At 46.0% G+C, this 124,341-nt stretch overlaps 1 protein-coding gene across 10 annotated transcripts; it reads left to right on the top strand.

Moving 5' to 3' along the window:
• Positions 1–25,722: 25,722 nt before the first annotated feature.
• Znf532 (zinc finger protein 532) lies at positions 25,723–118,980 on the top strand. 10 transcript variants are annotated; one of them, XM_057788310.1, is made up of 10 exons: positions 26,144–26,456; positions 28,152–28,261; positions 60,880–63,230; positions 75,398–75,579; positions 80,399–80,575; positions 87,841–88,003; positions 93,237–93,518; positions 112,945–113,057; positions 115,567–115,723; positions 117,001–118,980. In XM_057788310.1, exons 3-10 carry the CDS (start codon positions 60,897–60,899, stop codon positions 117,493–117,495), a joined length of 3,903 nt encoding a protein of 1,300 aa, XP_057644293.1. In that variant the 5' UTR covers positions 26,144–26,456; positions 28,152–28,261; positions 60,880–60,896; the 3' UTR covers positions 117,496–118,980. The 10 variants fall into 10 exon arrangements, with proteins under 10 accessions (XP_057644297.1, XP_057644296.1, XP_057644293.1 ...); XM_057788309.1 differs by lacking the exon at positions 26,144–26,456 and adding an exon at positions 27,286–28,054; XM_057788314.1 differs by lacking the exons at positions 26,144–26,456; positions 28,152–28,261 and adding an exon at positions 25,723–25,832.
• Positions 118,981–124,341: the final 5,361 nt, after the last annotated feature.

Genomic DNA, 124,341 nt, shown 5'->3' with positions numbered 1-124,341 from the left:
CACTCCGATGGCAGCTCACAACTGTCTGTAACTCCAGTTCCAGGGAATCTGACACCCTCACACAGACATTATGCAGACAAAACATCAATGTGTATAAAGTGAAAATAAACAAATATAATTATACACCCTGGTATTATTTTTGTCTCCTTCCTCTCCTTCAGTCTCCCATGCCCTTACCATGCCAGTGACTGCCACATCCTGCTGCCTTCCTAAGATCAACAAGGAAGGAGAGACGGTTCTGAGCGGTCTTTGCAAGGCAAGTTTTCTATTTGCTTGGGTTTCTACTTGCTTGAGTGGCCTCCAGGGTTGTGCCTTCATTTTGGATTCCCTCAGGTACTGGTGATTTATTTGGGAGGTGACCCAAGGAAGCATTGCGAGTGAATAGGGACGTGAAACAGGGAACAGAATGGAGACACCAGTGTGTGTTCCTGAAGGCTTATCTCTTTACACAACTTGGGGGGGGGGGCGGGTCCATCCTGTACAGTACCTCCTGAGAGACTATTGAGGACTCCCAGAGAATTGTCCCCTAGAAGGAGAGGAAGCCAGAGGATGTATCCACCCACTCCTGTGTCCGGTTTGGTTTACTGGGGGTTTGCTGGGTGGTGCCAAGCATATGTCCTATTGCTGGACTACCCCACCATTCCCCTGAAGTCCCTGTGTTTTTTTTTTTTTTTTTTTTTTTTTTTGGTTTTTCAAGACAGGGTTTCTCTGTGGTTTTGGAGCCTGTCCTAGAACTAGCTCTTGTAGACCAGGCTGGTCTCGAACTCACAGAGATCCACCTGCTTCTGCCTCCCAAGTGCTGGGATTAAAGGCGTGCACCACCACTGCCCAGCTTTAAGTCCCTGCGTTTGTTCTGCTCCAGGGAACTGGCCTCTGCAACGTTTCCATCTGTGTGCATGCTAGCCAAGCACGCATCTGCAGTCAAGGAAGGGCTGCAGGCTGGGAGGCAAAGTGCCTGAGGCAAGAAGCCAGCGAGAGAGCTGAGAGGTGGTGGCGCACTCCTTTAATCCCAGCACTCAGGAGGCAGAGGCAGGCGGATCTCTATGAGTTTGAGGCCAGCCTGGTCTACAAGAGCTAGTTTCAGGACAGGCTCCAAAGCCACAGAGAAACCCTGTCTTGAAAAACAAACAAACAACAAAAAAGAAGCCGTTGAGAAGGCTGGTGGTAGAGCCCAGTTGGTAGAGTTATTTGTCTGGCACTTATAAAATCCAGGATTCGACTCCCAGAACCCCACAAACTGGATGGAATGGTGTATACATAATTTCAGCATTTTATGGTAGAGGCAAGAGGATCATCCTTAGCTACATAGCAAATTTGAGGATGGCCTGGGCTACACAAGATCCTGTCTCAAATACTAAAATCAAACTTAACCAGTCGAAGGCACTGGACACAGGGGAACTGTCTCTCATAGGTCTGAGTGAGCTCCTATGGGAGACCCAGCATCTTCTATAGACAGATGAATAACAAATGTAAGACAACCCTGTCTCCTCCCCCCCCCCTTTTTTTCCCTCATTTTTCGAGACAGGGTTTCTCTGTGGCTTTGGAGCCTGTTCTGGAACTCACTCTGTAGACCAGGCTGGCCTTGAACTCACAGAGATCTGCCTGCCTCTGCCTCCCGAGTGCTGGGATTAAAGGCGAGCACCTTTAATCCCACCGCCTGTCTCTCCCCTTTTCTAGAACTCTTTGAAGTCATAACTTTTCATGTGTTTTCACTGCCAGCATCCTGGGCAGAGTCAGCAAGTCTCCACACATCATTCACATTTGCCTCTTGTCAGTCTAAACAATGGGATTAAGGTGGCAAGGACATAGTTTAGATATCCATCAGGAGATTTTCTTTCTTTCTTTCCTTCCTTCCTTCCTTCCTTCCTTCCTTCCTTCCTTTCTTTCTTTCTTTCTTTCTTTCTTTCTTTCTTTCTTTCTTTCTTTCTTTCTTTCTTTCTTTCTTTCTTTCTTTCTTTCTTCCTTTCTTTTGGTTTTTCGAGACAGGGTTTCTCTGTAGCTTTGGAGCCTGTCCTGGAACTAGCTCTTGTAGACCAGGCTGGTCTCGAACTCCCAGAGATCCGCCTGCCTCTGCCTCCCGAGTGCTGGGATTAAAGGTGTGCACCACCACCGCCCAACTATATATTTATTTTTAGTTTTATTTGTTTATATTTGTCCCTCACCCTCCATAATGGGTATGTGGATTTCCGGGGACAACTTTAGAGAGTCATTCTTTTCTTCATACCTTGTGGGTTCCAGGGATCAAACTCAGGCCAATGTAAAGAACAAGTAGAAATTAGTGTTTGTTACACAGTGCCAGGGATTGAATCAGGGCTCTCGAGCGAGGTGGAAGTGCTCTCACAGATATCCCCAGCCCTATGATTTTGTTTTTGCTACCTAGTGTTGTCTTTTTTTCTGTGTGTAGGTGCCTACAGAGGCCAGAAGAGGGCAGCAGACTCCATAGTGTTTTAGTTACAGGGTCTTGCGAGCTCTCTATGAGGGCGCTGAGAACGACTCTGGTCCTCAAAAGCAGCAAACACTAACCACCCCTGTGCTTCTTTTTTGGTTGAAATATCTAAGAGTTTCGTCAGACATCACAGCAGCTGTGGCGGAAGAGCAAGGCCATAAACTATTAGGGAGGTGTCACTCCTTTGAGTTCATATAAAACCCTGGCTGGGATGAAATCGCTGGATCGGTTCTCGGCTAGTATGGCTCAGACCTGAGGTCGTTCATGCCATCGAGTGTTCTGGGTCCACTGCAATTCCCCCGGAGTTCCCAATGGGTTGTGTGTGTGTGTGTACACAAATCATTCCTACTTTGAGCCCATGCCTCTCTAATGAGCGATATAAATGTCACCTTGTTGGGTCCACGGGGGTTGCGCGAAGTTGGGGACAGACCATGGAAAGTTAATAAACCAGAAACAAACTTTATTAAAAAAAAATCTCCATGAGGCACAAAAAGCTTATCAGCTAGCTGAGACCACAGCCAGAGATGGATTTATAAGGTTGTGGCAAAGGACAGATTTTGAACCCTCCCTTTTTATATTAAGAAGCAATGACCATTAGGCAATAACAAGAAATTTTTACAGTCTTGAGGTGAAACTTAAGACACAGATTGTCCTTCTTTGCAATTTCCATTAACAGAGTGCTTCAGTTAAACTAGCGTTTGTATTTAGTCCGTTGTTTTTCCCTGGCGTTCCCTGATAGTGTTCACCAAGGATCTGCACCTCCCCTGACACTGCCAGTTTCACATGGCAGGGAAGGGTACTGGAGAATGCACAACCAAAAAGGGAAAAGTCACATACATCCCTTCATTTAAAAGTTAACTCAGCCGGGCGTGGTGGCGCACGCCTTTAATCCCAGCACTTGGGAGGCAGAGGCAGGCGGATCTCTGTGAGTTCGAGACCAGCCTGGTCTACAAGAGCTAGTTCCAGGACAGGCTCCAAAACCACAGAGAAACCCTGTCTCGAAAAACCAAAAAAAAAAAAAAAAAAAAAAAGTTAACTCAGGGGCCGGGCGGTGGTGGCGCACGCCTTTAATCCCAGCACTTGGGAGGCAGAGGCAGGCGGATCTCTGTGAGTTTGAGACCAGCCTGGTCTACAAGAGCTAGTTCCAGGACAGGCTCCAAAACCACAGAGAAACCCTGTCTCGAAAAACCAAAAAAAAGTTAACTCAGCTCACATCAGTTGCTGGTCATGAGTGGCCAGGGGGTATCTAAAAGCTGTTCCTCAGTTTGCAGAACGACCCTAAGTTTGCAGAGGGTGCTTTAGCCATACAAACAGAGCTATGGGTTGTAAAACGGAGTAACCCGCTATTAATAGTTAATCCTTAAACTGCTGACAGGCTGCTCTCATTTTCCTAGGCTTATAACTTTATATTTCTTTATTTCTACATTCTTATTCCTGGAATCTACATTTTTATATTCTTATTCTTGGACTCTTCAACCTCACAACAAGAAATTGAAGGCATCTCATTTCTGGATGTTGCTGGATTTTTTTTTTTTTTTTTGACACCACTAAGAGACCCAAATTGTATTATGTATTGAGCAGGACTGCCATGTAAAATACTCCATCATGCATTTAAAATTTTTACTACATTTATTCATTTCTTAGGGGGCTATGCCTGTGTGTTGGGGGGAAATGACCACTTGAAGGAACCGGTTATCTCATCCATGTAGATTCTGGGGATCAAGCTGAGCTCTCGTGGCTTGGCAGTAGGTACCCCCCACACTGAACCATCTTACTGGCCCCCATCATGCCCTTTTTTTCTTTTGAGTCAGGGTTTCTCTGTGTAACAATCCTGGCTGTCCTAGAATTCACTTTGTAGACCAGACTGGCCTTGCACTCACTGAGAGACACCAGCCTCTGTCTCCTGAGTGCTGGGATTGAAGGCGTGTGCCATCACCACCCGCTTTTTGTTTTGTTTTGTTTAATTTTCAAGACTAGGTTTCTCAGTGTAACAGCCATGACTGTCCTGAAGCTCACTTTGTAGACCACGCTGGTCTCAGAGATCTGCTTGTGTCTGCCTCTGGAGTGTTGGGATCAAAGGCCTGCACTACCCGTGCCAGCTCCGATTTGATTTTCTTAGAGGTGCATTGACCCTTAGACTCTTAGACAGTTCAGGGCAATGAGAGGTGAACAGAAACTTTAGGAAATTTCTGGGAAAGTTTTTCATTTCCTGATGAAAAGGAACAAATGTTGCTCCCAGCTTTCCCCTTTGTCCCTGGTTCAGCGCCTTCCAGCCCAGAGAGGGTTCTGGGCCCTGCCCTGCGCAGCCAACAGTCCTTGTGTGCTGGCTCCTTTAACTTGGATTACGTCACCTTCTAGAGTGAGTTACACTGTTGCTGACCTGAAGTGAGAAATGTAGACCGGCTAGAATTACCTAACACTGTAAATATCCCAGAGACTGTCACAGACTTTAATGTTACCAGCTTCAAAATAGCTCCAGGTGGTGTTGCGAGCAGCTCACCAGGCCAGCCTGCGGACTTACCCACGTGGGCAGGACTTCTGTGCTTAGAGAGGGATTAGAAACCTCTGAACTGGTCTGGTGGGCCTCCCGACTATCCCTTTGGCCCTTCTGAGTCCTTTTGAATCAGACTTTGTCATCTAAGGAAGAGAAGAACAAGCAAAGACACAGGGTTAAAATGGGAAAAAAAATTTTTTTTCTCTCTCTCTAGGGTTTTTAAGCCGAGTCCTGAGGTTAAGACTTGTTAGTGGGGCCCACCTGCTATCCTTTTAAGGAGATAAAAGGCTATCCACCGGTGCCCCTTCCACTCTCTTCCAGTCCACTCCCCCCACCCCAAACCCTATAATTAAAAAGGCTCTTTTCAGATGGGGATACAATTCAAGCACCATTATTATGAGAGCCCTGCCCCGTTTCTGTGGTTACTGACAACCCCCTTTGTGTAGGTCTCATTAAATCAAACCAGGGATTCCTGATTAGGGGGATGTGTGTGTGTGTGTGTGTGTGTGTGATGATTTTTAGCAAGAGAAAGCTGTGTTGGTCTAAGAAATAATGTTGCAAATACAGGTATGACAGCCCTTTGGATTAGAAAGGAATATTATTTCTCTTGCTGGAGTCGCTAACAAATCAACCGTGAGAAATTGATAATGGTTTTTGTCACCCTGCCCTTGCTCTGTCCTGGCAGCAGTCACTGGAAGGGAGATACACAGCTTTCTCTGAAAAGCTATTTTATTGCCAGGGAGATCAATGAAACTCCACTTTCATCCTATGCATCTTGGGCTGTTAGAGCAATTTACTTCTCATAAAGAAAATGACACTTAGCCAAACCATAAGCAATAGCAGGTTTTCCTTAAACCTTGAAAAGTAAAATGTGGGTTGGGGAGACAGTCCACCAGGTAAAGGCACTTACCAGCAAACCTGATAACCCGAGTTCTATTCCTGCTACCCACATGGTCGAGGGAGAGGACTCCCCACAGTTTGTCCTCTGAGTTTTACCTGTGCAAAGTGACACATGTACACACACACATACACAGAGGCATGAATGCACACACATGTACAAAGTCAAATGTAATTTAAACTTTTAAGTTGACATAACAGGAGATACTCTTACGTTTTACCTGGACCTAGTTTATGTTAGCCTCTGTTTTATTTCCCCACCTTCAAATTTGCCGCTTTAGAATTCCTAAAGTCTTTGCGTTATTTTTCTTGTCTCTGAAACTAACAACCTGGAAGAAGCAGCTTGAAGGGGGAACAGTGTATTTTGATTCATGGTTCAAGAGACTTAATTACAGTTTGTTGTAGGGAGGGGACACGGTGCTGGGGCTGCTCCATCCATTGGCATCAGAGCTCAGGGAATGGATTGTTTACATCTCAGTGGTAGCAGACAGAATACAGAAAACTGGAACCAGGGTCAGAAACAACCTTCCAGACCCACCGTCAGTGACCTAGGTACGCCCTCGAGTCCAAAACACTGTCGCCAACTTGGGACCAAGTATTTAAACACCTGAACTTGTGAAGGACATGTCACAGTCCAACGAAAAGTGGTGGACACACTTAAACCCACTGGGGTAGAAGCAAGAATGACCTCTGTGAATTCAAGGTCAGCCTGGTCTACAGGACAGCCAAGGCTACACAAAGAAACCCTACCTGAAAAAACTAACAAACATCTCGAAAATCCAAAAACAAACAAACAAACAGAAGAATTAATTAATTAATTACTTTTTTTTTATTTTAAGAGGATCCTTCCTTATAAAATTACCTAATGATCCCTTTACAAAGGGTACTTGTCTGAACCAGCCTTACTGTCTAATCTCTCCAGGTCTTCTCTTGAGTCAGGGCTCTTTCTTGCCTTTGAATTTAGTCTTAATGGTTGATAAAATCTCCAGAGGACTTCACTTTTATTTTTTTTAGATAATATTTATTATTTTATGTATATGAGTGTTCTATCTGCATGTATGCCTTTATGCCCGAAGAAGGCATCAGATCCCACTATAGATGGTTGTGAGTCATCGTGTGGTCTGGAAATCAAACTCAGGACCTCTGGAAGAACAGACAATGCCATCTCACCAGCCACTAGAGGACTTCATTTGAACATTTAATTTCCACAGACCCGTCGCTCTTTACAAGGTCTTTGTGGCCCCGCCTCCCCTGAAGTCACACTTGTTCTGATTTGTACCCCTTTGCTGCAGTCAGTCACAGGAGGCCACATGAGGAAAGAAGGAAACGGCCTGTTCTGTTTGAGGATGAGGAGTGTGGCGGTGGGAATCAGAACTCAGTGGTAGAGCATTGACCTAGCATAGTTGGACCCTGAGTTTGGTCCCCAAGCACTGGCGGGTGTGTTTGTGTGTGTGTGTGTGTATGTGTGTGCGCGCGCGTGCATGCCAGGTGTGATGATGGTTCGCATCCATGATGTCAGCACTTGGGAAGCTGAGGCAGGGGGTTGCAAAAGAGTTCAAGACCAGCTTGTGCTACACAGTGAGTTTCATTGACTACAGAGTAAGACACTCTCTCTCACACACACACACATACACACACACACACACACACACACGATTGCTCATACTTCGTTGTGCACCTTATCACAGAACACTTACTTTCTCATTGGAACATGGTCCACCAATGAAGCTGTGAGAAAACTCACAGAAAACAAGAGTCCTGTGACCTCTGTTCCTCCAGAACGTGGATTTGTTCTTGGCATGCACTTCTGACCGTGCCCCTCCCAGGAGTGCTGGATAGGAGTGGGCTTACTTCTGATTACCGCCATCTTACCCCTAATTATTGAGAATGGGGTTTTCAAGCACGATTTGTCCTCATGACTGTGTACAGCCTAAACTCACGTGACCTTGTCTTTGTAACTGTACACAACATGAACTTGAGTGAACTTCGCTCACATGACCTTGCCTAACCCTTAGAATACCCCTCAGAATAGAAGTTGTATAAGGCCCCGAATAAAGATGGCTATTACGGGAAACTTTAGTCTGCCCATTGTTTAGGTTCCACTCTCCCAGGTTCACACCGACCAATAGAGCGGTAAAATTGTATGTCGTATGTATGCAGGACCCACACCAGCCTGAAGAGAGCATCAGATCCTCCTGTAACTGGATTTACAGTTGTGTGATTTACAGTTCTGGGAACCGAACGTAGGTCATGTACAAGAGCTGTAACTGCTCTTACATGCTGAGCCACCTGTCCAGCAACACTTCCTGCTTTTTGAGACAGCATCTTGGTGTGTCTCAGGCTAACTCACTGTGTGGTCCTGGCTAGACTGGAATTTGGGACTCAGGCTAACTGGAACTCACTGTGTGGTCCTGGCTAGATTGGAGTTTGGGACTCAAGCTAACTGGAACTCACTGTGTGGTCCTGGCAAGACTGGAATTTGGGACTATGGATGGAATTACAGATAGAGGTCACCATGCCCATGACCTGCTGCTCCCCTTGTCTTTCCTGGGCACTATGCTACAAGGCGTCCTGCTTCTGGGTGACCCCCAGCACCATGGTTGGCAAAAATGCCCTTTGGTGAATGTATCCTCCTTCTACATCACAGGAAGTGTCTTGAAGTCCAGATGCCTTAGCAGGGCAAGGCGGTACACGCCAATGCTGGTGCACGCTGGCGCTTCTGGGATTTGGAAGGCTAAGGCAAGATGATTGAGAACTGGAAGCCAGCCTGAACCACACAGTGAAACACTGTCTTTAAAAGGGGGGGGGGACTGTTTAAAAAGATAACATGGAGGCTACAGAAATGGTTGCACAGTTAATAGCATTTACTGTTCTTCGTATAACCCATGTTCAATTCCCAGAACCTACATAATTTTTTTTGTTTTGTTTTTTGTTTTTTGTTTTTCGAGACAGGGTTTCTCTGTGGTTTTGGAGCCTGTCCTGGAACTAGCTCTTGTAGAACAGGCTGGTCTCGAACTCACAGAGATCCACCTGCCTCTGCCTCCCGAGTGCTGGGATTAAAGGCGTGCGCCACCACCGCCCAGCTGACACACATAATTTTTAAAAAAATAGATATTGCTGGGTGAGGTGGCACCGTGTTTAATCCCAGCACTTAGAAGGCAGTTTGAAGCCAGTCTGGTCACAGACTAAGTTTCTGGACAGCCAGAGCTACACAGAGAAACCCTGTCTTGAAGAACCAAAATAAGTAATAATAATAATAAAAAAAATAGTCATTTCCCAATAGTTTCAAAGCCAATGCAGGTGTATTTCTGTAATTTTGTGGCCAGCATGATCTATATAATAAGTTCCAGGCCAGCCAAGACTATGTGGTAAGACCCTGTTCCCCACATCCCCCCAAAAAATGAAATAAGGGACTGGAGAGATGATGGCACAGTGGTTAAGAACAGGGACTGCGCCTGGCAGTGGTGGTGCACGCCTTTAAATCCCAGCAGAGGCAGGCAGATCTTTGTGAGTTCAAGGCCAGCCTGGTCTACAAGAGCTAGTTCCAGGACAGGCACAAAACAAACAAACAAACAAAAACAAACAAACAAAAAAACCCACGGACTGCTCTTCCAGAGGACCTGATTCCATTTCTAGCACCCACATGGCAGCTCACAACTGTCTAAACAACAGGATCCAACACCCTCACAGAGATATACATGCAGGCAAAACACCAATGCACACACACACACAAATCTTTTTAAAAAAAGAAATAAAATTTGACATAGATGCCTGAGAATCTGCAGCTGTTGAAACCTGACCAGTTATACTTTGCAGGAGGTTAGCCTCCTGGTAGAGTCATCTTCTGACAGCGATAAATAAAGCAAGCTTTAACTCATGAACCAGAAATATCTTTTCCCTGAATAAGATGGCGAAGACCTCGGGAGACGCTGAGAGGCTTAGGGCTGGAGGGGGACAGTCTGTTGGACAAAGGGAGGAGGGAGCAGAGGGGGAAGAGAGAGATTGCTAGTGATTAGCTGGTAACAATGAATATTTATGAGTGGCACTGCCTGTTTTGCAGGGCTTCATTTGAATAATCATGAATATGTCTCCATGCATTTGCACCTGATGGGCTGGTTTTCAGTCTTTAAAGAGCCAGGGAGAGAGTGGGAGCCCGGAGACAGGGAATGCAGTGGGGTCATCACCCCTGGACATTTTTATCTGAGATGCTGCCCTCATCCCTGCCATGCTCTTCGCATGGAACTAGGCAGAAAAATGTCTCAAATCATCTGCCTGGTGCCTAGCAAGGCACGAGTGGATACTAGCTGTCATCTCTTCTGAACCTCTTTTGCCCAGGAAGACAAGGGCATCTGGATGCTGCTATCTCCCTTTTCGGCCCTACCGTTTCCAAGTGATGCATCTGAAAGTCAGGGATGTTAAGATGACTTTTCCAAGTTCACAAGGCTCGGGTATCTTCCAAGGACCTGGGCTGAGCATGTCCCCTCTGCTGGGGTCAGTCCTGGCCTCTGTCTATTGTCCAGTCATAATTAGTAATGAACTGCCTGGCCCTGGCTCAGTCAGTAACAGGACAGTTGGGATGTTAAACCCTTGGAATCGTTGAGTGGTTGGAGGCAAGCAATCATTCCTCTCACTCTCTGTCCCATATTAGTTCAGAGCATCTTAGTAAGAAGTCATGACAGCAGGAACAGTAGACAGTCTCATGGTCTCCGCAGTCAGGAAGCAGAGAGAGAGGTGAATGTGGTGCTCGGTTTGTACTTTTTCCTCTTTATTCAGCCTGTGACCCCTGCCCCCAGCCCCTGAGACAGGATCACTCACACATTCAGGGTGCTTCTTTCCTTCTCCACTTCCTGGAAACAGTTACATCCAGAGACATGTTCCACAGTCATTCTATACCCCCATCAAGTTGGCAGTCAGGATTAAGGATATCAGGTACCAATAAGGGATGATGGTTGTTTTGAAGGGATTGCTGCCAGGAGGGCAGGGTGCTGCGGGCAAGGAAGGCAGAAAGATGGGGGCATGGCTGTGTTCCCCGTGAGCTGTTACGTGGAAGGGAGCAGCTGAGGGCAGAGGAGAACTTCAGTCTGCACGTACTGGAAAGGAAAGGGGGATGCGCAACCCTCCCACAAAAGGCATAAGCCAGAGGGAAGCCAACTTAGTTATTTTCTACAAAACACGCAGACATTATGTTGGGGGCAGGGCTTGTCCAGAAGAGGCAAGATCATCCAGTGCTCACAGCTAGCCAGTGTGAGGCCAAACTGCAGTTCTAGCCTTTTCTGGCACTGCTGATGTTGGGCAAGCCCGTTCCAGGCTCCCAACCCCACCCCAAGCTGGACTGAAAGGCAAGGAGGGCTGTAGGCCAGGGCCTAGCGCAGATGTAGCCTAACACGTGGGAGCTATTATTAGGCAATCCTTATGGGAGGAAGCGAACAGCAATGGACTTGCAGGCTCCACCGGAACTGGAGTGGGGGAGGCAAGCAAGTGAGTCAGCTGTCACTGCATCCTTCCTGTGCCAGGCCACACCTGACACATCAGCCTGCTCCTCCTGCCTGGGAAAGCCTTGCACAGGGGTTGCAAAAGTTTTCCCAGATCCCGCACTAACCCAGCCCCCTCTTCTGTTTACATTTTCTCTCTTTGGCTATGGTGATACCTTCAGCGCATCACCGTCTCCTCCTCCTTGGCCAGCAACCTTTGCCTTTTAAGGATACTTCGACATTCGTGGGGCCTTGTGTACTAGGTCTTTTAGCAACTCACCTGTTAGAAGCCATATTTCCAACCTTGTCTCTGACTGCATTCTTTCGTGGGTATCTCAGTCTAGATGACCCCATCTGGGTTCATCCTGAGGTCCATGTATTTGAGGTTTATATTAAGTTGGAAGCATCACCCCAGCCCCTGGGAGTTGTCTTGGGCCCCGACTCCCCTCCAGGAAAGCCCACCACTCCCATAAGCTATTTAGGTTGATCCCCAGAGAAAGAACACATGGTTGTGGGTTTTGTGCTCTCTCCCTCTCTACTACCGCCCCCACCCCCTGCCATGCTACTGCATTCATTAAACGTGGGCCTCTTTGATTCTATCTAATCTGGCCTGATTGGAGTTATTTTGTGTCAGCGGAGAGGCTTGTTTTAAGATTAGACCTAACAACAGTGATTTTAGGTCAATTTGGTTTTGCCTGAAAAAGTTACATGTTATTTTCCTAAACTATGAACTGGTAGTGCCTCAATATAGTGGAGTCCATGAAAGGCTGAACGTAGTGGTGCAGGCTTTTAATCCCAGCACTCGGGGTAGGGGGCAGAGAGACAGGCACATCTCTGAGTTTAAGGCCAGCCTGGTCTACAGGGTGAGTTCTAGGACCACTGTGTAACAATCCAGGCTCTCCTGGAACGCAACTCACTCTGTAGACCAGGCTGGCCTCAAATTCACAGAGATCCTCTTGCCTCTACCTTCCGAGGACTGGGATTAAAGACGTGTATTTTTATTTGGGTTCTGAGAATCTGAATTCAAGTCATCAGGCTTGTACGGTAAACACTTTGACCTGCTGTGCTATCTCCCTGGTCCCTATTATTGTTTTTTTTGTTTTAGTTTTCTCTCTCTGTCTCTGTCTCTCTGTCATTCTCTCTCGCTTTCTTTTGAGACTAGATTTCTTATTTCCCAGACTGGCTACAAACATACTGTGTAGCTGAGAATGACTTTGAGCCCCTAAACATCCTGCCTCCACTCTCCAGTCCCAGGACTGCAGATGTGTGTGCCGCCATGATCTGTGCCTGAGATTTTTTTGTTTTGTTCTGGGTTTGGGACATTTTGTTTGTTTGTTTGGTGTGTGTGTGTGTGTGTGTGTGATATTCCTATGATGTGTGTATGTCTAAATATATGTGGAAATGTTCATATGTGTGTATGTACAAGGATAACCTCCAATGTCTGTACACGTCTTTCCCTTTGTTTGAAAAAGGGTCTCTTTTGTTGTTCTCCCCAGTGTATACCAGGCGAGCTGGCCCACAGGCTTGTGTGAATTCTCCTCTCTCCATCCCCCATCTCCCCACAGGAGCACTGGGGTTACAGATGCACGACTGTGCCCAGCTTTTACAGAGCTTCTGGGGAGTCAAACAAAGGTCTTCATGCTTGTGTGGTACCCGTTGAGCCATATCCCAGACCTGGTTTTACCTTGTCTTTTTATATTTTATTATATTTATTTGTGAAAAGTTTTTGTGTCCCAATAAGACTCTAAGCCGATGCAACAATCAGACCAAATCAGACCAAATCAGACCAGATTAGAGCCCAGGTTTAATGGATACAACGCTCCCAGGTGAACTTCCAGCCCCCAGAGAGGAAACAAACTGGAAAGGAAGACCAGAAAACCACGTGTTTGTTCTCGGGGGGGGGGGGCAATTTAAATACCCTATGGGAGTAGTCTTGAGCATCTCTGGGGAGGGGTCACCATTTGGTGGGCTTTCTCAGAGGTGGAGTCTGGACTGAGGCAACATCCCAGACTTGGGGTGGAACTTCCACCCAAACATTCCAGACTCTTTGGATATATGGATGCCAGGGGCTGGAGTGAAGCCTTAACCCAAACAATTTGTATCACACGTAAATGTACCCAGGCATGCCACCAAACAGATGGAGGTCAGTGGACAGCTTGGGTAAGTTGGTCTTGTTTCTACCATGTAAGGCTCAAACTCAGGTGGTAGGGGTTGGTGTCCTTGCCTCCTGAGCCTCCACTGACTCTGGTTCTGGTTTATTTAGAGTGCTTGGGGTAACTCAGGAACTCTCACCTTTCCTTTCCAAGTGCTGGGATCACAGACGAGTGCCGCTGTTGGGAAGAGAGCAACCTCGACGTCCCACAAAGGAACACACAAAGAGAAGTGATTCAGCAAAGCAATTTCTTTTCACAGAACAAGTGTGCCACAAGATGAAGCGGGAAAAATGGCCTCTGACTTTTTTCTCTGCCATAGGTGGTAAATTAATCTCATTTACCATTGGTGGGAGCTTTAATGCCATAGTCTGATGCCAGTAGCACAAAGGGGGGGGGAGGGGCTCAGGAACTAGGGCCAGTGGCAGAAAACAGTGTGTCTCACACCGCCATGCTGCTTTGGGGTTTTGAATGGTGAACTATCCCCACATAGAGTGTAGAGTCTATGAAGGATAGAAATGAATTAGCCAATCCCTGTGGGTCCAAATCAACACAACAGCACAACAGGCAGGGAAAGGAGGAGGAAGTGTTAGAGGGGCTCTCTGAGAAGATCCGTCCCAGTGACCTCTTACCTGTCCCTCCTGGAAAGAAGCAAGTGCCACTTTACATCACCGAGTTCTGCCCACAGGACTGCCCAGAGCTTTTTAAGACAAGGTCTCACGAAGTTGCCTCAGCTGGACTTAACTGAAATTACTCTGTAGCCCAGGAAAGCCTTGAACTTATGCCTCAGCCTCCTGAATAGCTGGAATTACAGGTCTGAGTCACCAGACTTGACTGACTCAAGGCTTTTAGACCTAGAGTTTCAAATTCAATAGGAGACATGGGACCATGGCTCACTACCTGACTCAATTGATGTGGATGCATGCTTGAGACACCTACTGTTGCTGGGTTGTGATGGTGCACATCTTGAGTCCCAGCACTCAGGTAGCAGAGGCAGGGAAGTGGATCTCTGAGTTCAAGGCCAAGCCTGGTCTACAGAGCAAGTTCCAGGACAGCCAGGGCTACACAGTGAAACCCTGTCTCAGGGGAGAGAGAGAGATCCATCAATCTACTATCTTAGTTTCTTTTTCTGTTGTTTGGGAAAAGGTCTTGACAAACACAACTTAGAGGAGAACTGGTCTTGTTTTAGTGCACAGCTGAAGGATGCAGTCCAGTACTGTGGCTAAGTCAAGGCCTCAGGAGCTCCAGACAGCTGGTCACATGACATCTACAATCAGGAAGCAGAGCAGGATCAATACCTGCTGCTGTTCGGCTCCCTTTCTTCTGGACGCAGCCCAGGATCGTAGGCAGGGAAAGGTCCCACCCACAGTGGACTGGTCCTTCCACATCTGTTAACATGATGATTCTGTGAAAACTTGGCTAGAGGCCCATCTCCTAGGTGACTATAGATTCTGTCAGGTGACATTAACACTAGCCATCACAGTCACCGTTGCTTTAACAGAACCCCCCAAGACAGAGACACTTACAAAGAAAAGAGGTTTTTCTTAGGTCATAGTTTCTGAGGTTGGGAGTTGAAGACAAGGTAGTTGTGTCAGCCTGGCCTCTGATGAGAATCTCCTGTTGTTCCAAGAATGGTGGAGAATCTGAAGAGTAAGGGGGTGATTGTAAAAAGAGGAAGACAAGGGAGCAGATACTTTACGACACCGCCTTTCTTGATATCTAGCCGGCTCTTGTAGGAAATGCTTGTCAGAGCAGAAGCCCTTGAGTCCAAATAACTGAAAGGCTTTTTAAAGTGGTACTATTCTTCAATATTGTCACACTGGCATTTAAGTTTGGTTTTGTTGTTTGTTTTTCAAGAAGGGGTTTCTCTGTGAAACAATCCTGGCTGTCCTGGAACTCTCTCTGTAGACCAGGCAGTTATGTAGCTGACTAAATACCCATGAATGATTGGGAGAAGATTCCAAAGTCCTCCCTAAGTAATAAGTCCTAGCTAACAATACTCAGTTGTCAGAACATTCCATGAGGCTGTTATAGCTATCACCTCAGTGCATGCGGGTGTTATAAAGGCTAGCTGTCACAGGACAGTCGTGGCACACACCTTTGATCCCAGCACTCAGGAGGCAGAGGCAGGAGGATCTATCCCTGTGAGTGTGAGGTCATCCTGGTCTACAGAGTGAGTTCCAGGATAGCCAGTGCTACACAGAGAAATCCAGTCTGGGAAAACCATGTAAACAAACAAACAAATGAATAAAAAAAGCTAACTTTTGAGGACAGTCGAACGGTCATAGTTCTCTTTCAAAGCTTAGAATAGAGCAGCTCCATGCCAGAAATGCAGAGGTTCTAGGTGAGAATATCCAGCAAGACGTGATGGGAGAGAGAAGGGAGGGGTATCGAAATCGTTTTCATGGCTAATTTTTCGGTCCTATGCTGGCTTGTGTTGGTGGGATTGTAAACTGTTATTTGCCTGGAGTTCAGTAGTTCAGCGTGATCTGTTAGTAGACCAGAAAGCAGTACTTGTGTGTCCTTGGGCGTTCCCATGGCAACTGAGAGATTTCTGAGGAGACAGTGGAGGCTAGAAAGTGACGTGGCCTAGACTGCCTGGCTATTGCTGATAACCCAGCCAGTGTGGATGGCCTTCTGCATTCTACCTTCAGTTCTCAGCCCCCTTGGCCAAGCTTGATGAGGCCCAACACCGTTAGACAAGGTCTAACAGACCATGTCCACACGCTCCAAGAGTTTGCCTTCAAGTGGGAGAGAAAGGAACTGAATAGAGACCATTTCTAGGGTTTCCATGTTAACAAAAATAAACAACAATAACAACCCAAGATGACCAGTTCAATCAGAATTTCAAATAAACAGCAAATGATTTTTTAGTCTAAGCATGTTCAATGTTTGTTAGACAGGATCTGCTGTCTAAATTCTGCTGGCCTTAAAGTGCTGTGGAGCCAAGGATAACCTTGGCCTCCTGATCCACAGGCCTTCACAGGCATGGGCTACCACACCCAGTTTATGTGGTTTTGGGAAATGAACCCAGAGCTTTGTGCATGTTGGGCAAACACCCTACCAACTGAGTGCCTCTTGAGTATGCCTCTAGCTCTTGAGTGCTTGGATAATGTATCTGTGTCGCCATGCCCAGCTTCTTGTTCTGTTTGGCTTCAGTGTACAATACTTGTCCTTGGAGCCGCCTCTGTGCTAAAGGTGTGTAACTGAGCTACGTTCTCAGAACACATTTACTATATGAACTCTGGTTTCCTAGGGCTATTTGATGAAGAACAGTTAGCTGAAAACCGTATGGTGGTTAAGGAGTCACTGTAAAAACTCAGGAAGGGTGCTGGACATGGGAGCCCTTAGTCCCGTCAGGAGGTAGAGGTAGGCAGATATCTGTGAGTTTAAGGCTAGCCTGGTCTTACTAACCCTGTCTCAAAAAACCAGTAAACAAGGACAACAAAAGAACTCAATTGGGGAAAATGGCTTCCTTAAGATGCATTCATTGACTTAAAGGCTCTGTTTGGTGGCGAACGACTTTATTCCCAGCACTTGGGAGGTAGAGGCAGAGGCAGGAGGGATCTCTGAGTTAGAGGCTAGCCTGGTCTACAGGGTGAGTTCAAGGACAGCTAGGACTACACAGAGAAACTTTTGTCTTGAAAAACAAACAAACAACAACAAAAAATACTAATTTGGCTAGGAACAGGGCAGGGTGCTAAGTAAGAGCTGCAAGAAGGAATTGTGTCCTCACCCTGTGAGGGGGGAGGGAAGAGGGGTGTGACCTTGAGTGCCAGGGTACAGCAGCGGAGCAAGAGGCCCCCTTTGGACCTCCTGAGCTGTGTAGTGGAGGAACGCACATGTTACTTGGCAGCTCACCCATGTGGGATTAGAACAAGGATCAGATCTAAAAATTCAGATTTTGGGGAGTCATCCAATTAAATCTGAAACCCTGAGAGCAAACACATTCCTTTAAGAAGTACAGATTTAGGAACGAAGAGAGCCAAAGATAGAACCTGGAGCAAAATTCGTATTTCAGAGAGGAATGCAGAAAATGAGCCAAGAAGAAAGGCTGAACAAGAATAGCCTTAATGGAAGGGGGGAAAGATGTCACAGAAGCTAAGAGACTGGAGATGTGAGAGGGGCTTGCGCAGGCATGCAGCGCCTACCAGATATCTCATCAATGAAGGTAGCCACCAGTGGCCAGATGGGTTACCTCAGGGGCCGAGGGAGAGGGGAAGTGTTCCTTTTTATTTTTTTTAAGTTTTATTTTAATTTGGTGTCAGTGTGTGTGTGTGTGTGTGTGTGTGTGTGTGTGTGTGTGTGGTCTTTGTGTCTGTGTGGGTTTTATACACGTGAGTGCAGTGCCAAGGACGGACAGAAGGAGGTTGTCAGATTTCCTGGAGCTAGAGTTACAGGTAGTGATGGCCGCTTAAACCCAAATAGTACATGCTCTATCTCTGAGCTGTCTCATCAGCCTCTGTATTCCTTTTAGCTTTCTAGTTTATGTTGAGAGCATAGGAGTCAAAAGGACCAGTTATAAGGGCAGACAGATGGGCAGCATCAGCAAGGGCTTACTGAAGGGTCCCTCTGCCCTGAACATGGTGGTACAGGGCAGGAGTACTTAAGGGTGGCCTAACTGGTGAATATGTCATACATACATAAATACATACATACATACATACATAATACATACATATATACATACATACGTGTGTGTGTTTGTGTTATAGTATCCAGGACAAACATACTCAAAGGTGAGAAGCTTGGCATGATGGCTCAGGTCTGTAATACCAGTACCTGGGAAGCTGAGGAAGAACGATTGGGTTGAATTCAAGGACTCTGATTCATAAAACAAAACAAGCAGCTGGGGGTTGTAGCTCAGTAGGTAGAATACTTGCTCAGCATGCGTGATGCCTGGTTTTGATCGAAGCACCGTATAAAAGCAGGTGTGGTGGCTCCTATCACATCTCTAATTTAGCACGCTGTTGGGGGAGGCAGAAGTGCTCTGCTACACAGTGAGTGTCAGGCCAGCCTGAGCTAATGGAGACCCTTTGTTAAAGAAGAAGAAAGGAAGTCATGTGGCGGTGGTGGTGCCTGCCTTTAGTCTCAGCACTCGGGAGACAGAAGCAGGTGGATCTCTGTGAGTTTGAGGCCAGCCGGGTTGGTCTACAGAGCGAGTTCCAGGATAGCTAGAGTTATACATAGAAACCCTGTCTAGAAAAAAATAAAAATAAAAAATAAATAAATAAAAGAAGGGAAAATAGGAGGAGGAGGAAGGAAGGAGAGGGGCGGCATTGCCAAGGAGGATGACCTCCACATGTGGGGACACCTAGACTCCATCTGTGTGTCTGCTCAGTTGGGGTCAGTTAGCTTTCTCAGTGCTAGGATGGAATGGTTGGTAATAAAAAGAAAAGAGAGAGAGAGAAGAGAAAAAACAGCTAAAAAAATTGCCTTTTCAGCTGGCTTCCTTCCTTTTCGCTTTCCTTTGTCCAGGTTCCAGCCCACAATATGACCCGCCCACATTTATGAGTTTTCCCATTCCAGTTAGTCCTCACAGGTATACCAAGACACATGTCTGCTCATCCCTGCCCCAGTGTCTGTTGTTGTGGGGTGTGTGCTCGCGGAGTCTTAGGACCTCCAGGCTGGCCAGAGCTCAGCCTCCTGCTTCCACCTCCTGGATGCAGGGATTTCAGACTGTACCACCATGCCTGGTGACGCTGACAGCGGAGATTAACCCTCACCATGCTGTCACCTGCCAGGGTCTAGAGTCGCCGAGAACTCCAACCTCTGGACGTGTCTATGAGGGAAATCCCAGTTGTGTTTATAGGGTAAGACATCCATCTTAGCTATGGGTGGTAGGTACTGTCCCATGGGGTATGGTCCTGGGGGCATAAAAAGGAACCTGTGAGCCGAGAACCAGAGTTGCTCTCTGCTTCCTGCTGCAGGCCTTACTCCTGAGCCAAAAGAAACCATTCTCTTCTTTTTTTTTTTAACCATAGAAAAGAGATTTTAGGGCAACTCTGGAAGTACCTTGGAGGTTACACCGGGGGTTCAAACATGTCTTTTACTTTAGGATTTTTGGTGAGAGTCTTAGGAAATTGCAGGTTTACACTGGGAAAGGAGAAAAGATGTTTGGTCTTGAACATGGTTCATTACTGTGTTAACATTTTCTTTTCTTTTTATCTTTTCCCTTCCTTCCTTCCTTCCTTCCTTCCTTCCTTCCTTCCTTCCTTCCTTCCTTCCTTCCTTCCTTCCTTCCTTCCTTTCTTCCTTTCTTTTAAGCAGGCTGTCACAGGCTGGCCTAGAACTCAATCTATAAAGCAGACTGGCCTCAAACTCACATCGACCTGCCTGCCCCTTTCTCCTGAGTGCTGGGATTAAGGGTGTATGCTACCACACCTGGCCCTTATCTCATGTCCGAGTCTACCCCTGTTTGGCGAGGCTGGCTAACCATGGAGCTCCAGAGATCCTCACCTCTGCCCCCAGCTCCACCAGACTTGAGATTGCAGGTGCATGGTGCAGAACTCAGTTTTTATCCTGTGCTGGGAAACCAAACTCTGACCCCTTAGGCTTGTGTGGCACATGCTTTGCAGACTCAGCTATTTCCCCATCTCTTACTGCTGTTTCTGACATCACCCCAGCCCACAGTGAGACCTCCCAGGAAAAAAAAACAAAACATAACAGTCTAGAAGTAGCTAATGTTTTCTTAGAGATATGTGGATTTTGGTCCTCTATTTAGGAAGACCTCAAAATATACTTCAAATATTTATCAAAAAGTTTAGTAGAAAATTATAAAAGATTTGATCATCTTCCCCTCCTACATCCATCCATCCATCCACTGGTTGTTTTTCGAGATAGCATTTCTCTGTGTGTAGTCCTGGCTTTCCTGGAACTCACTCTGTAGATCAGGCTGGCCTCAAACAGAGATCCACCTGCTCTGCTTCCCAAATGCTGGGATTAAAGCCTGTGCCACCACCACCACGTAGCCCCTATCTTTTATCTTTACATTTTAGCAGAAAAAAAAAAAACCAAATAAACAAACAAAACCTCTATAGGTGTTAATCTAATGCTCCAAATGACTACTTTAAAATATCAAGTTAGTAGTGGTGCATGGCCCCGTGGAGAGTGGTGTGTGTGTGTATGGGGGATCTAATGTGACCCATCATGTCATCACCTCTGTCCTTAATATGCTTCTTGTTTCGTGGTGACAGAGTCATATAAACTTTACACACCGTGTAAAAAGGCAGACAAGGGGGTCTAGAGAAATGGTTCAGCGCTGCTCTACCAGAGGACCCAGGTTTGATTCCCTGCACCCACAAGGCTGCTAACAACTAGCCAGTTTGAGGGTATCTGACACCCTCTTCTGGCCTCCACAGGGACCGGGCACATACATGGTACACAGACATACATGCAGACAAAACACACATGAAATAAAATTAAAGGAAAAATAATCAATTTAAGAGTGAGTGCATGTTAGGGGTACTCCAAACCTGAGGAGCCAGGAGGGCTTCTGTGAACAACATACATTTATACCTAAAGACGCGCGGGCATTAGTCAGACAAAAGTGAAGGACAGAGGCTTTTTCAGAAAGAGGGAACGGCATGGATAGACTTGACAGCAAGTAGAAGTAGGTCACATTTAAAGAACAGAATGTTTACCAAGTCTGGGTCTCACAGTGCTCAGCAGGTGAGGCAAGGGAGGCCTTGTAATGGGTTGCATGATAGAAGCCCTTCTAAGTTATGTTTACGGAGTCTAATGAGCGAACAGAGGGATGGAGGGATGGTGTCCTTAGAAAGACTCCTAGAGCGTCGGTGTGGAGGATGCTGTGGAAGCTAGCCAGACTGGAGATGAGGAGACCTGATAGCGACCGTATCTGAACTGACCTGAGGGGCTGGAGGTGGAAAGTGGGCAGTGGACATGGAAGGAAGGTAGGATTGTGAATAGTGGGGTGGGGATGGAGGTGGAGTAAGGATTCTCACAGCGTCGAGTGATGGAGTGGATAACGAGAACAAAGGACACTTTCAGTGAGAGCTGTTTCTGAAGGCCTGTGCTGGTGAGGGCCTTGGGCTACAATTACCTGGAAAAGGAGGATCAAACACAACCTTTGGATCGCATTCCTGGAGGACTGCCCAAGGTAGGGTTAGAAAGAAGTTCACCCCCAGTGCTGTCCCTGGTGAATGGCCTCGGTGGACAGGGCTCTGGAACTCATGGCTCTCGGAACGAATGGGGTCAAATGTAGACAGAAGGCCAAGCCTTCCTAGCAGCCCTTACTCTGACTTTGGTTTCTCCAGGGAATGTATTCTGTATTCTCATGCCAGACAGTTCCTAAACTGTTATTAAACAGAGACCAAGGCAATTTGCAGCGAGTCACCAGAAGTCACAGTTCCCAGAAGTGGCTAGATGGCTCAGGGGCTAAACATGTTAGCAGTGTAAGCCTCATGATCCAAGTTGGAGACCTAGAATACATAAAAAACTGGATATTGTGCTGGGCAGTGGTGTCGCGTGCCTTTAATCCCAGCACTCGGGAGGCATAGACAAGCGGATCTCTGGAAGTTCGAGGCCAGGCTGGTCTACAAGAGCCAGGGCTGTTACACAGAGAAACCCTGTCTCTAAAAACCATAAAAAAAAAAAAAAAAAAAGAAAGAAAGCTGGCTGTTGTGCTGTGTCTGTGTAAGCCCAGCACTCCTGCAGTGAGGTGGGAGACGCTGGCGGAAGGAATGGGTCAGAAGCTTGGTGACCAACCAGCTAGCTTAGAGTACACAGTACGGCAGCAGATATGAGAGACTCCGCCTCAATAACGTAAGTAGCAGAGAAGACTCCTGAAATTTGTCCTCTGCCCCCTACAGCTCACATGTATGTGTGGTGTGCAAGTCTCCTCCCCAACTCCACACTCAGCAGTTAGAGGCTAGCGCTGTACACCCTGAGAAAAATAGCAAAACTCCGCAGCATCCAGGCCAGTGGTAAAAAGACCTTAGTTTTATGGGGACATATTTGCTTTTAGGTACTTGAGTATATAATGAGTTCATGCCACCCACAGAAAGCACATGACAATGGCTTCTGCAGATGGCGTGGAGGGAGGGAGCAGCCAGAATGGTTAAGATGAAGATACAACATGGTGCCCAGGCATTGTCCTTACTGCAGGAGACTCACCCATAAGATTGCCTCCAGGGAGGAGCTAAGACTTTCCACCAAGCCCCACACTTCTGACTCTCTGATTCTTCAAGGTAAAGCTCATAGACATCACCCCCTTTCTCTTGTCCCCACCCTCCTTCCTTTGAATTAGGCCAGCTATCACTGATTTATCAGATAGACAGAGTTAAGAATTAATGTATTTAGTCATTCCTCAGGATCTAGGAGGCCGGTCAAGCACTTGGGAACCCACAAGTCCTGCCCACTAGGAAGGAGCCACCCAGCCTCCCTTTCAGGTCTCTTAGTAAAAGGCCTATTTAAGGGGTCTGGTCTGAAGCTCCGGAAAGGGAAGGAGGTGTTCCCACAGAAAGTCTGAGGTCACTAACAAAGAGTAAGTCTGAGATCTGTTTTTCAGCCCAGTTCTGGCTGACAACAATGAAAACTGGTGCTGACTTCTTCTAGGGGTATGTTTTTTGAAATCTATATGAAAAGAAAAATCCCTATTGTATCACGTTTGCTGTTCTTAATAAGACATTCTCCCTGACTTTGATGTGACCATCTACACATCTGCTCCGAATCATTAAATTACTCTTCTAGGGCCACATATTGTAATGGTGCCTTTAAAAACACGCTAACAAATGTTACATGTGAAACCCTCTACAGACTACGTATACCTAGGCCTACTAGGTTTGGAGCTTAAAAAAAAAAAAAGTGCATCTCAAAACCCCAGCGGCAACTGAGGAGTTGGCCTACAAGGCCTTTGCTGGTGAGATAAAGAGGTTTTTCTAAAGCCCCCCCCCCCCCAACACACCTTTTGTGTGCTCTGCCTAACAAAGGAATCTCCCAATTTCGGAGTGGAAGGAGGGAAAGTGTGGTGGCTACAGGCTCCTACAGAGCTGGCTTCCCACCGCAAAAGGTTAAATACAAACAAAAAGCAAAAATGAAGCTGGGATTCTCCGATACACTAGAGGAAACACCAAGGCTTTCAGTGTTAGCAATAAAAACATCAATAACAAAATCCCAAAGGACTCGGGATTCCTTTAGTTTCTATTTGGCATGAGAAGGGTATGTTTTCTTTGTCCTGTCCTTATCTGCTGCACTCCGGTAGTGGTTTTACTTCATTCTTGTAGTCAAATCACTATTTTATTGTTGCTCAGCACAGAACGGTATCCACGGTAGCCTTACATATGTAGAATATTAGAATGGACCTTTTTGTAGTGATTGTTTTGGATGAGTGGTGGGCCTCCCCCACCCCCAACTCAGAAGCTGTCTCTTCAGCTGTGAAATTCAATGATTTTGCAAAATGGGTTCAAATGGGTGCTTTGTTTTAAACTATCGGTTTATCTGGCCAAGAGGTTTCTCTGAAGCCCTCATTGTAAAAACAGAAATGAGAGGATTTGCTAGAAATTGTCATCTTTTACGTTTTGGTTCTTTCTGGTTTTAAAAGCAGTTGCAATGTTAGCTCCTGTCCTTTGTGCAAATCATGAGTGGGGCCGTGAAACCAAATTCCCCCAGCCCAAGGGTTGACCAAGATGCTGGGCTTGACAGAGCCCTGCTCACAAATCTTTGGCATTACAAATCCGTGGGGCCGCTGCACAGCTGGATTCCTAGGATAAGCAAGTTAGACTTTGGTTTAGGGGGCACAACTCTTGTAACCATTTAAATGCTGTTTCCCTAAGCTTCCAGGGCTGTGTAGGGAGTGGGGGGAGGGGCAAGAGAGCACTTTAAGTACAAAAGATCTCAAACCAACCCACGACCTTCCTATGACATCTGCAAGCTCAAATTCCATATATTGTAAGAGGCCGCCAGCCTATCGGGGGTCTCAGATTAGCCGGTCCTTGTATTCTCTTCAGTGCACATAATTCTTTTTTTACATGCATATTAACAACGGCCTACCTTCAGAAGAAGGAAAAGGCTTCCTTTCAAATGAAAGCAAGTCCAAGCAAGGTAGAGACCCAACACAGAGTGTGCAGGGTGGCATTGTTCTCCAGCTCCAAGAAGATGAGGGTTTCAGTTTCCTCATCTTGTAACACTGGTACACCTAATGCTGCGGTTGGCAGAATCTGCAGCCGGCGCAGGTTCCTCCTAAACCTGTGCAGATATGCATGGCAACTTGTGTACATCGTGGCACAAGCGCAGGCTGAAACTTGAGAACTCGCATGTGAGACAATAATTCAAGTCATTTGCATGAAAAGTCTTAGCGAGCACAAGATCTTTTACAGTGCACATGCTACGGGTGCCCTAACCCAGAGAACAATGGCCTCCTCAACGGAAGTTAACGCAAGAGAATACTGAGATTTAAAAGGAAAACTTCTCTGGTCACTTTGCAGACATTCACCAGTCTGTTTTAAAATAAAGCACACAGGGATACTTCTGCCAGGATTCTTCACGGCTATTCCAGTGATAGTGTTGTCTTCAGAGTGCAAGCAAACAGGAGCGAGCCTTTTTAGTAGGTAATGGTGGCAGTTTTTTTTTTCAGATCTTCCATTTTGTCCTGCTTCCAAGTCAGTACAATTAGCTCAACATGGAGGTTTCTCTTGTCTAAACAACAACAACAACAACAACAAAAAAATAGAAACCTTTTCAGTGGCGTGCTCGACTCTACTCAATATGGGCACCAGGACGGGGCTGGAAAACAACATACTTCATCTGGCGTAGAAGGAAGCGCTGCACCTCCGTCTCAGATGGCTTACGATTATCTCCCTTCCTGGCCTTTGGCTGGGTTTCTGTATGTATCTTTTTGCCTTGTTCTGTAAGCCATGACCACCTGCTGTATGTACAACTTGTGCTTGTTACATTTGTGCACCATTTCCCTTATAGAACTTAAAGACCCAGCTATTACAGCGTGTTTACTCATATCATTCCCTCGTTTAAGGAAAAAAAAAACCACCATACATGAACCGAACATGCCATGCTTCAATCTGGCCCCAGTGGCTTTTTCTCTGAAAGCAAAAACGTGTGTCTTTTACACCAGGGCTTTCTCCCCACCCCAGGGGTGTCTTCCATTCTTTTGTGGCTCAGTTTAAGGCGAAAAGGGCTCCAAACCACTAACTAACAGAAGGGAGCCCTTTCTTCCACCTCCTGGGAGAATCTCAGATTGAATTTATCTGAAGATAGCTTGCTCTCTTCTTACTTATTTGCCACCATTACGAGGAGGACAGCACAACCACCACCTTGGCTTCAAGATCCTGGGTAGAGAGGCTCACGGGCATTTTTTTTTTTCAACCATCTTTGGCGAGGCCTTGCTTCCTTCCACTCCAGTAAGTCGCGGCTTGGGGCCATGGAAAAGGACTAGGTGAGAGTCTCAAGTGTCGTTTGAAAAGACAGCAAAACAGCCCCCGCTCGGCCCCTTCCCCAGCACCGCCACCAGCACCTCCGGGCCGGGCCGTGCCGTGCCGTGAGCCCGCAGCCGTCTACCCGGGCGAGGCGCCGCGGGCCGGTGGGGCGTCGCGGCCGCGGGCTTCGCGCTCCGCCGCCCGGCTCGGGCTCCCTTCCCCCACGGCGCCCCCTCCCCCTCGCCGCGCTCCCTTTTGTTCGCTCGCCGCCCGGGCGGCCCGAGCGCTAGGCCCCGGCGTGGCCCGGGCCGAGCCGCCGCCGCCGCGCGGCCTAGAGCCCGCGCCCGGGAGCGGGGCCGGCGTCCGGGCGCACGGCGAAGCCGTGGCGGCGGGGAGCCCCAGGGTGGCGAGGCCCCAGCTCCCGCTCTCGCACACAGACCCCGGCGGCGGGGAGGCGCGACACACCCGTAGCATGGAAGCCGCCGCCGCCGCTCGCACTGCAGCGGGCGCAGCAGCAGCAGCCGCCGGCGGCGCGCGGAGCAGAGGTCGTCCGAGCCGCGGCCCGGACACCCGGGCTTGAGCGCTGCGGAGGCCCGCCCGGCCAAGGGGGTGGGTGTGCGCCTGGGACAGGGGGCCGTGGGGGAACGGGCGGACGTGGGCGGGAGGGGGCATCGGGCCCCTCGTGCCACCCCGCCGGTCACGGCGAGCGCGAGGCTCAGGCCCCTTGGCCTGAGTGCGGCGGCCTGTCCCACCCTGGCCTTGGGGACGGCCGGCCTTCGCGCCCAGCCAGCTTCTTAAGGGGGGGGCCCGAGGCAGGGCCGGTGTTGCTAGGCCCCACCGGCTCCAGAGGGGGCCACGTGAGCGCGGGCTCGCCTCCCCCGCCAGAGCTGGTTGTGCACAGATGATTTTCCCAAGGCCTGGGTGCCCCCTCTTTCCCTACTGTCCCTTGACTTGTCCCCTTGAGCCCCACACCTCACCAGTGTACTACCCAGAGGTGAAGGGATTTGGACTTCTCCCCCCCAGGTGCTTGAAAGAAGAGAAGGTTGGAGGAGGAGGAGGAGGAGGAGACTGGGGGGGCTGCTGGTGGTGGTGGTGACAGGGCTGGGAGAGAGAGAAGGACGGAAGGGAGGAGGGGGCTGGGTGGGGTGGGGGTGACAGGCAGAGAGGAGCCTGGTCAACAAGCCAGCACCACTCTGCTAGGAGGCCAGGCCGGCTCCTGCAGCCGACGCATCCTGTGTGAGGAGACACACATAGATTGCTTTCCTGGGGGCTCTTTGTCAGCCACCAACACAGAGAACACACACTGACATACACGTACACAAAGATCTGAGCCAGGTTGTGGGAGGTAAGTGGGGGAAAGAGAAGGAGGGGGAAAAACAGTGTCTGCGGTGGGCTTCGGGCTGGAGGGGAGGGGGATGAGCCCCGAGAGGCTGTGGGGGGCTCGTGAGGTGAGCCTTTCCAGGGTTCTGTGCTCGCGTGGAGGGGGCACACACAATGACCTTTCCCTCCTCAGGAAGCCCTAAAAGGGAGAGGCCACCCCCAGCGAGCGCCCACCCTGTGCTGATGGTTTTCAGGGACTTGTTGGCAACTCAGCGAGGGTTGCCATAGCTTTTTTATGTAGGGTGACCAGAACCGGCTGAAACTGGTTTGAGGCAGATCAGCTCCTGAACACAATGCAGTCACTGAGCTACAGTGGGATAGCAGCTTCCTCCCTTCATGGCAGCCAAAAGCAGAGGAGCTTGCAGGAAGGTACCATCCCAACCCAGTATGTAAATGCACACTTAGACACCACACAGCACTGGTACGTGACTAATGGAGCCCTAAAAGAGCCTGTGTAGGGATGATGGGCGAGAGGTGAAGGTTTGCAGTGGCTGAGACGAGTTGGGCTGTTCCTGCCTTTTGCTTTTGCTTAAGGGATGGACAAGGAGCTGAGATTTATGACCCTTATTAAAGAAAAAAAAAGTATGTGTCTTGTTAGGGTGGGGACACTTGGTTTGTGCAGTCTCTCTCTCTCTCTCTCTCTCTCTCTCTCTGTTTTTAAGGAAACAACCAGAATGAACTGACGGATTTGTGATGGTGGTTTGTTGCTGGAGAATGCTACTTTGCATGCCTTTTTCTCTTGCAGGCTATGTTCTGTTTTGTGCTTTTCCTTTTAGATGCTACTAAAGGGTGTTGGGGATTCTTGGGACTATTATGAAGGCCAAAAGGTAACAATATTGTTCTGGGAAATGAGCATAGATACGATCCAGTGATGTTGTCAGCCATACATGCTGTCTTTTTTTTTTTTTTTTTTCTTCCTTGTAGGCCTGTTGACTGGGGCTGCTTTTAACCCTTTCATATTTGCAGAGAATGCAACCGTGTGACAGTAACTGAGCACTGGTCCAAAGTCTTTTCAAAAGGTCAAGGTTCACAAGGTGAGATAAGCTATTTTTAGCATGAATTTAAATATTAATTTGCACATCCATTCTGACACAGACTGCCAGTGGATTTGGTACCCTGGAGATAAGTGGGGTTCAGAGTGGAGACCAAATATCTTTCATGTTGTCCATGCTTAGTGGGTTCCACTGACTTTTTTGATGGTGTTATCCAGGCGAGATCTGAATGCCTTCATTAAATCGCATGTGCCTGGGCATTTGAAAGAGTCAGGCCTGGAAAGGCATGTCTGGAGGGCGGTAGGCGGCTGGGCCTTGTGGAGAACGCACAGGTTTTGCATAGAAGCAGTCCACATGGCACATTTTGCCCACAGTTATAAGAAAAGGAAGGGCTTCATCAATTCCAAGTAGCCCAGCCAGCTTTTTAGGATCTGAGGAGCCCGGAGGTAGATTGTCTTTTGTTCATCTATCACCTCTCCTCCACGCTCTCCGTGTTGACCTGAAAGGTTTTTCAGTCAAGTGGTGGAATGTCCTTTATTGATTTTGGGGGCTGTCGACAGTGAGCTCGCCAATGGATTATTTGTGGCATACATCTCAGTGTGGAGGACTAGCGAAAGACTAGAAGGAACCCAGGTCTGTTCGGCTTTATCTGTGCAAAAAAAAAAAAAAAAAATGACTGTTAGCTTGCAACTTTCCTGTAGTGGGTGGTAGAAAATGTCTAATGCTTTCCTGCATTTAGAACTGGGCTGGCAGAAAAATGTAAACTAGAGCTAGCAGAGGAGGAGAGGAGAGGAGAAAGCAGAGGAGGGCAGCAAGTCAGGGAAGAACAAAGGCCGTGGGAGCTTCCAGGAGAACACTAAACATTTTGCCTTGGGGTTCCTTGTGCAAAGAACTGCAACTTCCCCAAACAGGAAACCAGTCACACCAGAGTCAGGTCCAATATGATCTCAGCCAACAGAGCTGGTTCTGCCTTTCTGCTGGTTTGGTAAAAGTACAGTCAAGAGGAGCCCATGGGAGACCTGATTGCAAATACATTTTCTCTCTTTGAAGTGCGTATCATGTTCCTCTCCGGCTCCAGCAGACTAGTCTGTTCAGAAATGCAGAGGATCTTAGAGCTGGTGAAGTGTGCTGGCAGTGGTGGGCAGTCTGTCAGCAGTGAAGGGCGTTAAGTATGCAGGGGTTTTTATTGTTGGAATTGGGGGGGGGGCTGCAGAGAGTCGCCCATGTGCTAGCACTGGCAAAAGAGGGGAGACTAGAGTGTATGGTTAGCTTGGAATATTTTATGTAGTATTTAATAGAGATAAATGTGATCGCAGACGGATATACCAGCAAATGGCTTCCACGATGGAAGAAGGTCCTTTGCAAATCATGTGCTAAAATTGGTTTTCAGTTCTACCTCGTTTCCGACGGCCAGAGTTGTGTGGTAGGGATAATGCTTGTTGAGCATATTCCAGTCTATACTGCATGGCGTGTTGGCCCCTGCGTTTCTGGTGCCAGCTAAAACTCAGATGGCTAATGTGATAAGCCTTAATTAGCCTAATACAATAAGCTATTCTATCGTTTAGTCCTTCATTCCTGTCTTTCCAGGGGCAGGGGTTTTATTTAACTTTCACTGCTCGCCCCTTACAATGACCGTTTCTTGAGAATGTATTTTAAAAGCCCTTTTTAGGGCCTGCATGTCATGGAATGTTCTGGTCTGGTGTACTCTCTTGGTTTTAGCTTTGTTCTCCCCCCTCCCCCCAGAAGCCTCTCCTGAAAATAGCATTTGTTTTGCATTTAGGCCAGTCTTTCCAGCTGCAAATGCTGTTGGAGGCTGGGGAGCTGGTTCTCCCAGGCAGCAGTCATGAGCTCATCTTGGATTGGAGCTGGCCTCAGGTGTTGATCTCAGGCTGGGCTGTAACAAGGTAGCAGGCCCATGTCTCCTGGGGGGCGGGGGAGGGACCCAGAGCGGTCTGGAGAATAAGCAAGGGCACGTTCCTTTCTGAGAGAGCCAGGAGGGAACACCATGGCACCCATATTGGAGCTACAGCTGGCGCCTGCTCGCTGTTTCCTGAGGCGGTCTCTGAGGAGGACCTTCGGGCCTTCCCTGTCTGCATCAGGAATGTGCGGGTTTGGCGAGAGCACACTGGAAACAGAGTGTAACTGGGTGGTGAACACTTGCTTGTTTTCTTCCTTTGCCTGCAATTGACTCATATTTTCCATGTTAAGGAGCGCTCAATCCAAGGCTTTTTTTTTTTTTTTTTTTTTTTAACAGCTCAGTCTAACCTGGTTCAGGGTTTCATTTTATGTTCATAGTCTTTCTTACTTTCCATCCCTCCTGCCCTTCCTCCCACCCTCTCCTCCTTTCTCCCAAACACCCCACCCACCTTGGAGACAGGGTTTTGATATATAGCTTCGGCTCCCCTCAGACTTCATCCTTCTGCCTGGACTCTTTGAGTGTTGAGGTAACAGGCATGTGCCACCACACCCATCCAGCCATGCAGCTCATGGAAGGGGGTAGACCACATTTAAGTGGATTTTTTTTTTTTTTTGCTTACACTTTTGATTAGACTGAGTTACAGTGTTAGGATTTGGTCCCTGCCCTTCCCCCTTTCTTTGAAATCCTTCTCGAGCTTCTGTGTTGTGTGAGTTTTGAGTGACCTTGCCCATGTCCTTGGTGGAACTCAGCCTTGCTAAGTAAGGCCTGTGCAGAAGTTGCCCTGACGTGGAACCTTAGAAAGGAGTGGCGGTACCAGTGACAAGGATCTGAAGGACATTTGGGACCGCTCCTTCCTCAGCCCCCACAGATCTCTTCCTCACCCCTCCAAGTGTCAGAACTGAGACAGCAGCCCTCAGAGACAGCGGCACAGAAGCCCCAATATGTTGGTGTTAAGTTGTTTTAGGGATGGTCACTAATCGAGGTGTGGTTAAAGGATGTAAATGTTTAATTTATACCCAGTGACATTTGCTCAGGAGTACCACTTGTTAGGTTCTGACATGTAAATAGAGCCACGTCTGAGTTGACGTAATCCATGCAGAATAATTCCACCATGACGAAACTTCCTGCTGCCCCTTTGAGGCAAACTGGCCCCCACCCAAACCCCCGGCCACGGAAGTTTCACTGTAGTTCTCCTTTTCCCTGGCCATAATGTCTGGGTTTCCCAGAATGTCCTATAAATGGCATCTTCCACTTGGCAAGATGTACTCGAGATTCATCCTTATTGCTTTGTGTGTCCATTCTGGGCTCTTTGTCGCTGAGTACTAGTCCACTGTGTGGATGTACCACAGCTCGTTCCTCCTTTCTCTGCCTGAAGAGCAGTGTTGTTTCCAGTTTCAGGTGATTGTGGAAAAAAAAAAGACTACCATAAATACCTGTGCACAGGTTTCATGTCAGCAGTTTTAATTTTTTACTTTTACTTTTGTAAATACTCAGCATTATTTGGTACATGTATATAAATTTGAAGTTTAAATGAAATAAATTCAGCTCACTGTGTCATCCAGAAGAGATCCGACCTTGACAGCTGCAGTTGAGACTTCCCAGAGAAGAGAGCTGGTGACCACGAAGACACTAGCGAGATGGCCGTGATAACAGAGCTGTAATGGGCTGACATGCTTTATCACCCTGAACTAATCGGAATTAGCCAAAATGGAAACAAAGAGCTGCAAGTGGTAAAACAGCCTTTTATTTCTTCCGGCAGTTATTTTTAATCTCAAGACGAGTTTGGCAGTCAGTTCAGTGAAACACCACACAATAATAGAACTGAAATTTTGGAAAATGATACCGAAGATCTCATTGAAATCTTGGTTGTCTAGAGATAGTTTTCTTCAAAAATGCCTACCATTTGAAGTCACTGGATACCCTGTAAGGAGGTGGATGCATTTGGGCACTGTCATGGCAATGGAATGGAGAAAATAAGTCCTTTTTTTTGGGATATGGTCTTCCTTATGTGTAGCCCAGGCTACTGAAGCTGGTCTCTAACCCTTAGTGTTAGATTTTTTTTTCCTGTTTTGGTTAAACTTCTTTGAGTTCATGAAGGAGGAAGGGAGGGCTGATGATAAAATCACTTTCTGGGTCAGGACAAATAGGCAGAGACAGTGGCATGGGAGGTGCGCCCAGGAAAGGTCAGGCTATGCAAGTGTGAAGGTTCTTGCCTCAAGGTACCAGAGACTTCATTGTTTTTTGAGCAGCAGGCATCTTGCCAGGTTCTGGGAATGCTGAGAAAAGAGGAAGCCAGAGAGCAAAGAGTAGGAAGTAGCCCATAGAGCTAGCTGTCCTAGAACTGTGGCCGGGCATCTACTGCCATTGTCCGGGAGGATCCCTCAAGAGGTGGTTTTGCAGCTGAACCTGGAAGGCTCATGAGTGTGTGAGGCTGGCCCAGGTTCAGGAAGAGCACGTGAGCAATGGAGCAGTGAAGGTACAGAGAAAGCCTGGTAGGTATGTGGTAGCCATATTGATGCACGAGGCAGAGAAGGTCCAACAAGACTGATTAGGATCTTTCTGGATAGTCCTCGTGATCTGGGCACTAGTATTTTCAGAAGAATTTAGCCTTCATCCCCAAAGTCTTGTGGGAATACCTGGAAATTGAGTGGAAGCTGTTGAGGGTAGGGGCAGGGAGATCAAATGGGGACACCTGCAGCAATTTAGGAGAGAAAGTCTACGGCTTTACGTGGAAGGCTGGGCGCACTGTTTGTGAGAATGGAGTGGAGGGGCAGGTTATTTCGGGACCAGTCACATGGTATCTGACTGGATGTGGGTAGCTATGGGGCAGGAAGACTGAAGGAGGGTTCTGGAGGTGACATGGATTTCTTGGCACCTGGTCTTTTCTGTTTTGAGGTGACCAAGTAAGAAGAAGAGATGGAAAGGGACTGGTGCTGATGAAGCCCTGGATCTGTTGATTTCAGGTTGGGCATAGTGGCCTAGGATGGGGCCCTCTGCCTCTTAGCTCTTTTGGTGTGGCTAACTGGGCCAGAGGTCAGATTGGGCGGATCATAGCTCCCAGTGGAGGAACCAGTTTGAAGACTACCTGGATACCTAAAACTCAGAAAGTACTGAACCTTTTTTTTTTTTTTTTTTTTTTTTTTTGGTTTTTTGAGACAGGGTTTCTCTGTGGTTTTGGAGCCTATCCTGGAACTAGCTCTTGTAGACCAGGCTGGTCTCGAACTCACAGAGATCCGCCTGCCTCTGCCTCCCGAGTGCTGGGATTAAAGAGTACTGAACCTTTTGTGTGGTAGGTTCTTCCTATTCATACATAGCTGTGAGAAAATGAGGCAATTCTGAGCACAGAGTGTCAGCGAGAAGGAATAGAGAGGTGCTTTTGTGTTTACGTGCTCTGAAAATGTGCTCAAAGGAGGGACCCAAGGTATAGCAGATGCCACAGAGTCGAGTACCGAGCTGCTGAGGCTGGTGGGTGACTGTTCCCTGAGCTGCTGAGGCTGGTGGGTGACTGTCCCCTGAGCTGCTGAGGCTGGTGGGCGACTGTCCTCTAAGGCTGCAGTGATGAGTTCAGAGACACACCCAGCGCCTTCCTGACCAGTCAGCACACAGAGAGGAGAATGTTCTAGAAATAGCACATTGGAAGGACAGAAGTTCTCCTGGGCACAAATTGGAAGCGAGACTAGAGCGATGCTTTCGTCTCTATGTGCGCTGAAAATAAGAGAAAAGTGAAGTGAATTGAAAACGAGATGAGGATAATCCAACCATAAATAAACATAGCTTAAAGAATTCTTTTAATCATCTTTTTCAGGCAGGACATTTGAGCGGGGAGAGCAAATTCATGGTCATTGGCATCTGCAGACAGAAATACAATCTTAGAGAAACACCGGGAGGCTTTCTTAGCTGTCACATGACTCCCCGCACTCCCTGACTGCTCGATCATCCTCTGGCCCCACACACCAGTACTGTATGGTTTTCAGTAAAGTTGATTATTGTGCCTGTCCATAATTAGAACTTTGTGGCGTGTAGACCAGTCCTAGGGACCTAAAGGCAAACAGGTGTTTGTTCAACCTTTTCTTTTTGAGGCGCAGACTCATTTTGGAGGCTGATTCCTGTGGCTAGTAATGGGCATTGGTTTTTGTGATTTCTGTTAAAGGGATAGATTATAGGGTTCTGAATGCTAAGACAGGAGTGTTGAAAAGCTACATGGATTAGATCTGCGTTAAAGGATCTCATGGCTGGACATAGTTCAGATATTATTTATAATTTTTGTCTCATTTTTTACAGTTAACCCAAATAGAAAGTGGTGGTGGTGCACGCCTTTAATCCCAGCACTCGGGAGGCAGAGGCAGGCAGATCTCTGGATCTCTGTGAGTTCGAGGTCAGTCTGGTCTACAAGAGCGAGTTCCAGGACAGGCTCCAAAGCTACAGAGAAACCCTGCCTCGAAACCAAAACCAAAACCCAAAATAGAGGGTGGGCTTATCAAGTAGGTCAGAGGAGATGGAGATCCAGAACCCAGGTCTGGAACCTCATCTAAGACTCCTTCCACCGTGACTTTCTAATGTATCCCAGAGTTTTACGTTTTGGTGCTATACAGTTCTGCTCACTTTGAACTTTGTCTTAGATGAACCTGAAAACACGAGTTAATTGAATTAAGCCTCCCACGGGGACTCTGATAAGCTGAACTTTAACAATTCTGATTATGCTTTACCAGGAGATTAAGTGGGAATGGTGATGCTTAATGTTTAGTTAATTCTGAGTGGTAAGGCCATGGGAGTGTTTAGGGGCCTTCACCAAATTGCCCTCTTTGTGTAGTCCTCGGTGATACAAACCTGTGTTCTATTCTTACTAGCTGTGGGACCTGGAACTGCTTCCTTAAATTCCAAACCAGACTTCCCTGGGCACTGAGTCCTCCTTCCCCAAAATGGGACTGGTGTTCTGTGTTCCCTGGTCTTCCCGCTTGAGGAAAAGGACATTATTTTCTACTGTTTTGGAGAGTCTTGTGCTCTGTACTATCGTACTTCTTTTACGACTAGACATCTAGTTTTGGGGATGAAAATACAGAGACGATGTGTCACCTGCTTGTCTAGGGCTTCGGCTACAGCTGTGAGAAATATGAATAAAAGTGGGTGAAGCAGGCAGGGGGTAAACCTTGTGTGTCACCTCTCTCCCCTCATGGGACAGCTCAACTACTTCATTAACTGTGGTCAAGACTTCTGTTTAACCTCACACAGAACAAAAATATGCCAGAAATATGGGTGTTATGTCTCAGGCCTTTAGTACGAGCACTTGTGGGGGAGAGGCAGGTTGATCTCTATGAGTTCCAGGCCAGTCAGGGTTACCTAGTGAGGCCCTGTCTCTGTTAACCAGAAATGCCAGCTTATCAAATATCTTCCTCTGGCGTTCTCTTCACATATTTATATACATGTTCTTGCTTGCACATGGTCCATAAATATAAGATGCACCTGGCAATTGGGCCTGGTGTGCCTGCCTATAGCCCTAACTAGGGTTGAGGTGAGTGAACTGGGCTCAAGGTCATCTTCTGTTACATTCGGAGTTCAAGAATAGCCTGGGCTACTTGAGGGAACCAGAATGAGGCATGTGATTTAAAGACTTAAAGGAAATATGAACTATCTCACTAATTTTTTAGATTGCTTATATAGTGAGCGAGTAATAGTGTGGTTAAAACCCTCATGCATTCTGCACACAATCTGCCACATCCACGACCTGGAATTCAGGTTTATTTTACCCCTTTTTTCCCCCTCAAAAGTACTATTAGGAAATTTTAAACTACGTGTAGTTTTCATATGCTTCTTCTGGATAGGATGGTCTAGGATGCTGGGTGGACATCTAATAAATCGTTTCAGTGGTCTGACTTCTGTGCCTTCATCATTCGTGTTTATTTAGTGGTCCTTTGGTTGGAAAACAGTACAGTGACCACGTTGTGTCCTCTTGTGAGGGATGTCTGCCCTTTCCTAGACAGACCAGCTTTTCTCTCCCTCTGTTCCTAATTGTCTCCTGGTCACAGAGTCTGTACAGCTCCACCTCAGTGTGAGTTCCAGAACGGGAAAGAAAGCGTTGCTTGTTGTAGGTCACTAGGTGTGTGCCTCATGCCTTAGACTAATGTTCTGGAAGGTGGACTTGCCATTCCCCTGAGGACTCAGCTGGAGAGTGACTACCTGAGATTGCGCTGTACTGCTGGATGTGGTGGCACATGCCTTTACTTCCCAGCACTTGGGAGGCAGGTAGATTTTTGTGAGTTGAGGCCAGCCTGGTCTATAGGGTGAGTTCTAGGACAGCCAGAATTACATGGTGAGACCCTGTCTCAAAAAACAAAACCCCAAAAGATTGCACTATTTCTAAGTGATGAATAGGTAGATTTGAACCGGGGTCAAGTTGTCCTGTATTCAACACGACCTCCCCCCACCCCATGCACTACTTCCTCCTGTTTCTGCATGTAAAGTCTCTGCTTCTCGTGGTGGTCTGCACCTGTCACCCCTGGCTGGGTGCCCACCTAGTTGTCTAAAATCGCTTGTCACACTTTAACTGATATACAAATCATAGCGGGATCTTGTTAGTGTTTGAATTGCTTGGTTGAGCCCGGGCCTGTGCTTACCTAGCATTCACTCTAGGAACTGAACTCTAGACTGAGCTGGCCTTGAACTAGTGGCAATCCTGCCTCATCCTCCTGAGAGCTGAAATTATCGATGTGAGCCACTACTCTTAGTTTCCCTTCGGCACCTCTAGTCTAAGAAGGCAAAAGATGTCATAGGGCCGCTAGGCCTCAGGTCAGTACACTAACAATGCCTGCCAGTTTTGTTGTCTAAGTGATTTGGGATCATAGTGAGAGATAGGAATTCAGAGTCTATAATCAGTCACCATGTCTGTCTCTATAGCCGACAGGGAACTGAAGTGAATGATGACTTGAGAGAGTGAGTTACAGGAGATCCACTGCACAGCAGCTTCGGAAGGCGGCTGACACTCCTTTCTCAGCACGTGGTAAAGTGCTGTCAGCAGTGTGGCCTGGGGACCAGCTATCCTGGGAAGGTTACTCCGGAGTTCCAGCCAGCCAGGAAATTGAGCTGTAGGAAGGGGCTGATGTACGAAGTGATTTTGAGCTATGAGAGACTGGAATAGTGGGCGCTTACTTGGGAAGACAAACTGATGAACTCTGAGATAGTGATACAGATGTGTCAAATGAGGACGTTTACCCCCACCTCTACAAAGTCCTGCCTTAACACACAAATCATAGTGCAGTTTTATATCATGGACAGCTGGCCCCAGTTCTATCAAATATGAACCTGGGGCGTGGACAGCGATTTATTAGTTGTTGGCTGAATCTGTCATCTGCTAGTTTAGCTCATAGTCTTGCTCCTTGCATGGTGGGTGTCTTTGGGCTGGTTGGGCTGCTGTGGGATCACAGATTGCTGCAGTGGAACTGGACTGGGGTTTGGAGGAATGGGGACCAGGAAGGGCAGCCCTGGAGAAAGGGAGAGAAATTTTGAGTGTCAGAACTGTGGAAAATTCAGAATATAGCTGGGACAAGCTAAATCTGGGTTGGAGTATGCCAAGAATCAGGGTGAGCAGGAGTCAGCCCATAGAGGACATGAGAAGTCACAGAGGTGATGGTCACAGTGCAGAGAAACAAGCAAGGACACGGATGCAGAATGGATAGCCACATCAGAGTTCAGGGTGGCCGGGATCGGGCTGTCAGGAGAGGCTCCCTGGTGCCTGTAGGTGAACAGGTGAGTGCGTGAGTCTTCGGAAGGATCATGTCAGGGACTCAGCCTCCATGTGGAAGGGGACAAGATACTGGTGTGGCAGAAGGGCATGAGGACGGGGAGCAGCAGCAGTTTCTTGTAGGGCTGCTGCATGGTGGACGACATGAACTGATGGTTTGCTGTTGTGACCTAGAGTCACACACAAGGACAGCATAGTGAAAGGGGGCTCCTTATGAGGCAGAGTGGCAGCTGCCAGGAGGACTTGAGCCAAGGAAGTCACCTGCCGTCCTGATAGAACTATGTTTTCTTCTTTCTAATACATGTGACCAAACATGGCTCTTGCTCAGCCCTGTTTCCATGACCTCATTTGCTTGCTTATTTATTTTTGAGGTGAGTCTTGCTATGAGCCCTGACTTGCCTGGTACTCTCCATATAGCTTAGGCTGGCCATGAGTCTGTGACAATCCTTCTGCCTCAGCTTTCTGGGTGCCAGAATTATAGCTGTCTGCTATCATGTCTGGCTCTATGTCCTCATCTGAAATACAAGTGGGCATCATCTGTATGCATTCAGTTCTCCTGCTTGTCAAGACCAAGCATCCAGCTGCCCCTCCCTATCACATGTGTCTGGGAGGCAGGGTTACTGCCCATTCTAAATGACTGACAGCCTTCAGTGGACTTGTGAGAATCCTTCCCAAAACTCAGGACTTCTATGTTAGGAGCTATAATGACAGGGCCACTGGCCTGTGTTAGCATGTTCTCTCTCCTTCCCTTCCCCTCCACTGCCCTCCCTTTCTCACATTGCTTTTTTGTAGTTAGCCTTCTCCTATCTTAGTTATCTATCCCTGCTACATTTAAGATTCAGTGTTGTGTAGAGAATGCACAAGGGCCAGAAGCTGCCTTTGTTTCGACATTGGCACAGCCATTATGTGACTGAGTCAGGCGGGAGAAGTGAACTGCGTGTGTCCATTAGGTAGGTTTACAAGCTGGGGTGGAAAGTGTTCTATTTTTAATATGCCTTAAAATTTTAATTAATTAATTAATTAATTTATTTTGAGACAGGGTTTCTCCGTAGCTTTTGGTTCCTGTCCTGGAACTACCTCTTGTAGACCAGGAGGGCCTCGAACTCACAGAGATCCACCTGCCTCTGCCTCCCAAGTGCTGGGATTAAAGGCGTGCGCCACCACCGCCCAGCTTTTAATTTATGTTTATGTGTATCTCTGTGTATTTGGCATATGCACGTGGTGCCTGTAGAGGCCACACGAGGGGAGCTGCTGTTACAGCCTGCAGTGTAACGTGGGTGCTGGTGACAGAACTCTGGTCCCCTGGAAGAGCACTGGTCACTTTAACCTAGAGTTACCTTTATAGCCACCAGGTGCTCTTTTAAAGTATTTTTTATTTGCACCTGGGCGTTGGTGGCGCACACCTTTAATCCCAGCACTCCAGGAGGGAGGCAGATGGATTTCTGTGAATATTAGAAATGGGTTAGATCAATATGTAAGAGCTAGCCAATAAGAGGTTATAACTAATGGGCCAAGCAGTATTTAAAAGAATACAGTTTCCATGTAATTATTTCGGGTATAAAGCTAGCTGTGCGGGTGGCCGGGGGCCAGGAATGTAGCCCGCCGCTCCTATTACAACAGACTTACTTTAACCCATTTCTAATAATGTGTGTAGCCCTACGAGGTGTGGCTTACCAGGAAAGATCTTAACCTCCGTCTGTCTGGAGTGGGAGAATCATGGCGACTGCCTGACTCGGCTTCTTTCTCCCAGCATTCTATTCTGTTTACTCCACCCACCTAAGGGTTGGCCTATCAAATGGGCCTAGGCAGTTTCTTTATTAATTAACCAATAAAAGCAACAGATTAGAAAGAAATCACTCCCACATCCAGCACCTCTGCTGTTCTTCCTCTGTCTCCCCTTCAGTTCAGCAGCAGCTCGTGAGGTGCTGTAAATACCTCTCCTCTGGCCACCCCCAAGGCTGTTTCCTCTTTACTTCAGGAAGTTGTCAGCACGCGGTGTCTAACTTTTGGGATGCTCTCAGTCATGTTTACAGATAAAAGTACTGTGTTTTGTAATTCAAAAAATGGTTTTAATGCTTTGGTGTCCAATGGGAATTGCCTCATAGTTAACCTCTGGCACCATTTCCGTGGCCGTTGGTCCATTCTTCCCTACCGGAGAGCAGGGTGAGGCTGGGGCAGTGGCTGCCACTACTCTGTGCTAAGCACAGCTGCGGTGTGGGAAGCGGGTTTCTCGTGCCCTTTGAAGGCTCTAGTGTTGGAGTCACAGAGAGTGTTGGTGTTTGCATAGAGCAGTGTTCCTGAGCCCTGGCTAGACTGACAGTACTGACTGCTGATGCTTTCGTTGGGGAGCTGCTCCATGAATGTACATGGAGGATGTCTTGTACATACTTGACCAACTTCTGGTGTCAGCGCCTACCACTCGAAGCCAGGAGCATGCTTTCTCCTCTGTGTGAGGACATTCAGAATGACAGCTGATAAATGGCCTCAATGGAAAACCACTGACTTCAAATCTTGCAGTGAGAACAGTAGTTCAAACAATTTTTAAAAATTAATTTATGTGTGTGCATGTGTTTGTGTATGCTTACATGCATGCATGCATGTGTATGTGTGCATATGTATGTGCGCATGTGTGTGTGTGGGGATGTGTGCATTGCCAAGGTACACCTGTCAAGGTCAGAGGACAGCTCTGTGAAGTCAGTTTTCTCCTGCCACCTTTATGTGGGTTGTGGGGTTTGAACTCAGGTCACTAGGCCTGTATAGCAGGTACTGTACCCACTGAGCCATCTCAGAAGCCCTGTCAAAAGTTTGAGTAATAAAAATTCTATTAAGAAAATCTCTGTTGTCGGGTGGTGGTGGTACATGCCTTTAATCCCCGCACTTGGGAGGCAGAGGCAGGCAGATCTCTTGTGAGTTTGAGGCCAGCCTGAAGCTACAGAACGAGTTCCAGGACAGGCTCCAAAGCTACACAGAGAAATCCTGCCTTGAAAAACTGGGGGTGGGGGAAGCCCAAGAAAAAAGAAAACCTCTGTTGACAGAAGCTAACATGTATTCATGTCTTTCCCCTCCTCTCCTCTTCTGCTCTCTTTCCCCTTTCCCTTCTCTTCCCCTTTATGTTCCCTTTCGAGACTCTGTTGCCCCAGGCTGCCTTGAACTCAACTCAGTCCTTCTGCTAACTCCCACCTCCAAGTTTGCATTCCCAACTTACTCCCTCTCCCTCTCCCCTCCACTTGTGTTGTTCAGTTGCTGGGAGTACAGTCATGAGCCTCTATTCTCTGCCGGTTTGATTTGATTGAGACAGTGTCTTGCTTGTAATTCAGGATAGCCTGAAATTCAGATCCTCTCATGCTGGGATTACAGGTGTGTACCACTACTATATCTGGTTTCTTGTGTGTGTACACAATATGTATGTGTGTATGTATATGTATTTGTTGTATGTGTGTGTGTGTGCTTGAGTGGATGTATATGCACCATGTACATGCAGGAGCCCGTGGAAGTGGGCATTAGATCCCCTGGAACTGGAATTTACAGGTGGTTATGAGTTACTCTGTGGGTGCTGGGAACTAAATCCTGATCTTCTGCAAGAGCACCCAGTGCTCTTAAGCTCCAGTCATCTCTCTAGCTCTTGGCTTCTCACATATTTAACAAGTGTGCCTGTGCTACTGTGTGAATGTGGAGGCTAAGGACAGCGTGTGGGATTGGAGTAGTTGTGGCAAATGCCTGTACCTGGGGGGCTGCCTCACTGGCCCCCCTCCTCCGTATTTTTTAATGTTAGGTATCTCAGAAATGTTTGCAAATATTTTAAATCTAAGATTTAAAAGTTGTTAAGTTGTAAAAGCATATGAGAAGAAACGTTTGAGGAATCGTAGCTTCCTAACAGAACTTGGGACTTAGATCCAGAAATCTGGAAGGTCTATTCAGGTGATAAGGGGAAGTAACTTTGAAACTCTCATTTCTTTCTTTTTTTTTTTTTTTTTTATTTTGGTTTTTCGAGACAGGGTTTCTCTGGTTTTGGTGCCTGTCCTGGAACTAGCTCTTGTAGACCAGGCTGGTCTCGAACTCACAGAGATCCACCTGCCTCTGCCTCCCAAGTGCTGGGATTAAAGGCGTGCGCCACCACCGCCCGGCCGAAACTCTCATTTCTGTGCTCAAAATATCACTTCTAATTTAGGAAGTCTATATTTTACCTCCAAGCAGAATGGTGGAGAAGCCACTAAAAAGCATGGCATTTATAGACAGCAGGGATTGCATCTGGAGTCTGGCTGTGTGTGCTCCCCTGACTAGGAGTGTGCTTTTGGCCACTTTTGATTTAGTTATGAAGTACTGGAATTCCCTAGATAGGTTCTGTTAACTAAAGGCAACTCATACTGAAGTAGGGAGAAACTTGGGGAAAGTTCCGCTACTTTCACCGTAGAGCCTCTTGAACAACCCACGTGAAGTGATGGATCTGGTGACCAGCACTTGGGAGGCGGAGCAGGAAGAGCGCTGCAGTTGAAGGCAGAGATGGCTCAGCTGCATGTATGCTTAAGGACCTGAGTTTGGATCTCTGATATCCACATTAATTCCACAGAAATTCTTAATGCTGTATTTGAGGGTTTTTTTTTTGCAGACTATTTCCCTTTGAAGTGCTAACCTGAGAATCTTACTCTTCTTAAATTCATTGTTTTGTACAGGAAAACACTGAGTAGGTATTTCTGGACACTGTTTCTTCAGTGGGTAGATGTGGCCTGTTCAGGAACTTTTATCTCACAGCCGGTCAGCACAGTTCTATTTCTGCATGGACCAGAAAAAGAAAGCATGTCAGCACGATACTGACCCTGCCACTCGTGGGCTTTGGGTGGTGCTGTGCTCTGAAGGGAAGGGAAACTGTAGGGCCTATCGTCTTCCACCTGGGCTGTGACCCAGGGCCAGCAATGCTCAGCTCCTGGAGTCTGTTCAGGCAGGCCTGGTAGGTCAGGACTGCTGTTCTGGATCCCAGGCTTCGGGGGCCTAGTGTTGGAGACTGGACCTGGAGAGCTGCTGTGCTTGGACCACTTCCTGAGGAAGTGACTGAGGCCCCCGGCTCTGGGAAGCTTCATCCCTGAGTTCCCCTGGGGCTAGTGGGGAGTAGAAATAATACGCAAATGGATTTCTTTGAAGCCGGGACTTGGAAGGCCTTCTTCAAAGCCTCTGGTTGGGTCAGTGCTTGGGTTTTAATTATCTCAGACTGCTTTGCTACTCTCCTTTCAGACAATAGAAAGAATAGGACCTCGTGTCTTTCTGTAAAGGAGTTTTATGCTCTGATAGAATGTTAAATGGAATATTTTAAAAGAAATCAACCTAGTTGGCTAATGGCACATAGCCCCCGCAGAGGATTTTCTGTGAGCAGAGTCTGGGTGAAACCACAGAGTGGTTCATTAGAGGAAAATTGAGCATTTTGAGACTTCAGTGTGCCTTTAGAAACGACAAATCAAGTCAAATATTAAATCGATACACTCCATGTGGAAGAATCGCCAGTGGACATTGGGGTCACTGCTATATAATTTCTGATTTTTTAAAAATAATATGAAATTAACTTTTCATTTAGAGTTTTCTTTTCCTGCTTCACTGTATGGATGATCCTGTCTTGCTTCTCTAATTTTTCCTATCTTTCCCAAGCATGTTAGTTAGATAGACCTACTTAGGAGTTAGCACATTTGAGTTGAAAGCTGTGAGATTAGCTAGGTAGAGGTGAATAAACTCACCATCCTGCCACAAGGAAAGAGGCACCTGTTTCAGGTGGGCCCCAGCTCCTACCAGTTGTTCCCCATTCATCCACATCCTATATACCCGTAAAACGCAGTTAGGAGAAAAAAGCACCTAGGTTAACTTGTACCTTTTCCTTAAAAGAGAATTGTTCTTATGCGAAGAAGGCGCCTAAGAAAGGCCACGTGCCAACTAAATTACGTACCTGTCCCTGCTTAACTGCCAGCACCTGGGCTGATCCAAGCATTTGCTTTTCTTCTACCCAGGGTAGTTATTCTGTTTATGAGCCCAGTTTATTCCTGGCTCTTTAAATGTTTGTTTTAAAGTTATAGGATTTACTTATTTGTGTTTGTGTGTAGGTACCCACATGCCACTGCGTGCGTGTGGAGGTCAAAGGACTATTTATAGGAGTCAGGTTTCTCTTTACCATGTAGCTCTTGGGGATTGCTTGCTTTTGACTTTCATGTGTAGCTGAGGTCTATCAGCGGGTCTCTAGGTCTGTAGTAACGATTATGAGAAATTTGAGGTCAAATGTAGGAAAATAAACAGCTTGGCCGGTGCTGCCTATATTCCTGCCAGCCTCCGGGTTTCAAAAATTCTGTATGCGTGTGCTGTATGATCCTTTGTGTGTGCCAAGCCCATCACTGTGACTGTGCCCTGCTCTGTCATTCTCCTCCCCTTGGGTGTGTGTGGGGCGGCGGGTGCAGGCTCTCTCACTGAATCTAGGCTAGCGTCCATGAAGCCACAGTGATTCTTCTGGCTCTGCCCTTCATAGCACTAGGGCTACAGACATGAGAACGACCACATGTGACATTTTCCAGGGGTTTGAGGGTTTGAACTTGTGTCCTCATGCTTGTACAGCAAATAACCTTACCTCTCTTGAGTCATCTCTTAACCTGTGGCTACTGTTCTGTGAGCCCCTGTCCCCCTCTCTAACTTGTCTTTTTCATCTCTTCCCATGAGCTAAATGGCTTTTCTCTTTCCCTTTAAAAGGGACCTAGGACTCCCGTGTGTGATTATGAACTTTGAAAAAAATCACCAGATAAAATGAATCCTGTTTTACAACCAAGGTTTAAAATGTATCTCCAATTGGGCATACATTTTTAGTGTCAATAATCGGGAAGCAGAGGCAGAAAGAACTCCATGAGTTCAAGACCAGTCTGGTCTACAGAGTAAGTTCAAGGTCAGAGCTCTGTAGAGAGACCTTGTTTCAAAAAAACAAACCAAACGAAAAGATGTATCGAGGTCTGTTTTTGCAAATGTTTTAAAGAGTTTCCTGTAGGGAATCACTTTGACTAGAGGTACCTTAAAAACTAGCTGCTGTTCCCACACCCTCTCCTCTCCTGCGACCGCGATGAGACCCAGGTCTTCTGTGGACTTTTTGACTTCTGAGTAGGTCAGGTTACTCTAGGCTACGATCTTTGAGGAGGGAGAAAGTGCCCAGTGTGAGGCTGTTTCCTGTAGACCACCTTTTCACTCTGAAATCCAGAGAACACTGTCCTTGGATAGCTTTCCTCAAGTTGTTCCTTGAGACATACTAGGCATAAATGATCCTGGGGTTTAAACCCAGGTCCTCGTACCTGGTAGGGAATTGCCCAACCATTAAGCTAGTTCCTTAGCCCTAAAGGTTATGATTTAGAGGTGAGCTAATTATTCTAATGTGTCCATTTCCTTAATTTTTAATTTTATCATGTGAATTAAAAATAGAAATCTGGATTTTAAATTAGATGAGTGAAAGTCAACACTTTTGCTAAAGGTTGTTTTTTTGATATGTTCTTGCTTTTAGAAGAATTCCGAGGAATTCTTCTTTGGGGTTCTTTGTGTTGGCAGAAGTCTCCCTTTGAAAGACTCAGGATCTGATTCTAACAGGTGCTCTAGGATAACTGCAGGTGTCATACACATGGAAGAGTGTTATGGCATGGTGGAAGCCTTCTGACGTCCGAACTGTGCCTGTGACTTGTTGAAATGTAAAAGCGCTGTGATGTAATTTCAGCATTCGGGTTGAGCTAGGACAGCAATCGAGGCTAGCCACGGAAATGGAGAGAGATCCTGTCTCATACAAAGCAGCAGCGCAGAGCTTGTGATGTTACATGGGCATGCATGTTTGCGCTCATGCTCTGTATCCCAGATGTTACCAGAACTTCTCGCACATGAATTGGCATCCCCTGGGCCTTTTGCTGGGTTTTAGAGTTTTGGCAAAGAACATATTGTACAATTTCAGCTGAAGAAAGTGCAATACATTTAAATAAATGGGTAAGTTAAGTTGCCTGCGGTGACTGAATGGAGAGTGGGCTGACAGAACGGCGATGCTCATTGGCTGGGCTGTCCTAAACTCGGGCTTGGGAAGAATACAGGATGCAGGATCACCCTGGCTTCTGCAGATTGAAGAGGTAGGAGCTGGGTCCTGCTGCAAGCGGGAGAGAGGATGATGCGCGGCTCTCCGTGCACACGGTGTCGTGAGGCATGGGCTTGCCCAAGGACTGCAGGTGACACTGCAGCTTATTGGCTCAGCACGCTCTGATTTGTACTTCAAAGGGGGGAGAACACTAATTAGAAGTTTCTGTGAGCTGCTTTAGACATCAGTGACTATTTCCCTGTTATTAAGTTAATGATTAGCTTTTAGAAGTGAGGTAACTGGGAAGCTGCATCCAGTTTTGGGCCCAAGTGTTTACTACTTAATGTATTGATATTGTTTGACCTAAGTGGCTACCTGTGAAGTGGTTGCCTTGATGTTTTGTGTATGTCTGAAGGGTTTGCCTTGTGCTGTTGGTGGCATAAGCCAGAGAGCTGTGATTCCACGGGGAGAATGGCCCCTGCCTTTACCTACCTGTAGATCCCTTGGGCGATACCTGAAAATTAAATTCTGGTTCTTCAGGAATACGAAGACAGTGTTCCTCAGGTTGGTGGAGGCCTTTTCCTGGCCTGTGATTGAAGTCTTCGGGAGTGGGGTAGTGGAACCCCTATCTAGACTCAAGCACAGAGGAGTTCATCTCCCTGTGTCTGCTTGGTGCTCTGCTGCCTCTCAGCCCTTACATTTTAATTGTTCAGCCTATTTTTCTTCTTGGAGACAGTCATGCTGTATAGACTGGCTAGCAGCCTCCTGAGTGCTAGGACCAGCTGTTCACCACTGTTATCATTTATAAACAGGTAGTGGGGGACTGGTCCCACGAGGGGCAGTGGTGGGTCCCCTGAGGCCTCACAAGGTCCCCTTGGTGAGTGGGAGACCACAGCCAGTGCAAGACAGATACATCATGCAGAGAGAGAATTTGGGTATAGAGTTTATTTAGTGGGTTATGGAGGGGGAAGGGAAGGGGAGAAGGGGAAGAGAGGGGAGAGAGGTAGTAGGTACCTCCACAGGAGAAGGGAAAGAGATCTAGGAGGCAGGAGGCAGAAGAGAGGGGTTGGGAGTGGGTGGGGCTTGCCTTTTAAAGGGACAGGGTACCCAGGTGACAGACCAGGCCAGCAGATTATAACAACCACTATACCTGCCTAGCCCTATGCACAAAAGTATACACGTGAACTGTGAGGTGGTAGCTCACGCCTTTAATCCCAGCACTTGGGGGACAGAGGCAGGTGAATCTCTGTGAGTTCGAGGTCAGCCTGGTCTACAGAGCGAGTTCCAGGACAGGAAACCCTGTCTCAAAAAACCAAAGAAAAAAAAAAGTATACATGTGATTTTCACCTTGCCATTGAGAATGGAAATGGAAAGAATTCCTTCTGTCTGGAGTTTAAATAGTAGGACGATGAGTACTATTGTTACTGCTCCAGCTGGGAACTCTTGTTCCGTCTGGGTATTAGAGTCTAACTTCCTGGGTGTATGCATACCAGTCTCCTTCCTCCTCAAGAAAAGGATCAAACTGACGCTGTTACGGCTTTGATCTCCCTCTGACTTTCTCATTTGAAGCTAACTCCTGGGTAGATTTTCAGGCATTCCTTGGAATTTTATGAACAGAGCTGGCCTACTAGCTGTTTTGGGGGGCTTTTTTTTTTAATCCCCTTAATTCAATTTTGTTCCGTACTTGGGGTGTTTTAGAAACTAACATTGTTAAAAGACAAGCTCCTCCCACTCCAGATGCTCTCTTCCTGCCAAGGCAAGCCCTAGGCCCCTTCCCTCCCCTGTCTCTGTTTCTGTGTCTCTCCCTTCTTCCCTCTTCTCCCATTTCCTTTATCTCAAATAAATTCTGGTTTGGGCACTGTCCGCTATGGGAGGCCCCAAGGGTCCCTCTCTGGCTGTTTTTATCTTACAAATGTATTTTTCAAGGTTTTGATAACCTCTTGAATCCTAGGAGCTTGTGGCCTTTTAAGTGTTATAAAACTCAGTATTGGAGAAAAGGACTTGTTGCATGTCCAGGAAATTGCCTGAGCCTTTCCCTTCCTTTTCCTTCTATTTGGGCGGTTGAGGCCATTGGCAGAGACTTCTGTTGGGTGTCTCTCTATAGATGGTTGTATGGTTTGATTCATACTTACTAGCTTGCACACCTTGTCCTATCCATAGGATGCCAGACACAGAAGGTATGGGTGGCCCACTACTGAGCAGCAACCAGGTCTTCTCATAGAGATCCGGCTGCTTCTGCCGCAGTGTGCTTTTCTCTTTTTCCCTTAGGACTTGAGAAGATACATAAAAAATTCTCTAGGTTGAATTTTCCCTTGGCACCTGATTTGGGCTTGCTCTAAAAGGGGATTCTTATTAACAGTTCATTATGCGGACTTTAGATTTGGTAAGCTTAACACAGGTGCAGTCCTGTGTCTAAACAATAGATGATTTCAAACTCTGCAGTTTTTCTGGTTTATAAATAATCTAAGATCTTTCCCTCCCTTTCCACTTCCTTCCCTTTGTCATCCCTCTGCCCCCCCCCAAAAAACCCTCACTAGGTAAATGAGTTTTAAGTGTGAAGTGTGTTGAAGTTGGGAGAGCATGTTTCTAATAATCTTTCTACATATCATGAAGTTTAATTCTGCAACCTGAAATCTCTATTTCTGAGGTGTTGGGTACTTAGCATTGTCTGACAAATAACAGAACTTGTCAATTTTGAGACAACACTCAAGTGCTGGGGGTGGGGTTTCTAGGGTGAATTATTCACGAGCTGAATTTGCATTTGTGCAGGAAAAAACAAGAGTTCCCCATAGTGTTTTGAACGAATGAGGCTCATGAGCAGTGTTTTTCATGGAAGGAAGAGATACAGAAGTAAACTTGTTAGGTATCTTTTCAACACATTTTTTTGGGTAGGAATAATGCATGTATGGATATTAAAAAACGAACACAATGTTCCATTCATAATTCCCATAGGTAGTTGATTTTAACCTTTTGGTCTGTTTTCTTACTGACTTGTCATTCTTCTTTTTGGACTTGATTTTGATGTCCATGTGTTAAGCCTGGACCGAAGAGGAGGAAGACATGGATACTCAGCTGTAACTCTGCCTCTTACTGTCTGTCCTGGAATAAGAGGCCGCCTCTGCCTGATGCATTAAGTAAGACTCATAGGGACAATGATAGCAATGGTCTCCCTGCCAGCTTGGTCTTCTTATGACCTAGGGCAAGAGCACAAATGGAGAGCAGATGGCTAAATATTTAAACGGTATAATTAAATATTTAAAATGGACATTTAAATATTTAAAAGGTATATACCATATACCTAAATATTTAAAAGGTTTAAATCATGCTCTGTTTGGCTGGGCTTGGTATTTACCCAGGGACCAGAGCCTTTTTCCCAGGTAGTCTCCCTCCTTGCCAGTGTCTAAATACAGATGTCTTTAGGCTTGGGCGGCATGCCTGGATTTCCATGAGCTGGACTGGCAGTGGGATCAGCTGGGCAGGACCCCTGAGAGCATTGGGATCTGAGCAGAGCAAGCCTTCCCGGGAGCCTGCATAGCTAGAGTCTCCATCCAGGACAACTTCCCCGTGTTTTCCACATCCTGCCCTCTACCCTAGCTGCCTTCTCCTTAGTGAGCTTCTATCCAGCCAGCCAGGGCTACATAGTGAGACTCTCTCAAAAGCAAACAAACAAAACACCCCCCAAAACAGTCCCCCACTCTAAAGAAAACAAAATTGCACAAATAAAGAATAAATTTAGAGCTTGAGATGGGTGGATTGCCCAGAGATTGGGTGGGTGTGGGATCTCTTTGTCTGGGCAAAGTTTCCACTCATGCGTGGCTGTTGTCGGGACAACTTGATGATGACACCTCAACACCCCTTACAAGTCTGGGACCAGAGAGGGCTTTGCCATGTGCTGTGTTGCTTTGTTTGCTGGGCTGTCAGGTTGCCAGGGCAGGCAGATCAGGTGGGCTAGGGGACCGACACACTACAAAGACTTCATCTGAAGTGCTTATGTTGCTGTGCCTCCTGCTTTTTCTCTGGTGGCATCATGCTGACCTCTTCAAATTGGCCTTGACTGTGAAGCTATTCCTTTCATTTCTGTGACATCCTACTCCCTGTACTTTCTATTTTCTGTGTTCAACTGTGATTTTCATATTTTTTTTTTTTTTTTTTTTTTGCTTTTTGGTTTTTTTGAGATGGATTCTCTGTATAACAGCCCTGGCTGTTCTAGAACTCACTCTGTAGACCACGCTGCCTCACAGGGATCCGGCTGCCTCACAGGGATCCGCCTGCCTCTGACTCTGGAGTGCTGGGATTAAGGGCTTGCTCCACTACTGCTGGCCATCTTTTTCTTTCTTATTGTCTGTGTTATTTACTTTCCGTCACTGTGATAAAACATCATGACCAGGGCAGCCTATAAAAGGAAATGATTATTTTGGGTTTATGGTTCCAGAAGGATAAGAGCCCCTCATGTTTACAGTGGGAGACATGGTAGCAGGTAGGCTGGGGGTGGAAGCTGAGAGCTAAAGACTCTTCTTGAACCACAAACAGGAAGCACAGAGAGGAGCTCAAAATGATGCAGGCCTTTAAACGTTCAAAGCCCGCCTGCAGTGATATAGTTTTTCAGTCAGGCCACACCTCCTAAGCCTCTCCAAACAGTGTCACTAACTGGGCACCACGTTTTCAAATGCCAGAGCTTATGGGGTCCATTTCATTCAAACCACTATACTGTCCACTGTCCATATTTTTTTTTTAGAGTCTTATCTCTGACCCTAAATCCAGAGACCCTGGTTTCTCTGATCCTGTCATTATCCCTGCCCCTCAGCCCAGGTTTTACGAATACTTATTTCACGAATACTTGTTTCTGGAGGTTCCTTCATAGCTTCCTTTTTTTCTCCAGGGCTGCTAATGTGTTTGCAGTATTAATTAACATCTGGGAGCATGTGTTCTCTTCTTTTTCCTACCTTTTGCTTTTCATTTATTTCTATCTAATTCTAACTGGAAGCCCCTCCGTTTGCTCGGCTTCAGGGATTGGACCATGAAGGACCTGCAGGGAGCTACACCAACAGGTGGGGACTGTCCTTGGGGTCTTCTCTGTGGTTCCCCGGAGAACCCAGTATCTCTCCACCAGAGCTGTGTCTCCTAGGATCTAGAAGACATCTTAGGGTCTTGCCATGGCTTTGACTTCTGTGGAGGAAACGGGCAGTGACCTTCCAGGTTCCTCTTGTGAAGCTCCTTGGCTTTGGGGAACCTAAAGCCTCTTCCCCTGCTTTGTTTTCTTCTGCTGACTCTGAGGCCCTGGCGTCTCTGTCTGGGAGATCAGAGGCTCAGTGTCCTCCCTGCCTGTGAGGACTCTCTGAGCTCTGCTGGGTGAAGCTCCCAGTCCTGTGGAAGCAGCTGCTTCCTGCCCTCCTCCCACATTGCACCTTTGTCTCACCTTGCTCACGACTCCATTTCATTGCTGTGCCATTCGGCACCTAGAATATACTTGGCTGTGCCTGCTGAGACTTAATCCACACTACTCAGTAAATCATTTGAAGGGTGTGTTTGGTGGTTTTCAGCATCTTCATCCCTGGTCAGTGTTAGGACATCTGATGGTTGCCTTGGAGAAAACCTATGCTTTTCACTGCCCCTGGTTCTCCCAAGACCCTGCCCCTAAACAGCTACTTAAAAATTACTTATTTTTATTTCTGTAGTGCTGGGGATAGAATCTCACATATTAGCTAAGTGCTGTGCCCCGAGATACATCCACAGCTCCGGGTTACTTGTTTATATCGTTGTATTTTATTTTGTTTTTGTTTTTTGAAGTAGGTTCTCTTTACATAAGGCCTGGCTGGTCTGGAACTTGCTGCATACACCAGCATGACCTTGGACTCACAGTGGTCCACCCGATCCCTCCTGAGTGCTGGCATTAAAGGCCTGTGCTGTTTATATCTTAAAACAACAGACGTATGTCTGTGAACTGTGTTCATGTATGGTGCCTTGGAAGCCAGAAGTTATCTGATCCCTGGGACTGAATTTACAAATTGTAAATCACTGTGTGGGTTCTGGGAATTAAATCCTGGGTCCTCTGAAAGAGCAGCTGGTGTTCTTAACCACTGAACCATCGGACCAGTCCCATTCCTTTATTATTTTATTTTTTTTAAGGCAGGGTCTCTCTGTGTAGCCCTGGTAGTCTGGAAGGAACTTGCTATGAAGGCCAGGATGGCCTCAGACTCACAGAGGAAGCAGCCTGCCTCGGCCTTGGGAGTGCTGGGATTAAAGGTCTATGCCACCACACCTGGTCTCCTTTAATCTTTTGAGACAGGTCTCACGAAGCACCAGATGACCTTGAACTCACTATGTATTTGGTCAAGGCTGTTGTGAACTCTAATCCACGAGTCCCCTTTATTACCTTATGGACACACAGCACAACAATGCCTGGCTTTTGCCACCTTGCTTCCGTGGCTCTTTACCCACCTTTCTTGGGAAAGAATGTTGTGATTTCAGCTTGATTTGACCTAGAACTCCTTGCTCTTTCAAGCTCCCTGTCCTAACTATTTATAACATCCAGATTGCTTAAGAGTGAATCAAAGCCGTACTTTCTGTGGATTTTTTTTATTTTTAACCTCGTGTCCTTTTTCTTTTTGGAGCCGTCCAATCTCAAATCTTGTAGACTCCTCTGGGTTTTGACTGTTTCTCAGGCTTGCCCAATTGTGATGAACCTGAGAGTTTTGAGGAATGGTCAGGGATTTTGTGAGTGTCCCTTGGTGTCATTCGTCTGATACTTAAGCTAGACACCATGCTTGTGTGAGATAATGTGCCGTTCTTACCCAGACACTGTAAACGTGACTTGTCCTGCTTAATGCTAGCCTTGGTCGCCTTGCAAGGTAGTGTTAACAGATATCTACACTGTGAAATTACCCCTCCCCTTTTTCCTCTTTCCACACTGAACTCTGTGAGAAAGTGTGTAATTGTTTAAAGTGGGTAATGTTTTCTACAAGTGGGCTTCATTATTTATGTTGCTTATTTATGGGTTAGTTTTGTTTGTTTTATGTTTTGTCTTTTTGACAGGGTCTCATTCAAGCATAGTGGCGCACACCTTTAATCCCAGCACTGGGGAGACAGAGGCTGGCGGATCTCTGTGAGTTCGAGGCCAGCCTGGTCTACAGAGTGAGTTACAGGATGACTAAAGATACACAAAGAAACCCTGTCTTAAAAACCGAGAGAGAGAGAGAGAGAGAGAGAGAGAGAGAGAGAGGAGAGAGAGAGACAGGGTCTCACTGTGTGTGTCGATCTGACTGACCTGGAACTTATTTGTAAAGTTCTCCTTCCTAAATACCAGTATTAAAGGCGAGTCACTTCTATTTTTTGGTAGTGCTGGATATGGAACCAAAAAAAAAAAAAAAAAAAAATTGGGAGGTGGTGGGTTTAAGTACTTTTAAAAATGTGCATGAGTATTTTGACTGCATTGTATGTCTTTGTATCACATGCATGCCTGTTGCTGCGGCTTGTGGGTCATTTGTGTATGCTGAGGGAATATGCCTCTGTAAATTTGTAAATTAATCATGGTTTAGGGGCTGCAGAGATGGGAGCTCTGCTGTGCCCACTATCTGAGCATCTTCATCCATTTCTCTGGTCTGACTTGGTGGCCTGGTTCCTTGTGTTGCAGCCTCTCTCTCTGATCTCTGCTGAGGCCCATATGGTTCATCTGGCTCTCATTCCCAGTCCCCCCATATATGAATGATGTCTCTTCAGTCTCTTTTTTTTTTTTTTTTGCTCAAAGCCAGATCTCTGACTGGGCATCACAGTCATGGTCTAGAATATGATCTAGACTGTAGGCCTGGGTCTTTCTGTGGTTATGGGATGAATGAAAAAGGTAGCCGCCTCCTTAATTCTCTTAGCATTGGTCCTTATTGTTTGAGTTTTGTGTTTACTGTCTTTCAGTGTGTTTGATCATCACGGATTCCTGCAAAGACCTTTACCCATCTCTGTAGTCCAATGTGTACTCTTACCCTGTTGTTTATTCTAATTTTATGTGTGTATATGTTCCAGTTTCTTTGAGTGGCACTGAGGTCACACTGGCTCCTCCACCTACCGCGCTAGGCACTGCTTTACTCCAGCCCTTTTCTAACTGTGATGTATTTTCTGCAGTGGCTTTGGGATGTCGGTTGGATATCCCTACCTCAAGTATCTGACATCAGAAGTGTCCCAGACTCCGAACCCCGTGGGTTTTGTGATACTCGGTGTGAACATCCAGGGTGGTCAGCTTGTCCTGTGATGAAGTACCTGAGATACTCAGCTCCGTAGCAGCAAGGCTTATTTTGGCTCATGGTTAAAGAGGCTTTTTTTTCTGTCCGCGGCCCTATTACTTCGGGCCTATGAGGAGGAAGAGGAACTTCACGGCAGGAGTCATTGGGGCAAAGCCACCAGCCCCGTTGTGACCAGGAAGTAAAGAAAGAGGCTAGTGTCCTCAAGGACATACCCCAATGACCAAGTTGCTCCAGCTAGTCCCCCTCCTGAGGTTTCCAGCACCTCAGAAGAGTGCCCCAGGGGGGCGGCGAGCCCTTCAGCATATCCTGAAGTTTCTACCACCTGGTGGGGATGGCTCCTCCAGCACTTGCAATCTAGACTGTTATATTTCTAATCTTAAAACCCCCAATCCTAGAATGCCAAAAGAACTTTCAGTATATGTCTGATGCTTGAAATGCTTTGGGGGTGAGAGCATTTCAGGATTTGCCTCTGCCTCCTGAGTGCTGGGATTAAGGCACACATTACCATCACCCGGCTTGATTTCTTTTTCTTTCTAGTTTGCAGGGTATACACTGTGTACTAGTCAGTTACTTGGGTTTTCACAGATGTGTAGGAGTCTGTTTCTAAATTACTGAGTCTGGACTACAAAACAGGTTTGTCATTCTCTCCTTCCCCAAATTCTCTTATACTGGGTTTTCTGGAGAATGGGTTACCAAAGGCTGGGAAGCTGTGGAATTCACCTGTGTTGAGGTTGGGCCGTAGAGGCAGCGTGACAAGGACACAAGTCCTGAGTTGTCAGGTAAAGGCTGAGAGCTCTCTCTACCAATGGGGCTGGTGACAGGAAGAGACAAGGCTCACCAGAGGACTGACCCGAAGGACCAAGTATGAAGGGACAGATGCCCTTTGACATTTGGCTGGAGGCAGGAAGTGCCTGGGAGAGCCCTTGCCTGGTGACTTATTTGAGTTAACAGTAGAAAGACTGGGGGTGGAGTCCGGAAAAGGGAAGGATTAGAAACAGCTTTCATTTTGGGTGAGTTAACAAGGAAGACAGAAAGGGATTTGACCCCACATGGCTTTCCTTTCTCAGGATCTTCACCCTGCAGCTGGAAAAAGCACTAGCGGCCAGCCCGTGCTTCCAGTAGAGGAGGGGAAAGCCCCCTTAGAGAGGGCAGGAGGGCAAGTGGGCCCAGCATTGGTGACCTCTGGGGAGGGCTAAAGTTTGTCTGAGCCTTTGCTTCTGTGGAAGGCATTTTCCTTGCTGTTCCCAAAGAATGGGTAAGACAGGGCTTGTTTGTAGAGTCTTGACAGAAAAGTGTAGCTAACTGCAGGGAAGGGTTTGGGATGTGTGTGTGCCTGTGTTTCCCACGGATGTGATTAGTGACTTTAGTGAGCAACCCCTTGTGTGTGTTTCCAGAAGCAATTTGAAGATCATGTCTGTCAGGCTTAAATCAGGAGTATTGTAACTAAGAAAGAAGAACACTGCCTGGGCAATTGGTATCAGCTGACTTGTGGCCAAAACAATGTGCTTCCTCTGGTGACAGGAGAAGCAAATCACACTGACTGCGGTCTTGGGAGGGAGTTAGAGACCGAAGGAAGTCAAGTAGAAGCAAGACGTTGGCTGGAGTAAGAGGTGTGATTTCTTCCTCTTTTTGCTTGAAGACGTGCTGTGTGGTTGGTTATCTCTGGAAATCTTCAAGTGACAGGAGATTGGTGGAGGGAGGCGGGAGAAGGGCAGGGTATAGCGAGTGTGAGCACACTATTCAGTTTTGGGTGGAATTAGGTAAATTTGAAACCTTGTGTAATACAGGCATGTGCTGTTGAGGATATTTCACAGCTGAAGGAGAACGATAAGCCGTGTGCTAGGTCCTATTTACTTTAATTTAGTTGCTTTGAAAATTCAGTGAAATAAATTTCACAACCACATCAACAGGAGAGTACTGCCCCGTGTGATCAGTTTTACGAGGAGTTTCTAGAACTCTGTGTACAGCCTGTCAACTTTTCTTTAAACCACAGTTCTGGTTTATAGCAATCACTGATTTTCATTAAGGGGAATGCCAGTTTTTTCATTTTATGGGGAATCTGATATGTCTGCACTGGTCAGGCTAACTTTCATATTTATTTTATATTTCATTTATTTTTGTGTGTGGGTCCTCTCTCGGGCACACATGTCGCCCTCAGAGGACAACCTGTAGGTGTTGATTCTCTTCTTGTGCCTTGCTGACTCCAGGAACTGAACTCAGTGGTCAGCCTGGTAGCCAGTGCCTTTATCCACCGACTCACTTCTCTAGCCCATTCATGTTTATATAAGGTGAGCTGTGACTGGATCTAGGCCCGCGTCTTCCCTCGTGGGACTAGTGGGATTCCCATTCAGTGTCAGGGTATCCTGAGCCTTTAGCCTTGACTTTGGCTTGTCCCCTCCCCCTTTCCTTTTGCTTCTTTTCTTCCTTTCATTGATTTTATTTATTTTTGAGATAGGGTCTCACCATGTAACCCTGGTGGCCTGGAGCTCACAGAGATCACTTATTTCTGCCTCTCAAATTCTAAGATTAAAGGAGTGAGTGAATGACTTTTTGTTGTGAGGCTGGGTCTCTTGGGCTAGGCTGACTTTACTGACAGTAGCAGTATTATATTATAAACAGGTACCGTCATGCTCCACAAACTCTTTCCAGTTGGAAATTGCAAAGCAACTTTTATTACAGATAAAATAGTTTTTTATTATTTATCTATTTATTTTTTTTTTTTTTTGGTTTTTCGAGACAGGGTTTCTCTGTAGCTTTGGAGCCTATCCTGGAACTAGCTCTTGTAGACCAGTCTGGCCTCAAACTCAGAGATTCGCCTGCCTCTGCCTCCCAAGTGCTGGGTTTGAAGGCATGTACCACCATTGCCTGGCTAAAATAGTTTTTTAATTGAACAACTTTTTTTATTGTAAAATGTAAGTATGATTAAGGGGTAAATAGTTTTTTTTTTTTATAGAAAAGTTTCTCTTTTGACTTGGTATTTTTAGCTTGTATCAAAAAAGATGAAAGATTTTCCTGTGATTTCACTTTAGTAGGAAAGGAAGCATCTGTGTCACAGGAGGGAGTAGAGTAGTCACTGGACAGACTTTTATTTTTTAAAATGTAAACCAGCCTACTGGTGGTGGTGTTGCACGCACACCTTTAAAACCAGGAGGCAGAGGCAGGTGGATCTCTGTGAGTTCAAGATCAGCCTGGTCTACAAGAGTGAGTTCCAGGACAGGCTCCACAGCTACAGAGAAACGCTGCCCCGAAATAAATAAATAAATAAATAAATAAATAAATAAATAAATAAATAAATAAATAAATAAATATTGTGAGTCAGCCTACTATTTTTCTCTTGGCCTTATATATTAAGTACTGCTATAAGTAAATGTGGGTATTTATAAATGATCTTTGTTTTAGTTTTTGGGTTTTTTTTTGTTTTTTTTTTTTGAGAAAGGGTTTTATATGAAACTCTGGCTGGCCTCGAACTCAGAGAGATCGGTCTCCCTCTGCTTCCTGGGATGAAAGGCGTGGGCTTTCTTGTCCAGACTGATCATTGGTCTTTGTAAGGAAGACACATGATCTTCCTTTAAAAAGGGACTTACCCGTAAGCATATACGTGCAGATAAATGTAATAAAAGTTAAAAAGGCTGGGGTTTGTTTTCTCAATGATTTTAAATGAGAGAATTGATTTTTAAGGCTGGGCAGAAAGTGAGGGAAACAGATGGTCCCTCTCTGGGCAGGTAGGGCATTTGCTTTTGCCTTCAGAGTGTGTGTGTGTGTCAGGCGATAGGACTAGTGATTGCGGGTTTGAAGAACATTTCTATCAACCAAAAAAGAGGCATGGAGTTACAGAGTGGTGTTGATTACATTAGTTATACAACCCAGAGAGGCGAGCCTGCTGCCACAGCCGTCTTGGGTTTCAGGTGGTGGTATACTGTCCTTTGTGCTTGCTTTGCCTTTTTAGCTTAGCATCAGGTTTGATGAAAGGTGAGCCATTGGCAACTAAGCTTGAAATCTGCAAAATGCCCAACTGTTTCTACTTGTGTGTGTTCTTTTACTGTTCCCAAAAGAACTATATGTGTGTTGGGGGGAGTGGGGTGGGGACAGGGAGCTGGCATGACTGGTTCCTGAGAGGCAGGACCTTCTTGGTTCCTGAGGGATGTGTATGTGTGTTGCAGACAGGACACAGTTTTTTCTGACGCTGTTGGACCTTAGGTGTGCTTGAGTTTAGTATACAGGAAAGCATTGGGAAATGTGGGGGCATCAGGCTGTCTATGACTAGATGATCCAGCCCTGGGGAGTGTGAGAGGCAGGACCTTAGGTATAACGGGAGAAGGTAATGATGGGTAGATTTGGTTCTTAAGAAGACTCCTAAGAACACCTGCCACAGCACTTCTGGCACCTGCCAATCACACAAGTTTAGTTTCTATGGTGACCTTTTTCACATTTCTTATCATTTTCTGTCCTGGGCCTATCACCCAGTGAATAGTTGAATTATCTCTTGCTGTTGTTTTGAACCGATTGCTCTCTGATGGACAGTGTGCAAACTGTGATGTCTTTTGATTACATCATCATAAAGAAAGGATGAGACACAAATCTCGTGTTCCGGTGAAGAAAGCCTAGAGATACTATGGACCTTGCTACCACTGGGGTGACTGCAGCCTGAGCCCCAGCTTTTGTATATTTTAAAGATCCGCCTTTCAGCTATAGTGCTGAGTGGAAGGGGGTGGGTCACTTTTGTGGTCCTGGATGGGTATCGTCCCTAACCTGCTACCACTGAACCCTAGCCTAATTCCATGTACTGAGCTTAAAGAAAATGGAGACCTAAAACATGGAGCCGCTTGGTTGGAGCACCTTTATTATGGGTGTTCAGTTCCCAGCAGCACTGTGGTGCTGGGGGACAGAGGTGGGGTGACATCAGGGCTGCTCTCAAGTTAGTGGATCCTTTTATATGGCCGTAATAGCTGGCAGATTTGTTTTTCATGTCCTCAAATTTGCAGTGGGAGACAGACAGACAGCTACCATGTGTGGGTATTGGGAAGGGTATAAGAGCAAGGGGTTATAGAGGGCACAGGAGAAGGGGGGAACAGAAAGAGAGAGGGGAGGGAGAGGCTTCTTCAGAAGAAGGACAGAGAGAGGTGGGGGAATGGAGTGAGAGAGATGGAGTGGAGGCACATGATCTGCCTGCCTTGGCGGGAAGGGGGAGATTGAAGTGGGCAGGGCCTGTCTCTTAGGTGACGGCCAGCCAGCCGATTACAGCATCAGCTGTGTGTGTAACTGGGATGGTTGTGTTTCTGCATCCCTTGAAATTGTACTTGTCTCTTCCTCAGCAGAGGATTTCCTCAGAGTCTTAGTAGTGGCATTTAGATCTGTCCCTGGAGTAGTAAGATACTGAGAGTCTTTTGAGCTGTGGCGTATCTGAGGCTAGGGTTTCCTAGGTAATTACCCTCATCTGTGTTGCATTTTACCTTCATCCTGAGACTGTTGCTCTCATCAGGTGTGCATGACCTTTTACAGATTGTGTAAGGAAAAAGGTAAATACTTCAATAAAATGTGGCAGTCCAGTAGAGCAGATTTAAAAGAGGGGCAGCATAGTGAGCCCTGAAGAGTGGAGCATCAGGGATGTAAACCTGCAAGTTCTCTAGGCCAGTCGATTGTCCATTGCGGGTTCCCAGCCTTGGCCTGCTCCCCTTCTACTGCTAACTGCTTCTCCTTTCTGCTTTTCCTTCTTTTCTTGGCAGCTTACTGCTGACGGTGGGGCCAAGTCCAAAGAATCTGTTGCTTTCTGGGGGTTCAGAGCTAGTGAGTGGCAGAGCTGAGCTTAAACATTCTGTTACAAATCTTGCTTTGGCCCCCTGTGTGTGACTTGTTCACTCCTTAGCATTTATGATGCAAAGATGAGTGCCACCGAGCCTATACTCAGATGACATGTGACAGGAGGCGAGTGTGCACACAGTGGGTGTTCCAGAAAGTAACAGAGCCCCGCGGTGGAGCTGCCAGTTCAGAGATGGCGGTGCCTCCGTGGCCACTCTTTTTCATCTGCCAGTGGTGTCTTCTGAAGAGAGAGCACAGCAGGCTTGCGTTGGCATCGCTGCCAACTCTGTATGGCTTGATTTACCTTTTCTCCCAGAACTTTCTGTCTTACTCCAGAACGTCCCCTTTTCAACACAGCAGAGAAAGCTAGAATTAAAAATGGATGGGATTACTTCCTTAGAGACTAAGAAGAAAAGAAATCCCAGATGAATTTAGTGATCCCCTGTGGTAGGTTTAGATGGCCTTTTTATTCTTCTGTGGATGAATTTTGAAGTCTGTAGTTGTTTTTATTGTAATCTTCGGTTAATGTTGCATCCCAAAGCTGATGGCGACTGAAGTTATCAAATTGTGCTTGTAGAGTTAAATGTTATCAAGATGAAAATATCTGGAGGAATAGCTTTTTATGAGAACTGATGGGTCTGGTGGTAAATAGCTTTTTTGGGTGTTAACACTAAATGGATTTTCTGTGCTTTGCCAGGGGTACTCTAGAGCTCTGCTGGTGACCCTGTGCATACCCTTTGAGGCTGTAATTGTGTTGGGTTATACTTTCTGGCTGTCATTTTGACTCAGGTTTCTACACAAAGTAGGGTTGTTGCCTTGCACACTTTCTCAATAATCAGCACTGTGTTAGTGTGACCTGTTCAGAAGACTGACTTCATTATCAGTGTTAATTTCTGATGGAGTTCTTTTCCCTTCCTTTAACAGAACATCTGATCAAATTCATGACCATGGGGGATATGAAGACCCCGGACTTTGATGACCTCTTGGCAGCATTTGATATACCAGATATGGTCGATCCCAAAGCAGCGATTGAGTCTGGCCATGATGACCATGAAAGCCACATTAAGCAGAATGCTCATGTGGATGATGACTCTCACACTCCTTCATCCTCGGATGTTGGCGTCAGTGTGATCGTGAAGAATGTTCGAAACATCGACTCCTCTGAGGGAGTTGAAAAAGACGGCCACAATTCCACAGGCAATGGCTTGCATAACGGGTTTCTCACAGCGTCCTCTCTTGACAGCTATGGTAAGGATGGATCAAAGTCCTTAAAAGGAGACGCACCTACCTCAGAGGTGACTCTTAAAGACCCAGCCTTCAGCCAGTTCAGCCCTATCTCCAGCGCTGAAGAGTTTGATGATGATGAGAAGATAGAGGTGGACGACCCTCCTGATAAGGAAGATACACGGTCCAGTTTCAGATCAAATGTGTTGACGGGTTCAGCTTCCCAGCAGGACTACGATAAGCTAAAGTCCCTTGGAGGGGAAAACGCAAGCAAGACTGGCGTCTCTACATCAGGCCATGTGGAGAAAAACAAAGTCAAGAGAGAGGCAGAAACAAACTCCATAGCCCTGAGTGTTTATGAGCCTTTTAAGAGAAAAGCAGAGGATAAGTTGAAGGAGAACTCTGAGAAGATGCTTGAGAACAGGGTCCTTGACGGGAAGCTGGGCTCTGAGAAGAATGATTCCAGCCTTGCTGCTGTCACATCTTCCAAAGCGAAGTCATCCTCCAAGCTCTCCTCGTGCATAGCTGCCATCGCAGCACTGAGTGCTAAAAAGGCAGCTTCGGATTCCTGCAAAGAACCTGTGGCCAACTCAAGGGAAGCTTCTCCATTACCAAAGGAAGTGAATGACAGTCCCAAACCCGCCGACAAGTCTCCCGAGTCCCAGAATCTCATTGATGGCACCAAGAAAGCCTCCCTGAAGCCATCGGATAGTCCCAGGAGCGTATCCAGTGAGAACAGCAGCAAAGGCTCCCCGTCCTCTCCTGTGGGGTCTACCCCAGCAATCCCCAAAGTCCGTATCAAAACCATTAAGACATCTTCTGGGGAGATCAAGAGAACAGTGACCAGAGTGTTGCCAGAAGTGGATCTGGATGCTGGGAAGAAGCCTTCTGAGCAGGCAGCATCCGTGATGGCATCTGTGACGTCGCTTCTCTCATCTTCAGCGTCAGCTGCTGTCCTTTCTTCTCCCCCCAGGGCACCTCTGCAGACGGCCATGGTTACCAGTGCAGTTTCCCCAGCAGAGCTGACCCCCAAACAGGTCACCATCAAGCCCGTGGCTACTGCTTTCCTTCCTGTGTCTGCTGTCAAGACGGCAGGGTCTCAAGTCATCAATCTGAAGCTCGCTAACAACACGACAGTGAAAGCCACAGTCATATCTGCTGCCTCTGTTCAGAGTGCCAGCAGCGCCATCATCAAAGCTGCCAATGCCATCCAGCAGCAAACCGTTGTGGTGCCAGCATCCAGCCTGGCCAATGCCAAACTCGTGCCAAAGACTGTGCACCTTGCCAACCTTAACCTTCTGCCTCAGGGTGCCCAGGCCACCTCTGAACTCCGCCAAGTGCTAACCAAACCTCAGCAACAAATAAAGCAGGCAATAATCAATGCAGCGGCCTCCCAGCCACCTAAAAAAGTGTCCCGAGTCCAGGTGGTGTCAACCTTACAGAGTTCTGTGGTGGAAGCCTTCAACAAGGTGCTGAGCAGCGTCAATCCAGTCCCTGTTTACATCCCGAACCTCAGTCCTCCTGCCAATGCAGGGATCACGTTACCGATGCGTGGGTATAAGTGCTTGGAGTGTGGGGACTCCTTCGCCCTGGAAAAGAGCCTGAGCCAGCACTATGACAGGCGTAGTGTGCGCATCGAAGTAACGTGCAACCACTGTACAAAGAACCTTGTTTTTTACAACAAATGCAGCCTCCTTTCCCATGCTCGAGGGCATAAGGAGAAAGGCGTGGTGATGCAGTGCTCCCACTTAATCCTAAAACCGGTCCCAGCAGACCAGATGATAGTGTCTCCGTCTAGCAATACCACCACTTCCACTCTGCAGAGCTCCGGGGGAGCTGGCACACACACTGTAACCAAAATCCAGTCTGGCATCACTGGGGCGGTTATTTCCGCACCTCCAAGCACACCCATCAGCCCAGCCATGCCTCTAGATGAAGATCCCTCCAAGCTCTGTAGACACAGTCTCAAATGTTTGGAGTGTAATGAAGTCTTCCAGGATGAGACGGCTCTGGCTACGCACTTCCAGCATGCTGCAGATACAAGTGGACAAGTAGAGTATCATTTAAATCTGGGTGTTTCGGTGATGAGTCTGTAGCCACGAGTGCTCCATCAGATACTGTGAATTAGGGTGGCAGCACAGTTATGTAGAGGAGTGTGTGCGTGTGCGTGCGTGTGCATGTGTGTGTGTGTGTAAGCACGGGGAAGGCAGAAGATTGTTTTCATAGTATAGGTACAGTGTTGAAATAAATGGGGACTTCCTTTAGCCAGGTATGAAGTGTATGCTCTAGTTGAATTATTATGTTGGGAATTGTCCAGGCATTGGAATATATAGTGGAAGTCTGAGATTTAGCTATAACTTTAGAGCATCATCCCATCATAGTGTCTAGTTTGGATTACATTGGCACAGTATGAAGTTTTACTCATGGCTTCAGAGTTTTGACAATTACTGGTATGTATAACACTGAAGTGACTTATAAACACATCTGTTAGGCACCTACTTTAAGGCATATCTACTTAGTTAAGATCTGTGGTTCAACAGTATGATCAGTAATGTTCATGGCAAGCCATGTGGCACAGTAAATCTTTGTGTCTTTGCATCTTTTTTGAGGTGAAGTACAGGTTGCTGTTGGTGAAATACATTTTATCATTTGCATCTACTTATTGTCTTTCTCATTTACTTTCTCCATGAAGCAACATTTACCTGATGTAGAGCTTGTGTAACAAGCATTTCTAAAATGCTGAGTGAAATAATTCCCAAGTAGAGAGAACATGGTACATATATGTATGTTGTTCGGTGAGAAAAGTTGTGTGATTCAAAAGGGAGGGGCCTAGGTTGAGCTCCTGTCTGAGGCATCTCAGAAGGTCCAGTTGTAGGTGACTGTCCCTTCATTTCCCCTAGGAGTATGTTCCCTAGGAGCCCTGGACTGTGGTCGAGACCTGGTAATGTCAGCTGCTGGCTTAAACTATTTGTAGGGTTTGGGGAAAGAAAAAATAATAATAATAATAATACCTGTTTTGTTGTTGTTTTATATATTTTTCTTCTGTGTTTTATGCCTAGTTGAAGTGGAAGCAATGAGTCTTGACCGTATTTCTGTAGGCTTGGGAGTTTCGTGTATCCCGGAAGAGGATGCCATACCAGTTCTGGCTCTCCAGAGCATGGTGATGATGGTTGGGTTCTGTCCATGCACATACCCCCTTATCTTGTCACCAGTTCCCACTAAGGGCAGTCTTCCTCTTCATCATGAAAATAAAAACCCCAAAGCCATTTCCTGAGTGGTTTGTGCTGTTGTGTGCCAGTGGACAGTGGCATGGTGGGCTGGGTCCTGGTCCAGAATTTGCACATTGTCATGGTTGTGGGTTCTTAGTTTGGATCTGCCATTAGTTATGTCATTTCTTTGGGACCTGGAAGGGTATGGGTAGAGTGGCACCCTGTGCTCCCCAGCTTTTGTTTTCAGATAGGGTCAAACAGCGGTGAAGCTCTCGGGGGGGGGGGGGGCAGATTAAGCCAGCAAGCTCTTGTTGCTTGCTCATCATTTTCTCGTATTTTGCTGGAACAAGTAAAACCTGCAGATCACGTACATCACCTGGAGTCCAAGGGAATGAGTCATGGCAGATGTACATTAAGGAAAACATACACACCCTTTCTCCAGTTAGCCTGGGTCACCCACCCAGCTCTCCCCCAAGAGGTGTTATTTAGTAAGCTTTTGCTCACTGTGTAGCCAGCTCTCTTCAGGGCTGTGTCAGTGCTGCCCGGTGTTGTATTCTCCTCTCGGGACTTACTTCCTTGTCTCTTGTTGCAACCATGGTCCAGAAGACCTCGTGTACAGTTTCCTGTGATGCGCAGACAGCTGACTCACCTCGTCAGCTCCGGCCCTGGCTAGTCTAGCTCTGTGTGGAATGGCTCTTCTCCCATCTATTTGGAGCCACTTTAAGACTTTTCTAAAGCTGGAAAAGCACCATAGCTTATGAAGCAGTGGGGGCTTGGGTGGCCCTCCTCCATTGCTGACGTAGCAACAGAAGGCAGGGCTGCAGTGTTTGCGAAGGGATTGCAGTTTTTATCCATCTTTTAGCTTGACAGCCACATCAGTTTTAGTCTCAGTTCGGGAAATGCCTACCTGGCGAAAAAGTATCCTCGTTGAATGGCACGCACATTTCTTTTTCTTACTTAAGATGTGGAGGGTGAATCAGGGTACCTGCAGTACCAAAGGCTTTCCCAAGCCTGTCTCCTGTTCTCTGCTATGTCCACGGATTCAAAACCTATTTTTATTTTCTATTTTCTCATGAATCTCCTCACTCTTGGTTACTCATTGGTGGATTGAGAAACAGCGTTTCTTCGTTCTTAACAGTTATAAAAGCTTCTTTGTTCTCATGCCCTAGCATGCTCTGGAGCAGGTTTCCAGTTCCATCAGAGTGACCTTGAGAGGGCTCCATTGTTGGGTCTTCTGCATGTTAGTCTTAGTTAAAAACTAATCCCCAGTAGATTCCTGGAGTGACTCTGCTGGCTCCGTTAGATTCAGAAGGTTTGAAAGTGTCCTTGGGGGCCCTCGACCAACAGGTGCTCACCCTACGGGCATTGCCTTTTAGTTCGGGTTAGCTGGGTCTGGAGAAGGGTCACCGTTTCATTGATAGCAGGGTCTAATTTCTCTTATTTGGAGATAACTGTAGATTCGTGTAAGAAACATGAGAAGTTCTCTGCGTACCCTTCATTCAGTTCCCCAGTGGTAGCAATCCACAAAAACATAGAATGATTATCGCTGTCAAGGCAGTGACATCAGTGTGGTCAGGCGGCACAGTAATCCCACCCTCATGAGAATAGCTCCCACTGCTACCCTCTGTGTCCCAAGCCCTGGCAACTGCTGCCTGTTTGGATTTCTATAATTTTGCCAATTCTCGGACATGAAAATAAGGAAACCATGCAGTGTGTAAGTGGATTAGCCTGTCTCACTCAGTCCAATTTCCCTGGAAATGCACCTAGGTTGTTGCCTGTATTAGTACAGATGCTCTCTGACTGAGGGTTTGCAGTAAATCCACCATAAGTTGAAATTATAAGAAGATGCGCGAGACAAGACCAAATACCCTAGCTTCGAAACACAGCACCCTGTGGTGTGTGTTAGTTGTTTGCCTTTTGATCGTGTGGCTCCGAGGCTGATTGCCTAGCACTGAACAGAGTGTAGCCCACACCTGGGTAAGGTCAGGATCCAGGATTCCAAGTGTGCTTTTACTGGCTGTATCACGTCAATATTCTGAGCCAATCACAGCTAGTTTGGGATCCTCTGTGGCCCATTCTGTTTCATTGCTGTGTAGTAGTGTAAGCGTATGGTTATACCATAGTTCTGGATTTGGTTTTTTTTGTTTGTTTTTAAATTTGTTTGTTTTAAAATGTTGGGTTGACGAGGTGGCTTAGCAGTTAAGAGGACTTGCTGCCTTGCATAGGATCCTGGTTTGTTTCTCATCCATACAGCAACTCACACCTATTAACTCTAGTCCCAGGGCATCTGGTGCCCTCTTCTGACCTCTGAGTACTGCACACACATGGTGTGCATACATGCATGCTGAACACTCATACACATTAAGATTAAATATTTAAAAATGTGTTTGTGCTCATGTACACCTGTACCTGTGTTCATGCACGTGTGTGTGCCTTCAAGGGATTGGTAGCTGGTGTTTCCTTATTGCTCTCCACCTTACTAGAGTGCATCATGTACGCATGCATGTATGTCCTCTGTGCATGTCCGGTGCCTATGTGGGTGCTAGGGATTGAAACTAGGGCCACTGCAAGAGAGCAAGTGCTCTTAAGAGCTGAGCCCTTTCCCCAGGCCCTCCACCTTCTACTTCATTGTCTTCCATGAGAAGCAGGAGTAGCCTCATTTGCTGCCACAGAGAAATCCTGTCAGCCCTGTGGCAGGAAATATGTTAAAAGTATAAAGTAGTTTGAGCGGCACATTGGCATCATTATGGTCTGAGTCTTTTAGTCCTCCAACAGCCTCACCCCGTTTATTTAGGTCTTTAATTGCTTGTACTTTCCAGAATGTAAGTTCTGTTCGTGTTTTGATAGGTTTTGGTTGCTTCATCAATTGACCAATCAGTCCGTTGTTTGTGCTACTGGGGATGAAACCCAGAGCTCCAGAGGTACCTGAAGTACATCCACAGCTGAAATTTATTATTTTAAAACAATATAATTTTGGCGTGCACAAATTCATTGATAATATGTGGAGAAATTAATGTTGTCTATTATTGTGTATCTTGTGATTCTCTTGAACTTCCTGGCTTCAGAGTTTGAGGGATTCAGCTACTGATTTCTTAGGCATGGGAATAACCACACCCATGGAGTGGGTGTACCTGGCCAGGCATGTGCAGGACCCTTTTGCTGTTCTGCAAATATTATGATGTTGAGGTCCTCTCGCATCTGTATTCATGTAGGTTTACACCTCACCCCTGCCCGCCGCCCCCGATCCTTGTCTGGCTTGGGGTAGTTTGTTAATAACTTTGTAGAGTGAACTGAGAATTGTGTCTTCTTCCCCTATGTTCCGAATGAGAGTGAGTAAAATTGACGCTAGTGTCTCTTCAAGTGTTTGCTTGGTTCTCCGGTGAAATCATCTGGGCCTGGAGATTTCTTTGGACACTTTCCGTTCTCACTGGGCTGCTGAAGGGGCTCATTTTCTTGTCCCTCTTGGTTCCCCATCTTTCGGCTCTTATCTGGGCAGTGCCTTTGGGGCTTATTACAGTTTCAGGAGGTGGGAATTTGGCAGGGCCTGGTAGCCACACTATTTCCTGGGGGCTTGGTACTCACCTAGGTTTCTGCCCTGTCCCTGGCTGCTGCTTTCATGATCTGAACTCCAGAGAGCAGGCTTTGGGGTGGGGGCTGTCTCCACCTCTTCAGCTCCAGTCTGGGTTGTGAGGTAACAATAAATGTGGATGTTCCCAGTCTGCTCTTTACCTCGGGTCCCTGGCCAGGCTGGTTTCTTGCTCTCTTTTCAGAGTCTTCCTATGGGTGTTTTCTGGGCTCCGTTTTCCTGGAAGCGGAAGTTGTTCCACTTTCCTTTTTCCTTTTCCTTCTTGTTTGTTTTGAGATAGATCTTGCTTTGTAGTCCAGGCTGGGCTTGAACTCAGGATCCTCCGCTCCCAGTTCTGAGATTGTAGGCATGCATCAGCACTTCTGCTCTTTGCCCTGTTTTTGTTTTTGCGTTTTTTGAGACAGGGTTCCTCTATTATGTATCTTTGGCTCTCCTGAACTTGCTGTGCTGATGAGGGTAGCCTTGAACCCATAGAGAACCACCTTTGATTGCTGGAATGAAAGGAATTCCCTTCCCGGCCTTTTGTGCTGTCTTTAATGTGAGGTCTGGAAATGTTCACCTTCTCTTCCACCTGAGCCTTTCCAACAGCTCATAGGTGAGTCTAGATTCCACCCCAGCCCTGGCATCCGTATACCCGGGCTCAGAAAGCCCGACAAATAAGACCCCTCTCCCAGAGATGCTCAAGGCCACTCCCACATGGTATTTAAACTGTGCCCCCCCCCACCCCCCAGAAAACAGACACTTTTTTTGGTCTCTTTTCCCTGTCTCCTCTTTGGGGGCGGGGGGGAGGCTGGAAGATCATCGGGAACATTTTGCCCATTAAACCTGGGCATTTTCTAATTCAGTTTGATTTGGTCTGATTTGGATTGCTGAGCTGGCAGACAGGTTTATCGAGGTGCAGAAACTTTTCATCAGAACTCTTTTTTTTTTTTGAATTAATTGTTTTTGATCAACATACAAAGAAATAAATGTATGGCTTTTTTAATGTATACCATTCTGGGTTTTTTGTTGTTGTTTTTGTTTTGTTTTTTGTTTTTCAAGACACAGTTTCTCTGTGTAGCCCTGGCTGTCTGGAACTCACTGTGTAGACCAGGCTGGTCTCGAACTCACAGAGATCCACCTGCGTCTGCCTCCCGAGTGCTGGGATTAAAGGTGTGCGCCACCATACCTGGCACTCTGATGTGGTTCTATTTGTCCCATTCTTTGCTTCATTCTCCTCCCGTGCTGGTTCACTTCCTCTTGGCAAAGAGTCCCCCTTCTTTCAGGACGTGTATGTTCTATTTGGGTCTTCTCTTTGACTGGCCCATCTCCACCTCAGCCCCATCTTTTAGGGAATAACTTCCTTTCTTCCCCCACATGGCCTGTGAATGCCTTCAGCCTTTCTCCTGAGCTCTCGGCTATTTTGAGTAGCTCGGCCCTGGCCCCCCTCATTCTCATTATTCCCAGTGCTGGGGATGGAGCCAGAGCCTCCTCCGTGTTGTCTGTCTCTCCACCCCAGTGCTGTACCCCTCGCCCCGCCAGGTTTCCTGCCTTTTTATCTTCCCTCTTCTTTCTTACTTTTTGTCTCCTGTTTATTTTTAGAACAGACCTTCAGTTTCCCTGTGCTTCTGAACCCAGCAAGGCTTTCTCCTGAGAATACTGCTGCGGCTGAGTGGGCCACGATTCTCTCCACAGACTCCCGCTTGTGTGCGCAGCCTTGGGGGACTGTGCCCATGTCACTTTGCTGTCTCTGTTGTTCCTCCCTGTTCTATGAATGCTGTGCAGGAAACCTGCAGTCACCCAGGACAGCAGAACTCCTCTTTGTCAGGAGCTGGCGCCTTGCTGAGCCATGGCCTGGCAGTCTCTGGAAAGAGCCGGCTTGCCACACAGAGCTTCATATACTCCTTTGCCTTACACTGCTATGTCCGTGCCCTAGTCAAGGGATCTTATCATGTGCTGGAGGTGATGTGGTCCAGGAATCCCAGCGTCTGCTTGAGTAGGTTCTGCAGCTGAGGGAGAGGCTCTTGTTTCTTCACTGCAGCATGGGACTAAGCGAGCAGTGCAATGAACATGGAGCTGTGGGTAGGCCACACAACTTACTCATGCGCTCACATGCACTCGAGATACACACTTGTGCTCACATCACACTCAGACACACTCTTGCCCTCACACACACAGACTCAGATTCCTTACTGCGCTTTCATGGATACAGACTCATGAACTCACTTATGCACTCACAGGCCACAGTTTGGGGCTCCTTTTCACTGCCTGATGCATATGCCTGCTTCAGGCACCTTGAGCAAGGCAGTGGGTAGAGAGGCTGAGAGGTGCTCCTGTTGGTGAAAGGTTCAAGAACTGCTGTCTGCAGGTTTAGTAGTTGATGCTGGGATAAACTGGAATGCCACGCTTCACCTCTTAGTAAAACATGACTAAATTCAGTCAGCTGCAGGCTGAAAATGCATAGTGTAAGCTCTTAGTTGTTGAAGCGCCCTTTCTATAGGTTCCACAGTAGCCGTAAAATCAGAGATTGTAACCGGCTCTTTGGTACACTCTTTTATTTTGCTATTGGAAAAGCAAATGCCCAATTAGTGGCAGTGCTGGGACTGGGGCAAGTGGGCCTTTGTTGCCAACTCATTGTCTCTCCTTCATTATGTTGCTGCCCAACACAGAAACTTAGGACTTTACAGTTGGGGACCTCAGTAGAAACTGGGGCTTGCATCCACATTATCCCCAGGTGCAGTAGCTGAAGGAGGTGTGCAATCTTTTGGGTCTTCATTTTGAGAAACTGAGCACTCATTTCAGTTTTAGGAACTTTCTGGGCATTACAATTTTTCTTTTTAATATTTAAAATTATGTTGGTGTATGGAGTCTCTAATGGGTGTAAGTGGATATGGGTTCTTTTAACTATTGAACTACTTCTCAAGCCCCTCTGAGCAATTACAAAAATTATTTTATGTTTTGGAGCTGGTGAGATGGTTCAGCAGGATGTGCCTGCCACACCAAGCTTGAGGATCTGAGTTAATCCCTGGAATCTACGTACTGGAAGGAGAGAACCAGGCCCTCCCGCCATTGTTCTCTGATCTCCACACGAATGCCTGTATTCCTACGAGTGTGTGTGTGCGTGCGCGCGCGCGTGTGCTAAACCCTGGAGGTACCGTCAGTGGTTCTGGAATTTGCAGTCTCAGCAAGAGCAGTGTGTGCTTTTTAACTGCAGAGCCATCTCTTCAATCCCCTTTCTGGGAATCTTTCACACGGCATACTATATATTAAATTCTTTCAAGCAGTATCTGCCTGTTCTCATCTCTAGATAAACTGTTCTCAGGTGCAGAAGTCTTGGAGCATCCTGCGCCACCCCTTCATTATCAGAAGACTAAGTTTCCTTCCTCCACTTTTCTTATTCACCCTCTTCGCCACATTGGAGACTAAACGAGGCCTTAGGCACGCTAGGCAAGTGTCTCATTTCTGAGTTACACTCACAGCCTTTGGGGTTTGTTTTTTTAGAAAGGCTCAGGCTGCACTTGAACTCATGATCCCCTTGCCCAAATGCAAGGATTACAGATGTGGGCCACTGGCTTTCAGCTGAAGACTTTCAGGCACTGCTCCCTAGACTGCTAATTTCGCCTTGTTCAGACTAGTTCTGTCCCGGTTTTGGTAGTGTTACCAACTCTTAACAAATCCGCTTCCCCTAGAAGCAGTCCCCTGAGCTGATCTTGTGTGACTGCCTACAGCGTCAGTTAGTCAGCTCTGTATGCCGCATGGCAAGTGGCTTGGAAACAACTGCTAACCAGCTAGCTCTGGGGACAAAGGATACCTGCAGTCAGGATGTGACGCATGCCTTGTCACCCCCATTTAAGCGAGACTGGGAGTAAAGCGTTTTCTGTTCTCTTCTAATTATGAAAATGTGAAAGCCAGGAAAGAAACTGCTAAGCTTCATTATGACCACTAAAAGCATCATCTTACCGTCATGCCTTTTACAGAACTGGTAAAGGGCACAGGCACTGACTTAGCTGGGCCCCCGCTGAGCTGCAGTGTCTGGCTTTTGGCCTGGGTGTTTTGCAAGCCCTAGGTCTATTTGCTTTACCTGTGAGAGGTGCTTTGTGTGGTTGTGGTCTCTAGCTTCGCTCACCCTTCCCCTTTTACTTTTCTCAGGCTCTATTTCTCCCTAAAAGAACAAATTGAGACAAAGAATTGTATTCCTTGTTGCTCAGGTAATTCCTCACGTGTGCAGAGGGCGCTGAGTCCCCCAGTCCAGCTTCTTAACAGGACATCCGGCTCCACCTCTCCTCCAGCCTCTGTTGTTATGCCAGCTGTCAACTCAGGCGGCTGCTGGCTGCTGGCCCATCAGGCTTAGAAAGGACTGTGACCTTTTCGGCTCCCTTTCCCTCGGCTTCTAGTGCTGCTGTACTATTGACAAGTAAAATTAGTTGAAAAATCATTCCCTGAGCAAACAAAACTACCCCAGAGAAGAAATTCGCTGCTTTCTACCTGGTCATCAAAACCTTTATGCATGTTTTGGTGGCACTAAGCCTAATGTTCAGAGACATAAATCCACGTGCATGTGTTTCTTCTCTTTTGTTCTCTTTCTGAGCCATGCACTACTGGGTTCAACTGCCACATCTTCTGAGTTGCCTAGCAACCGTAGTTGGTGCCAATTAGGAAAACTTTATTTGACTTAAACAAAAAGGAAGGGAAAACCAGACCACAAAGACTCTGTTTGCTCTCCTGTGCTCAGTGTGTCCTCTGAGTCCAGACAATGTGCATTTTGTCACGGATTCAGAGCATCCCAGAGAGCTGGTGGAATCTCTACTGTCTGCAGCAAGGACAGTTATGCAATCTGAGGCCGCATGGTTAAGGAAACAATGTCATGTGAGTTCAGAAACATGGGTACTATGCAAACATCAAGGAGGAGAGTGCTTTGGACCAAAATGGAGTGGAGGTGAGGCATGTAGCAGTCAGCCGAGAGAAAAATATAGGGGTAGTGTGGGTGTGTGCACCTGTATAAACTGAAGGTAAGAGCCCTGCATGTCCACTGTGATCTCTGACCACATCCTCCATTTTTAAGAACTCCATGATTGAACGCATTTCATTCGAGGCTGAAGTCCTTTCTTCTTTACTTCTGGGTCTGATACGGGTGGGAGCCTCAGCTGGTGGCTGTCCACGGTTGGGAAAGAAGGAGTTGTGATAATGGTGCTCTTGGGTGATAATCAGGTGATGAGCAGTTGCTCATTTATATGTATTGTATTGCTTGTCATTATTTCTTAATGGATGATAATATAAGTCTTTTTGTTTTGTTTTTAGCTTTTATACAGCACATGACCCTTGTTCTTTTAAATTTTCTTTTAGCTTTGTACTATTACAGAAGTAGTATAATCACATTTTAGGTATGGGAGAAGCTATGGGGAAAGAGAAAGTAATTTGTTGTTATAACATAAACGGGTCATCTTTGACATTCAGGTTTATTTATTCGTGTTTCTCAACTCTGTGTTTTTGTGATGGTTCAGTTCATGTGACCCCATTCCACTCTTTCCACTGCCTCTCCACCCGAGCCTGATTGATCCTGGTCCTTGCCTTAGTAGCAGTGGGTATAGAACACATTTCTTATGTCATTAAGTCTTATTTCCTCTTCTGTAAAATGAAGGTATTATTGACTTCATAGATTATGAGAAATAAATGATACAATGTATTTTATCTATATTAAGTTCCTAATGTATTGAAAAAACTTAATTCACTGCTTGAGTCATGGTGAAATGAAACCAATCCATATCTGAATCTATATTAATATCTCTCTATATACATGAGTATGTGTGTATATACCTGTGAATGTGTGCATATGTGACTGTGGAGACATATATGTATAATGTTTTTTGACTTATTTTAGAATTGAAAGTAAGTGCACACCAAGATGCCTCCATAATTCTCCCTGGGATGATGGCTGTGGAGAAGGTGGAAGCCTGTAGTTCATAGTGAGTGATTGCCAATGACTATGTAATGCTAGTGGGCTCTTGTAACTAGGACTCTGTTGACTGGTTCCGTTGTTGGGCATGTTAGTGACGTTAAACTCATCAGCACTGCCTGTAATGCTCTCATTTTGTGTTTACAATAAACATTTCATGGGATAAAGCTTGTATTTCAGTCCTTTCAGGAGAAAAACCAAGAAGTAATTGTCTTTCTTTCTTTCTTTCTCTTTTGGTTTTTTGAGACAGGATTTTACTGTGTAGCTTTAGCTGCCCTGGAACTTGTTCTGTAGATCAGGCTGGCCTCCAACTCACAGAGATCTGCCTGCCTCTGCTTCCTGAGTGCTGGGGTTAAAGGTGTGCACCACCACTGCCTGGCAAGAAATAATTTTCAAGTGAGTTTTCTTTTTTTCTTAGCATAAGTCACTTCAGAACTTACATTTTTGAGCTTAATTTGAGATAACTATGAAGAATTAACAATATTTTTTTTAAAAACTGCTGTCAATCTGAAAGAGTGTTTTTAATCTCAGAAGAATCTATAGTTTGAGGCTTTCTTTGACTTTAATACAGATGGTTTATTTTAGAATGCAAGAGGTACTTGGTTTTGCACAAATGTCTGAAAAGTGTATGAATTTTATCTCTCATTCTGTTGAATTTGTTTTGAGGATGGTAGTCAGTTTATATTAACTGAGTATTTTTGTTTATGTTTAAAAATATATTTATACTTATATTTAAAGGGACGGAGGATAGAATAGAGTATTTGGGGTTTTTTTTTTTTTTTGATAATGAAATATTTTTCTTCAAAGAAGATCTCAGTCTTTTTTTTTTGTCTTTCTTTTGTCAGATTTTAAGCTTTATAAAATTCCTTATGCTCTGCAAATTTCAATCAGTGTCCAAATTTATGTATCTGAGCTTGAGTTTTTTGATTTTTATGATTATAAATCATATTATGGCCAGTTAATCCATTGAAGGCCAACTTAAGTACCAAAAGAAAACCAATTCCTAAACCATCCCTTTCGTGTTCCTGAATTTAAGATTTAAATAGTTAAGTGACTGGGAAATAAGAAGAAATTGGATTAGCCTGGGTCAATTTCTACTTTCCTGAGGCAAGTTCTGGATTGTAGGAGCTACATGTCCTGTTAGCCTGTGAGCTCGGTAACGTGTAGCAGGATTAACCTGCCAACACAGTTTGCAAGAGGACCTCTGCTGTGGACAAAGATGCTAAAGAAACAGGACTGGACGCATCTGAAGCTGGTGTTTGCTTTAACTCACACTGGCATGAGCCTGCCTCCGTCATTCTAATCATTTTTATTTTACAGGGTGAAAAGTTTCTGTTAAACATGTAGTCTTCAGGTTTGCTCTTCCTTGGGTTTGGTCATTTACAGCAGTGTTTAAAATGAGACGCATAACTACTGTACAGCTTAACTAAGGAACTTGCATATAGCCATGCTTAGCAGGACCAATCGTGTTTCCCCCTTTGGTTTGTTTAGAAGACTTGCACTGTCTGCCAGATGCTGCTTCCTAACCAGTGCAGCTATGCTTCACACCAGAGAATCCATCAGCACAAATCTCCCTACACCTGCCCCGAGTGCGGGGCCGTCTGCAGGTCGGTGCACTTCCAGACCCACGTCACCAAGAACTGTCTGCACTACACACGGAGAGTTGGTTTTCGGTCAGTATGTTGTTCACTTCTGTGCAAGTCGTTCACTGATAACTGCACTACGATTTGGAGGGCTCGTGCACATACATAGTTCTCAGGGTTATCTGGTCATATGTACTCCAACACACAGATCCTCTGGGAACTTAGCTCATTTGTAGTAGAGTAGGATCTATTTGAATCCGAGTTTGATGTCACGTTGGCATACAGATGAGGTAAATGTGCATATCACAGGGCTTGGCCATGACTGACAGCCTTTGTAACCCTTCCCCCACCCCTGCACGTATGTTTTTGCATTCCCTATATTTATCCTCTGCAGGAACACCATGCACCTCTTATTAGTCCCCCTCTAATAATACAAACATGATGAATTTCTGGAACCACACAGAAGGGTCAGGTGAACATCTTTTCTAACATCAGTCTTTGGAGGAGTTTCACCTCCAAAAGTTCTTCCCTTCTGCCTCCTCCACCTCAGTTCCGGCCCTTTCATCTTTTCACTGGCCCCGGAGATTCCCAAATGTGCACTTTTTGACATCTGGCCACTTTGATGTTAATTTATCCAGTGTCAGGTGATGATATACTTTGTTCTCAAACTTTGTTACCTTCTTAAATGTGCTCTCATCCCACTTACCCTTGCCCTGATGAAACTCCAGGGACTCTGTCATGGGTGGTGTGTCTTTGTTTTAGCAGATGTTTTACTGTGGCATGTTTGTCTTAACTATGTTTTGTTAGACTGTTAACGTGTAGTGGTTTTCTTAGTTGTAATTCCGTCACATGTTTCATAAAGATGAGGTAGCATTGGTGTGGTTTGATGATTTTATTTCATTAAAGGTTTATTTATTATGTATACAGTGTTCTGCCTGCATGTATGTCTGCAAGCCAGAAAAGGGCACCAGATCTCATTATGGATGTTTGTGAGCTGCCATATGGGTGCTGGGAATGGAACTCAGGATCTCTGGAAGAACAGCCAGTGCTCTTATCTGCTGAGCCCCCTTTATTTCATTTTGGTTTATGTTCCAGGATCATTAATTCTTGGGTGGTTCTGCCCAATTGTCTTTCTTTTTTTTCCTCTAAGATTTATTTTTATTTTTTTTGTGTGCAGGTGTTTTTCCTGCTTGCATGCACGTCTGTTTACCATGTATGTGTATTGTCTAAGGGAGCCAGAAGAGGACCTCAGCTCTCTTGAACCTTGAGTTACAAATGATTGTTAGCTAACATGTGGGTGCTTGGAATTGAACTCGGGTTCTCTTGAAGAAGAGCTTTTGCTCTTAACTGCTGAGCAATCTCTCTAGCTCCTTTCTGCTCAGTTTTCTAACATTAAAATATGAGAGATTCCTGTTTTTAATCATCTGCCTTCCAATGTGTAGTGTACAAATGCTTTATGGATTGAGCTCTAACCTGGTAGGAAACCTTTAGTTTAGAAAACAAAAACCAGGTTTTTTTTTTTTTGTTGTTTTTGTTTTTTTTTGTGTGTGTGTGCTTGATTTGTTTGTCTTGTGTGAGATTCTTGTGTCCTCTCCTCTGTGTACCCTGTAATGTGGGGGATGACTTGCCTCCCAACCCTCTGAGATGTGACAGTTAAACTGATGGTGCACAGACCGGTGCAGAACAGTACTTTGGTCTTACCACATGCTTGGAAACTGTGAAGGAATCTTGTGCACAGCCCGGGAGAGCAGCTGTGCAGCTTGAGTGCTTGCCGCTGTTCTCTGCTGAATGCTAGGGGTTCCCACAGATTTCCTTTCAGTGAAACCAAGGCTAGATTGGGATGAAGGGGGCAGTCTTCTGCACTGAGGTATTCCTGGTATCTTCCCCAAGTTAAGACAGAAGGTTCACATGCAGGCTGAAAGCCTGAATCTTTCTGGGAGAAGATTGTTCTGCCCTTTGCTTGCCCCAGGCAGACTTGGTTAAATTGGGTGCTTTCAATTTTACAGTTTGAATTTTATCAAGTTTTTATTAAGTGTAGATTTTCCCAACTAGACTGGAGGGTATACAGACTGTGGACACATCATGCTTGTGGGTTTTCTGTATTTGCTTTTAACACAGGGTCCTACTATTATACTCTGATTGTCTTGGAACTTGCTGTGCCGACAAGACAAGGCTGGCCTCACTTCTGAGCCTAACTCCAGAGCTAGGATTATTAATCAACATCACTGCACCCATTCCCCTTGTTAGTTTATTGTGAAGTTCAGTTCATGTTAACTTCTTTAGAAAAGATACAAAAAACTTAAACATTTTTTCTAGCTTAACCCCCCCTCCCTTTTTCTTGAAGGGTCTTACACTGTAGTCCAGGCTGACCTGAATCAGAACAAGAGTTCAGCCTGGGATTAGAGACCAGTGCTACCATGCCCAGTCCTCCTGCTATTTTAAATAATGGGGTAGTTGATGCTTTTTGATTGGGTTTGGCAGCCTGTTGGTCCAGCACTGTTTGTGTCTCTCTCATCTCTGTCATCTCTTTCTCTTGTCTCTGTAGTTAATCATTTTGTCTATGATCTTTTTGTAGTCAGGGCTCCCACTCCTGCCTCTGTTTCTTCCTAGGCAGGTGCTTGCTTATCTTTTGATCCTATACTGTATCTCTTAAATATTGATGGCCATGCCTGGATCCTGCTTCACTTGTAAATGTCAATTATGGATAAAAGTCAAATATTTTCTGAACTTTCCTGCCTCCTGATAACATGCATTTAAAAAGAGATTATTGTTGGATTGTATAATGTAAACCTTTTTGTTTTGTTTTGTTTTTCGAGACAGGGTTTCTCTGTGTAGCTTTGGTGCCTGTCCTGGAACTAGCTCTTGTAGACCAGGCTGGTCTCGAACTCACAGAGATCCACCTGCCTCTGCCTCCCAAGTGCTGGGATTAAAGGCGTGCGCCACCACTGCCCAGCGTAAATCTTTTTTAAATTAAAAATAAATAATAAAGAGAGCTAGGCATGGTGGCAAGTGCGTGCCATTCCAGAACGTTTGAGGCAGATGCTTTGTAAGCACTGTGGTGCCACAAGATGTCTTTGAAATTCTGTGTTCCATGTGCCCGCTTTGCTTGTAGTTGTCATTAGCCTCTGTTGCCCTAAACCTCTTCTGTCCTTTTTCTTCTCTCTATTTTCCCTTGACTTCTGTGATACCCTTTAGACTGAGTCCCTGTCATGTCTGCTGCTAACTTAAAAACCATATTTTACTTTGTTTGCAGCCTCTGAGGCTTTTCTCTTGCTCCACGCGGCTCTGGAACATCTGGGGCATTAGTATGCTTTTCTTCACTTCTGTTCATCTTGGTTTTTTTTCTTGAGATAGAGTCTAGTCCTGTGTTTGGCGGGAAGATGTGTGTGATCTGTGACGAAGTACACCCTTGGGCAGCATTTGGCCGGCACTGGAACAGGTGGAAACAACAGGCCCCAGTGCCAGATTCTAGCATCTGTCTAAAGTTCTCCTTCCCCGGATGCGCTTGAGCTCATCAGATGGGCATCCTCCCTAAGGCCTGGAACCTGGGGAGCTTGCAGAACTCTGACCAAGATCTCATCCCCCAACTTGGTTTGTAGTCACTAGCTTCTAGGGGAAGGTGGGACTAGAAATGATCTGTCCAGTGTTTTATCTTACAAACAGGGAACTGCAGATTTTAGGGGCATTGGGTGGGGCCTGGAAGAATTTCAGTGTGCTTGGCTGCCTCCTGTATTGAGATAATGTCCCTGTTGATAGACAGCCAGTCTTTCTCGTTCTCCACCTTGACAGTGTTTTAGTTTCTATGTTGGTGACCACTGTGCCTTAAGACCGTAAACCTGAGAACACACCGTGATTTTCTAACAAAGCCTGCAAAGCCTTCTATGGTGTGTTCCGTAGAACACACGCGCTCTGTGTGGTTTTCCAGGAGTTACTCCATGAGTCCATGTGTACCTCTAAACCTAGAGGGGCAGAAGTGTCAGTCTGGTGTGGTGTACTGGAGGGCAGGCCTTGTCAGCAGATTTCTTTCCCAGGTGACTTGCATGTGCATGAGTAGGAGCATGTGTGTTCAGTCACATGTGAGACGTGTTCTCTCAGATGGTTCCCATATGTGAGTCAAGAGGAAAGAGTCCATCATCAAATGGAGGTGTTACAAGTATTGCTGCGAGTCCTTGTGCAAAGATGATGATCTGGGGATGGGGTGACCCAGTTTTGAAGATTTTCTATGGGATTAAGTTTTAGCAGGGAATGAGCTAATTGTCATACTTAGAAATTCAGAAGCTTGGAGCCAGTTGTTGGAGATGCTGATTTTTCAGAAGCTTGTGTTGATGTAGTTTAAAGACCGAATACAAACACAGCCAGGCTGTTTTCTAGCAGACAGAACAAACACACAGGTGCTGACTTCCACCACCATCTGGGTCACCATGTGGTGCTAAATATTGACCACATCAGTGTGTGCCATGAGACCATGGGCTATGCCCTCTTCATGTGACCCCCTCCCTGTGTTGAGGGCCTGTAGGTCCCAAGACCTCTTCCCTTGGACAGATCTAGGGCAGGTGGGAACATCAGGCCCTAGTGTTAGTCCAGTACATGAACGTCCTTCCCCAGCCCAGGATCCCCAGGTTCTTGCTGTGTCCCTCATGGCCTGTTGGCCTTCCTGTATACATCCTTCCTTCAAACGTTAAAGATGCTCCAAACACTGACCATTTCTACATTAATCTTCTTTGTGATCTTTCCTATTAAACACACAAAATTAACTTTACTGTGTTGCAAGCCAAAGAGGCAAAGTACTTTCCAAAAGCCACGAGGAACCCCTGTGGGCTTAAATCCGCTCATTTCACCTTGTCCACACAGTGATGTCGCTCACGGTGTTGGGTGGTCTGTGCTAATGACAGTGTTGTTTCTCTGACAGATGTGTACATTGCAATGTTGTGTACTCTGATGTGGCCGCACTGAAGTCTCACATTCAAGGCTCTCACTGTGAAGTCTTCTACAAGTGCCCTATCTGTCCAATGGCGTTTAAGTCCGCCCCAAGTACACACTCCCACGCCTACACGCAGCATCCTGGCATCAAGATAGGCGAACCAAAGTAAGTTACCCGTGGCTGAGTTTTACTCTGCTGCCGTAGTGTCATTGAGAGGAGGGTGTCATTGCAGTGAATAAAATGTAAGGTCTGAGCATGTGTCGGCTGTGTTGGTTTTTGATGTGTGACGTTCTGCTCATTGCTCACCGAGTCATTTTACTTTTTCTAGCTAAAGTCTTTGTCCTAAATGTCACCTGTTATTCATGCACTTAGCATCAATTTCTGTTCAACAAATGAATACCTACCCATTTTATCCTTAAGATGGTTTTTACCAAGTAAGTTTTAGGAAAATTGTAAAATATAAACCAGAAAACTCAGACAGTGTTGTGTCCAGTGTTGCCATCATTTGTTTATTGTAGGATACACTTCCCCAGCAATGTTCAAAAGGCCACGTCAGCTTGAGACACTAGTTACTGAATTTAACTTCATAGCTAGGACAAGTCTTGATTAGGGGAAGTAAATCTAGTTTTGCTTCATGCTGTTCTTGCTTTAGGACTGGTGAACAGATAGGGCTACCTGCCTGTCTGCTGCAGGGGTCAGTCAGCAGCAGGGAGGGGGGTGTGGGCGCAGGGGCGGGTCAGAGTTCCTACTGCTGCCAGTTGTGAGGTTGACTGTTTCCTGTCTCAGCCTCTGCTGTACGTGCGGGTCATGCTTGTGCCCCAGGGTCTGAGTGAGATTCGAATAGGGTGATGTGACTGAAATGTGTGCCCTGAGGAGTCTGTTTGGGGTGTGGAGCATGGTTTCTGTATTTGCTCACTCCCTCTTTGTGTGCACACAGTGTGCCTGGTGGTGGTCATTTTAGTCCTAGATTCATTATGGCCTTGTGAAATGTAACGATTATGGAGGTTAGGTTGGCTATCCCAGTATTTTGATGAATGTGTGTGTGTGTGTGTAAAACTCCATTAGTAAAGATCCATAAGGGAAAGACATGTCGATATGCAGTATAATACCCGCACTAGGGTTCTTTTTTTTTTTTTTTTTGATTGAGTATATACAAATGACTGTTTACTAAAGCAGTGTTAAAATCTATTTATTCCAATAGGTCTTCTCCCTGATGTTTTGTGCATTGATCCTTAAAGGGAGGCTAATTACAATTAGAGGATTTGAATTCCAGTGGATGTCTTCACACAGAGACAGGGATTAGTGAGATTAATGCATGTGTCTCCAGCGCTCGTGATGGGAAATTTGTGCATACTAACAGCCTTTGTTTGCCTTGTGATGAATATAGCCACTTGATTCTTCACTCAAATAAGTCACATATTCTGTCTGACAGTAATTGTAAAACTGGAAATAGAGGATAGTAGATTATTAAGACAAGTTAAGACAATATTGTCAAGTTTGAGTACAGTGGTCTAGAATTCTCATAGCTTCACCTACCGTACACACTTTACAGGTGCGGTAGCCACGCGCCCTTTATCTACTATTTTTAAATTCTGTAACTTTCACTAACCAAGATCAGCTGTGAACTGAAATTATTAAATGGGAAATTCCAGAAGTAAGCAATCTGTGGGTCTAGGTTATACACTGTGTCCCAGGATCTCTTTATCACACCTGCATTTCTTTGTCCAATGTGTCTACTGCATCCACTGCCTGCCCATTAGACAGTTAGCTCGGCTGTCTAACTGACGGTTGTGATATTGCATGAAGTCTTGTGTGCAGGTAGCCCTAAGTGTACATCATAATGGCCCCAAAGTGGAAGAGTAATGGTGTGAGCCCTTCCTAGAGAGGAAAGTGCTTCTTTTAAGTACAGAAGTGAAAGTTCTAGACCTTAGTAAAGAAACAGGAAATAGTCGTGTGCTAAAATCCGTGCTCTACCCGTGAGACAGCGCAGGAGAAAAGTGAATTCAGTGCTAATCATCTGTCAAACCCAACAAGGAGAAGTGACAAGCACGCCTCAGTGCTGTTGAGACTGCAAAGGTATCAAATTAGAGTGGTCAGTGTTTTTTGTGTGGCTTCCAGACCCCACTGGGGGGTATTAGGATGGATAACCCCTAGATAAGAGGGATGTTGCATAGGAAAACATTGCTCTGATTTTTTCCCCTGTCCCCTCTCACACAGGAGTCAACTGTGTAGGCCAGGCTGACGTCCAGCTCTCCACCCTCCCACCTCAGCCACTGGAGTGCAGGGATTACAGGCACGCGAGACCACTCCTAAGCTTTATTCTTCTGTCTTCTTTCTTCTTTACTATCAGGGTTCTTTAATAAGCAAATACCTAAACACAGGCATAAGCCACTGTGTTTTACACTGTAAAATAGAAATAGCACACTGACGACATGGAAGACAGACGCCCCAGACCAGTGCAGCTCTGTTTGAGCAGCATTACCTTGGTGCTCGTCTGGTTTTCAGTCCTCAGCTCTTGGCTGCCTGAACCCTCGCTCTGTAGGGTGTGCTATTTCAACTCTGTGGGTTTTCGGGCCTGTGGTGCTTACTGTGCCTGCGATAGTGCCCCTCGTACCACCTTACCCTTTCAAGCTACTGTAAAACTTCTTATCCTGTGGCCAATTTGGGGTCATCTTGGAATCAACTAAAAAGAAGCTGATTTTTCTTGAGTCAGACCCTTCTGGTGCTGACCCCGGCAGAAATGTTTAGATGGCCATGGTCATACAAGCAGCTCAAATTACCCAAGTGACATTGTCAGTTTCCACTGTACTCCCATTTTCTGTACTGAGTATGTAGACATCTGAGCATATACCAAAAGTCCTACCGTTTTGACACTTCAATTTGCAAAGTACCAGGCAAGCTGTAACATGTTTGTCGTGCCCCACATACCGCTGTAAGCACTGTTTGCTGTTTTGCTTCTTATTTATTTTCCAGGATGTGAGCAGACATATTTCCACTGCTGTCTTAAAGGACACTTTGAACTCTTAATAATTGCTGGGTAATTTATGTCATTTTAAGCACATGACAGTTCCCAAGTTAAGGGCTAAATAAGAGACAGATTTGGAACAAGCCCCTGAGAAGTAAGGGCTATGGTATTACACTATTAGCATGGAAGGGGACTCCCTAGGTCCCGGGAAAGAGAACTCAGCACCAGAATTTACTTATTTATTTATTTATTTATCTATCTATCTATCTATCTATCTATCTATCTATCTATTTATTTATTTATTTATTTATGACAGCAAACAAATGACCTCAGGTCTCTGACTCTTACTGTGCCACGTGGGACCAGGAGGTAGTGTCAGTTTACCTCGGCAGGGCTACGAGAACCAGCCACATTGTGGAGATGTGGCTGTGGTGTTTAATCAGCTGCTCACATTGGAATCTCAGGGCTTAGAGCTCCAACTTAATTGTTTTTGTATCCCACACGTGTACAGCAGTGTCTACGGAGCTGACTGGGCCTGTTGTCTGCTTTGATATCCTCCTACCCAAAATGGTCTGGCTGTCCAGTCCCTCATGTTTCCCAGCTCTAAACTATCCCCACCCCAACATACACACACTGTGGACTTGAGGGCCCCCGCTTGCTGATCTCTGCCTTTGTCCCTCCCATCCCCAGTTTGGAAAGCCTCCCCATTTCTCCCATAGCAGACTGTTTTCTCTCAGGCTTTCCCACTCTCACTGGGAAATTTGCTTAGTGTTCATAATTTGTCCTTAAAGCCATGCTCGTGATTTGTGGTAGCTTTGTCACTTGCTGTTTCTAGTTTTTAGCAGCTACTTAGTAGTTACTGCTACTTTTAATGGTTCTTGCCCCACAAAAATGTTGGCAGCGTGTACTGAGAACTCATGGGTGCCTTCACTCAGAGTCCTGGTTGCTGGCATTTTTACACGACCTGGTCCAGCTCATAACCACTCTCCTCATCCTTGGAGTAACAGGACATTATGACCTGTTACCTCAGCGTGTTCTTCCCTTTACAAAAGCACACTCGTAAAAGTCATGAGTGCACAGCCCCTGTTCAGGCCAGTGCTGGTCACCGTGCTAGCCAGTTCACAGATTGGATTTTGGATTCAGATTGTTCCATCTGCCTAGACACCTCCGCCCCTCAGGAAAAAAAAAAAGAAAAAGAAGAAAAAGCAACTTTTCTTTCTGGGATGGCCTTCCCTATCTGTTCTTGGTTTCTCTGAGTCAGCCCTGCTCTCATTATTGGGAATCCTGCAGCATGAGACTGCGCATCTTCTCTGTGGGCCACACTGGGACTCAGCCAGTAGTCAGTCACCTTTCTCAATAGTGGTACTGTCGGCTTCCGTTGAGCCTGGTTGATTGTGCCGTATTTCTCACGTCTTTCCCCTTTACATTCCTTAGTGCTTTTGTTTTGCTTTTTGAGATGAGGTTTTGCTGTGTATTCAGGATAGCCTGTGTCTAGTCAGGATAGCCTAGAACACACTGCCTTTCTACCTTTGGAGGGATTATAGAAGCTTATCAGTGCTTTTGGCTCCTCATAACATATCAACAGCTTGTTCCTCAGCTTCCTCAACAAATGCAAAGTAGCTCTATCATCTTTGGCTTCATATCTTTCCCCAAGAGAATGTACCATGAAGAAGATGAGAGCCATACCTGTTTTTTCTAAGATTTATTTTTAATTATGTACGTGTGTGTGTGTGCGCATGTATGTATGTGTGTGTATATGCACATGTGTGTGGATACATGCATTACCAGAGGGGTTGAATCTTCCTGGAGCCAGAGTTAGGAGCAGCTGTGAGCTGCTTGATGTGGGTGCCAGGAACTGAACTCAAGTCCTTTAGAAGAACAGTGCGGACTCTTAATAACTGAGCCATCTCTCCGGTCCTCCATGCCTGGTTTTATGAAGTGCTGAGAAACAGAATCCTAAGTCAGTCCAAATCTCTCCGGTCCCCCGTGCCTGGTTTTATGAAGTACTGAGAAACAGAATCCTAAGTCAGTCCAACTAGTAAATCTCAGTGCTTCTCTTAAAACTCTTCTCCCTGCCCCCCCCCCCCATTTGTTTGGGGAACTCGCTTTATAGACCAGTCTGGCCTTGAACTCACATTTTTTTAAAACTAATTTTTTAAGTGGACATACAAAGTGATAGGTCTCATTATGGCATTTCCATATAGACACTATTATGAGACTGTTCTTTTTAAGGGATTTATTTTTAATTTTTAATTGTTGTGTGTGTGTGTTCATGCATGTGAGTGCAGGAAGCCAGAGATCTCCTGGAGCTGGGCTTAACAGGCAGTTGTGAGCTGCCTGACACGGGACCATGCTGAAACCAAGCTTGGGTCCTCTGCAAGTGTGTTACATACTCCGAGTTGCTGAGCCATCCCTGCAACCCAGACACTATTCTTTTGTCAAATGACTGTATTTTGATTATGGGAAACCCGCAAGATAAAGATAAACAGAATAATAGAGCATGCGCATGCTACCCATCCCTAGAGGCAATGATAATTTTATACTTTCCTCTGCCTGTTAAGAAATGTGATCATGGGCTAGAGGGATGGCTCTGTGGTTACAAATTATTCTTGCTCTTCCACGGGACCTGGGTTCAGTTCCTAGCACTCATGTTTCAGAGGCTTCCAACTGCCTGTAATTCCAGCTCCCAGGAATCCAGCACCCTCTTCCGACCTCCAAGGACACTTGCATATGTGTGGCATATATGTATGGCATACACACACACACATACATACATACACACACACAATAAGTCACTAATAAAAAAGAAATGTGCCCATATCATAATATACTGCCTTGTTTTAATTTTCCTGAAAATCTTTGTTTTTTAAAGCTATGCTTACGTAGTTGCTCTGTGTGACTGTGTGAAGCTTTATTCCATTGCACACTGAGACTTCGCCATGTAAACAGTTTCAAGCAGTGAGGAAGTGAGCGTCCTTGGATACCTGCTGCTGTGATGTGAGACATCACAGGGACCAGCACTCGGCTGTGGTAGAAAAGCCTGCCAGCAATGAGCTGGATCTTTCTCCCCATCTTCAATTGAAGGTGAAATTTGGCAAGACCTTGGAAAAACATGTGGTCTTCTAGTTACATTAGAAAGTCTTCTATGAGAGTTAAGCTAACTTAATTAATTATTTAGAGATAGTCTTGCTGTTTAGCTCTGACCAGGATGATATTTGCAGTATGCTGGGCTGCCCTCATCTTCCCAAGTGCTGGGATTACAGACGTGTGCCACCATGCTGAACTAAATTACATTTTTTTTGACACCATTGCCCAGTAGAGTTTGCAGCCCTATGAGGAGCTATCTTAGGAACACACCCAGAAAATACAGATAGGTTCATGGGGCTTTTTTTTTTTTTTGCCAGCTTTGATGTACAGTTTTTTTAGTTAAATTTCTTTTCCCCTCTGACCTTTCTCTTCAGCCAATTTGCCTTCTTTCCCCAGCTACTCACGAGTCTCTCTGAGCCTGTTCCACAGTTCTTCAAAGGGGGCAGGTTCCATAGGCCCTCCTTGAGGACCAGGGTGACCTAGGGACAGTTCCTAAGGAAGGGACCACTGCTGTGTCCCAGCTGCATACAAGGGCAGTGTTGCATACACACCCCAGTGCCACCAAACACCCACCCCCAAGCTTCAGGCGAGGTCTAAGCGAGTGGAAGAGGTTTGTTGAGAAGATTCCAGTCTGCTGAACATTAATTTGAGGAGGTGGCTTTAGATTAGCATTTGGTATGGAAATAGTGTCTAGTGTACTGGTACTGAAAGCCATTTTTAGGAAGCATCGGGTCCTCCTGTGCTGTGTGTTTTTGTCTTTTTATCTCTGTAATTGTGTACTGGTGTACAGTTTTCTGTGTGAGAATTGGTATAGAAAGGTTGATGTTCAAGTGTGAAATTGATGATTTTAAACGTAAACTTGGGGCAGGTTGTCCAGATACTAGAGCTTGGGTGTCTTTAGTTCATTAATCAAATTTCTTTTTTTAGTTAGGGCACCACCATTGAGTCGTACTGTTTTGTTTGACCTTACAAAAAAATTGCCCCCGCATCCTTTTTCAGGTTAGAAGGCTACTGTTTGGTTGTATTGCCTTTTCAATCCTTGTTTAAAAGAGGGGAAAGAGGGCGGGAATGAGAGAAATTGTGATTGTTTCTTGCTGTATGTATCAGTTCTGGGAGATTTCGTACAAAAGCCTTGTGAGGCAGAAAATGGTCAGCTATTGAGATCTCTAAACAAATGTCGCTGAATGTGTCTTAGTCAGAATTGAAGACTTATCTGCAATTGAGAGATGCCAGTTGTCTTGAAAAGTTTGTATCACAGCTAAAATGTTCTTTGTGTTCTTTCAATGGCTTCTACCTCCTGAGTTCTTTAGATGCTAAGTTGTAGCTCCTTTGAGACAAGGCTGACTGACTGTATCTCGCTGCGCTTCTTCTGTTCTAGAATAATCTATAAGTGTTCCATGTGCGACACTGTGTTCACCCTGCAGACCTTGCTGTATCGCCACTTTGACCAGCACATTGAAAACCAGAAGGTGTCTGTTTTCAAGTGTCCAGACTGTTCTCTTTTATATGCACAGAAGCAACTTATGATGGACCATATCAAGGTGTGTGTGCGCGTCTCTCCTCCCGTCTAAGTGAACTGCAGATACATGCATGGTCGTAGGGCCTTGGCTGAGCTGCAGGTTTCTGTAAAGCATGCTGCTACCTAGGGAAAGAGATGAGCATCGGCCCAGGGCACAGGCTGTCCTTATGCGCAGATAGCTTTGGGGTGCCATTTATCCAGGAGCCCTGCCTCCCAAAGACACTGAGAAGGAGCTGGTGTGCATGTTCTGGTTTAAAGAATAATGAGGTTATTAGGGCTCTTTTCATTTACATGAAAATGATGGCTGAAGTTTTCTTTAAAGAAATAAGGTTTATTTTTGTTTTAACCATGTGTATATGTCAGTGTGCGGGTATATGCATGTGAGTGCCTGTGGAGACCAGACTTCAGATTCTCCTGGATCTGGAACAGGCAGTTGTAAATGGTGTGGGGTGGGTGCTGGGAATTGAACTCGGGTCTTCCGCAAGTGCAGTATGTGCTCTTGACAGCTTCTGTAGTGTTTTTTTGAGAACTCTGTCATATGGAATTAGGAAACAGGACTTTTGATGAGTCTTGTTAATTTATACAAATATTAGTACATTCAGAAAAATTGAGGTTTTCCTCTTGAAATCATATAAGCACTTAAATTTGCATTGTATTTGATTTAATCTTTCATTTTTTTCACTCTATAAAAAAATAGCATGTAGTTTGGTCATGATGGCATGCACTTTGAATTGGTAGCAGAGGCAGGTGGAAGATCCCTGTGAGTTTAAGGCCAGCATCATCTACATGGCAAGTTCCAGGCTAGCCAGGGCTTCATAGTTAGACCTTATCTTTTCTTCCCTGCCCCCCAATTTTATGTTATGTGTATATGTGTTTTGTCTGCATGTATGTATGGGCACTATATGCATGTCTGGTGCCCTCTGAGGTCAGAAGAGGGTATCAGTTCCCTTGAAACTGGAGTTATGGATGGTTGTGAGCCACCATGTAGGTACTAGGAATCAAACCCAGGTCCTCTGCAAGAGAGTACATATTAAGTGCTCTTAGGCACTGAGCTGCTGGCTTTAAATACTTAGGACAGATTGGGTGTTGAACCTGGTGTGGGTGTTACTGTAAGTGCCTTGTTTGGATGCTTGTCTTCATGCCCCTAAAGAGGCAACATGCTCTATTTTCAGTCTCAAGGCTGGTACTTAATTTCGGCTTTCTTTCTTTTTCCTTCCTCCCCCCCCTTTTTTTTAATAGATAGGGTCTTACGATGATACTCTAGCTTGCCTAGAATTTACTACATAAACCAAGATGATAAACCAAGATGACCTTGATTTTCCAGAAATCTCCTGCTTCAGCCTCCTAAGTAATGGGATTAGAGGCTGGTGCCCCTCCCTCTCGCTTCGCTCTTTCCCCTGCGAACAGGAGGTAGGCAGGGAGGGGCGAGTTGCCTCTCTAAGGCTTCTGAGATTTGCTTTCTGGAACTTAAGCTTGGCATGAGGAAGTGGTGTGTGGGTGGGATAGGGGATTCTTCTTGTAATAGTGAATGTGGATAAATATAGGCCCCAAAGAATAGAGATTGAGGAAGAATGGTCTAATCCCGTGACCATGGAGAGAGATTGTTTTAGTTATCTGGACCCTTCCCAGCCTATGTGATGGGAAACAGTGGGACTGTTTTGTTCTATGTACATGCTAACGTCCTAAACTCCTGTTGCTTTATGCTTGGTAGGAAAGAATAGAAATACAGTGCTTTAAGGCATCTTTATGTTTAAAATGCGTCTCTTACTTGCTCCATATTTATCTTGCCTGGTACTTGTGAGCAGTTAGTCATAAAGGAGAACTGGAGTGGGGATGTTGGGGAGGGTGGTTCTCCCTGCCCCCCAACACACAACACACTCTCTCTCTTTCTCTTTCTCTCTCTCTCTCTCTCTCTCTCTCTCTCTCTCTCTCTCTCTCGCAGACCCTCTGTCTCTGTCTCTCTCATACACACACACACATGCACACACTCTGTCTCTCTCACACACTCTCTCTCTCTCTCTCCCCCCTCTCTCTAGCAGACTCTTTCTCTCTCACACACACATGCTCTCTCTCTCTCTCTCTCTCTCTCTCTCTCTCTCTCTCTCTCCTCTCTCTCCCCCTCTCTCTCTAGTAGACTCTCTGTCTCTCTCTCTCACACACACATTCTCTCTCTCTCTCTCTCTCTCTCTCTCTCTCTCTCTCTCTCTCTCTCTCTCTCTCTCTCCCTCTCTCTAGCAGACTCTCTGTCTCTCTCTCACACACACACACATGCACACACTCTGTCTCTCTCACACTCTCTCTTCCACTGTCTTCTCTTTCTGCCTGTCTCTTAGGTGACCCTTTCTTACCTGATTCACACCATGTCCCTGTTCTTCCAGGATACGTATATATTTACTTGCTAGGTCCTTACCCTCCATGTTGACATTCACTTTCAGCTGAACCTTTTAACTTATAGTCATCTAGGTTAGCTGCTGTTGCAAGAGCCAAAGGAAAGTCATTTCTGAAAGAATTAAGTTGTGTTAGTATTTTTTTTCTTTTTTGGTTTTTTTTTTGTTTTGTTTTGTTTTTTGTTTTTCGAGACAGGGTTTCTCTGTGGCTTTGGAGCCTACCTGGAACTAGCTCTGTAGACCAGGCTGGTCTCGAACTCACAGAGATCCGCCTGCCTCTGCCTCCCGAGTGCTGGGATTAAAGGTGTGTGCCACCATCGCCCGGCAAGTTGTATTAGTATTTTAAAAAGACGTTTCTTTTTAAAAAGACGTTTCTGGTGATCAAATATAGGACCTTGCATATGCTAGACGTATTTTTATTTCTTTCATTAAAGATAGTTGATTTTTGTTTTACTTACAGTGTATAGACAAATACACAATAAATAACTTAGAAACATTCATTTCAGCACAGTGCTCTTCTTATCTTGGTGGAATCCCCACTTCTTGGTGATTTCTGTCCCCAGGGTTATTTTACGGAGGAAAATTGTGTCCCTGCCCTCTCTTCCATTTGTCTTGAAGCTTATGGAAAGTTTAAGACTTGAGAATTTGTCCCTTATTTTTAAAATGGTTAGACATGTTTTTTGGTTTTTTTTTTTTTGTGGTTTTTTTTTTTTTTTTTTTTTTTTAAAGCCCAGGGGCTGAAGAGAGAGTACAGTTGTTAAAATGGAGGGAGGACTCCTGGGATTGACCTCTGGTCTTCACATGGACACTTGTGAAACACACACACATACACACACACACAAGTATAAACAGGTAAGTTGTGTACTAAGGCACAGACTAGCTGCCTTCTGGGCACACAGAAGTCTTTCATGTACTTGGAGAAATGCAGGTATGACTTTAGGAAACTGTCTGTCCTGCTCGGAGGCTACCACAACACTCCCTTTCCCTCCTGGGAAGGACAGGGGGCAAGAAGGCCACTAATACTGAACTGTGTAGCTAAGCCCTTTCTTAAGAAAGCATCCTGGGGAGTTAGAATAATGTCTTCCTTGACCACTCAGGAGGAATTTGGGGCCAAGCCTTCCACAGAGCTGGTCTGTTGACAACAGGGACCTAGGTCTCAGAACTCCTGAGGGACAGCTCCTGTGAATGTACTCCTGTAGGCACAGAACTTGGGAGACAAACTACCTTCTTCTCAGGAGAGAAGGCCCCATTCACAAATAACTGTGTCTTGAGACAGACTTGTTGCCTTAGGATCCAGACAACAAGAAACAACAGTCTTTAGAATCAGTTGCATTGGTTGAGTCTGGTACTGCCCGTAGCCTCAGCTAAGGAGTGGCAAGTTCAGGATTTGCCTGAGCTAAATAGTGAGTACAAGGCCAGTCTGGGCAATTTGGTGAGACTGCCTCAAAATAAAAAGTAGAAAAGTGCATATCTCAGTATGGAGTACTTGCCTGGAATGCATGCAGCCCTAGACGCAATGCTTAGGACTGCAAAGGGGTAAAAAGGAATCAAATTGTACTGATTTTATCCTATCACATCTGAAGTCCTGTGAGTTCAGGATGGCTGTTTGTGGGCTGTTAATGATAATAAACAGCTACCCAATTTTAAAAGGCTTTTTGAGTACCTACTGGGTACACACGTAGAGGCAGTATTCTCCTCTCTGTAACGGGTGATTGAGAGGTGGAAATCACCCCCAAATCCTGGCAGTGCCTGTACCTAAAGGCTACAGGTATTCCAAGAATGTGAGAAGTAGCACGGCTTGCTGGATCGTGGGCCTTGGATACTCTTTTGTATGTGAGACTACTTATAAGTTCTGTAAATGGGAAGGTGAAGCCATCTCCAGAGGACTCGCTCTTGGCTGGGGGATGAGGGTTAACTAAAATGTTCCAGTACAGGGTCCTGTCTTCAGAGAGTGCTAAAACGGCACTGATGGATAGGCCTTGATATGATCAATGAGATGGCTCAGTGGGTAAAGGCCCCTGACAACCTGAGTTTGATTTCCAGGACTATCCTGAATTCCATATGGTAGAATGAGATGATTCACAACTTCCATATGTGGTGTGTGGCATGTGTGCACCCACACACATAAACACATGCACACAAAATAAATAAATTTAAAAAGTTGAAACTGAAACATAGCTTAGAGCAGTCATTAAAGTTAATTTATTATGTTTCTTTATGGGACTGGAGAGATCACTCAGTGGGTAAAGGTACCCTCTGCCATCCCGATGGCCCAAGTCTCATCCCAGGACCTACACAGTAGAAGGAGAGAACCAGTTCCTTCAAGTTGTCCTCTGATCTCCACACATGTGCCTTGACATGTGAGCCCTCTCATCAAGTAAAGAAAGTTAATGTTCCTTTTCCCCCCCTTCCCTGCCTCATTTTTGTTGTTGTTGTTGTTGTTGTTTTGTTTTTTTTTTGAGACAGGGTCTCAATATCACCCTGGCTTGCCTAGAACTGTCTACGTAGACTAGGGTGGCCTCAATTCACAGACATCTGCATGCCTTCACCCCTTGAGTGCTGAGTTTAAAGGTGTGCACCACTACACGTCGTGGCTCTGTTGTTTTTAATTCATCTTGATTTGTTTAAATTTTTTTTTGTGATAAGAATTACTCTGTAGCCCAGGCTGGCCCAGAACTTGTTGTATAGAGATCTTTCTGCCTCTGCCTCCTGAGTGCTGGCATTATAGGTGTGTGCCACCATGTCTTACTGCCCTTTATGCTTTTAAAAAATGTGTATTTTTAGTTTGGGAGATACTTTGTGAATAATTGTCATTCTGTCGAATCGGTGTGACTTATGATAGGCGTTTCTTTTCTTTTTATAATGCAGTCTATGCATGGAACATTGAAAAGTATTGAAGGGCCTCCAAACTTGGGTATAAACTTGCCTTTGAGCATTAAACCTGCAACTCAGAATTCAACAAACCACAGCAGAGAGGATGCCAAGGCTATGAATGGGAAAGAGAAATTGGAAAAGAAGTCTCCATCTCCTGCAAAGAAATCCACAGAATCGAAGAAGACGGCCAGTCTCGGGTGGACGTGTTGGGAGTGTGACCGTCTGTTCACACAGAGGGATGTGTATCTCTCTCACATGAGGAAGGAACATGGGAAGGTCAGTGAGCGTGACATCCATGCTCCAGCACCAGGAGGAGCGTCTGTGCTGGCCACCACTGACCAGCTTGTGGCTCTGTCAGGGTTAGGACTAGTGTGACCTCTTTGTATGCCTCTCTTTCTGTATATGTGGAATGGACGTTCCCAAGCCCTCCCAATCCCAACTGCCTTCCCTTGCACACGCAACAGTAGGCATGGCTTGTCCATCATGTCTGTTGATAGCTGAGGCTCCTGCAGGTGAAGCTAAGGCAGGCATCAGAGTGTCTGTGCCCAGCAAGGAGGAGAGGGAGTGGAGAGGCTGTAGTGACGCCGAGTGCTGCTGCTGGCCTTGTACTTCATCTGTCCTTCCTGAGTTTATAGTACAAGATGAGCCTCATCCCTTAGGAAACTCTGCAGTTCAACTCCTGAAGAGAGTCACCAGATGATGGTACTCTGTCTCTTTTATGATTTATTTGTTTTTACTTTATGAGTGTTTGCCTGCATGTGTGTGCAACTGTGTGTGCAGTGTTTACAGAGGGCATAAGAGGGTGCCAGATCCTCCGTTGTGAGCTGTGGGTGCTGGGTATTGAACTGAGGTTCTGTGAGAGCAGTCAACGCTCTTGACTGCGGAGCCATCTCTTCAGCCCACAGTCTCTTTAAAAATAATGTACATTTTTAACTGGTATGAATTTTTTAAAACTGCCTAAAAGGGCCAGTGAGATGGCTCAAGTCTGGTGACCTAAGTTCAGTCCCCAGGACCCACATAGTAGGAGAGAACAGACTCCTGCAAGTTGCCTTTTGACTGCCACACTTGTGGACACATGCATGTGCACACACATACATAGAACAAATAAATGTAAAAATAAAAAAAAAACTCACTTAACGATTAGACTTAATAGCATAAGCAGAATTATTTTTGATATCACCTATTATTATATTGAATATCATGTTAGGCTGTGTTCACATTTTCTGATTGGTTGGGATCCAGAAAAACTTCTTATAATATTATATAGTTGTTGTATAATTTCATAGCAGGATTTTCTCAATTTTAATTTTGAATGTACTATTGGATTATTGTGAAAATTACTTTTTTTTTTTTTTTTTTTTTTTTTTTTTTTTTTTTTGAGACTGGATTTCTCTGTGTAGTCCTGTCTGTCCTGGAATTCGCTCTGTAGACCAGGCTGGCATTGAACTCACAGAGCTCCTCCTGCCTTTGGCCTCCCCTCCCAAGAGCTGGGATTAAAGGCACGCACCTCCACTGCTGGGTAAAAATGAAGTGTTAAACTTATTGATAGGTTATCTCTATCGTTACTGGATTTGAAATCTTTGTGTGTGCATGTCTCCCGTGAGCGAGTGAGGCTTTGATGTAACGGTCAGAGGAAACGTTGGGTGTTGATCTTTTCCTTCCCTCTTGTTTGAGATAGTCTCTTGTTCATACACCATGCTCTCTGGCCCATGAACTTCCAGTTCTCCTGTCCCTGCCTCCATCCCAGCCCACCGTAGAAGTGCCGGTGTATGCTCTCCTAGGTGGAGCTCTCCCTGGGTTCTGGGCGTCCAGACTCGGCTCCCAGTACTTGTTGGCAGGTGCTCTACTCACTGAACCATCTCCCCAGCCTCAGGTTGAAATCTCTGGATAAGAATATGTCCTGGGTATTTCATTATTTTTATATCACATCATGAGGAATATAGCTTGTCTCACTTTTGATGATTCTAAAACTGATCTGTGGGTTCAAAAGCATAATATTTTAAAAGATAAAATATCATCTTATTGCTTTAGTCTTTATCTTCTTTGTTCTTGGGGAACTATATAAAAATGTGAAGGAACTGATTAGCAACTAGTTTATACTGGACTTTGGGGAAGTTATTTATGTGGGATATTAGTCACATTTATTAATCAGTCTCGATTATTTATACTATTTATTTGAGCCCCTCATGAAGCAAATGTTTTACTTTTTGACCACCCAAATGCTGTAAATTCTTTACCTATCCAGGGATTCCAAGTTGTACAGCAGCATTTTTATTGCATTTGCTTTAGTACGTTGTCTCTTTAGATAAAACAAGCGTTCCTTGTGGGATGTATGTGATTTCATCTAGGCATCCGTGCGTTCTCATGTATTATTCTTCTCACTGGCAGCAGAGAACATCCTCTTTCTTTTTTTTCCCCCTGAGAACATTTTCAAAGGTGAGATTGGACTGTGTCTCTTCTTTCATAAAACATTGTGTTCCCATCACTCTTGAGAGTCAAGTCTTCGTACATTGCCTTCCTGGGTCTGCTCCTTCCGCAGCCCTGTTGTGTCTTCAGAAATTGCACCCTGAGCAAAGAAATCCTTTTAGTGTTCTGAACACGATGATTTGTTTCCGGATCTCCTCAGGTGACAGTCTAGCAGTGTGAGGGACCACACTGCTCTTGGGGCTAACCGCTCATCCTTTAGGGCTCAGTTTAGCTCCTCATTAGAAGTTCCTTCTCAGTCCCCTAGTTCCAAATGATTTCTCTTGAATGCTTCTGTGGCAGCCTCCTTCTTTCTCCCACCAAACGTCCTTCATCCTCCATTGCATCTGTGGGCACTGTGGTACTTGCTGCTTAGTGGGTTGAAATATTTCTTACGTTGGTGAGTGTGAGTGAGGTCTGACTGGGCAGGCATCTCGCCCCTTTTAGACTTAACTTTCTCTTTGAGTTATACTCTTGTGACCTCCAGTGTCCTGTGTTGTAGGGACCTAGCAGAAGTTGTGTGTGAGGTGATAAGCACCCTTCAGTGCTTATAGGCTAGGGTGAGTCGAGGCTCTGAAATACGCTGCTCTTCTTGGGAATAGGCGGTTTGGAAAGGCTTCCTGTCTCCCCTGTCTGGCCAGAAGCACCCCAGTTTGCTAGTTTACCTGGCGCAGTGCCACTGTTCATTGGAAGTACCCGCCAAAGTGAAGGTATACTTGTCTCCTAGACGACAGTTAGGACTGGAGGAAAACATATGCATGTGTGGGGTAAGTTCTCAGTAACCCGCGCAGCAGGGCTGGCCCGCTGCAGTGCCGTCACACGTGCTGACAGAACGATTGGTTATTTTAAGGTTTGGGGAAAAAATCTGAGTTAGGGGTATCCTCAGCTGGTATAAATTAGGATTTTTATGTTACAATAATCTACTGCCGTGTGTGCGTGTGTGTGTATGTATGTATGTGTGCATGTGTGCATGCCCACATTTTGTGACATGCGTGTGCCTCTCAGAGGGACAGCCTTGTAGAGCATCTTCCTCCTCCATTTTCCATGGTGTTTTCCTTTTCTGTGCTGTGATAAAATACTCTGGCAGAAGGAACTTGAGGGAACAAAGGCACACCAAGCCCCGTCACGGTGAGTAAGTCAGGGCAGCCTGTAGGAGCTTGGAGCAGCTGGTGGTATCACACCACACTTGAGAAGCAGAGGCAATGCACACTCACTCGGTTTAGCTTCCTCTCTCCATTTAGACGTCCAGGATCCCAGTGAGGGAATGGTGCCACCCACAGTGGGCAGTCTCTCCACCTTAAGTGATGTAATGAGGACAGTTCCTCTCAGGCACACCCAGAGGCTCCATCTCCCAGGTGGTTCTAGAGTCTTAAGTTAACACTGACTATACACTTGGGTTCTAGGAATTGAACTCAGGTTGTTAGGTTTGCATGCAAACGTCTTTCCTACTGAGCCACTTTACTGGCCCAGATAGTATATATTAAAAGTTTAATTAAAAACTGGTAAACTTGCTGGTCACAGGAATTCCTCTAATAGACAGCCAGTAAAAAGGATCATTTGCTGAGGTTGATGTCATCATTCAGTGTGGCTGGATTTAACTTGCTCTTTGGTGATGAACTCTTTTTTTAAAAAAATTTTATTATTATTATGTATGTATGTATCTGTGGGGGGGTGTTACACGTGTGCATATTGGGGGGGGGGTTATGTGGGCCAGAGAGCCTGTGGAGATCAATGTGTGTGTGTTGGGGGGAGTGTTGTTACCCATGCCACAGCAAGCCTGTGGATGTCAGAAAAGAACTTTCTGGAATCTGCTCTTCTGCCACCCTTCTATAAGTTCTTGGAGTCCAGCTCAGGCCTTCAGGCTTGGGTGACAAGCACTGTTCCCTGCTGCGCTGTCTCGCTGGACCCTGGTCACAAACGCTTGGTGGTGAGTCGTGTGTTGGTTTTGTTACTACTCTTTATCTTAAGATACAGTACATTGCAGAGGATCTCTAACGTCACTAATTGAAGTATTTCTCTTTGGACCAGCGCTTTCTCGTGTGGGATGGGGCATTTGTGGTAGTCACAGGCACAGAGGTGAAGTACAGGTTTGTGGCTCTAAATAGTTTTCTAACCATAGAATGCCTTTTATCTTTGGGGTCTCTGTACTCTTTGGCATAAAATTAGCTGCTCAGTGTCACTGTGTGAAGATCTCCAAGCTATGAGTCCTTCCTCAGTTTCAGGTGGGTTATATATCTCCTGATGTTTTTTATTTTTATTTTTATTTTTTGATTGCTCTGTAGGGTCTTTCTAGGGACCTAAATTAATATCTACTAAATGAGATCATGTCTGAGGCCATTCTTACAGATCAACTCATATGCAGTTCTAAGAGCTAATGCTGTGTAACACAAAAAGTAAGTTGTCTGTATTTGTTCAAGTCTTTAAGAGTAAAGTATGATCTATGATAACTGTCATTTTCTCCTTGATTGGTAATGGAAGTACAAAGGAACTTTACTAACTTGTTGATATGAAGAGTCCAAAGCAGAGGGGCAGGGATGGATTACGAAACTCAGATCTGTCTAGAGGAAGCTAAGAGCCTTACTCCGTGGACAAGGTTGTTTCTCTAACTTAGATGGGGCCTACCAGACTTATTGAATGGTGCATTACCACCTACCTACCAGCGGTGGGGCTTTGTACAACAGTAACTACCCCACTTCTCTTTATATGGCCTGGAGGATAGAACCAGTAATGGTCACCCCACAGGTGCTTTTGAAATTGATGACATGACATTGCATGTCTTGAATAGTACAGTTCTATAGCTATTATTTCTTTGAATCCCAAATTAATTAAAAAAATTATTTACTTTGTGTGCATGTGCTATGGCATACATGGGGTGGCCAGAAGACAATTTGGAAAAGTCAGTTCTCTCCTACCACGTGGGGTCCAGGGATTGAACTCTGTCATCAGGCTTAATGGCAGATGCCTTTACCCATTGAGCCATCCTGCCAGCCCTAGAATCCCTGCCCCTGGTCTGACAGGGTCTTGCTATGTATCCCAGCTCTGTGTCTGGGATTGTAAGTGTGCACTTACATACCACCTTTAGTAAAAATTAAAGTTTATACAAAAGAATCTTTCCATGAGAGATGGTTTTCAGCACCCTTTATTATTTCTGAGAACGGTCTCACAAAGGCCAGCTGGTTTTCATCTTGATGTGGTAGCCAAGGACGACCTTGAGCTCCTGATCCTCTTGCCTTAACTTCCGGAGTCCTGGGATTACAGGCATGCACTGCCACAGTGGTTTATGCACTGGGGGGAATTGAACCCAGGCTTTTTACTGAGGTATGTCTCCAGCCCTAAACTGTGCTTCATATATTTTATAAAATTTCATTTTGAAGTAATTTTAGATTTGCAAATATTGGTTAGAACTTCCATTTGTCCATTATCTGGCTTGGCCAATGTTAACATTTTTTGTAATTAGAGAATGTGATAGAAAGTTGGGTATACATCCTCATTGATAAAGTAGAGTCAATGGTCCTTCAGACATATGCTAATTGTTTGCAAACATCCCCCTTATCACCCTGTCTCTAGTCTAAACCTTGAGTTTGTGTTCAGTTGCTTGATCTTCCAACTCTACTCCATCTGTGACCTTTTGTGTCGTCTTCAAGATGATTTAATATGGTATCCTACAATTTGGGCTTGTCTGGTGTTTCCCTTGTGATTTGCTTTGATTTTGGTAAGGATGTCACGGAAGTGGCATTGTCCTTCTCAGTGCGTCCTATTAGGATGTACCTGGTGGCTCTATGACTCATTCCTGGATTTGTCAACCCTAAATACTTGGTTATTGTGGTGATTGCCAAGTTTCTTCACTGCAAATTGCTATTTTCCATTGTAATTAATAAGTGCTTTGTGGAAGGATAATTTGAGATTATGCTGATATCCTGTTTCCCATCATTTTCTACCTTTTGCTGTGATCATGTATCTAATTCATGTTGACAGCGGATCTAACCTGAGAATGGGAGCCGCTTTTGGAAGCAGCCGTTGTGTCAGGGGAGAGCTCAGGAAGAGCAGCGGGTCTGGCTCGGGCCTCCTGTTAGTGCCCTGCCATACCTGCTCCCAAGGCCACAGGCAGGCGGCCGTGGAAGTGCAGCACACGTGGCCGGTTCTTAGAGCTCCCAGGTGATTCTGGTGACTAGCCAGGGTGTAAAGCCTGGTCTCTCATCCCCATGGCTCTTGCTCATGTGATTTTTCACAGCACCAGCCCCCTTTGCTGCATTATTTTCAGGAAAAGTGGATCCCCCACACACGTGTTCACAAAATTCCACCCTGCCTTTCCTCCTGCTGGTGAATGGGGAGGCCCAGGCCCACAGAAGTCGCGCGTTTCAAGGGTGGTGAGTAGAGAAGTCGTTGCTCTCAGATCTGAGGTTGTCTCATGCCTGATTACAGGACAGGTGATGATGGGACGTTGTAATGCTGTTCCCGAAGGTGTAACCTCAGTTGAGGGTGAAGTGAAAGAGTATCACCAAATTTTAATAATCGTGTGTATGTGCATGTACGTATCTATGGGCATACACATGATACTGCGCATGTGTGGAATTCAGGACAACTTGTGGGAATCTGTTTTCTCTTTCTACCATGTGGGGCCCAGGCTTGCTAGTGAACGCCTTGACGCATTAAGCCATCTTGACGAATACTGCAGATTCCGCCTTCTCATTTTCTGTACTGGGTGTGGGTGATTTGTAAAACTGTTTTTTAGCCTTTTGTGGAATAGGCATTCAGATGTAGCTAGAAGAAAGCAATGGGAGAACGGTAGGTGGAGTCTGGGTTCTTAGCAGAGCTCAGACAGCCTGTGCTGACTTTTGCTTCTTAAAATGATGCTTGGATTGTTTTCCTGATTGCAGCAGCCATACCCAGACTCACTGTAATCCTTTACAAACTTCGTGCTTTCATTGTCGTGTGTGTGTGTGTGTGTGTGCATGCGCGTGCCTTCCTGTCTGTGCATACATGTACATTGTACATGTGGGTATTAAATGTGTGTGTGTGTATGTGTATGAATGAAAAATTTTAAATTTATGCCCTGGCTGAAGCGTGCATGGGCAGCCCATTTATGGCTGTTCTGTTGAACTTGTCTATATTGGGATTCATGGTCTAAGGTGTTGAGGACGAATGACCAGGTCTCTTACTCAAGAGGGCACCAGATCTCACTACAGATGGTTGTGAGCCACCACGTGGTTGCAGGGAATTGAACTCAGGACCTTTGGAAGAGCAGGCAGTGCTCTTAATCCCTGAGCTATCGCTCCATCTAAGTATATACATACCTTTTAAAAGTCATCTATACAGCCTGGGTCCCACTCATGTTTGTAAAAGGGACAGGGCACGGTTTTCTTTGTCAAGGTTTATTAGATCTGTAGATTAAATATCATTACTTCCTTTGTTTGCTGCTTTTAACCGAGTGATAACTATTGGCTGTGGACAGAGAATATCATCTAGCTTGCACTGGTTTTTTGGCCAGATGGTTAATGAGCGTCGTTTATACTGTTGCCACAAGGCATGAGCGTCGTTTATACTGTTGCCACAAGGCATGAGTTACTTTAATGTAGGCACAGGATTAAAATAGTTGTTTTTTTTTTTTCTTCTCAAGTTATATTTAAATTGTGAGGATGTTGACCTTCAGCCAAATCATTATTATCTTGATAAGAGGATAAAAGTTCAGTTTTTCCTGTCCTTTGATTTAGAATTTGTGATCACTCAAAGGTTAGGAGGGATGTTTTAAAGTAAGTGCACAGACCAGGCGGGGTTCAGAGTGTGGCATAGTGGTAGATATGCCTGGCGTACTCCAGGTTTGTGTCCACCCCAGGCTCAGGAAAGATGCCCCAGCAGGAAAGTTGGTGAGGCTCAGCCCTGTCCCTGCTCTGCTATGGAACGGGACCTTTCTTTTGGGCCTTAGGTTTCCAGACATAAATTGACTTGTACATTAGTGCTTTGAGCTAGAAATGTGTATCTTACAGTAAGGCTGGTTTTATGAAGAGTCATTCATTATGGCCACAGACCTTGATATTTTATTATAATTTTGTTTAGAACATTTTACAGTATATGTAATTTTGTGGTTATCACAGTGTTTATAAGAATGGTTATAAATATTGCATTTTATTTAAAGTCCTTATCTTTTAATATAAGGATATAAATGCCTTGCAATGATGGTATTGACAGTTTTTAGTTTCAGGAGCACAAAATACACCTCTAGTACTGATTTTGATAATTTGTGACTGAGCTGAAAGGGAAGTGGTTACAATGACAAGAGTCACGAATGGTCACGGACTGGATGGCAACATTTAGTCTAAGGAGACTGAGAATACTAAATTGAAAGAAAAATGACAAGCAAATGTCCAATTTCTGTTTCTAAAATATACCGATTATTCTGTGAGGCATAGAAAAATAAAATGAACTGAATCTCTCAGGAAAGATGAAGTTATTTGAAAATGTGACACAGATAAGCCTGTGGATTTTATTCCACTTCTCGTTGTAGCCAGAAGGACGACTGTGTGTCAGACAGAGGATTCCCGTTGGGATGAACTGTGTGTCTGGAGAGATGTCTGCTGGAGCCGTAGGAGAGGCATTTCCTATAAACTTGTCTGACTTTGCTGCAAACAGCATTGAGCGGAGTTAGAGGTGTATTTACTAGCACTCATTTGTGTGTGCTAAAGGAAAGGACATGGCTTTATTAGCTGTTTATGGCTGCTTTCCGATGGCACTGTGGGAGGGTTTGTATCAAAGTGCATTGTGTGGGTTACTGAGCATAAAACCCCCAAATTCAAGGATGTGCAACCACGTTACAACACCAAGCAGTAAAGCATGTTTGTTACGTTCTAGTCGTCAAGTCAGTACCTTGTTCTTGAAAGTACTTTAAGCCTTAGGGCCTGGGATGCCCAGAGCTGGTGTAGTTAGGGGATCCTACTAGGATCCAATCCCTTGTGATTGCAACTCAGTATAGTGGTCCCTCTGTATCCATGGGAATTGGTTCTGGAGCAGATTCTGCTGCTTTCCCCTGCCAACATCCAAGGATGCTCTAGGCCCCTAGGCAATGTGATGCGGTACCCGCTCTTGACACGCCTCACCTTTAAATTTTGAATAGTCTTAGGATGACTGAAAAGAGCCCACACAGTGAAATAGCATGCAAATTGTTGTTACGGTGATGGTTGTTACATACTACTGCTCCGGAATAGTGACAAGAAAAAGTGTCTGCACTTGTTCAGTGGGAACAGCTTTTATCCCTCCTGGTTGGATCAGACTTAACTGAACTTCCTTTTTGGGAGCCATAGCCAAGGAGCCACTGTAAATTCCCTTGGCAGAGCCCAGAGCTCTCTAGCCCACCCACCAGAGCTGCCAGAGCAATTCTGTAAGCCCTGGCACTTCTGCAGGTGTGAAACACTGCTGAAGCCTGGCTGTGTGGACCTTGCTTCTGTTGTATCCGGGGCACAGGGCTGCGTGTGACCTGCCGACACATGGCAGTGTCTTCATCTCCTTTGCTACTTCAGTTGGTCACCTTTTCTGAGCTCACTGTGGCCACCAGCAAGCTCCCCATTTTACTGTGCACCTGCTGTGGCCTCGGGGTCTGGGGTGACTCCCACACCTGTGGGTCAAAGTTAGAGCTCAATCGAGGTGGAAGGGAGCAGTCTAGACGCACAGCTCTTGTCTCTGGTGTGCAAAGCTGGAGAAGCTGATTTAGACTCTCAGTTTGGCCAAAGTCTGTTACCATGGTCATGTGTCACCTGGTTTGGTAACCATAGATTGTACCTCTAATTTTATCTTTCTGCTGGACAGACCGAGGCTTTGGCTAGGAGAATTGGCTGAAAGGGCCTGGTTGGAACAGTGTGGACTCACTCAGCAGAACCAGACCCTTCCTAAACACTCCGCTTTAGGTACCAAGGAGCATCTTTGCACATGAGGTATGAAAGCACACGTGGCGCTCCCTGAAGAGTCTGCACCCTTTGAGGCGTGAAAGCAAGAACTTCTTAAAATTGAGAGCTTTCAACACATGTTTACAGACATCCAGACTCGCCTGCTGCGGTGCCCGCAGGGCTGATGGAGGAACAGGCTTCCTCCCCAGCTTTCCTGTTTATTTCTAGTGTGCTCAGGAGGTGGAGGATGTCTGGATTCTGGGCGGGTGCTGGTGCCCAGACAGGCATCCTGCCATAGTCTGCTCTGGGTCAGTGTTCCAGGCAGGACTTGCTGGCGTAAGAACAGTTCTTATTAAAACACCACCCACGGTCAGGCACTGAGTTCAGCTTCCTGGCACCAACAGCTGTTTGTTTTCAGCCCCGCTTCCATCGTGTGGAGCCAGTGCCTTCAGCTTCCTGGTGGCCTGCTTCCTTGAGTTTTGCTGTCTACATGCTGTGCCCCACGCCGGGAGCTTATTATATAACAAGACTTTTACTTCTCGTTCTGCCAGAATCTTCCCTTTACACCCAGACCTCCAACCCTCCCTGTGCCTGAGATCCCTGCAGTGTCGAACCTGGCAGCAGGCCCCATGGAGTGTAATTAAAAAGGGTGAAAAATATTCTATGAAGAGTTCTATTAGAAGGCGAATGAGTGGGAAATGGAGATGCAGGGCGTGTGGCTGGCGTGCCCAAGGCCCTGGGTTCAGCCTTGAACTGGCTTTGGTGGCACACGTGTAATCCCAGCTTGAGTTGGATGCAGTAGGATCAGAAGTCCAGGCCTAGCGACATTGTGAGTTCAAGGCTTGATTGGGCTACACGAGACCCTAATTTAAAGAAACGAAGGGAAGGAAAGGAAGACAGGCAGGCAGTTTCTCTGTAATTCTCTTCAACAGTTCCTCTTTGAAGACAGATTCTCTGAGAATAGACATAAAACACATGTTCCCCATGTGTAGGCAGGCATTGTGGAAACAAAAGACATCTCGGAGATAGGCCCAACCCCTGTAGAGGGGAAATAAGGCAGGAGAGAGACTTCACAGTCGTGTGGTGTTGGCAGATGTGATCAGAAAGCACACAGCACATGCCTGGGCCCCGTCCGCACCCCCAGCCACATCCATTCTTTCTGTGTGCACCGGAAAGAGCCTCGCGAGGAAGTGTTAGTCCTGACAGCTTTGTAAGGGAAGGCGCACTCAAACTGATGGCCGGAGGCTAGCAGCCCAGGAGTTCCCTGATAGGGCAGAGGAGGGATTTGTTTACTGTTGTAAGAGGAACTCCAAGCCCTTCTGCATGCGAAGATGCGGGGAACCCAGGCAGGCATCGGTAGTGCTATTGCCCAGTGCCCAGGGCTTCCCTGGAAGTGAGTCCTTCTCTCAGCAAAGTGTCTGGCTTGTCCTGAGCGTGAATGCTGTGGATCTTCTTTCTGCTTTGGACTTGGCCTTTTATTAGTGCACATTTATCAGTCTTTTGCGTTGTAATTTTTCATTTGTACATTGTCATCAGCAGACCAGAGTTTTTTACATTTGTTTGTTTCACGTGTGTGTGTGTGTGTGTTTGCATATGCCACAGTGCCTATAGAAGGCAGAGGACGACTTGCCTGGGTTCTTTGCCTGCCTATTTCAAAGCTGCTGCTCCCACAATCTAGATCACTCTCAAAGATGCCCTTAGCCTGGGATCTGTTCAGAATGTGCTAACATGAAATAATAAAAGCATTCCCCTTGTACACCTTGTGCCCAGGTCAGGACTGGCAACCGTCCTCAATAAGACAATTAAAAGAACCAAATTAAAAGTGAGAAACAGAAAATGATTTATTCAATGTGGCTACATTGGGAAGAAGGGCAAAGAGATCCAGCAAACTCCCCAAGTCTGTCTTTGGAGGTCCTGAAGTGAGATCAATTTTTTTGTTTGTTTGTTTGTTTTATTTGTTTGTTTTTTGTTTTTTCAAGACAGCGTTTCTCTGTGTTACAGCCCTCGCTGCCCTGGAACTCTCTATGTACACCAGTTCAAATAGAGGGCCAAAGATAGGACCCTCTAAGCAGTCCTGGTCAATGCGTGTTCCCACTGACCATTGACCGATCATTAGCCGGGCTTCAGTCTTATTTTATAAGGTGGTCTGATAAATTGTTGGAACTGTATAAAGTCTTTGGGGGACAAACTTCCCCTCTGCCTGGCACCTTTTCCTTCTTCAGCAGGAGATTCTTGGAGAAATTCCCATGAGGGATGTTGGTCCAGTGTTCAGCAGCCTGCCATTCCGATCAAGAGACAAGTGTCTCCGCAGAACATCCTCATTTTGCTGGTCCGTTTGTTACTTTACCTAGATGATTAGCCACTTGGCTAAGTGGATTTGGTTCTGCAGGGTGTTTTCTGTTGGATGTGAGATAACAGTCTAAGTCAAGGACCAGGAAGCCACATTTCGCGTTTTAATAACCCGAGGTAGCACACTCCTGCCATTTGTGTCTGGATGCTGCACTCAGCCTGCATGCAGAATCGAGCAGCTATGGTGGGATGTTATGGCCTGAAAAGTCTGGTGTACCCAGAAAAACCTGTAGTCTGAATCACACTGTTCTCAGATGTTTCTCCAGAACTGCCCAATTTCAGCTTGCAGAAACCTGGCTAATGTGATTAATGTTAACACTAATTATACTTCTCAGAGCTTCCATGTGTGGGCAGTTTGTGCTGTGTGCATAAACATACTATCTTGGTCTGTTCTTGGAAATGACGGAGTTGGAACAGAAAAGTGGCATCAGTTGCCAGGGTCCTACTGTCTCCCCATCAGGATTTAAGGGTTTATGAACATTTTCCAAATGTTAGGGGAAGGCTGTTCCTTGTGTGTGGAAAGGTCATTTGATCAGTGAGCAAGGGTCACAGGATCAGCAGGTTTCTTTCCTGTTTTGGCATCAATAGCAGGAGGTAACATTATGTAGCAGGGCCCAGCAAGAAAAAACAAATTTGTTGAATTTGTTGTCTTTTTTTTTTTTTGGAGATAGAATTTCTCTCTCTAGCTTTGATTGTCCTGGAACTAGCTACTAGCTCTGTAGCCCAGGCTGGCCTCAAACTCACAGAAATGTATCTGCCTTTGCCTCCCAAGTGCTGGGATTAAAGGTGTGCACCACCACCACCCGATTTGAAGAGCAAATTTTAATGCCCATATAGCATTACTTTTTGCTTATCCAGATGTCAGCCCTAAAATCGAGCAGTGATTGTTAACACTTCCTCACTTGGGTGTGTTAACAATTTCAAGTGGACTTAAGAATGTACTACTAAGATATTATTTATGTTAATCTCAGTGCTTATGTTGTAGAAAATTTATTTTGTAGAAAACTTCATTTTTAAGAGATATACTAGATTTTAGACTTAAAAAAAGAGAATAGTTTGGGTTTATTAATACATACCACAGGTTGAACAATTTTGAGGATTAGAAGCATGTTTCAGATTTTAGATTTTTATTTTAATCTGTTTTTTACTTTGGAATATTCGCACTGACTTTTTCGTCAATTTTTCAGATTGGGGATGATGCTCAATCTTTTTCTTTCCCTCTTGAGTACTTAGGCATTCTGGAACTGTGTAAACAAACTGTTCACATGCCATGGGAATATTTAACTTGTAAGCATTTTTCTTACATATGTACCACTAACTTCTGTTCAGTAAACATATACCATTATACATAGTACCCGCTATGGATAGCATCAGTCATGAAAACTAAAACCAGTTTGTAGAGGGAAGGCTTCTTGGGAGAGTCACAGACAGTAAGAAAGTAAGTGTTCTGTGAGGGATACTTTGAATTCAGACTCCAGCTAAGAGTTTGCTTGTTGAGGACCTGTGAACACAGCCGTAAGATACCAGCCTGTTATTAATGAGGACAGGTTTCAAAGTTAAAATCCCGAATGATTATTAGAGGAGAATTGGACTTGTGTCTGAGTGCAAGGAAACAGAGCTGATGACCGCACCTCACTGGAGAGGGATGGGGTTCAGGAACTCCAGGGTGGGCTTCTCAGAGGAGAGACTTCCCAGAGCATCCTTGAGGATGTGTGGGAGGAATGTGAGTGTGGGTCCAGAGCTCGTGGATGTGGCACAGACGTGAAAGGGATGTCAGCAAGGAGTTCCTGAAAGTGTGTGTGTGTGTGTGTGTGTGTGTGTGTGTGTGTGTGCAGTGTACAGGGGAAAAGAGGCAGTGACTGCAGAGACCCATCTTGGGGATGGGTGTGGCACTTGACACTTGAAGGATGGATGGGTGTGAGCTCCAGCTGGTATGGAGGACCTGTCTGTCCCTGTGTCTAAGCCTTCCTACCTCGCTGCTTCTCAGCTCACCTTGCTCTTTCAGCCTTATATCTGTGTCTGGCATGCTCACACTTCTGACATCTGAACACTAAACAGTACTTGCTCTGTGCCCAGCACTTCAGCCTGATTTTTGCCCTGTAGGACTTACTGGTGTGTTTCTAGTAAATATATACAGGTTACTGGCTTAGTTCATATGACCCAAGTATTTCCGAAAAACAAGCTTCTGATGGAGGATAAAAACACCCAATCATTCCTTTAAGGAAATGAAAAACATTAGGGTTTAGATACACCTGCAAGTAAATACTCTGTATTAGCTGGAAATGTTTGCCTTGGACCTAATGTTTAGAATAGCTCTGTTCATCGTTTCCTCCAACACTGGTGTCCACCAACTGGTAAAGGGGTCAGTGGACTAGGGTATAGCTCTAAGTGGACATTTCTCTGAAGTGAGAAGGGACACACAGGTGAGTTAGCCGTGTATTGTACTGGGTGCCTGGTGTGCTATGACGTGGCCCGCTTCATGGCAGGTACACAAAGCAAACCAGAAAGGTCTAGAAAAGAGGGACAGAGCTACCCACAAAGGGCACGTGGGACTGTGGAGAGTAGCATACCTGTTCTGTATCTTGGTTGACATGTTTCTGTTTTTAATATTTATTTGAGTTTATGCATGTGCCCACTGCGGCCAGAAGAGGATTCAGGTCCCCTGAACCTGAGTTCCAGGCAGTTGTGAGCTCCTGATTCGGATGCACTCTTAACTACTGAACCATTGTTCCAGCCTCCACATCCTTTTATTTTTGAGAGTCTTACATAGTCCATGCTGGCCTTGAGCTCCCTCTTTTCCCTCCCAAATGCTGGGATTAGAGGTGTGAGCTATGATGTTTAGTAAGTAGTGTATCAAATATAAAATGCACTCATGTAAAACTTTACCTCAATAAACCTAACTTACATTTTTTTGAGGCAGTAGATCAGAAAAGGCTTGATTTACATGTATACCACATTCACATAGTTCACAAACTGAACGTGAAGGGGTCTAACAGAATCTTGTTCCCACCCCCACGCCCTAGGTCTTTTACATATCTTGAGTTTCATTATAAAAGCACATGTCGTTCTATCTCTGTGGTCTCATCGTCTGTGTCTTGTTACCTGTGGTCAACTGCGGTGTGAAAGCAACAGGTCGAAAGTTCTAGACGTGAACAACTCATAAGCAGCGTGATGAAATCTTGTACTGTCCCACCCAGGAACTGAATCCGCCCTCTGTGCTGCTGCCTGCCCACCGTGAGTCAGACTGCGTGGGAAGAATGCAGTGCTGTTGAACTGACCCTCGTTTTAGTAATGCTGTGTGGGGTGCTGCCAGTTCAGACAAGCCATAGGAAGGCCGTAACACTCTCTCAGTGCAAAGCTAGAAGAGCCATGAGCTCCTTAGCTTAGACACATTCACAGAACCTTGAGGAGCATGTGTTGGAACTGTTGTTTATCAGTTCAGTTCTTACGGTGCTTCGTTTGTAAATTTAACCCAGGAGGGTATGTACAGCCTGCCCTGCCCCTGCCTCTGGTTTGCTGTAAGTTTTCAGCTTCATAGTGGATTTGTGGGACTGTTCAGTTCACTTTGCACTTGTGCAGGGTTTATTGAGAGTCACTGTTTGTCAAGGAGCACCTGCTTGTACAGAAGAGAGCACTGCCACACAGGCTTTAGCACCGTCAGAACAGTCCGGCATCCTTTGGGGGCACTTGGATTGCTCCTGGTGATAAAGTCTTGGGGTGGGGGTGTGCAGGGGAGACCCATCGTGTAACTGTGTAACTGGGCCAGCCCTGAGTAGACCAGTTCAGTGTTTAGAAATGACCTTGTGAGGGGCTTCTGCCCTGGCGGTTCTTGGAAAGCATTTTGATTGAGTTGACGGTGTATGTCACCGCGACTTGGGACCTACTAGGCACCCTTTAGTCAGTGGGCATTCTGCTCTTTCTTGATGGCTGTCAAGGGGGCTTCCTGAACATTGGCTGAGCATGGACCTTGCCTCATTTTCATTTCATCCTGAAAGGAGCATTGGTCACCCTATGGCAGTGGGGATGCATGTCACAAGAGTAGCCTTCAGGGAGTAGTGGAGTGACCGTCTCCAGAGATCGGCTGGTGCTACCACACCCAGTGGTGTGGCCTGAGGATGAACCCAGGGCTTTGTGCACACAAGTGAACGCTTTGCCAGCTGAGCTCCACCCCTGACCCTGGTCTTCATTTTATGTGTTTTCCTAACCTGGCAGGTTGCTAGCTCTGTGAAGATGGGTTCAGCAGGGCTGCTTCTAACCCACTGTCCTCTGAGGGCGTCCTCACGGGTATTTCTTTGTTAGAGTTTGCTTTGGTGTTAATATACTGAGAAAACTTTAAGTCCATTGCCGTAGAAAGAGTCTAGTGCCTCTCCCTGTGCCCTCTTGCTGTGCCGTACTGACACATACACTTCTGTGCTCTGACTCTGTCACTGAGAGACCTGTCCTGCTCTTAGAAAGCAGTCTTGTGTCTTAGCTCCAAGTTTGTCTGATACATACAAGATTAATGGGAATCAGGTCTTGGCTCTTTAAATGCCACTGTTGAAACAAAACTATTTGTGGATGATTTTGTGCTTCAAGCTTTATCTGAAGAGGACATTTGTATTCTCGTGTTCTTTGGCTGTGTAAGTAGAGTAGGATTACTAATGGTTTGCTCTGTGTAATCAAGAACTCCTGTGGTCCATGCCTGTAATCCTAGAGCTCAGGAGAGTGAGGCAGGAGAATTGTACATTTGAAGCCATCCTAGACTTCTCTCAAAAGAGAGCAAGAATTATGGGGGAAAGGCCTTGGGAGATGTCTCAGTTCCTTTTCTGTTGCTGTGGCAAAACACCATGACCCATGTGACTTAAAGCATTTAATTGGGCTTAGGGTTAGAATCCATGATAGCAGACGGCAGGATCAGCTGAGGACTCACATCCTGACACCGGGAATGGCATCTGAAATCTCAGAGCTCACCCCAGTGATAGCCATGCCTTCCGGTCTTCACCACACAGGTCCGCCAACTAGGGACCAAGTATTCAAACAAGTAAATACTCCAAATGACCCACGGGGGCCATTCTTCTTCAGACCCCCACACAAGAGATGGCAGTTTATCTCAGAGGCAGAGGGTGCTTATTGCTTTATTTTTTCTCTCCCCATAAAATATTGATTCTTATTGTTAACGTAGAGATGACAATTCTCCCCCTCGCCTTTGTCTGGGTCCAAGACTCTTCTGGGCACTTGTCAATCCTTTTTGTTTTATTTAGAAATCCAGGCATGGTTGTGAACATTTTTAACCGTAGCACTTGGGAGGCTGAAGCAGCCTGAGCTAAATAGATATTTTGTAAATAAAACAAGCCTGCTTCCCAATCTCTTCAGATGAGATGCAGACTTCGCGACTATGCTAATGTGGCAGAGGAATGGAGGATTGTGGCTCTTCAGTTGCTCAGTGTTTAGTCCTCGGTTCCCTCGGCCCCATAAGGAAGATGGCTATTGACCTTAGTTCACAGTTGAGGGCGTGGCTGTTGTTAGCTGAATGTCTGCTCTTGGCCACACAGTTGTGAACCACAGAGACAGGGTTGTGATCCTCCTGTGGTCTATAGAGCCCGTTAAATAGGTTTGCTTGCCAGTTCACAGGTCATCAGTTTCATCAGATGAAGGTATTTCTTCATCATGTGTATTGCTGATAGTTATTTCTCTCACATGAGAACTGATTCTACGCAGCCTGACTTAATAAAGGCTGAGCCAAACTGGTTCCATTCTGGAGAATGACAGCCTTATGATATGGCAGTGTTTGGTTGGGAACCGCTTGATACTTGTCATGGCATCCAAGACTTTCTTTTCAGCTAAACTTCCAGTTTGCTTCAGGGGTCCAGAGGGGCATCTGACTAGTACAACTGTTAACCTGGCCAAAGTGGGAAGCTGTGTGTGTGTGTGTGTGTGTGTTAGTTACTTGGGATTGAACTAAGGCCTCATATGCTAAACAAGCATTCTACCACTGAGCTATGTCCCCAGCCTGGAAACTTCTATGAAAAAAAAGTAATTTTTACCAGTAGTTTTAAAGTATTTTTATCATGGCCGGGCAGTAGTGGTGCACACCTTTAATCTCAGCACCCAGAAGGCAGAGGCAGGTGGATCTCTGTGAGTTGGAAGCCAGCCTGGTCTACAGAGTGAGTTCCAGGAAAGACTCCAAAGCAACAGAGAAACCCTGTCTCGAAAAGTTTTTTTAAAAAGTATTTTTGTCATGTATATAGCTCATATGTAAACATTCTCTCATACACATTAAGAGGCAGCCCACGGAAGCACCCTCCAAAGTTCTGTGTTCCAAGTAACCACATGGATCTCACAGGGGTCTTGTTGTTACTTAATTGTTGACGAACAAATGTTTTAAATGTTTAAAATCAGCCAGTGATTAACATGGCACATTGAAAGAGGCAGTTCCCCATTTAGCAGATCCAGCGATGGTTTTCCTTGGTAGTTACTGAAGTGGCTGCTGTTTCTCACACACTGCCTACTGTTCAAAACAGCAGCCTTCATGAAAATAGTATTTCTATCACGAATACCTAGGTATTTGGATTTGGTAAAAAGTGTAAGTATTCAGGGGTGAAGGATTCTGCCCTCCTAGAATGAGCTGCTTCTTGGATGACCCAGCAGTGCACTGTAATTGCTTTTTTTAATGTGTATGAGTGTTTTGCCTGAATACACGGGTGTCCGTGTGCGTGCAGTGCCTAGAGAGGCTAGAAGAGGCCATCAGATCCCCTGGAACTGCAGTTACTGACAGCTAGAGTTGCCCTGTGGGTGCTGGGAATTGAACCCTGGTCCTTTTAACCACTCAGTGGTCCTTAACCACTGAGCCATCTCTCCAGCTCTGTAATTATATATTTTCAAAGAACTTTAGAGTTTTGATAGTTTTTACACTGGTTTAGGGCTGCTGTAGGTCAGTGGCAGAACTATTAACACCAGTGCTGCAAAATGCCAGCTGAAGTACATCAGGTGATTTTGCCTCCACCGTCTTAAGGGGCCATTTCTTCTCTCCTGCACAGCAAATGAAGAAGCATCCTTGCCGCCAGTGTGACAAGTCTTTCAGCTCCTCCCACAGCCTGTGCCGCCACAACCGCATCAAGCACAAAGGCATCAGGAAAGTGTACGCCTGCTCGTAAGTCTCACATCTGCTATGGACACACAGAGAAGGGGAGGCGGCCACAAACCTTCTCGGGTTTTTCCCATTTCCTTTTGATTTTTCCTTTGCTCTGGTGGCTAGGCTCTGAACATAGCACCCGTATCCCTCTTCAGGACATTTGTTTCCAACGTCCCATGTCAAATGAGCAGCATTTCTTTACACACGCTTGCACTGTGTTCTGTTACTGAGTGGGAAGTGTTTGTTGTAGAGTGAGGTGTTGAGACACCTTTTATACAGTGAGTGAATCGTGTAGATTTAGGAATGATTTACTCAGATTCAGTGAAGGCTAAGAAGGGGGCCCATTTATACCCTTAGCTCTAGCCCAGGCCATGAGCCATCTGGCTGCAACCAGTTAGAGACACTTTGACTGTTGGCTGAGATCCACCAAATGTGACTGAGGGACCAGTGTAAACTCATCCACCAATAGTCCTGAATTGCCTCTTGGTATGAGATGAGCCGGCGGTGGTTATTGTTCGTGGGAAATCTGTGTCACCCACTCAACCCACATGCGCAGAGTGTGTAGCAGGTTAAAACTCTGCCCACAAGAGACCACAGAGGGGCTGGAGAGATGGCTCAGCACCTAAGAGCACTTGTTCCTGCAGAAGGCTTGCGTTTGATTCCTGGCACCTACTTGGTTATTTACAACCATTATAACTCTAGTTCCAAGGAATCCAGTACCCTCTTCTGAATTCCTCAGTCACTAAGCACACATGTGGTGTACATACATATATGTAGGAAAAAATCACACATAAAAAATAAAATGGGGGGGAGGGGGCAATATATGGGAGGAGGGGGAGGGAAATGGGAAACGAGGAGCAGTTGGAAATTTTAAGTAAAAAAGAATAAAAAAAATAAGTTTACAATAAAAATAAATAATTTAAAAATATTTTCAAGATGGGAAAGATCGATGGACATAGACTATATAATTTATATTTATGCATAGAAAATATAACTGTTAATTCAGAAATGAACGTATAAAATTTGTATCAAAAAAATAAATAAATAAAATGAGCAAATCTAATTAAAAGAAACAGAGAGACCATGGAGCCAGTGTGAAATGCGGTTGATTGTGGTCAGAGTCAGGCCCCATGGACCTCGTGGTGAGGACACGCATGAGGCTGGCCTTCAGACTAATGGGAACTTTCTGTGCCTGAGGTACTTAGGGAACATTTCCTAAGGAGGAGATCAGAGTGGGGAGGAATGGATGAGAAGACAACATTCCGTGAAGTCTGTGTGTTGACAGTGAGAGTTCAGGCACACGGTGTCCTGGGCCGAGAAGATGGAAAAGCCTGGCATGGCCTTCCATGACAGCTGCTGCCTTTTTTTTTTTTTTTTTTTTAAATTTTTTTTATGTTTTCCCCTTTTACTGAAAGGCAGTAAAATGAAGAGTTTTTTTCCCCCAGCTAATTTACTATTAGGCAAAAACCTTATGAGAGAACCAGTTAGATGCCTTAGTGAGTTGAAGTGCCTCATAAGCCTGACAACCACCTTAAGGGTGAAAGGGGGACCACTGACTTCACAGAGTTGTCCCTGGCCCCACAGGTGCCGTGGCATGCATAGACAACCACACACACACACACACACACACACACACACACACACACACTTTTTTGTTGTTGTTTTATTTTTCAAGACAGGGTTTCTCTATAAAGCTTTGGAGCCTGTCTTGTAACTCCCTCTGTATACTAGACTGGCGTTGAACTCACAGAGATCTACCCGGCTCTGCCTCCCCAGTGCTGGGATTAAAGGCGTGCGCCCCCACAACCTGGCTTTGGGCTGTTTTCTTAGGAAAATAGTAAATTAAAACCTTTCCAGGAGATCATCTTTGTAGTGCACAAAATTTACGTAATTTACCTACCTTCAATGGATAACCTGCTTTCTGCATTTTAATCTCCTGAATGAATAAGGATTTCCAGGTACAAACGTAAGTTGTATTTGTGCTTTGAGGAATCTTAGGCTAACATGGGTAAATTAGTTTAGTCTAACAGGGGTTCAGAAGGCGCCTCCTGCAGCCTGGGGAAGCTCTTATGTAAATTCTAAGGGCTGTTCTGAGTCACTGTAAGAAAACTTGGAAATTTTAATATTCTCCAGATTTTTAAGATTGAGGCCATCTAGAATTACAAATTAAATAATTGCTAAATATCTGCCTGAACCAAAGTAGTGAGGGCACAGCAGAGGGCTGGAGAGGTGGCTCAGCAGTTAAGAGTTCTCGCTGCTCTTCCACAACGCCCTGTAGCAACTCTGGCGCCAGGCTGTACCTTGCATGTGACATCCACACAGACACAGAAATGGTTTTTAATCAGCAGCTTTCACAAAGCCCGGGGGCAGGACCTCTTCACAATAGGGAGCGGGAGTCAAAGCAGCGCTGCTTGTTCTATTTGGGGCCCCAGTGCTCACTTGCCTTCCCGCACCTGCTGTTGGCCAGGTCCTCTGCAGTGCGCACCCCTGGACAGCCATAGTTCCCCTCTCAATCTTGTGCTCACAGACACTGCCCAGACTCCCGGCGGACATTCACCAAGCGGCTGATGCTGGAGAAGCACATACAGCTGATGCACGGCATCAAGGACCCCGACGTGAAAGAGCTGAGTGAAGCTTCCAACGACGAGGAGGAAACCGAAACTGAGATAAAGGAAGACGCCAAGGTCAGACATCTCAGCTGATCTTCACTGTGGTGGTGCTGATGTGGGCTCCCTGTTCATTCTCTCAGACTACGTCAAGACTAAAGTAATCCCCGTGCAGCCCATCCCAGCTCCTGAAATGTAACCTTTTCTAAGTTTTTGTCTGTGTCCTTGCAGAAATAACACACAGGAGCTCTTCATATAATTCCTAAGATTAATCTCTTCGTCAAAGAATATATTAAGCAGATGCTTTTCACTGGCTGTGGCCGCTGTTCAAAGGGACTCTGATCTCTTTGGAATGGTAACAGATCAGATCCCACAACCATGCCTTATTCTTCTCTGTGTAGGTAGCAAGCCTCAGTCAGCTGACAGTGTGTATACAGTGTGTATGGCTGACAGGAGCCTGTGCACAGGGCATTGCGTGTTCTGCTAGTTGGAGTTATAGAAAGCACCATGTAGCAGTGACTGCTGGCTTTGGTGCCATGAGAAGTCTAGAACGTACTTGGGCTAAAGCAGTTTCTCAAGACATGCATTAGCGCTTAGTCCTTGAGTCTGCCCCTCATCCAGAGTTAGGCAGGTGTGGCACTGGGCCCTCTTCCCCACAGGAAGTTAAGTGTACGCAGAGGTAGCTGCAGGTGTAGGCCTTCAGAGCCATGCCCGAGTACAGAGGAAGTGGGAGCCCTTGGGATTTAGAAAGCTAGGGGAAAGGAAAAGGCAGCTCCAGAGGGGACATGGTGTGACAAGGAGGACCAGGAGGACAATTACAAGGGGCAGGAGCAGGTACTGGGTCCACAGAGTCTTGTAGTAATCTCCTCAAGTCATAATGAAAGCGTGTGCCCAAGTTCTCTCGAGGTGCTTTACTCTGCCTCCCCGGGCCTAGTCTTCTGAACTTCCTGTCTCCGTCCACTCTGTGTCCTGTGAGCGCACAAGCCTAGCCCCCGCCTGGGGCCTTAGCACTCAGCATCTAGTGTCTGAACCAGACTCCCCCCCCACTCCACATATCACCTGTCACTGTGGCCCTTCATGACCATGCCATGTCATCACTTGACTCCTGTGTGGAAGGCCTGGGGTGCTGCTCCCCTGTGACTCCTCATTCACTGCTGTGTACAGTGACTCTGGAAGCACAGAGTGCTTCCTGCTGGGGTTGGGGGTGGGAAAGCTGCAGGGTGGAGTGCATCGTTAAGGCCCCAGTCCCCCTGCATCCAGTGTCTGCTTTCCTGGCAGCCTGGGCATTGCTTGCCAGGCACAGAGCCCGCCACCTTCAGTTGTATCACTTTTCTTTCTTTCTTCCCCCAACAAAGGCTCCCAGTCCCAAGCGGAAATTGGAAGAACCGGTTTTAGAGTTCAGGCCTCCCAGAGGAGCCATCACTCAGCCTCTGAAAAAGCTGAAAATCAACGTCTTTAAGGTTCACAAGTGTGCCGTGTGTGGCTTCACCACAGAGAACCTTCTGCAGTTCCACGAACACATCCCTCAGCACAAGTCGGACGGCTCCTCATACCAGTGCCGGGAGTGTGGGCTCTGCTACACCTCCCATGTCTCCCTGTCAAGGCACCTCTTCATCGTTCACAAGCTGAAGGAGCCTCAGCCCGTGTCCAAGCAGAACGGGGCTGGGGAAGACAGCTTGCAAGAGAATAAGCCCGGCCCCGAGGACGAAGCCGCCGAGGGCGCAGCATCAGACAGGAAGTGCAAAGTGTGCGCCAAGACTTTTGAAACGGAAGCTGCCTTAAACACACACATGCGGACACATGGCATGGCCTTCATCAAATCCAAAAGAATGAGTTCAGCTGAGAAATAGCCACAGATCTTCCACAAGAGAAGCCCTGTCACATAGGAATTGGAAACAAGACTTTTTTGTTACCAAAAGTTTGCAGTAAAACAGAGTTGACAGTACTATCTGGGCTGTCGCAATATGTTCTCTGTCCTGTCCCTCACCTCCTCAGATGTATCCCTCCCCATAAGTATTAAGGCAGTATTTGAGTTTTAAAGAGTTTGTATATATTTAAATAACTTTTTATACTCTTTGTTACATGTTTGTATCAGTATTTGGTGGAAAATGTTTTGAGGTTTTTTTTTGATTTGTTTTGGGTTAGAGTTTTCCTTTTTTGTACCGTTTCTTTAAAGCAGAGTTCTTCGTAACAGGGGCAGTTCCTGAATTCAAACCAACCATTTTGTATGTTACAAATTTGAATGAGTTCAGTAATTACAGGCTAACATGCCTTTTTTAGTGTTTTTAATTTTTAGAACTCACCACATAAATTATAGGTGATTGTGGGTCTCACAACACTGGCCACTCTTAAGTGTCTTAGCACCACACTCAGCGTGCCTGTTCCTAGCCACTGAGGGCTCCGAGGACAACAGCACCCAGGTGAGGGGTGAGGCCTGAACCCTCCTGCACAGCATCCAAAGTGGCCCTGCCGGTCCCTGGTCCCTGCTTCCTCCAGAGTAAGTAAAAGAGGCCAGGAGTCCAGCAGGGAATGCAGGCATCCTTAATCCACCTGGAGGAATGAGGAAGAGGGGATCCAGACAGGGGAGAAAACAGCTGGCGATTTTTCTGGGTGAACTTGCGAGGCTGACTCACAGAGCAGGCTGACTCATAGAGCGTGCTGAGACAGGCTAGGAAAAGGCCGGCCTACTGTCCAAGTTGAAAGACATAGTTAGACCTGTAGCTCTCTAGTCAAGTTATGTCACGTGACTCGCCAACTCCTGCAGAGACTGGTAGTTCCCGGATGTCAAGTACTTCTCTGGCTCTTGACAGGAACAGAAAGGCACGGTTGACTTAACCCTTTGCTGTCTACACAGTTGGTGTTTCCTGTTCTGGGTGCTACTGCCAAATGTCCTGGTACTTAGAGCTGGGATGCACAACTTTACCGCTGACCTAGCAATGCAGCAGCCTGTCCTCTGCAATTGGCCACAAGATGAAGCCCTGAGCCACCAGGCTTCTAGAGTTTCCACACCCTCTCCCGACCGCCTGACTGGAGCACTGTGGAGGTGTCCTCCTGTCACTTCCCTGGACAGTTCTCTGGGAAAGCTGTATATTTTGGTTATCATTTTGTGTTTTCCGTTGCATTTTATATCTTGTATTTATCTCCAGATAGGTTTTGTACTTTTTTGGTTTGTTTTCCTAGGCCAAGAAATTCATTTGTGTATATAGATACTTGCATGCTAGACTGTAGTCAACGTTCAGTTCCTTGGAAGGTCTTGCTGCTGTTGGGTGTGCTAGCCACATCCATTGTGACTGTATTCAACCCATTTCACATGTAAATAAACAAGGAACATCTGGCCCTTGAGCTTCTTCAAGAGAGTTATTGGTGGGTCTCTGACATCATGAAATTTGGGAAGTGACTCATTCCCAGGACAGGCTACAGAGTATTGCCGAATTCTTTCCACTCTGAAGAATGGCTTGCTCGTTCTCGCCAGTGGCCAGCTAGCTCCTCTGCCACTTTCTGTTGACTCCATCGGTACAATCCAAGGGTGTGCAAATACTCCTCAACTTGAAGCTTAATTGCCGTTCCTTGTTGCATCTGTGTTGTTCCCAGTTGCGTTCCTTGGCACTTTCTCGTGCTCCTGCGTTTGAACCTTGCAATAGGCCTGCGTGGTGGCCACGCAAGTCCGTACAGCCTGCAGTCGGGGAAGTACAGTTGAGGGAGCTGAGTTCAGGTTCAGCTCTTCACCTGAGTCCTCGAAGCTGGTAAGTGGCTTTGCATATTAGAACCCAAATATTTTGCTCTCAATCTAGTACTTGCTCTTTGTGGTTATGTACATATTGACAGATATCCATTTATGCAACAAATAAAGTTATGTGCGAAGTACGATAGTCAAACTTTTGTTTGGGGAACTATGGTCTTTTTAGAAATTTTATGTATACTTACATGCTTGTGTGTCTGTGTGAGTGTGGCACACGTGAGTTGCACACAGGTGCTGCAGAGGGCAGAAAGTTCAGGTCTGTGAAGCTGGAGTTGCAGGTGGCTGCAAGCCAGTTATCTGGTCTGTCACCAGGAACCAACGCAGGTTCTCTGCAGGAGCAGCAGGAACTCAGAAGCACTGAGCCCCTCTCTGGCCCTGTGCTACGTTATAAGATAACCAGAACCGTTTGATAACGTGAATTGATACCTGTTAAATGTTTTGTTTTGAAGGGTTACAAGGGTTACAAGAATGACTCTTTAAAACTCAGAGGTTCAAAACAGAGAAGCGACCCTGGTCACAAACCCATCCATCACTCCAGTGCTGCACCCTGTAAGGAAACCTGGCCAGTCAAGTGCCTCTGAGAAGGACAGCTTGGGACTATTTCCCAGAATACAGCAGTGATTAGGAGCTGGAGTTTGTGATACTCAGGGAAGAAGTCAAGAAGGACAAAATGAGAGGGCCCTGTGTTGGTTTAGTAGACATTCCAGAGTGGGAATAGAGACCTGAAGAAGTCAGGAGGGACCACTCTTTACCATCAGTTAAGTCAGCACATTTGATTTAGCACAGAATGCTGACCCAGAGTCCATATGCATCGGCCAGCACAAGTTTTAGAGATGCATTTTAAGACAGGGTTTTGTCTCTAGTTGGGCAACTTGGTTTAACCAGTAATAACCACAGTGATACCAAAGGAATGTAGCAGCAAAATGATACAAAATGCGAAAAGGAAAGGTGAAGGCTTAGTAGTCCACATGGCCACGTTCTCAGTAGATCCCTTTCTCCTCCCACGGTATGAGGACAGCTGTACACTCCTGCCATGGCTTTGGCGGCAGCATTTCACCAGCATCTCCGGGCTTGTGTGACCCCCACATCTCAGTGTCTGACCAACACTGAAGTTTCTACTTGACAACTTGGGGCAGCTAGTGTGAATGTAAACTAGATGAATAGACTCATCCTGTGCCCACTTTGAGGGGGGATAAAGGAAATGTGCTGAAGAGCTCTATGTGACCCATGGAGCGTTTAACCCAGGTCTGAGAACGCAGTGTGTCGGATGCGTGGGGTTTCTCATGCCCTGATGCATACAGAGCAGGCTGCAGATGGAAGCTCTGAACCTCGGGTCTTCTGCTAAAACCTTGGCTCCTCTTCAAGCATAGTTTGACCTTCCTTAAGGGGCTCCTTTGACCCACCTCTCCATACCCCCCCCCCCCCGCTAGTGCTCCACCCACCCGTTAGTGCTCCACCCACCCCCATTACCTCACACTGTTAACTGAGTCAATTGTCTGTATAATGGTGTGATTACATGACCTGCAGATGCACAAAGCATGAATGGGGATTCAAAGCCACCACAATGGAAAACCACTAAACCACAAAGGAAGACAGCAAGAGGAAGATACTGAAATAGAACTCCCAAGCCAGAAGACAAATGACCCACCATAACCTCAAGTTCTTAACTATTTACTGCCGCTTTGTATGCAAACTGATTGTATCCTCCAATGAAGCAGCAAGCTGAGGGGCGTTCTTTGGAAGCTCACCTGTATGCTGCCTACAGGAGAATCCCCTTTACAGGTACACAGAGACTGGAAGTGATGGGTATTCATCCGGGAGAAATGAGAGGGGGGGATGCTTAAGGCAAAATAGACCAAGTCAAAAAATTAAAGAGACCAAAGACATCCTATGATAAATTCAGTTCGTCAACAGATTGTACCAATTATAAACATAAACATTCCCAGCACTGAGCTACTACATAGATTAATGAAATGGTAATAGATTTGGAGGGAAAGATTCTTTATTACAAAAATAACAGGGAACTTTAACGCCTCATAGTCAACAAGGACCATTCCCAGAGCAACCAATTAGGGAAACATTGGACTTTTGTTACACTTTGGACCAAACAGCCCTAAAAAAAGATACACACCATACATTCCATTCAGCACCAGCAGAATACATATCCTTTCAAATACTCAGGAGACAGTCTCCAGGACAGTTACTGTGTTCGCTACAAAACAAGTCTGCGCAAGTATGGAAGGACTGAAAACGTCAAGTGTCTTTCCTGACCACAGGGTATAAGGATAGTAATAGAAGTCTTGAGATGCAAGGTTCAAATTGAAGAAGGAAATCAAGACATTGGCCACATGAAAATGAAAAGCCCATGGGGCACAATAAGAGCAGGTGTAGGAGGGAAAGGGAGAGCAACGCACACATCTCTGCTGTTAGTAAGAACTTCTCGCCCCCAGAGAACTATCACCGCCCCCAAAACACTCATTCTGAATATGTGGGCCCTGGTCCACGGGGCTTGGGCATGAGGTTAAGTTGAAACGTGGGTTCTGTCAACCTTCCCTGAGCCTTCTCTTTTTACGTGCACTCTAACCCTCTCCGCAGTCCTAATGGGTTCTCGAAACATCACACCTGCAAGCCCCGACCTTGGAAGGTCAAGGCAAGGAGAAAGCTGTTCATTTTTAGGGTGATCTGGGCTATGTAATGATTTCAAAGTCAGCCTATGCTGCACAGAGTGAGACCGTCTCAAACAAAACCAAGACCCCTCAATATATTAGGTGATGAATTTTTTATAGCCAGCTCCCCCCTCCTTTTTTTTTCTTCCTGGGCATCTGCTCACTTATGTACTCTGCCTTCTTAGGAAGGGCAGATGGGGGTGTCCAACATCGATCTTGTTTTAGTAAATTATAAATTTCCCAGCAGAGCACAGCATTCCAGAAAGGGCTTAACTTTAATGTCTTAAAATCTTATTTTAACTTTAAAGTTAATTACATCTATATGCATGGATTTGTGCGTGAAGGCAGTGCCAGTGGAAACCAGAAGATGTAATATCCCCAGAGCTGGACTCCTATGTGGTTGTAAGCTACCTGACATGGGTGCTGAAAATCAAACTCAGGTCATCTGAAGAAGCGGAATATGCTCTTCCTAACCACTGAGCCTCCCCTCCCCCCACCTCTGGTCTTTGAAAGGTTTAAAAGAATTCAGAAAAGGGCTTCACAAAGCCATACAGTGGAACAAGGGATGTTGAAGCCTTTAGGGGCTAGCCACGTGCAGGTTGATTCTCAGGCATGAGAAGACTAAGCAGTTTTGGGCAGACAGCCATAGAACAGGGCCCCTCAGAAGTAGGCATGGCAGGAGCAGACCATGTCCATGGTCAGAACCAAGGCACAGAAGAGGGCAGAGGCAGTGGTTGAAGGCTACCTGTTTTCTTGCCAACATGTATTGCATCTTTCCAGGTAAGGTGAAGATGGACCAAAGTACCAGCTCAACAGGTTTGTCCTGGAACTATACCCTTCCTTGCCCCAAGTGGATATTTTTTACTTGAGGAAACAGAACAGTGATTCCCAGAAAAACATCCTTTACCAGCTTCTAAATTCGGCCCTCAAGCCTGGCCCCGAGTCACCATGCGACACTGTTTATACTACTCGTCTGGTTCACTGCCTAAAGGAACCGCTGTTCTGCTTGCTACATCTACAGCAAGTTGTACAGTGCACTGTCATGTCTGTCTCTAAACACAAGAACAACCGCCTCGTTTGCCAGACTGTGGAAAATACCGTAGTTAGAGTCCCCCATGACAGACATCCCTCTCAGTTCCAGAAGCTGTAGGCTTAGTCCAAGCTGTTCTCTGACTTCATGTCATGCGAGGCCTCATCAGACAGGTTATTTCAGAAAACATCATGAGTGGTGGTGGGCAGGGCAGGCACAGGTCTACTGACTGGAGGGAACGATGTGAGGTTGGTAAGGGCCCACAGAGCCGAGCTGCACTAGGGAGCCTGCTGTGGTGTGGATCTTGGCGGGAAACAGATGTGGACTACCACAGAGGCCAGGAGATCCCTCACCAGGCGCTCATTCCCCGGCTTTGACACTGCTTTAGAAGCAGGGGCATTTTACATGTGTCCATGCTGGCGGCCGTGACTGGTGGCTGCCCTTGTTTAGTTAGACGGAAAGAGCCTGGTTCCCTTTATGGCTGGAGAGATGGCTCAGTGGTTGAGAGTGCTTGCTTTTGTAGAGGACTTGAGTTTGGCTTCCTAGCACCTTATGTCGGGTGGCTCATAAACACCAGCTCCAGGGGGTAGGCACCCTCTCCTAGTCCCCACAGGCACCGTAATTGAATGTGCATAGTCACAGACACAAGCACACATGTTTTTAAAGTAAAAATAAACTCTTACAGGGCTCTTGGGCGCCATCTAGGATGCTCAAACTGTGGGATGCTGAATTGTAAACTCAGTTGCCCTCTGAATGAGACATCCACCAAGCAACACAACCAATGCTGGCTATTTTAGAAGAGATTCCTCAGGATAGTTGGACATGAAGCTGGTCCCCGTCTCCTTCCCCCACATCCTGTCACTGGAAGGTCCTCATCTCCCAGGGCTTCCTCCCACCACCCCTCTTCTTCATATCCATCCTCACATTCCCACCCAACCAGCTTGCCACCATGCTCCCTTCTCTGCAAGGCAACATTCTCCCAGTTATTCCCAGGAGAGTTTTCCATATCTTTCTGTTCAGTTCAGTCTTCTCTGCTACAAGAGCTCTTCCTATTTCCCTCACTAAAATGTGTGCCAGCCAGAAAGCGGTTGTGATGCTCTCCTGAAATTTGGGAAGGAGGGGCAGGAGGATCATGCATATAGGGGTAGTCTGGGCCATTTGACAAGATCCTGTTTTGAGGAATGAATGAATGAATGAATGAATGAAGCATATGGGTCAGCTGCCCCCACACCTGCTACACTAACCTCCCTCTTTGTGCTGT

This window comes from Chionomys nivalis, chromosome 14 (assembly GCF_950005125.1).
Source record: "Chionomys nivalis chromosome 14, mChiNiv1.1, whole genome shotgun sequence".
Lineage (NCBI taxonomy): Eukaryota > Metazoa > Chordata > Mammalia > Rodentia > Cricetidae > Chionomys > Chionomys nivalis.
Note: the sequence above shows the minus strand (reverse complement) of the source record. Positions and strands in the feature narration are given on the sequence as shown.

Bases quoted from the DNA above. Each gene is read 5' to 3' on its own strand.
- Znf532 (XM_057788314.1), top strand. From the start codon at position 60,897: ATGACCATGGGGGATATGAAGACCCCGGACTTTGATGACCTCTTGGCA. The intron at 113,058-115,566 runs GTAAGTCTCACA...TTGTGCTCACAG, and splicing joins AGGAAAGTGTACGCCTGCTC to ACACTGCCCAGACTCCCGGC. The intron at 115,724-117,000 runs GTCAGACATCTC...CCCCCAACAAAG, and splicing joins AGATAAAGGAAGACGCCAAG to GCTCCCAGTCCCAAGCGGAA.